We start from the raw sequence: 144,179 nt of genomic DNA, 5'->3' as shown, positions 1-144,179 counted from the left end.
ATGTTTTCAAGGGGTGATTAGAAAACTCCTACTTTTAACACTAGAAAGTTTGAATTCTTTTCTCATTTTGAATAATAACCCCTTATGTACATAATCTTTGTATGAAAAGTTGTATTTAAAAGTCTCCTCTAATTGAAGCAAAGTTTAAGTATATTTTTGGTGACCCTCCTGCCCTTCCTCTCGAGGGAGAGGAGTGAAAAGCAGATAAAAATCAACCTAAACGAAGAACAGAGGTAGTGCTTGTGAAAAGTGATCTTTATTGTATATTTTGTACATGCTATAAAAATGGCCAAAAAATTTGCTGAAATTTTTCCCAACCTACATTTTATGAACTTAATTTTAAGCATTGTAGTTTTAAAAACCAATAAATTTTACACATTTTAAGCTATAAAACCAATTGTGTATAGTTAGAGAATTTGTTCTTTCAATCACTAGAAGGGGAGGTGGAGTATTGAGGGACACATGAATAAGGCGACATTGAAAAGGATTTAGGAACATTAATGAAGGGGAGTTGGATATTATGCTCTTTTTTATAATACATGTTGTTTGGTTAGCTTTTTGAACAACATAATGTTTAATAGTTTTTAAGGGTTGGGACTAACTCCTATGGAAGAGAAGACATGAGCTCAAATCTAGTGAACAAACATCTACTTTAGAAATTCAATTATATCCCAACAAAAGATTAAATAACTATATCTAGCCACAAGGTCAAAGATAAATACCTATGCTTTGAAAAGATTATTAAGCTTAGGTTAATTGGCCTCCCTAGGGTGGCGGGTGGATAACAAATAAGAACAAAACAATAATAGAGTGAAGCTGGAGCATACCATAAGGAATAGGAAACCTATGTAGAAGATAGTATTCCACAAGTGACAAAGAGGAAGAAAAGAGCATAACAAAGATTGACATTGTAGTGAGAACCTGTCATGCAGCTTGTCATTAGTAACAAAGCGGCATAGAGACACATGCATGTTCATATAATCAAAGCAACGAGTTGGATCTTATCATAGCTAGTTACCTGTGGATGCACCCCAAACTCAAGCATAAGAGGCGCCAATGCAAAACCTACACCCAGCCCAAGTAATCCTCCTATTGTGCCCACAACCAAGCTAGCTGCGGCACTCACACCAAGCCTTAACATTCCAAAATGAATTGGCACGGCAGAGCTATATTCTGGGTGTGAATCTGAGACTGTATTTTCTTTAGTCTTACTGATCCTGTGTAGATTGATGGCCACAACAAAGAATGCTAATACTGCTACTGGAATCTGAACAACAGAGTCAAAATGAGACAAAAAATAATGTGAACAATTACATGGGACAAGCATGGCTTCTTCTGAGATGGTGCTCAAGTGCTACTCATACTTGAAGACTTAAAAAAATCCAATATCTTGTACTACAGGTTTTGAAATAGCTTTGCCAAGTCAAGAAGAAAGTGTTTGTGACCGCTTATTATATGCAAATTGTGAATATAAATTGGAATTCAGCAATTCTACGAGAATCCAGTCTTGCTGGGAAAGCAATTCACATCTCCCGTCACTTGTATTAATAGGAAGCGCACAATTTTCTAACCTTCAAAATCTGCAAGCTTACGAATGTCACCTATACCGAAGATTCGACAGCTACCTTCGCCCATAATAAAATGTTCTTGGTCACTCGCAATTTTCTAACCTTCAAAATTTGCAAGCTTACGAATATCACCCATACTGAACATTGGACGGCTATCTTTGCCCACTGTTCTTGGTCATGGTATCCTGAAAAAAAAGAAAGTAACATAGAAAGTTAAAGTTTTTGTGTGTGTACTTGAGCATACAGGCATATATCTTCACGAAGCATCGATAAAGAAGCAAGCAGACCAAATAAGTAGCACTCGTTAGTTATTTTTATACTTTGGGTGGGAAATCTAAGTAGCATTTTTGGCTGTTTTTCCTTTGAGTGAAAAGTCACCATGTAAAACGTAAACAAGTACAACCCTTAACTAGGAAAGAATGCGATAGAGAATCCTTCCGGTCACCTGTTGGGTGCGTTTTATCTATGATTTTAGTTTTCTTGTCATCTAGAAAACCAAGCCTTGCATTTTCTTGACCTAGAAACAACAAAATTTATAGATGAGTGAACACAACACAAGTCAAGTTCCTCCCATAATTTCTTATCCGCTCGTGCTAGAAGGGGAAGGCCAAGCTGAAGTATATATTAAGAAACAAAAGTTCACACTACAGCCATTGGCGCAAAGCACCTGCTAATTGGACTTTGCGAGCTTTTTCCTCGTCTGACTCTTGCAAACACAGGCAAGTCGACTAGTCATTGCCATCCTTATGTCACCTCGATCCTTGCATGTTTACATATTGCCTCCACTATTTACCGTCTTCTTGATCATTTCTTGCTTCCACGTGACGATAGCTTTTCGAATTGTCCTTATGCCTGTGCCTGTGATGCATTCAATCGTACAATTGTCAATGTCTGAATCTATTCTGTAGCCTTGGCCCTATCGTTTAATCTGTTCGAAGCTACCATATCACCTATGAGAATAACGAAAAACAAAAGGGTTATGATCCAGCTCGAGAAAATTAAGTTCAACGTTACTCCGAAGCTAATTCCTAGGATTAACATCGGCTAGAGAAGAGCGGCAAGGTCGTAGTCTATGAGCAGAGAAGCTTGAAGGGGATTTATTAGTCATAAGTTGTATCCAATGCCAGATATCAATTGCTTGTCCCGTTATCATAGCTGCAAGGAAGATGATCAGCAGAGTTCCTAATGTGGACGAAGCTTATACGCATACATTGCACACAGTTACATGTGAGAAAACTTGGGAAAACTTGCAAAGTGTGATTCAAGTCCGTTGCTCACAATTTGACAAGGCTGCTGACGATTTAGCATCAAATCCTATGATTAGATTCGAGGTGGGAATGAAAATGGAACCACCGGCACTGCCCAAGGCAGCACCAAGGAAAATGGCGATGAAAGCCAAGGCGGACGACCAATTGAAGTGAAAATCGTACATCGGAAAAGGAAGAATGAGCGCACGTAGTCTGGCAGGCCATTGGAGGGGAGAAAAAATAAGAGCAAGGGCAATGATAAATAAAAAGCGTAAGAAAATGCGAGCATTATAAGAAAGAGAGGAGAGGGCGACAGACCCCGGCTAGACATGGGAGGAGGAGGAATGAGAAAGGTAAGGGGGGCGAGAGGAGGAGGAAGCAAGGGAGAGGGTGAGGAAGCTGAAGAGGAGAAGGAGGGAGGCTGGAGGTGGAAGAGCCATAGCAGGGGGGTGGTGGTGGTGGTGCGCCAACGCAAATAAAAAGTATTATATGAAATGGGGACTATCATCGTGAGTTACGAAATATAAGGGTGTGCATCTGAGTCTCCAATGCGGGGCTGCTCTTTGATTTCTGACAGGTTCTTCTGGTCTCTTTCCAAATTCACGACAACAGACAGAAATGACCTAAAATCCATGTGGACCATGCCCAACAACCTTCCAATCACAACAATTTCAACGTAGTTTGGCGTCGTTTCTTCCAATGATTGGTCACAACAATTTCAAGGTAATTTGGCATCGTTTCTTCCAATAAACGGTTGTGCCCTCTAGTGCTCACGAAAAATGGCATTTAGTGTAAAAATACCGACCGGCTGAAATTGAGAAATCCCGATTGGAAAAATGTTATGCCTTTTTTAGATAGGGATTGAAATCAGGGGGCGACCTTTATTTTAAAGGCACATATGAAAATAAACCTTAAGTAAAAGGTTGGGGCATAACTAGTCTTTCAAATAAGGGGTAGCTTTGCAAAGTGCCTTTATTAAATTATATATATATAATATAGAATTTATATAAGATGCATTGTAATATGTAATATGTATTATTAGAATTTAGCTTAGAGCTATAACTTATAAGGTTGAATCATGAATGATCAATCCTGAATCCTAATTCCTGGAGGCTAATATAGTTATTAGTCATGACTCACAACTTACAAGTTTGAAGTTACAACTCACATGTGACATCCTCATTAATTTTACACCTACCATACTCAGATTTCTCAAGCCTCCAAGGTCCAGACTCCAGGCTCCCTCTCAAGTCCCCTGTCTTGTTTTGAAATTTCCTTCCTCACAAGTCACAACTTTTGAATAGTGGTTAGTGGTCATTCTAGTCTCTGAGTTGTGCAATCTGCCATTGCCCAAGCTATGAAAACATCCAACAAAGGGTGATGTTTTGCCCTCCTTTGTTTGCTCGATTGCATTCCCTGGGGCCTGCAACATTTCTTTTGGCGCATCCCTCCTCAGAGACTTCATTGTAAGTGGATGTGAGTTGCATGCACATAGTGCAGGCACAGTAGGGTGGGTTGAGACTCGATAGGAATCAGGATTTCTTTGGATTCAAAGTGTGATCATCGATGTGGAAGCAGCACTAAGCCCACTTGACTTCGAGCTAGGTTGGTAAGTGATTTCCCCTGCTCCTTGCATCTTCTAAGTTCTCCCATCTTTCCATTTTCCCAAACTCATCAGTTACAATGTCGATGACCGCGTCGGATGGAGCTTCCCTGGCATCAACTACAATAGCTCAGCTTCCTCCAAGAAGTTCTGCCGCACAGACTTCCTTCGTGCATATCATCCGCCTTTGCTCCTTTCTGCTCTTTTCCGTCTTCTTTCCATGCCTTGCTTGCCCCGGCTCCCCTGCTTTCGACCCACAACTGGGCAGCCTCCTGTGGCAGTGTATGCACTTCTTAAGCTACGCTTGGCAGAGGTTTATGTGTATATACTATACACTGCTACAGTTCATCAATTGGCCATGACTTCACTGGAGTTTTTGGCCATTGCGAGCCAGCTCGCTGCCTTTGAGGTTTGTCCATTTAATCCTTAACATGTTTGCAAAAGACCCCTTACTAATTTAAAATTATGTCCCAATAAGGAGAGGGTAAATAATGTTAATATAGTGTCCCTGCATTGCAAGTAGCTAGCTATATCATGTAACCATATGCATCGAAAGAACTTCCGATAGCCATAATAGTGGACAAACTTCTTCAATGCCTGATATCATTGGAAGAATCTATGACAAGGAAGCTCTTTGGACGGGCTTGATCCAACAAAGAGGATGTTAAGGAGAGGGGGCCTCGCATAAGATCATGACCATATCATCAACAACTAAAGCATCACTCATGGGGTGAGATTATGGAGGCAAATCCATAAAGATAGCTTGTCACTCGTTGCATTGAAGAATTTTCAACAATACACTCGAAGAGGGCCAAAAAGAGAAGGAATGAAGCTTGGGTGAGCTCAAGAGGACTCATGCTTAAGTTTTGATATTGCATACCTAATGACAGTTTTCGAAAAGATATTGGGAGGGTGAGAACTCAAAGGTGACCAAGAGGTGGTCATACAAGATCTTATACAGTAGGAAAAGCTTGTAATGGAACTGCTCATAATGGAACTGCAAGTAACTCTCCCGAGGAGCTTATAGCTAACAACCCAAGTGGCAAATCCGGACCTTGTAAAAGAAACGTTAGAGACTTAGAGATGATTAGAGACTATTCTTTCAGCCTCTCGTCGTATGTGAGGCTTCCTTGTGCTTTTTCTAGCACTCAATTACTTTGCTGTTATTTTTTGAGCATCATGATATGGGCAATGAATGAAAAAGGAAGGGGATCTGGGTGCATGAGATCATAAAAAAGTGGAATTGGAATGGAGGATTAAAAAAGAAGAGAAAAGTAAAAGTAAGAGAAAGAGATAGAATTAGTACGCAAAACACACACTCTACTGGCCCACACACACATAAAACACCCCCCTCTCTCTCTCTCTCTCTCTCTCTCTGGATTTTAGATAGACAGTGAGTGCATAGAATTCTATCACGTGTGAGATTCACTCTACAAAGATGAAGAAATACTTATCAATAGAATAGTTTACCACAATCAACTGTGACTGTCTATTATCATTCGAGGTAACAAAATTGTGCCTCACCTCTACAGAGTTTGTTGGCAACTACTAGACTCGACTAACGACCCTACAACCAAGATGCAGCTACATTATATGACCTACATCGACTCACGGTTCTGAGGCTTGAGGTCACGACAAAGAGACCGAACACCATCGTCGCTGTGGAGTTTTGTAGAAGCACCGCCATGCACCACCACATGGAACTCATGCAGTCGTTCCTACATCCAAGAAGCCAGTCACGAGCCAAACACATTGGTCATCCAATCAACTTCCTAGAAGTATCTCACCAATTAGAGTTAAACACGTAGTTGTACTCATCGAGATCACTTCCACGCTATCAAACCTCAGTCCCAAAAAATGTCCCTATTAGTATCATTCTTCTAACATCTCTCTCTCTCTCCCCTTCTCTCTCTATACTTCTCTCTCTCTCTACATATATATATATAGTGTAATTATTTTTATATTTAATTAATTATATTATATCTATATATATATATAAATCTCTCTCTCTCTCTCTCTCTCTCTCTCTCTCTCTCTCTCTCTCTCTCCATATATATATATATATATAATATTATAATATATCTGTATATATGTATTTATATATATATTAATATTATATAATCTCTCTCTCTCTCTCTCTCTCTCTCTCTCTCTCTCTCTCTCTCTCTCTTTATCTATATATATATATATATGGGCTACCACGTCATTGTTGCACCGGCCACCATGTCATTGTTCACGTCGCCACCCCATCATTTTTTTCACCGACTGCCACATCAATTTTGTGCCATGTCAACCTACTTTTGGGCTCCACTAGCCTTGCCTACGCCATGTCAGTGCATGTTAGAGGCCGTTCCCACGTGTGGCAAAGGAGGCAAATTTGCTTCTTTTGCCAATGCCTACCATGTACCCACGTGAAGCTCCTATATTTCCGATGCCAAACCTTGGCAAATTGTAGCACCGCTGGAGATGGAGTTTGGGGCTCTCTACCCGGGCATGGGAGTGAATATAAGGCTCTGATTCATCTCTGGGCAGTCGCTTCAGTCAACATTGGCGCAGAAGGTGTTGCAGCGGCACATCAGGAGCATTTGCAGGGAATGGCCAACAACTTCATCGTAGGCACGATTGCCATGCCATGCTTTGTTATGCCAGGGGGTTGTAGCCTTGGCGTACATGAGAATAGCCTCTTAGCTGCCCGCTCAATCTATTTTTTGGCTCCACAACCCTACTCGCGATGTCAGTTTACCTGCACAGTCTGTTGTTACTACCAATGCCATGTAAACCAAGCGATACCATGTGCTTCTTCTACACGTGGTTGGCCTTTGTGCGAGTTGTCGCCCCTCTGCACTGATGCCACGTGGCCTATCTGCTCTCGCCTCACAGACTGATGATGTGTTAGCCTCTGCCGCTTGCCTCCAAGCATCCACGAACCTCCCTCCAAACCTCCACATTACTAGGAACCTCCATCCAAACCTCCACTTGCGTGCCACGATCGATTGGGCACCACGTGTCAGCATCCCGTGAAGTTCACCCTCCTTAATATATAGTATAGATATAGATATAGATATAGATATAGAAGTATAGATAGATATAGTATAGATATAGATATAGATATAGAAGTATAGATGATGAGAGGCGTGCTATCATTAATGAATATGATGAGAGCTATTGGTTCATCGACAACGTCTGTCCAGACTTCAGAGAGGCGGGCAATTTGGCACGGCACATGCACTAGCAGCAGATAGCTATAACTGTCTGTGTTTAATGGCAGAGGGCACGTCTAGTAGTAGCTCTACAACAGGCGAGACGATCGTAAAATTAAATGGAACGTCATTGCATAAGCAGTACCTATATAGTTGCAGACTCCTGCAGTCAACCAGAGGTCGGCCCTACACGGCAAAAGATTAAGCCATATGCGCATGTTTTTTGTGGTTGGGGGATACAGTAGCATGCGAGAGGGCTGGTCGGGGAGCCATTGCAGTGACGCGACATGGAGGTTGGAGGGGATCCGATTTCCCTCCAAAAAAATATGCGTGGTGGTCAACCAAACCCACCCCCCCAACCAACCCGCCAGCTACCCCCCCCTCCTCCTATATCTCAGCCCCCCCTTTTCCCTCCCACCCCCATTAATGCCCCTCTTGTCTTAGGACTTCTACAACCTAATCTTAAAAAATGTTCCCAATTGTATTAAACCTCTAGAACTTGAGAAGTAATAGGAGTGTCATCTAGAGAATTCATAACGGTCCAAGGGAAGTGAGTAGATGAATAGTTGTTGTGCAGGTGGCCAAATTAAGTTTATGTACAACGATAGGCAAAATTGAGCATACCCTATATTCATGTTTGCCGAGTACATTTGCTAGACAATGCATGTCTTTATAATAGCGTAAAGGATTTTGTAATTTACTTTTCATTTAACTAGGTTATGGCTATGTACAAAGATAGGCAACTTTGAGCATATCTTATATTCATATTTGCTGAGTACATTTGCTAGACAACGTATCCCTTTGAGCATATTATACTATATTCATATTTGCAAATACATTTGCTATCCCTTTACAATGGTATGAACGATTTTGCCCTTTACTTTTCATTTAACTTGGTTATGGCATTAATACATCTACACAAACCATTTTCCCCCTTTCAACAACCCAAGCTTTTCCAAGCCTATTCCATATGCATTATAAAAATAAGAAACTTTCATCTAATTCATACTCTTCCTCTCTATTAATCCTTGGGGTTGCAAGCATTCTTTTAATTCATTTCTCAAATCTTAGCTGCACATTCGCATAATGCGGCAACATGCTTTTGCTGGGACATTGTTGAAATCTTGAAGGTTGATTAGGCATGGTTATGCTTGCTCTATGGAAGACTAGATTTCTAGTAAGAGTAAAGCAATTGCTTTTGTCATATAGTATGACTATGGGGCCAATTTAACTCCATCTCCTTTTCTAATGATCGAAACTACTTCATAGGTCCTGGTACAAGTAGTGTTGGTTCTTGCTTCTATTGAAGAGAGCTATAGCATTAGTTGGTTCTTACTAATTCATGTGATGAGGTTTCCAAATCTTGGCCAAATTTCTGGTCTCATTTGCAAAATCCTACAAGAACTTCTCCTCTCTTTTGTTGATCATTCCATCATCATATTTCCTCTTAAACATTCTAGTTATTTATTCTCTTTGGGCTCAAAAGAGAATGCGTGTTTGAATGTATGCTGATTGTGAGCCATGTTTACTTGCTTGCCTTGGAAATTGCCTTGTCTTGGTGTTCCTTGTGGTGATGTATGTACTAGCTTCCTATGTACATTTGGGATTTCAGGATGGTAGTTGAGAAAATATGAATGATGTCCTATTATTATGAATATTTGAGATTATAAAAATTCTAGTGACCATTGAGGATATAGGGGTATGGCATAACTATACCAATGCAAAAATTTTGGCCAATTATGCACCATCCATGGTAAAAAATTATTAGTGCAAAGCTTAATCACAAGACAAGCTTATACACAAGAACACAAGGATAGTCACACTCATTATAAGGTGGCATTACCCGTATCCCCTTTGATTATACAACATGCGATGTCACTCACCATAATTCTCTCTTCCTCTTTCTCTCTTTCTCTCTCTTTGTGTGTTTCTCCCTTTTCTCTCTTCCTCTTTCTCCCTTTCTCTCTTCCTCCTTCTCTCTTTCTCTCTTTCTGTCATCCTCTCTTTCTCTCTTCCTCTCTTTTCCCCTCTTCTTTTTCTCTTAATTCTCTCTCTCTTCCTTCTTTCTTTCTGTCTTCCTTCTGTTCTACTCTCTTCTTACTGTCTTTCTTTCTTCTTTCCCTCTCTTCTTCTCTCTTTCTTTCTTCTCTCTCTTTTACTTATACTCGTCTCTTCTACTCTTTCTTCTATTCTTCTCTTCCTTTCATTGTTTTCTACTCCTTCTCTCTTCCTCTCTTTATCTCTTCCCCTTATTTCTCTCTTCCTCTCATTTCTCTCTTAATTTTCTCTACTTCTTTCTCTCTTGTAATTCCCTCTCCTTTCTTTTTGTCTTAATTCTCTCTTCTACATCTCTCCTTCTTTCTCTTTTCTCTTTCTTCTACTCCTCTCTTTCTTTCTTTCTTCTCTCTTTTCTACTCTCTTTCTCTCTTCTTACTCTCCTTCTTTCTTCTATCCCTCTATTCTTCTCTCTTTCTTTCTTCTTTCCCTCTATTCTTTTCATCTCTTACTCTATTCTTCTTCTACATCTACTCTTCTCTCCTTTACTCTTCTCTATTCCTTTCTCTCCTTCTCTTTTCTCGTCTCTCCTTTCTTTTGTCATCAAGATAGATGCATATCTGGATGCATTGCTAGTTTAGGCAAACACCTAAGTTGTAGTGCATGCATCATCCTTACTCACATTTGGCATAGATGTCAATAGGAGCTTTATATGATTAGCCATAGAGAGAGAACAATCTTGCTCAATAAAAGCCAATCACTGCAGATGATTGACTGAATATCCACAGAGGAAAGCTTCCGATATAGCTTTCACTTTTAAAATTTTAAAGAGGTAGAGAATCCATGAAACTAATAAACACCATGCGTTGGAATAGACTAGAAAAGAGTATTGACTTAGTGCGATGGAAGAAACAAGAGTTTCTTATTTGCGATGTATAACCACTCTTAATCTTATGTATAACAAGTCCCAAAATATTTTGGATGAAGTACCCATAAATGATATCACCATGTCCTATCAAGGATCCTAATCTTTTGCAAAGCATATGTGAATACACTCTATAATATTCCCGACTAGCCAATGCTCATCTTAGATCCATCTCATCCCATGCTCTTGACCATAGCTTGTCTTAAAGAGACCATCAAGTAGCTTCCAATGGCAACGCCAAGTGCCAAGATGGTCTTTAAGCACAACCCCTTACCCATGGCCCTGGGGCATACTTGCTTTCATCCTAGCCAAGTTGTACAATGATACCTTTTACAAATAATCTCCAATCTCCCAGACCACAAACAGTGTAGAGGTTTCACCCCATCTCTTCTACCTAATTGGAGAGACACACCTTAATCCTGCCTTGTGACCCATAGAGTTTGGATGCATGAGCGAACGCTAGACATTTCCCTTTGTCTGAGAGAGGATAAATCCCAAGATGCAAATAAGGTAAATTTTACTTAAGTATTTCAATTCAAAACACTAGAGCCAAGGAGATGGTTTTTTTAGGAAATCATGTTCACTCAAGAATCTAATTAAGAAATGCACTAGTAGGGAAGTTCAAAGAAGGGTGTCCAAGGAGGACCTACGGAGGGTTTTTTCAATTTAGCTAAGTTTGTCTAATCTCCCAGGGCTTTCCGAGTTCCAACCATTGTGGGAGTGGGAAATTAATAAAGAAAATATGATTCCTAGACTCTTTACAGTTGATCTTCTTTGAAAGTTGCTCTCTTTGGATTCGTCCTTTGTCGTATCCAAGAAACGAATGTTTTTTGTACTAGTGTTGTGCTTTTGTGTCGAGCGCATGTTCTTTTCGAGTTTTTAGAATAGTCCGTCTGTCAGAGTGCGTCTATAGACGCATCAAAGAGCGCATCTAAAAGCGTGTCTAAGAGCACGTCTATAGATGCATCTACTCTATTTTTTGGAAATAGATAGCTGTGTCTATAGACACGCTGTTATATGCGAAGATAGATGCGCTTTGTTATTTTTCCTTGACCCTAGCCTTCCCTTCCCTTCCCTTTCTTTCCTTTTCTTTCTCTTTCCTCTTCTCTTTCCCTTTCCACTTCCACTTCCAAGAAAAGGATTGCATATTGAATGATGGAAATAAGTGATTGCATGAATGAAAGGGATTGCATGATTAAAGAAGGGGTTTGCATGAATGATGGAAAGGGAAAGCATGATTGAAAAAAGGGATTGCACTCTATATTTTCCTCTCTTTTTCCTTCTCTCTTTTATCCTCTCTTTCCTTCTCTTTTCGTCTCTCTTTTTCTGTCTTATCCGCTCTCTTTTTTTCTTCTCTCTTTTCCTCTATTTTCCTCTTTCCTCCTTCCTCTCTTCTACCTCTTTCCTTCTCTTTTTGTGGTAATTTTTCTCTCTTATCTCCTCTCTTTTTTTCTCCTCTCTTTTCCTCTCTTTTCCTCTCCCTTCTCCTCTCTTTTATCCCCATTTTTTCCCTCTTTTTCTCCTCTCTTTTCCTCTCCTTTCTCCTCTCTTTTATCTCCACTTTTTCTCTCTTTTTCTCTTCTCTTTTTCTCTTCTTTCTCCTCTCTTTTATCCCCACTTTTCCTCTCTTTTCTACTCTCTTTCCTTCTCTCTTTTTCTCTCCTTTTTCTCTTCTCAGCTCAGTAATCTTCTTTTTTTCTTTTTTTTAGTTCATCATGTGGCTAGGAAGCTCTTCAGGCTCACCTGATCTTCGGGAGACCATCTTTCGAGAGTTATATAACCTTTTGGAGCACCCTCCTAGTCCTGGGGAGTTATACGGCTACATGATAGGTACTCTAAACACCCCCCAGGAGTCAACACTATAGACTCCAAACCACCCCAACCCCACCCCAACTGAGATTACCCCAGTGGAGTCAACATAGCCCACTCGGCTACACAGTCGATCCCCTTCCCCCATGCCGTCCGATGTCCCTTCCCGCATGCCATCAGGAGGTCCTTCTGCCTCACAGAGCTGTCGACATACTCCCGTGCAGTCGAGACTCGATTCTCTAGCTATGAGTGATCCACATAGTCCCGTGCAGTCAAGAGTCGATTCTCCAGCTACGAGTGGCCAACGTACTAGCTCGACATGACATAGTAGCAAGGAGAGTGGTGGGGGCACAGTGCTTTGGGAGGGGTGGTGGTGGGGACGAGGATGATTCAGATGATTTAGACGTGCCTCTGGGTGATGGTACAATCTACTATGACATCACTCAAACAGGAGGCATCTTGATGGATGCACGGGGGAAGGACGTCATGGCCTTCATGCGCTCTGTAATTGTTAACAATTATAGAGATTGCTTTATTCACTACAAAGACCATCCAAAGAGGTTGGCTGATGAGACCCTCACTACTGTTCGCTCTAGGTATCTTAACCCCCCCAATGTTCAATTCACAGATAAATGGGCCAAGTCAAAGATTGTTACGATACTTGGCAATAAAAGATCTTTGCTTAAGAGGCAGGCACTAGCGGAGCTTGCCAGGCTCGAGGGAGGTCAACCACCAAGGGGCCCGCCCCACACCGCTCACAAGCGTGAGTGGAAGAAAGCAATGAAGTCAGCGGAGGAACCTAGTCTGCAGCACGTGGAGGCACGAAGGATCCAAATGGAGCAATATGGAAGCGTGCATTTTGGAGCAGGGGGTGTTGAATCATGGGAGGCCCAATTTGTAAGTATCAATCTCAAATTATATTGTTTATGTAGTTTATTAAGAGGTTGTTTCTTTGTACTAACCCCTTCGCAAATTGTGTCATCTTGCAACTTACTCCTGTCGAGACATACTACTACTACCACCATCGTAGAGGAGATACATGGAGGCACTTCTATAATGACATGTTGATTACTAAGGAGCAGTATATTCGGGCTACTGGAGCGCCCCCCGAGATATTTGAAAGTAATTAAATAATGTCAATATTATAAGTAAAGATTTGATTTTTCATACATTGATATATGTTGTCCCTTATTTACAGGACCCTGCACAAGAAGATGAGGAAGAAGACGAGGAAGAAGGAGGCGGAGACGGGAGCACAGAAGGGAGCGAGGACGTGGAGAACTTAGATTAGTTGTAGAAGTAGTGCTAGCTACTCTTTTTTGTACTTAAAGCCACTGGCTTGGCTTCGTGCCTCTTGTATATACACTCCTCTTATTTTTGGTACTTGAAGCCACAGGACATGGCTTAGCTTCGTGCTATATGTACATACAAGCACTTTTTGAGCTATGAATTAATATACACTCTTTTTTATTTTTTGGCTTTCAATTTTCTTGTGCAACATTCTATCAATTAATACCTTGTGAACTAAACGTTTTGGAGTTGTAATGTTTTATTTGGAATTGTAATTGTCGGCTATAGACGTGCTTGCAAGAGTGCTAATTAAAATGCGGTTGGCTGTAAGAATTAAATTACACAATGTGGAAATGGGATTCCTATAACTACATAGCATACACAACATACATAGCATTCTGTTCAAGCACACAAAATTTAAAAAATATTATGTAGCGTGTCTATCAGGGTGTCTATAAACGCATCTACATATGCATCTGTCTATTCGAGAAGTGTCTATAGGCACGTCTATAAACGCGTTTAGAAATGCATCTATAAATGCATCTATAAACGTGTCTATAAATGCATCTGTCTATTTTTTAAAATTTTTAGTAGAGCATTTATTTATGCGTTTATATGCACATCTATAGGCGCGTCTATTTGCTATATAGATGCGCCTTTAAACGTGGGTCTGTAGACCTGCAAATAGACACGCCCGTAAGTTTTTTTTTTAGTTAAGTAAATGCGTCTATGTGCACGTGCATCTATAGGTGCTTTGTCTTGTTCTGAATTAATAGCATTGTGCCATATAGCCTGAAAAGGAGCAAGGATCCATGTGTTTTGTAAAGGATTAAGGACTTCAAGCTACATAGTAGTTTTATCAAGATTGGAAATATTACACTTTTGAGCATGCCAACGTAGAGCACAAAATCCACACTTGACACTGTGTCTACATACAAGACCCTACAGCACGTGCACATATAACTTGCATTTTTTTCACAAACCTTTCCATCTTTGAGTAAAATTAGACATTGCAAGAATTGTTAAATGTGAGAAGGAGGTGCAAGAAGAAAGTTGGCAATATTGCAACATTCAAGATCTAGATCCTAGCTTCTATTTATATGTTTATGAGGAGGCTGCCACAAAGATGAAGCATGTGCCAATGCTCTTTGCTTTGATAAGCAAGATTTTGATCAATCACTTGTTTTTTTTAGGATGAGGTTTGAGAGTGTGGAGGAATAGGGAAAAGTTCAAGAGGGTAATGGAGTCCAAGATGTGATATGCCCCAAGGGTATCGCACTTTAGGGAGGAGGAACCCCAAGGTCTTGACATTTAGGGAGATGTTTGAGAGGGAAACAACATAGGATGAGTATTTATGATAATAATTATGCACATATTGAAAGAAATAGCTCTCTCTCTCTCTCTCTCTCTCTCTCTCTCTCTCTCTCTCACTCACTCAACACACACACACACACACACACACACACACACACAAAAACATAGATTGTGTCTGTGTGTGTGTGTGTGTGTGTGTTTTTTTCAAAAGAATAGACCATAACAATACAACCCAACTAGACCAATGGAAAAACTAATGAAACGAAGAAGAACCACTTTTTTCATATATAAATTTTAGATTACAAATACAATATGTAATTATCCTTGCATTAATCATATGATAGATCTGTTGCTTTGCTACCATTTTTGTATGGGTCGCACTTACCTATCACCATCCCAAACAAGCAAAACGTTAGCACATTAAGGCTTAAGAGGGGAAGATAGGTAATGCCTTAAACAAAATTAAAAAACAATTAGATCAAAAAGTTAATTAGGACTTATTCAAAAAATCTAGGATAAGAGTGACATAGGTAATTGCCACTCAAGGCCTTACAACCAAATGTCAGTTATAATGATTCCATCTTCAACATGACAAAATTTCACATAAGACAATACTAGAGCAAACTAGAGTTGCCTGGGCATCTAATGATGTCATATGCTATGATTTATCATGTCTCAAGAGTGAATGGAGAAATGTATCATGTAAACAAAAATTCCTGCATAGAAGTGACAATGACAAGTTGTCACTACTCAAAGCATCCCTACAACCAAATGTAAATAAAAGTGGCATAAGCTATTCACTAATCAAAGCATCCCTATAACCCAATGCTAACTATTAAATACTTTTACATCTAAAATCTAACAATTTCCCATCTATAACATGATCAAAAGAATAATTTTTGCTTGTAAGACTATATTAGAGTTAACTAGAGTGGTAGAGAATAATGCCCTAGAGTGGTATAGAATAATGCCCTACTATATGCTATGATTTATTATGTCTCTAGAGTGAATCAAAATATGTCTTATGTGAACAAAAACTCCTGCAAAAAAGGGACACAAGGTGTCACTACTCAAAGCATTGCTACAACCAAATGCTACCTGTAAGAATAAATACTTTTACATCTGAAATTTGTCAGAAAATGGTCTACGATGATAGGACTATACTACAAAGAGTTAGAGTTATAGGTAATTCCGTGCTATATGCTGAGCTCACTATGTCCATGCTATCCATTGTGTGAAATGGTATGTCATCCTTCATCATTCATGAGAAAGTACTTTTGGTGCATCATTTATTGTTAATACCATCATACATTTCAGGATCCTATCCATTAAGGGGATCAAGTAGTAGTTTATACTAATTCCCAACCAAGTCATATGTTTAAAGAAAGTTTAGGCAATAAAAGTAGTTAAGAAAAAATTCAATAGTTATGAAAAATTCCAGCCAAATTCAAAGTATAGCAGCCCTATTTTTTCCTATTTGTAAAAAACAATTAGTACCAATACTAACCATGTATGCAAATTGATGTAATTGTATTGTACTTAGTCCTCAAGACTATTGAGAATGTATCACTTTACATTACCTAGTAGATGTAGATACTCCAATAGTCATTAGTACACAAACCACCAAGAAGATGAGAGCAATCAATTAGCTAGCCTATAAGTGTATAGTAATAATCTATGGGCAATCCTAACCATATCCATCTCTGTAAGTAGGTTATATTCTCATATTTTTTAGCTTTAAGAATATTTTTATATATAGACATCTATAACCATTACTAACCAAATGTATTATGAATTATAGTTTAATTACTTTGACAATATTATACTCATATTATAGTAGTTTGCTTAATCTAGAATAGTGGAATTGTCTCTATCATAGTAGCCCTCCTAGAAATGGTTTATACTTATGCAACAGTATCATAATTAGTCCTCCAGACTATTCGTACACTACTTTATCATATCAAGAAGATATGCCCACATTGTCTAGTGCAAAAATCACCAATATAATAAGAGTAATCATTTAGTTAGTATGTGCTAACTACTTTATAGTCACAATGTCTGGTTAGACATAAACATATCCTTCTCATAGGTAGATTATAATTTCTAATTTATCAATCCATATAGTGTTCTTATATAATCACTCATGAACATTCTCAACATAATGTACTAATATCTATGACATAATTATATTATGAATCATGAAGCAAGCTATCAGGAATAGCATCATGTTTCATGATAGTGGAACATATCTTTGCAGTAATTTGTTGCATCTATAATGGTGTACTGCCTTTAATCCTCGTCTCAATTGTACTAGCCATATCATAATGTATATGTAAAAAGCTAGCCATACAAGATATAGTCATTATGGTATATACCCATATTTACAATTCAAGAAGCATGCATATCAAGGGGCATCCAAGATGAGTATGTGGTAACTTGTAACATACTTAGTTCGTGATGTATTTCCATCATTCATAGATAAGTCCTTACAAGACCCCATATTAACGATTGCATAGCATCCCAAAACAACAAAATAACTCAATTGAGATGCTCCATCTATTGGAGGCCTTACTTTCCCCTCATAGCATGTTCTGAATGCTTAGCGTATATTAGAAAATACACTTATAAACATTGAAGGCATACTATATATCAATCCAACGATAGCACAATAAAGTTTTTGCAAAATTTTCATTTCCTTTCTTGTTGCATAACAATCAAGAATGGCATAGACTAACTATGTTTTTCTTCTACTCAAGGGCCTATCATTCATTTTTGTAAATTAGCTAATAACATGCATATGTCGATATATTGGGACTGTCTCAAATTAGTAAGCAATTTCAAATCATGTATGCATTAACCAACTTCTAGCAAACACAAATTAATTAGGTTTGAAAATCCATGGTTTTGGTAAGGCGCACAAACTTGAGTGTTCATGTATTAGTGGCAAGAAGGAGGTGTGAGAATTGCATGACCCTAGCCAACCTTGTTCGTCCTCCACATAATGTGATTACAAACTATTTAAATCAAATAATTTAATTATTAAATACAAATTCACTACCAAATCAAATTTAATTATAAATGGAAAGATATGTTCCAAAGAATTTTTATATCAAAAACTTTATTATTAGATACAAATTCACCAAATAAAGTCAAATGTTATTGTAAGTGTAAATTCCATGTTCTAAACACAATGAAAATCAACATCAACTTGAGATGAGAATTAAAAGTTTATATTGATTTCTATGTATGTATATAATGTTGATGTTGGACACCAATACTTCGCCATAAATACCAATGGTGGCACCCATAGTAGCAACTACCAGAATTCATCCTACAAGTCTTTGCCCAAAAGCAAATAGTGCCACATCTTGCCTCAGCAAAGTACATTTATGCATTGTGTGAGGTAAAGGCATGCGGATCATCGATTTTCAAAGTGCCCTACACCTTACTAATTCGCATGGTCTCCTTGTTTGCTTTTGTCATGTATTATGTACAATATGCTTCTGCACGATGGGTTCAATGCAAAATTGAATGTACATGTTTGCTTCCCATAATCTTGAGAGTCTGGAGTTAAATTGTTAGTGTATATGTCCTTGGGTTCTCTCCCTAGGAATAATTTTGGTTGTGATGTTGTAGCACGAAGAGCGAGAATGTAATCCTCCTCATTCATCAATAGCCTAGAGAGGTAACTATCAAAGTCTCATTCCTTTGTTCCTTCAGCCTCCAATGTGGTGTCTATGCACCTCAGACCGTCCTTGAATGATACACATAGCTCTGTGGTTCTAACTATGAGAGTATCATTGTTTCTCACATCACACATTGTGGGAATCCAAACCTTTACTTTTTGCCTCTTTTGAGATAGGTGTTCTTGTGTCTGTATGTCTATAGGTCCTTTTTAGGCAAGTCAAGCTTCGATATGTTTGTTGTTGTGAGCGTATCCACAAATGCGATGATGTTTGAGTCTACTGAGAGGCCATATGTGGGTGCCTTCTTGATCCATAGCAAAGCCATGATCATGTTGCCTCCCTCTATTTTGAAATTTTGTTACGAAGTAGAAGTCAAGGAGTTTGCCAAGAATGGTGTGATCCTTCTTGAGCAATTGTTTCATGGCTTGGAATTTGTGCACATAATACCTTGTTGTATGATGGGGTCTATCCAAATATGGTCCTTGGTTTCATCAAGTGCTTCCATTGATTCTGTTGTGCCTTGCTTCCTTGCAAGGAATCGTACACACTCTACTAGAGGATTCTAGAGCTTCTCTGTGGTGGAGAACATCATGAAACCCAGTTGTCTTATCATAGTGAAGAGATTCCTTTTAAGTTTATGTTTATAGCCCGAAGATGCTTGCATGAATGTGAAGTCCCTATATCCTATTTGTGATTGTAAGAGCTTCTCCACATTTATGTCTAGTACTACAACCCTTGCCAAGATGGTCCTGTCCTTTAGTTTTCCTTTGTGCATGTGCATGTAGGTTGAAGATAAAACCTATTTAAAAGATCTTCATGGTTTTGAAAAAGATGGTTCTCTATGCAGTAAGCAAATTTCCGGTCCGTATTTGTGAGCTCCCATCTTGCAATGTCTTGATATGATCTTCTTTTTGAGATGTCGTATTAACCATGCATTTCCAAAGTGCTTGTCCTTAAATAGCCCCAATGGTGAGAAGCATTCTAACGATAGAAAATTGGCTGGTTGTGCTTCGAAGTCCATGTCTTGTTGGCAAGTATATATCCCATGAATTAGCGTGTCCATGTCAACATGTTCTTCCTCGTGTGTTTGGAAAGCTGGTGTTTCACAATTGTTGTTGTTTAATGGCCTTGGATGTTCTATCTATTGTGTGTTCAATTTTACATCATTTTCTCTATGCAATGGATTCTTGAGTAATTTGTGTAGTGCATGTATTGTTAACTTTGGTCTCATAAGCTTGCTCATGTAGTTATGCTTGTACTCCATTTTCCTCTTGATTGTTACTAGGACTGTGGCAGCATCCATCGTGAATTGGGGCAGTGATCTTATGCTTTGCCTACATCAGCAAATACATTCACCATGCTCCCATGGATACCATATTGACCATCATATGTGAGTCCTCACATTTGTGCAAACAGGATTCTTATAGAGACTAGTCTTGCTTCGACATTATTTAGCTTGGACGTGTACGTGGGTTTTGGTGTAAGAGTTGTATTTTATAACTCCTCAATTGTTTTGCACACAAATAATATAAGCATCTTTCATTGTGTTGGTATTTTATAACTCCTCAATTGTTTTGCACACAAAGAATATAAGCATCTTTTAGTGAACTCTATCTATGGTCGTACTAACTCGTGCTGGACCATGAAATCTTTTGTCCTTTGGTTGAATCTCTCCAACTTACTTAAGAAGATAATGTTCCATAACAAACACATGTATGTCTTGGGGATTCCTTGATGGCTTCTATATATGATTGTTGCAAGTTTGATGTCATTTTTCTCTTCCTTGTTGTGCAAACACTGTGCCTTTGTAGAGATTTCTTGTGCATGAGTACTGAGGTTATTAAACTGCATAAGCTAATAAGTTGTGATGGGTACAACTTCAATTGGTGTGGTTTTAATGATAGGGCCACCTAAACAAATTTTGTACACTTCTGTTCAATGGCCTTCATTATGTATCTATTGTGTGTGGAGTGGGATAGGTAGATGTATGTGATGTGATCTCTTTGGCTGTAGAATCTAGAAAAGGTGGATATCAACTAGCATAGGTCATACTCATGCTCATCATGTGTCCAAGTTACATTATACATAGGCGCGCTTTCCTTCCAAACATCAAAGTGGTGCTATAGCCGGGGGCGTAGTGGAGTAATCGATCCAAATCACATGATGGCATGAAGCTTTGTTTGAACCAATACATAGAGCTTCTCGAGTGCACATACCATTGAATTGCATGACTTGAAAGAAAGAGCCATTGAATAGACCTACAAGGATGCTCAACATCTTGTCAACCAATGCTTGTGAGCTAGAACAATGTTGAAGCTGATAAGCAACTTGAGGATGACTCAATGGCACACCAAGGATATGTCATGTTGTTAGTTTGTAGTAGGTGCTTGGGGTCATGCCAAGGTCACGCCTATGCCATTGGTTATCACTGTATAAAGCAGTTCAAATAGGCCTCTGTAACTAAAAGTTGTGTAGATAGCTCAAGCAGACAACAAATGACGTCTGTGTTTAAAGGAAGTATACTTATCATGGAATTCCATCAACTTGATAAAGTCGTAGCCCTTTAAGCTATCTTTTGTGTGGTCCATGGCTTTATAGTTGCTAGGATGGATGCTATTCTAATTTTTCTAACACTACAGTATGCAATTACCTTGTAGCCACGTAATTACATGTTTCTCTTTAGGAGTCCGCTCTTATAAGTGTTTGGGTGTGGCGATCCTTGAAAAAATGTCATGTTGACATGTGAACTTTCTAACATGAATCTATAAGAACTACTAGATATCATGTCACTTAAGCTGACGTCAACTAACAATGCTGTGTAAAGTGTGCGTTCACAGTGGCTTGGATGAGTAGAAATAGATTTGGAAGGTTCAATCTTGAGGAAGAACTATGGCTCCTTGACTCATAAGTTTGCATTCACAGTGGCGTGGATGAGTAGAAATAGATTTGGAAGGTTCAATCTTGAGGAAGAACTGTGGCTCCTTCACTCAACATAAGAAAACTCGGTTGATTGGCATTAAACAACAGCATGAAATAAACACGTGGATGAGAAGAAATAGATTTGGAAGGTTCAATCTTGAGGAAGAACTCTGGCTCCTTGACTCAACATAAGAAAACTCGGTTGATTGGCATTAAACAACAGCATGAAATAAACACCTCTTTTCAATCTCTACCTCTCTTCAGTCCATGGATTGCTTCAAGTCCACCCTCAGAATGAGCTGTTGTTCTATAATGTGAGAGCCTAGGAAGTAAAGGAGATAAGAATTGAACAGTCACACAGTTAAAGCACCTCACTTTTAAAGTAGGTCGAGATTATAGACAAGATAATTCACCTAGCAGTCCAATGAATCACAAGTGAGGAATCCTTTCACTGCACCACATAGCATTATGCCATTAAGGAATAGGAGCATCTTCGTTTTCCAAACGCAAAGTTAAAGCACATCAGAATGAAATCATGTGATAGAAGGTTCGATTGTCACACTACTAAAATGGCAATGCAGGAGTGCACTAACACACATACCAATAATAAATAGTAGCACCGGCTGTCTCACTTGCACTCACTTGTACCTAGCTCTAGAGTCTATGTGCTGCTATTTCTCCAAAGACTGACTGTGAAAGCAGACTAGGGAATGCAGGAGCGCGTGCACTACAACTCATACCAATAACAAACAACAGCACTAGCTATCTCACTTGCACCAATTGTACCTAGCTCTATGTGTCATGTTTCTGAAGGGACTCACTGATCTTCACTAGAGTCCCGATGAATCTGAAAAAAATGCGACATACCATTTTGAATACACCATTCAACTCCTCGTGTTCTCCATAACCGTCTCCCACAAACATCTTGGTGGACTTAACTCCAGAACCACTAACCCCTCGCTTGAAGTGAACCGATGAAGGGGGCAATACACAACTACAAAACTCAAAATCGAAGACGCACAACACTTTGTCGTAAAAAAATTTGCGCCAGGAAACAAACTTACGAGGAAAGTCATGCTGCATGCAATACCCTCCTCGAAGTCGGTGGCCTCTGTATCCCCATCAATTCTACAGAAACCTCATGCGTTCCCATATCTTCCATCACTAGTACTCCTGTAATCGAATAAAACACTGGAGATCGTGAAAAAGGAAACTCTACACAGAAATCGACAACCACAGCAGGGAACGCAGATTGATATGACTACACATAGCGCGTTATATAGAACTTCCGAAACCACACCCAGGAGTTTCGCAAATCCAAGGAACACCAAAAGAGTCCGCTAACTCCTCCAATGCTAGATACCCGCAATGATCGGCATAATGCAATCGGCGATTGTTTCCGGAATGGCCGCAATAAGTGCATGCCACCGTTTTGGTACACCAACATGCTCGATTGACGTCGCCATGACCTTTAGCCTTGAATTCATCCATGCAAATCAAAACACCCTCGTGCACCTCCCTCAATCATTGCATGGCAAGATCTTTTTACAAGAGCGCGCTTGGAAGCCACCACGATCAACTCCTAGGAGCTCACTCTTTCCCCAAATTGGTCATGCTGCGATCAAGTTCTCATCACACTTCCCCCAAATTCATGCGTATAAAGCACAAACCTCCCCGTCCATCACGTATAGCGAGCCAATCAGCAAAATTCACAACGGCGTTGGTGCCCCATTGTTTACCTTAGCAGATCATTAACCGGCACAGAGTATACTCGAGGTATGTTGCTACGAAATTTCTTGGTGTGGTATGGGCGATCTACAAGCTTCATGTTTACGTCCGCAGAAGCATGTTCGAGGTCTAAACAGACCATGCCGCCCTCAGAAGTCTCCTCAAGCACAAAAGCTTACAAGGCTGGTTGGCAAGATGGGTGCTCCTCCTCCAAGGCTATCACTTTTCTATTTCCTACCGCCTGGGCAATTAAGCATAACGAGGTCGCTGATGCCGGCATCCTCCTCTCCCCTCCCTCCATGACATAGATTATGCTCAAGCCAATGATCCGGAGGTCTAGAAACTCGTTGCTAAACAACAATCCTCAGCTCCTCCGCAGAGTTTGTGGACCATCTATAGGAAATTGCTAGCATATTTCCTAGATAGGAAGACTGATTTTCTCCTCTTTATCTAGGAAATTCTTTTTCCTATATAGACAGGTAGTGCTATTAGGAAATTTGACTTCAGCATGGAGAATCAAGTGGATTCTATGTCATCTATATAGGAAATGACGTCTTTTATGTATAGGAAACTTTATTTCCTATATAGACCTATGGTGTATCAAGTGGATTTCATGTTTCGTGTATAGGAAATGAGGTTTTTTCTAAGAAATGTGACTTTTTATATGGAGAATCAAGTGGGTTCTAAGTTTCCTATATAGCTAATTAGCAAAAAATGTATCTTTTCTATGTGGTGAATTCAATTACCTACATAGAAATGACTTGTGTATGCAAGCAATAATATTGTATTATCCAAATAAAGTTTGTTTATTAAAAACGAGCATATATATAACAAGATTGTATAATTTAATTTTAGTAAGATACACTCTAGGCTAATTATAATTTTTCTAATCTTAAAACTCCTCATATTTCTAAGTTCTTCTATATATCCAAAATTTCCAAATGAATGTGAAAGGAAGTTTTCTCTATTCTAAGTGCAACATATAATAATAATCTATTTGTAAGTGCAACATATAATAATGTCGATGTGGATTGTCAAATGTGTAAATAATAAAAACATGAAATGTAATTTCAAATTGATGTTTCAATAAAAAGTAAATGCACAATATGGATCTGATATTCAGATGAAAGTCTAAATTGTCTAAGGTTTTCAAAGCAAAAGTTGCCAATAAAGGGTAAATAATTCCTTGAGCCATGAAATGAATAATGTGTGATGTCAAATGAAGTGTTTTGGTGTAAAAACCAATTATCTCATGTTAATCTGAATGAGAAAATTACAACTCAAAATAATTTTTCTCAAGCATAAGATAAATATTGTTTGCTAATAGAAATATAATATCAGATGAAAGTCTTAATTGTCTAAGGTTTCAAAGCAAATGTTTGCCAATAAAGGTAAATAATTCCTTGAGCCATGAAATGCACAATGTGTGATGCCAATTGAAATGTTTTGGTGTAAAAACCAGTTATCTCATGTTAATCTGAATGATAACATTATAGATCCAAAGAATTTCTCTCGAGCATAAGATAAATATTGTTTGCCAACAGATTTATAAAGTTGATTGAATTTATTCTGAATGAGATGTTGATATCCTCTAGTGCACAATTTTTCAACTAGGTATGCAAACTTTTATGTTGTCATGTCAATGGGGTTGTTAATGCATCTTCACTCCATTAATTTTTAGATACCCTGAACTTCCATGTACATTTGAAAATAAATATGACAAAAATAGACCTCTAGATTGCCTAATTTAGTGTCCATCCAAAAGGCATTCGTCTAATCGAAAGATAGTTTGCTTCTCCCCATTGTTTTCCCTTGCATTTTTGTATTTTGTTCATAGGACACATTATGCATGCATTTAGTATTATGTTGTGGTGTTAATGCATATAACTTTTTGATACCCTTCATCCATGTAAATTTGAAAATAAATCCAAAATAAACCTCTATGTTGCTTGCTATATTGTCAATCCAAAAGGAAGCCATCTAACAATAACATAAATTTCATGGGTCCATGCAAGCACGGTGACAGAATTGGCCTGAGTAGTGCATGCCCACCACCCATCCCTATGTCGTGCTAGCGAGCAAAGGGTCCTTGAAAAGATGGAGAAGTAACCCAACAGCCGTCAAGTGTGCAAAACCAATGAGTGTGGTGCATGGTGAGGATGGAAGCACCTCGAAAGAAGTGGAGAGCACTGATGGGAGCAGTGCCTTGAAAGAGGTGGTCACTACAGGTGAGCAACTCAAGGAGGATGGAGAATAGATGTCTTACATGGAAGAGCTGGCCAAAAAGCTTAAGCAAACATTTCTCTATGTGCGAGGGAAGTTGCCACCAAAGGGTGGTACGAAGCGGGTCAAACACATGTTGCACACTGTGAGCTCCAAGTTGAAGCCATCAGGCCTGAGCTTGAGTGGTTGGGAAGAGAACATGCATACTTCTTCTTTAGAGCAAGGGTACCAACTTTGGAGAAGCTCCAACAGTTCTTGGTTTTTCAATGTTATATTCCAGCCTTGGCCTATATGGTAAAATTCATTGGTAAAGGCTTTTTTTTTGTGTGCTTTGTTTCGGAGGCTCTTTGCAATGATACTTTGGGTCCTTCAAGTTTTTCGGTGCTTCGATGCTTGTTATTCCTTGGAGTGCGACCTTCTTTGTGGATGAATTTCTATACCATGGCTATCCAATGTGGGTGAATTTTTCGAATCTCCCACCTTGGTATGCGATAGGATTGCTACAACATTGGGGAAAGTGTTGCTTATTTCTCTGGCTGCTGCGCGTTCTCCTTTTGGTCGTAAGAGGGTTTGGATCCTATGGGATCATGGCCAGCCAGTTTTGGACTTTATTTTGGTTAAATTCCAAATCCATATAGCATTGGCTCGATAAGTCAGATTTGGTCCACTCCCAGATAATTGCTTCATTTGTGAGCAAACAGGTCATTTCGCAAAGGAGTGTCCGGAGAGGCTAGCTAGCATGGCCCTCAAGCAAGTGGACAAGGTCTCTTCATCATCGAATTCAAGCCTGCAAGAGGGTGCACCAATCTAATCTACTTCTAATCAAGCAATCCCGTTGTTACACCCAACCACAAGCGAATTTGATCATGGATCAAAAGGGGCTAACACGCATTTAGGTGAACAATGGAGGGTGGTGGGTAAAAAATGCTAAAGTTCTTTGCAATTCAGAGAGTGTGAGGAAGTCGAATGGGCTAGGGTTAGAAGAAGGAAGTTGTGGTTGGCAGTTAGGGACTGCCGCTCTAAGTTCTTCTTTCAGATGGTGATGATATGAGGGACATGGCCAATGCGTCCACCAGAGCCTCTCTACACAATAAGTCACAAGCACCAAAATATGCTGGTGAGCCTTCATGAAGCTGTGAAACTAAAAAGCAAGGGCAATCATGAGTGATGATACCCATGACACACTTAGCTATATACAATTAATGGCAGTTTGGAACATCTGTCGGGAAGGCCTAAATTGTTTCCTGCGATTGAATTGACAGCCCAAGACCTTACAAACACTAGGTGGCTAGGCACAGCATTTAGAGACACGTTCGCTTCACCTTTTATTGGTTGAACCACATATCCTTGGATAGAGGTATGGAAGCTTCTTATCCTTCTTCAAAGCTTCTTCTCTTTCTTGTTCACCCTTTGCTTCTCTTTCTTCTCTTCCTTGTTCACCCTCTTCTCTTGTGTGCATGGAGATGACTGTGTAAGCCTGGAGATAAGTATGGGTGCTTGGAGATAAGTGTGGATGCTCAGAACTATGTCTATTAATAGCAAAGTAAGCCGCGTGATCTATATACGCATCTAAATGCGCATTTAATTACACGTCTAAAACGCACCACAGAACAGACAAACGTGATTTTAGACGCGATATTAGATGCATTTTTAGATGCACACCATAGAAGAGACAGACGCGGTTTTAGATGCGGTATTAGATGCGCTACAGAGTTTTAAGATTAAATATTTGATACAAGAGCAAATTTTTTGGGTTGTTTATTTATAGGATGTCTTCATCTTCAATAAGTAGCTCTAGTGAGGATGAATTCCTCTGTATCCACCATCACGAAATGTGGTTGGAGTAAAAAATCAAATGTATGTGTGATCGATGTCAAGGAAACATGTATCGTGCACGCAGGATTACACTCAATCACATCTCAAAGTATGGAGAATGGGATGCGACCGTAAACATGGTAAGTGTTAAAGAGTTAAGGTTGATTGAGATACCTATGGGTGTTCATATGTTTGAGTTATGATCCCATTTTAATTTGATACAAGATGCAGTGCCACACCTGCATATGTTGCCCTATGCTCGTCGTGAGGAAACGAAGCGTCGGCGATATGAGATGGGATCTTCAAGAGGGACCGTTATGGATGCATGGAGTGATGGTGATAATAGCCCTCCGCCATTACCTCATGAAGCCGTGGAGGAGGAGGTGTTTGATGATATGGTGCGAGATTTATATGTCCATCAATCCGAAGGGAGGAATGATAGCATGGAGCAGGACAATCTTTTTACTGCAGCATCGACTCCACTATTTGAGGGGTGCACATTCTCTATTCTACATGCCTCCGTTGAGTTACTAAACTTGCAAACCATCTATGGATGGAGCAATGCAAGTTTGAATGCATTACTCAAGTAAGCTTTAAAGTCTATTTTGCAAACATGGTGAATTATGCTAGTGGGTCAATTACTCAAATGCTTTTCCTCATTTATGGTCTTCACGTGTAGGCTATTGTGTAAAATGCTTCCAAGGGAGAATAAATTATCGACCTCAAGAGATATGGCAAGGCAACATGTGACCTCTCTTGGAGGATTAGATTACAAGCGCATCCATGCATGCGTCAACGATTACGTTTTGTTTTGTGGACTACATAAGGATGCAAGAGAGTGTCCTACTTGTGGAGAGGCAAGATATAGAGCAAATCTCAAAACTTTGGACGTGCCTCGTAAGGTTCTGCAACATTTTTCCATAATCCCTCGCATCCAACATATGTTCAAGTGCAAATCCATTGCAGAGCTCATGTCATGGCATTCCTCCCATCGATCAACCGATGGCAAGTGGAGAACTCCCACAGACACTCATGTGTGGAAGCATATTGAAGACACATGGCCAAGCTTCAAGGAAGAACCTAGGAGCTTGAGACTTGGATTGGGTATGGATGGTGTGAAACCATTTGGTCTCAAAAACACCTCTTACAGTGTATGGCCAGTGATATTGGTGAATTATAATCTTCCACCCTCTATGGCGATTAAGAAAGGACATGTTATGTTATATAACCCTTCTAATTCTAGGGAAACATAAAGTCAAAAATCCTGATGTTTATTTGGAGCCTTTGATTGACGAGCTAGAGATACTTTGGAGAGGTATCGAGGTGCATAATGTGAGGAGGCCTCCTTCATCACGAGACTTCAACTGCAAAGCGATCTTGATGTGGACGATGCATGACTTCCTAGGCTATGGCGAGTGTTCAGGTAAGCATTGCACTTCTAATTATGAGTAGGCAAAGAATGTGGCACCCTAAACCCACCTTCAACTCTTAATTGCATCTATTGTTCAGGTCTCACTACATCGGGTTACCATGCATGTCTTGTTCGTGGTCCTTCGCTTGTTGCCTCAAGGGTAGATGCATTGAATAAGGTCATCTATGAGAATCACCATCGATTTCTCCCACCCGATCATCCTAAAGAATGTGGCACCCTAAATCCACCTTCAACTCTTAATTGCATCTATTGTTCAGGTCTCACTACATCGGGTTACCATGCATGTCTTGTTTGTGAAACTTCGCTTGTTGCCTCAAGGGCAGATGCATTGAATAAGGTCATCTATGAGAATCACCATCGATTTCTCCCACCTGATCATCCTAGATATGTTGCCTCTTAGAATGAAGTCCTCCCACAATCACTCACTGTCGGAGATTGGATGAAAATTTGGGACGGTTTCACGACTCCACCACTTGGCATGAGCTGGTAAGGGTTTGTAACTATTGTGTGCTATATTGGCTAGAAATAAAGATTGCCCGCTAACACCAGCTTTTGTTTAGATACTCCATCTTTTATCGTTTACCATATTGGTCCCACCTCAAGATCAATCACCTGCTTGATCCCATGCATATCTTCAAGAATGTGGCATCTACCATTTGGGAACATTTGAATGGGACACAAGATTTCGCAGGCATAAGGGAGGATCTACGTACCATAGGGAGGATGCATGAAGCTTGGTCACAAGAGAGGCCAAACGGGCGTGTTTTTTTACCTCGTGCACCATGGAGGTTATCAAAGCTAGAGATGGTGGCGGTGAAGTGAGCTATCACTACAATTCGTACTCCCACTGGATGCATGAGGTGTTTGAAGGGGACCTTTACAAAGAGCAAGAAAAGAGGTGTAGAGCAATTATATGGCTTGAAATCTCATGATTGGCACAAGATTCTCCAAGTAAGTATTTATGTGCATAATATCTTTTTCCTTTCAAATTTGTGAGTGAATTAGAAGCAACTAATCAACCACTAATCAACCATTCCTCGTGTGTTCAGTTCATACTACCTACTAACATTTCTCGTAGTGCATCGAAGGACATGAAGGATTGTATTTACAAGATGGGCGAGCTTGTGAGATACTTTACATGATACAAAATGTGATGCATATCAATGCTCCATGCAAGGTGTTTATATTGCTAATATGGTGTAACTTTTCATTTCTAGGTATGTGAGCTCAAAGGAAATAGACCCACCACGCTTGAGAATGCTCGAGTTATGTCAGTGGAGGTGGTTTGTTTAGTGGAGGAGACATTTCCATGTTCCTATTCTCACAAGACAACTACATCTCATAGTGCATTTGGTGGATGAGATTGCTATATGCAATACTATACATGCACGATGGTTGTTTTTCCTCAAGCGCTTCATGAAGACCTTGAAGGGTTTTGTGAGACAAAATGCAAGACCCAAAGGTAGCATGGCCAAGGGTTGGTTGGTACAAGAGTCACTTGTGTATATTTCTGACTTTCTTGTTGATGTGGATAGCTCTCTCCCACGACTATGGAGAGATGATGAAGACCTAAGGATGACCTCTATTGTGCCTCAAGGGAAAGGACGCAACAAAGTAATAGACATGGAGTTGCTTAATAATATCAACCTCTATTGCGTGGTTAATAGTGATGTGATGAAAAGATGGGTAACAAGATATGAGGATGCAAAGGCAAGAAGACAAGAAGAAAGGGCCCTCTTTCGTACACACCACGGATCTCGTGTGCCATACCCTCAGTATCTAAGAGCACTTCCAAAGGATATTCATGTGGATTGGCTATTTGACGAAATGGAGAAAGCAGAGAAAGACGAGGGGATGCATATCACAATGGAAGAATGGGAGTATGCTAGGGGATGCATGAGCAAGGTCAGTATATAGAATGTTATGCATAAGTTAGGAGCTTTCAATAATTTAGATTGCTTATTTAAGTGATTTTGTCTTGGTGTAGTGCACTATGTTCAATGCTATATGGTGTGAGGGCAAGCATTTTCGAACACAACGGATTGATGATAAGAGAAACACACAAGATTGCAGCGTCATTGCTAGCTTTGTGGATGATTATTGTGGCATAATACAAGATATTATTAAGCTTGACTTTCGAGGCTTCTTTGTGTATGTTTTGGATGTAAAGTGGTTTAAGGACATGGTGGAAAGAGGCCACATATAAATATACTCACTTTTAAATATTTGATACCTTCGACGCAATGAAAATAACATGATTGTATTTGTGTTTGAATTAGGTTGTCTATCAACCAATGGTGGATAATAATAGATGGTGGCATGTCATACCTATTATGCCATGTTCCAAAGTGATGTATAGTACATTTACTAATATGGAGCGTATGGAGGATGATCATGGCCATGGAGGTGATGATGACCGTGATACAAGAGAGGAGGATGATCATGAGATAGGAGATACAGATATTGAGGCCATTACCCGTGAGAACGAGCCTACCATTGGTGATGCTGATTTCGATAAGCACATGAGTAGCACAAGTAGTAGTGGATTGAATGTATTTGTAGATCTAAACACTTGTTTGGATTTTGAAGTAAATAGTTTGGCAAGGGTTGATCTCATTGAGGATGAGATTGAACTGTAGCCCATCATTGATATTAGCAAAACTATTTTACATATTGTCTCATTCTCCTCACCTCACTTAATTTTTGTATATGTGGGTTTGCAAAAAAACATTGATGTTTTTGTTAAAATTATGTGCTTTGGTAATCATGGGCAATGTTTGGAAAGCAGTGATGTACACCAAAATCTCACTTTCTGTATTCTCTATTTTGCATCTAAATACGCGTCTAATTCTCAGTGTAGACGCGCTAATAGATGTGCCTATACACACACAAATACACGCGCTATTAAATGCAGTGATAGACGGGCCCGTATTTTCTCAGTGTAGACGTGCTAGTAGATGCGATAATACACGGTAAATAGACGTGCTATTGAATGCACTTCTAAACGTGCCCGTAACTTCTCTTTTCAAGCAATGCCTATAGATGCGCTCGCTATTTTGCGCGTCTATCAAGCACATCTAGAGTTGCTTTGTGTTGTTGCGATTCAAATGATCGATAATATAGGTGTGACCTACACGTAGCTTTGGATGCAAAAGCTACCCTATAAAAGACATGAATTAAAAAATTTTAATCTAGTAATGAGCTCATAGCTAACATATTGATGGCTCTAGTAGTAATAGATTTGTTCAAAACATCTCAATGCTTTCTTACCCTATGCTTGCTCACAATATCCTACAATAATTGCATACTAGGCAACCATGTTTGAATATGAAGCTTGTTAATTTAATGAGCTTTTGCTAGCACACCACATTTGTGTACATGCTGACTTATCGTATATAAGTTCTTTTCGAGAAAGCCTCATCAACATAAACGCTAATGCCATTGCATAACCGCTTTCTGGGTAGAGCTCTCTCTCTCTCTCTCTCTCTCTCTCTCTCTCTCTCTCTCGTATCCCTTCTTGAATACCCTCCCTCCCCCTCTCTCTTTGTCTCTCTCCTACCATACACATGCAAACATGTTTTTCCTACTATTACTCGACCTGCCTATTGCTATAGCATGTAAAAGGCATTTCACTTCAAACTCTCCAACTTGCTAATTCTAATAAATAAATCCAAATTGCATAATTTAGCAAAACATAGAGTTTGCAACTTGCACATAGTTGTGAAGATATGAAATCTTAACATGATCAAAGATGAGCAATTGTTGGTAGCAAACATGCATACATGTGATTGTATGTGCGCGCACATACACACACGCACGTACACATGCACACACACACACACATGCATACATGCATGCACAAACACATACATGTGCACGTGTGCACACATGTACACACACTCACACATGCACATGTCCTGCATGTGCACATGCACGTGCATGCCTGCTTGTACACACACACACACACACACACGTTTTTTTATAGTGAAACGACTGATTGAATTAAATGAATTTACAATCGCTACCACCCATAGTGGGGACATGCAAAAACAATGGGAAAACACTTCTAAGGGGTGTAGAGAAATGTCTCCTATATGTTAGACATGATGTAGGACAATATGTAAGGAAATTTTGAAGAAACCATATGTATCTAAGGGGCATGGGAGGATATACGATGATTTCTCTCATGTTAGATGGTTCAAAATGCAATAAATTCAATCAATGAAAACAAAGTGGCATAAGCAACAAGAGAGTAGTGAAATCTCTAAAAATGCTTAAAAAAATGATGCAAAGGTGCATGTGCACGCACACACACACACAAGTCAATGTTTGCTTGGGTGTAGCCAATCATAGAACTATTTTCGGGGCCATTTTAGGGCCACGACGCGATGCACTCTTGGGTGAGATTTTGACTTTTGCACAGACCCGTGCTCTCGCTAAAAATATTCTCGACATCATAATGCCACACCAGCGTAGTAAATTTATTATGAACATCGCAAAGCTCGACGCATGACAATTATGCACTACATCGTGCATCTCTGTAGTGCTTCGTATAGCACAGTCTTTGGTGGCCTGACCACCACCTATCATCGCACAGCCTTTTGCCATAGCTTTGCCACCTGTCACTGGCTAATGCGCCCCATGCAGATCATGAAAATCCAAGTTTGGCTTGAAGAGACCACTACACTGGTTCTTGACGTAATAATGAGACATGATCTATCATTTTAAACACTACCAGAGTGCAGTCTCTAGCCTGACCACTTGTCATCACGTAGTCTTTTGTCCAAGCTTTGCCACTTGTCACTGGGCAACGCACGCCCATGTAGATCAGGAAAATTCAAGGCTGGCTTGGAGAGACCACCGCCCTGGTTCTTGGCGTAATAAAGAGACACAATCAACACGCTGTAGCATAAGACTCTAGCCTAACCATCTGTCATTGCCCAACGTTTTGCTGGAGCTTTAACACCTGTCATCGGGTAGTGCCCCCATGCAAATGATGAAAATTCAAGGTGACCACCACACTGGTTATTGGATTTATGGCTTCGTTACCAATTTTTACGTATTACAGGAGGAGATATATGATGACCATCGTATTGGAAAACAGAAGGAGATCTATGATAACCACAACCCTAGTTCTTGAAGTTATATATTTGTGTTTGTGTACCAAGGAAAATGTATTTCCTTGTGCAAACAAGAAAAATGCAATTGATGATATGGCCCTTGAGGGGTTCTCGGGCAAGGGCCATATCGACATGCCATATCTGTCTACTAGCATCCTCAATATTGTATAATGCATGTCGATATGGCCCTTGCCCCTAGAGGGGGCCTCTCAAGGGCCATATCATCAATTGCATTTTCTAAAAGTTTAATTGTATTTTTTTAAATCTCCATGCAACCATAGCAGTGGGTTGTTGGAGCTATTTTAGTGCTATTTGGTCCTAATCTAAGAAAATTGTAGTCCTACTTTAATGATATTTTAGTCCTTCTTGTAGTAAATCCTAAATGAGCGAAAAAGTATTCCGAGCCACCATGGTGACTTGAGGCCCGGTGGTGCCATCAAGATAATCAACTACAATTCATTGAGTGAAAATTGAGCAAAAGAGATTACATCTACATCCAATAACAGGTTATATAAAAATTAACAACTTATACTGAGCAAAAATTGAACAAAAGATTTTACATTTATAAAAACTCAGCAATTGTTGAGAGCCTTAGAGGCCAAAAGATTACATCTACTGACCACAATCACTCAAATTTAAAAGTTAACAATAATGCATATTGAGAGCCTCAAATTGAACAAAAGAGATTACATAAATGTAAAAGCTCAACAATTGCCGAGAGCCTTAGAGACCAAAAGATTACATCTAGCAACCTAAAAGATTGTTAAGAGCCTTAGAGGCCAAAAGATTACATCCAACCATTGCTGAGTGGTTATGAGCCTCATTGAGTAAGAGGAAATTTGTACAGCTTATTATTGCTATCAGCCCAGCTTGTTGCATTTGAATTTTTTAGGGAGCCAATGGAGGAGATGATGGAGAGAGACTGAAGACCATGCACATTGCTAGGACTAGGATTACAGCCCCCCAACAAGACGAGAGTACTTTGCTATGAAAATCTATAGGGTTTCGTTGACATCTAGGGGGAGCCCATACAATACAACGATATAGAGACCTCTATGATCATGCCATCCAAGTTGGTGACATGCATATGTGGGGGGAATCGACCGAGGGAACAAAGGATGTCTACTAGAGCCAGCATTTCCAGTCCTACCTCGGAGTGCAACACAATCACCTTATATGAGAAGGCATATAACATTTGGATCGTATTGCATTGAAGGGTGGTAGTAGTTACAACACGCATGGTGAAAATGAGTGGGTGAGTAGTGGAGTGGATGAGTAGGGGAGCAGATAAGTAATGAGAGTTGGAGGAGGGAGCATGAAGCAAAGTAGAGAAGGGGCAGAAGAGAGCTAGAGGAGGGTGTGTGGAGCAAAGTAGTAGAGCATGTGGAGAAAAGTAGCAGAGTTGGGGCAGATGAGAATAACGTAGCAAAATGCCAAATGCCACAGATCTTATATATTATAAAGTTCGAGCCACTGTGGTGGTGGTTGGAGGCCCTGTGTTCCATTCATATTAAGTGCAGGCCACTACAGTGGATGGTAATCAACTGCCATCCAAGTAGAATCTTAGGTGCCACTCTAGATGGGCAATGGCAATTAATTATGGCATGGCTGGTAATCATGAAGTAGATGCCCGATGGTGGTAATTGGCAGGCAAGCCACTACGGTGGTGGTAATTAATTGCCAGCCAAGTGGAATCTTAGCCACGATAGACGTGGCTATAGTCACCACCACAAGGTGGCCTTACCACAAACATAAATCATGAAACTGAATCACCTCTAATCATGCATTACAATGCATTATAATAATCACGGAGCATGGAATTCTAGTGACTAGTAATTTATTGCACTCATAGTAATCATGCATGCAAGCCCGGTGGTGGTAATTGGTAGGTCAGTAATTGAGGACCACTGCGGTGGCAAGTAATTAACTGCCAACCCAATGGAATCTTAGCCACCACAGATGGTTGAAAATCAGTCCGAACAATGGGATGCTGATGAGGAGAAAGAAGAATATACTACACTGGATATTCAAGCATTTGTTTGAGCAAAAACAACTTTTGAAGACCACCTAAGAAAGTGTGCAAGAGTTTAGGAGGATGAACTTCAAGAAATGAACCTTGGGACAAAAAGTAAATGTATAACCACGTGGGCAAATCAAGAACAAAGATCTTTTGGGATACTGAAAAAGATGCTGATGGTTGCACCCATATTGAAGTCACCTGATTGGATGTTTCCTTTTCATAATTTGTGGATGCATCTGATAGAAAAATTTTGGCTGTTTTGATGCAACAGTTTGTGAAGGTTTGGTACCAACCAACCTATTATGCTACCCAAAGATTGGCAAGAGCTGAACAAAACAATAGTGTAGCAAAGAGAGAAGCATATGGTATGGTTTACTCATTGCAGAATTTTTTACATTATTTGTTGGCTAGCAAAGTTAATCTACATGTGGATCATCAAGTTTTGATTCATTTGGCGAATAAGCCACAATTGTTTGATCGATTGGCAAGATGGATTTTGTTGTTATAGGAATATGATTATGAAATAGTTGATACACCGGGTCGACAGCATGCGATAGCTGATTATCGTAGCAGATTGCTAAATGGAGAGGAACCGATTGGAATCAAATATGATTTACCCAATGCAAGTTTGTTTCAGTTCAGTCGAGTATAGTTCAAGACTGGTATGATAAAATCCTTTTCTTTCTCTTGGACGGAGTGAATCCCTCACAAAGGATCAAAGAAAGAAATTTGTTTTACAGAGCAAACCATTCTTGGTTATTGTTGGAGTTCTATATAGAAGAGGGATAGATCATGTGATAAGAAGGTGTGTCCAGGATCACGAGAGAAACGCTGTACTCCAAGAAGCACATGTTGGCACTACTGGAGGACATTTTTCAAGAGAAATCAGAGGTAAGAAGATTCTTCAAGCGAGGTTATGGTGGCCTACTGTGTTGAAAGATGCTCTTGCCATGTCAGAGGGATGGAAGACTGATTGATTCGAATAGAATGCCACATCAGCTTGTGCTATCTCTGGGACCCTTCCCAAAATGGGGCCAATCAAATCATCTGCCAGATATACTGGTAACAAAAACTTATTGGCTACAATAGATTATTGTACAGAGTGGGTCGAAGCAATTGCTTTGAGAGATAATACAATAGCAAGTACAGCAAGTTCATTTATCATAACATTATAACTCGGTTTGGATGTCAAATCGAGCTTGTGTCTGATCAGGGTGTTCATTTCATGAACAAGGTGATGAAGAAGCTGATTGGCATACACATGATAGTGCATAAAAAGTCCTTTACATACTATCCTCAAAGTAATGGGCAGGCTGAAAATTCAAACAAGTTTTTCAAGAAGATACTTTAGAGGAAAGTTTCAAAAAATTGAACAAATTGGGACCAGAAGTTGCACTCAACATTGTGGGCATTCTGGATAGCCTATAAGGTTACAACAAGAATGACACCATTCAGATTGGTATATGGCTATGAGGTAGTAGTTCCCATGGAGTTTGTGGTTCTGAGCCTTGGGTGACATCCACAGGATCACCTTCTATGGAAGACATCTTACTGAAGTGGATGGACACTAGGAAAAAATACATAGCTAGGCAATTCACTCCCTTAATTGCATCTAATTGAGCCACTCAATAAGATAAAAAGGCAGGGGTTCCATCAAAGAGAGAGGGGACTTTGGATTTCAAGCAAGCACCCACATAGCTCCTATGGTACTCTATTTCATTGTTTAGAGGGACTACCTGAAGACAACATTCATGAATTACAAGATCAAATTATGAGACAAAATGTTGTGCTAACAAAGCCAAAGAAAACTAAAACAAGTTAATCTATGAGGTTCCTTTGGGTCTTCAGGTCTTTGACACTATGTCTAAATAATATTCTAATACTCCGTGGAATCAAGATGATGTTTTGCATTTGTTCAATCTATGGATTTCTCTAATAAGCACTCCTAATTTGTACATGTTGCATTTATTGAGGAATTGCACATTATTTGGTTGATAAAAGTGTCAAACATCTAGATTTCCATACAAACATCAAATGTGGTGCATATGATACAAAATGAACATCTCACCAATATATGATGCTTCTTGTCCTCCTTTACAAAGGTGATGATTTTGACCTTGGCCAGCTCATCTTATTAGATTTCCCACCTAGATCTCTCTACGGTAGAAAGAGAATGCACAAGAAAGATGGATTTTTATATATCTTAGTGGTTTGATTAATTCATATTGTCATAATGGACATTATGTTATAAACATATTCATAAGAGGGGTTGTCACTCGAGCATAGCTCATAAAGAAAAGAACATGTCTATCCCTCACAAAAAAGATGGTGATGTGGGAGATTCAAAGCCAATGTTTGCACGTCTTATTGAGACGAATGAGTCTCTGAGAGTGTGGGTGGGAATAGAGAGTAAAAAGGGTTAAGACATTTGAAGAAGCAACTCCAATAATAAATGAGGTTTGTCTTGGACAAGTATTGAGCTTTGCACAACAACCTCCTTTAAGTAGTATACAGGGTAAGAAATATAGAGGTCAAGATGGAATGGATGTACCAAATAATGATGTATTCTAAAGAATTGACCATGAGCATCATTATAACTTGTAATAGATAGAGTATCTTATTACTTTTGTAATTATAGTGTACCTTTAGTGAAAACTCAAAAAAAGTAATAATCCTTAATCATCTTCTTCAAAACTATATGTAGTATGATCGTGAGCTGTGATCAGTTAATTAAATATTATTAAGCTTCTTATTATCATGATTGTGAGACGTGGTCATTTATTCAACAGTATTTGGCAAAATTATCATTCTAAGCTATGAAGTTGATGAATTCATTAAATTTATTATTCAAAAGTATGTGTTGAATATATGTTTGTTTGAAATTACACTAATTACATTATAATCCATATGGATACTTGATAGGAACTTTTCAGCAATACCATCAAGAAATATGTTCATGAACATGTAGATGTAGAATGTACAAGACCCTCATAGAAGTGTGTATGTACAGACATGGAAGTGGAGAGATAAAAGTTCCCCATAGAAGTGTGGAAGATTGCACATTAGGTGAATATGCATAGTACACCATCACTTACATGAGTCATTAAACTATGATGTGGATGATGCAAATACTTTGGTACAACTCACCTTGAGACAACAAAATATTCAAGAGAAACAATAGAATGGTCATCCAAAGAAAATTTGCTATTTACTATAAGAATCCATCTATGGTTCATTGCATACAAAGGAAAGTCATGGTATTCACAAATGAGTCTTGTGAAAGACTTGAATGGATTATTGCTATGCAAGGTTGATAATAACTTTGATAATATATGTTACAACATAGGGAGAGGAAAGATATTGCTATGCATTGGATGCGTAGAGCTTCTACATATACCTCTTGAGCCATATGGTCATGTTCCTTGGAGTAGAATTTAAAGCATAGAATTCTTGCTAGTGGAAGTGGAAAACAACAAGTTTCCATTATTCATGGTTTGGGGACAATAGAAAATTTATAAAAGGAAAAGTACTCCGTTATTCAAATTAGATAAGCCAAATGTAAAAGCATTGTTTAAGCCACTTTATTACCATGTCGAAATCTTGGCCAGGTCATTATGATCAGTCAAACACTATCTTGATAGATGATAGACAAATAAGACTCATGTAAATCCTTTTGGAGCTTCTTTATTGCCAAATCCATCTATAATTTACAATGAAGGCAAATTCCTATAAGAAACATTGTTGCCTTATCTCCTCAAATGAGGCATGACGAATTCCTCTTAGAAGTTCTTTATTGAAAAATCCATCTATAATTCAAAGTCAAGACAAATTCCATCTATAACTCAAAGTCAAGACAAATTCCATTTATAATTCAAAGTCAAGACAAATTCCTATAAGAAACATTGCTGCCTTATCTCCTTGAAGTGAGGCATATTTTGAATGTTTAATATATGTTCATAGCACATCCTTTTGGTTAAGTCCCATGAACATGGATCGTATGGATACTTTAAGAATGTTATCAAACATTTTGGGCAATTACATTAACAATACAAGAGTCATTTCTTTATAGCTTTTTACTTTTGACAAGTGATGCATTTTGCGAGCATTCTACAATAATTATTGCCACATCTCTCTCGATAGGCCAATAGAATTCTCTTTCTATCAATTGTAGAGTAGCCAATCACTTCCCTATGTCTGTGTTTGGTGGTTTATGCTTTTCTTTCATCACAATTTGTCTAAAGGCAACATCGAGTGATGCATAGTTTCTTTTTGTAAAAGTGGTGTCCATGATTGTATAAATATTCTAAAATGGGATTCCAAGTTTTGTTCTCAAATTCATTCCATATAAAAAAAAATCTTGGATCCTCTCAATAATATTTCTTCATCAGTAGGGAATGTTGGAATAAAATAGGGTCTCTTGCATTAGGCCTTTAAGATGTCTCCAAAATCAAGGTTAGCAAACTTGCCAATAGGAAGCACCAGGCATTAAAACAATAGAGGATCCCATATCGCCCTCTCATTAGTAGAGATAACTCCCTTGTTCCCAATCCCTCCCACTTACCTCCCTCTTGTCCCCACTACCACTTGGGACATTTACTCCCACTTCCCTCCTTCCTCTCTTGGTGGGCCTCAAATCTCATGGATTTGTATTCCCTCCAAAAAAACTAAAAGTTTCCAAAAGTGTCCCCAACCCCCAAATAGCTCCCAAACTATCCCCATTCAATCACAACGTTTGCTTGCACAAAAAGGGCTCCTTGTACTCCTCTACTTTTGCAATGCATACCACAATTTTGTCACATCTACTCCCTATGCGACTAGAGAGGATGTAATTTACAAGATTTTTAATTGCAGAATTGATGTGATTGATCAAGACTTCATTAACGCACAAGGATATTTTCAATGATGTCCTAGTGGACATGGAAACTTGCATCAGCCCATATGTCATCCAATTAGACCTTGATAAAGTGAAATGGGTCCCTTGTAGTATCCTCATTAGGCATAGATTATATAGAATCTATAAATCCTCAGTTCCTAGATACTAAAGGAAAGTATTAAACAAGAAGGAGAGGCATCTTCAGATGGGTCCTATAGGAACCCATTTTTTGTCTAGAGAAATGGCATTTTGCATAGCAATTTTAGAGATGGAGGATACCCCTATTCCTAGGACCATACAAGTAGGTCTAGCTCTACTTGTGCCAAAGTAAGAGAGAGATGTAGAAGAAAATATTGATGATGTTGTTGAACGAATCTTAGCCCTTGTCCACAAAGTTTGCTAGAGAAAGCGAATTACATGGCAAAGATAGAAGAATGAATAGCATTAGATCTGGCCATCTACCAAGAGGAAGGAAGACCATCTGACATAGGAGAAGAGACTGAAAGGCCAGTCCCCTAGAGAGGACATGATAAAAGAAGAGGACGTGATGGAAACAAATTCTACAGTAGGTTCTTATGAAAGATAGATGATAATTTTTTAAAATTGGCATTCAGTACATCCATAAGATGAGGGAAGATGAAATTTTTTATGTACTCTTTGTTTGAGAGAGTAATATCAATTTGGGCTTTGAAGAGGAATGGCTTGACTAGTGTACCGATTTAACACTTGCCATGTCTCTAGAGCAACATGAGAGGAAAAGCATGACTTAAATCATGCAGCACTATCAAAGACCAAGTTTCTACAACTCCAAGCATGTGTGGAGAAGGAGAAGTAGACGTAATGAGTGAGGATGGACATCCTTATAGACCCCTCTTTAGCTACTCTATTAGTTAGCATTGATGAGGGAAAGAGTTTCATGGACCTATGAAAAGAGGGATTCAATGGAAAACATGTAGAAAACATGATAAGTTATCGTTTATTTGCTAGTTCTTTTAGTTCTTGTTCTTAAATTACTGATTTTTAATTAACAATAATGCTGCAATTTTTAGCTTCCTTCGAAGTTGACAATTTTGAGTTGTGACATGGGGGTCGAGGAGAAAGTACAAAGGTAGACTCCTCACTTGGACATTAGATAGGATTGTTTCATTGGTGGGAAACCATAGTATGCATCCATTCTAGATTCTTTACTCCCAAGTGTTATGATCATGTGCTGGCAATCAAGAGCCAACAAATGAGAGAGTACGTAGAGTTGGCAACGTAATAATAAATACCCAGCATGTGAGTGCCCAACAAGATGTGTACCCAACATTGTCGCTACCCCTTACAATTAGTTCAAGAGAATTTGCATACATAAACACATGCCTTCTCAAAAGATGCCATCAACTAGAAAAAATGGATTGAGATAGTGTAGACATCATCTTTGAGAACAACATTAGCAAGTACTTTAAAAGGCCAGCAACATTAAAAAATGTATTGCTTGCTAGGTTTGTCTTAGAGGAAAAAATAATTAAAAACAAAATAAAGAAAAGAAGAAGAAACCAAAGAATCAGGTTTAACAACTACAACTTAGCAACAGACCCCAAGAACCATTATAGAGAAATATGCATGCTTCATCTACCATTTCTAAACAAGGTTACTACCTTAACAACAAATTCGAATCATAGCACAAGATATCTAGACAAGCATTTAACAAGATAATCTCCTACATCTGAATGCACTCCATGACAGACATGCCGCTGAGTAAATCTTCCACATTGAGTGACTCAAACAACAAAAGAGAAGATGATCAGTATGACCTTGGATAAGAGCTCAACATGTAGTGTAGTTGACCGATATAGAGAGAGAAAGGGAAGACCACATACAACATTATGCCAAATAAGTAGTTCCACTCATTATTGAGGACACTGAACCATCAACAACGCACTTTGATGGAGGAGACAATGCTACGAAAACCCATTGATAAAAACTACAAGATCCACATGTTTCTATCAAGAAATACAGGAACGGGACTCAACATACACACTTATGTTAATTTTGTAAGCACTACTTAGATACTACTCCCACGGAGAGATGTTTGACATCTCACTACCAAGAGCTTTAATACTAGCGTGCACTAGGAAAGGAGCCTACAGTATAGGTCATACCACAATACACTCGGCACCAAGAGTTTTGATACTAGCATGCATCAAGAAAGCAACCTACAACATAGGTCGAACCCCAATAGACTCGGCACTGCACCTTCACCTCCTAACCTCGAATTACAAAAGCCTGGCACTGAAAAACTCCAATAACTATCTAGTCTATACCAAAACTTGGAGCTCATAGTTTTTTTATAAAGTGTCACTTATAGGGCAAAACACATTCATAGCAACAGACATGAACATGTGCGAGATTAAACACAATCACATGTAGCCATTTGGTGGAGTGGACGTCATTCTTTGTGTCGACTTTTGTCAAGAAAGCCCTACAAAGGACACATGGATTTAATGTGACAAACCTTCAACTTTCACAATCATACTATCCTTCTGAAGAGACTATGTTAAGATGTACAAGTTGACACAACCAATGCAACAAGAGAATACAGATTCCTTATAGAAATTGAACAACAATCAAGCAAAATTCATGTTGGGATGTACACTAAAAAAGACATTGCTTCGCCGAACAAATGACATGTGCACATCCCCACCGAAAAGCATGAGATACCACACCTATTTTACATGAATACAGCAAAGGACAAGCACAATGATGATGTCTTCCAAATCATTGACACAATGGCACACATCATAAAGGCTAAAGACATCAAGCACAAAACATATAGCAAAACAATCAGAATCCCTCTTGACCCAAAAAGTACAACAGGGCTACACATGGAGCTATAATTAAAGGCAAGTATGCTGGTTGAGATATGTTTAAGAAACCTAGACGCAAGGCCACCGATGGAATCTTCAAGCACTCTAACTTGGATAGGAAGCCACCAATTCTATGGGTAGTTCCAAGACACCAAGGTTGGTAGCAAAACAAGATTTATATAATAGCATGATCTTCTATGGGATAGACACAGCCCTACAATCGACACCAATCCTTCATATAACAAGAGAATTTTAGGTTGGAAAGAACAGCCTCAATACAATCACTCACACGCAATTCCTAATGCAACCAACAACAGCAAGGACAATCCATTGAGCATAAGGACTGAGCATGGACAAACTAGCTTTTGATCCATTAGGCATTAAGTCACATGGAGTCACGTACACCGCACTATCTTACATTTGCTACCCATTTAATTTATATCTTCTCAATAATATAGAACCAAAACACATAAAAGTTGACCAAGTAGTGCTACAAGAAATGGAACGACTACGTAAAGAATGGAAATGGAACATTGTTCAGGTAAACTTCAACATGGGAACAACATGTTAACACACCAAAAGGTATACTCTCAACACAAGATCGTTTTATCATTACAAGAAATACATTCTTGTAGACAAAAGTATGCTAGCAGCAACTATTCTTTGCTTGCAAGAGACATATGAAAAATTGGATTCTTTGATGCAACTACCTAGATTCACAAATGTCCACATGCTAGAGCACGTGGGAATTGCAACATATTACACAAACAAAATCAAACTAGCACACAAAATAAAAGTCACAATGGAGGGAATACATTGTCTAGTCACAATTTACAAGATGAAAAAAGATGCAAAAATTGCAATAATCAATGTCTACAAATCACCAGGCACAAAAATAACAACACTTACTCAAGCACTAGGACCACTACTACAAGAGATAGAAAAAAGAATGCAAATTTACATTGTCAGAGACTTCAATCTGGACTTCAAACGAAACAACATGCCAATGAAACAATTCACACAAGATCACAACATGAAACAAATCATTCAAACACCAACAACAATTCATGGGACAACAATAGAGCATATTTAGACAAAGTCTGACAATGACAATAGATGCGAGACAAACTACATATACTAGTTGGACCATTCACTCCTAGACACTACAGTGCATACAAGAATTTAAAAATTACACACATGGGCAGTCCTCTTGAATGTATTCAGCTTGTACATTTAGCAATGCTCCAAAAAAAAAACTTGTCTATAAATTTTTTTATAGGCTGAGATAGGTTTTTTTGGGAACATTGTTTCATGAAAAGAAAACACCCAATGATGATGATACTCACTAATGTTTGAGAAACTGGGTACCTTGAATACATTTAGAACTCAAGTGCAACCCAAATAGCATTGCAAATATGTTTAATACCGAACAACAAAAGGAAATGAGAAATAGCAAGAGAATGCTAGATACCTTGGGAATCACTTGCCAACACCAGCAAGATAACTGCTTCCAAGTGTTTACAAGGCTGCATGTTTCTTTTGTAAATCTTTTAATAGAGATCTCTCTTTCTTCAAAAAAAAATTATCATATGAAAAAGGTAAATCTTTAAAAAAATCATTTTTATCTAAGTAAGATGAAGGAGCACCACATGCATAACCAAAATCTTTATATTAGAAATTGACTTTTAATATTTTGGCCCTAAAATCCTAACTAAACCACCCTAACCACCTCTAAACTAGCCATGCCCCTAACCAATTATGCCCAAAACATAATTTGACTCTCTAAATATCCTTGCTCTCCCTAAGACCTCTAGGAAGGTCAATAACTTCCACTCAATTACAAACCAAATGAGTAAAACACATTAGTACCATCTATTCTAGTTCACATCATTAATATCTCCTTTGCATGGTTGATGAGACAATGACGGAGGTGAAGACAATACAGCCCCATCACTACTACAAAACTAGGTAGAAATGGCAGACTAAAAGTGCCATTTCCACAACATTAAATGGCAATTTCATGATGCCATTTCCACATGCGCTATTTTTTAAAAATGGCAGCCAAACGTGCACTATATTTTTTGCCATTTTTAATGTATGAAATGGCAGCAAATGTGAGATCAATGGGAAAGAAATGGTAAATATATGACATAAAAGTTGCCATTCGTGATGTTTGAAAAGTGCAAAATCCATGTCACTTTTGGTTGTCATATAAGTTGCCATTTCTTATGCTATAAATGGCAAAAAGTTTCATATAAGAAATGGCAAAAAGTGTCATAAGAAATGCCATTTATAGCATAAGAAATGGCAAAAAGTGAAAACATGGTTGCCTTTTCTTATCAGTGTAAATGGCATAACAGTGTATGAGATTTTAACTGGCAAAAAAGTGATATAAAAGCTATTGTGAATGCCATAAAAGTGATATTTAAATTGTCATTTATGAGTTGGAAGCCATTTATGAGGTTCTAAATGGCAAAAAAGTAACATTAGAGTTCTCATTCACTAGGTTTTAAAATGGTAAAAAGTGAAATTGAGTGGGAGATTAATTAGGTTCTAAATGCCTAAATATTACATTAAAGTTGTCATTTTACACATTCTAAATAGCAAGGAACAAAGTGACATATGTCAACATATCTCATATTGTAAATGGAAAAAGGACACATTAAGGCCCCATTAAGGTCTCCTTTTGTTAGATTCTACATGATTGAAATTCTTGAAAGTATGGCAACTCAATATTAGCTTCCCTTTCTTATCTTCATACATCCCAAGACTTGGTAGAATATAAATTTTCCTAGTATATTATTGTCACAAAATGGTAAAGAACTATCATCCATCAAGGAAATATATTAGTTACATGTGAAAGATTCATAAAGATGAAGCATATTGCTCACAGTTGTGTTTTAAAGAATAAATTATAAGGTGGGTTGACAATATGTGCATGATGTTGGATGATTGTGGGATTGTGTGTAGCCAAGCCAAGGTTCCATGGACATGGTCAAAGGGCTGGACAATACACAAATCTAGTTGGAAGATTCAATAAGGGCAAGTTGGTAGTGCAACAAGAGCACGTACAATGACTGAAGTAGCATTGTTAGGATTGTTTTTGGACCTGAAGAAGATTGTTCTATAGAGAGGATGTCCAAAAGATAGGCGCTTGCAAAAGGAACTTGGTTCAACTTGTAGATTGCTAGGTTGGATAGCCTCTTAGTCTAGCCAATTATTTTGGAAGGGGGTTTATCCCCTAGGGGAACATGTATTCCACAAGTTCTACCTATAGGTCACATTTCAAAGTGAGGAGAAAAGGGATCAAGGGATCCAAACCTACAGTTCGTGCAACATAAAAGTCCCAAACATCTAGAGCACCTTGGTGTAGACTGACTTCAAAGGCAATTAAACCTATAGAATGATAGGTTTGATGAGATCAAAGGGAAACTACAATTACTATCTCCTTTAGTCCTAGCATCAATTCATTCATTATTGAAGAGTGCCATGGCTAAGCGAATGAGTGAGATTGACTATCTCCATTGTCATTGAGGCCTCGCCTACATGAAAAGGAGTTGTTCCTATCTAGTTGTTCAATCTGACTAAGAAGACCATACTAAGACAAAAACCTATTCCAACAGTAAGATAGTGTTTGTTATTGAAAGAGACGAAGCAAGCGAATGAGTGAGATTGACTATCTCCATTGTCATTGAGGCCTCGCCTACATGAAAGGAGTTGTTCCTATCTAGTTGCTCAATCTGACTAAGAAGACCATACTAAGACAAAAACCTATTCCAACAGTAAGATAGTGTTTGTTATTGAAAGGGATGAAGCTCAACTACTCAAAGAGCATGAGCTAGAGATGGTGAGCATTTGTATTGCAAATAAAGACTTAGGCTTTAGTCAAGGGGATGTGGAAGCTGTATATTTCTTAGTTCAATTTGAGGACATATGTTGGCTTGCAACATCTGAGACTCCAAAATCTTGCCATGAGACATTGAAGGGGCAACCATTTTTTATGGATGGGCATGGAGTATACTGAGTTGAATGGTATGTTGTTAGTGATTTGAAGACTTTCAAGTGCTTTTATGGTTGTCATAAAATTGCAAACGCAAAATACATATGCCTATATTTGCATATGCTCTCCACTGATGCAAAAGGGAGGCTTATAATGGGAGAGTGGCCTTGTCTCTTGTAGCCAAAGGCTAGCCCCAAATAGTGACAAGAAGGAATCCCATCTTGCTCATCTCGCTAGAGAGAGTACACATGTTGAATTGAGCATACTTGATAAGTTGCTATATTTGCATCTCGTTTACACTTAGAATCTTATTCTAGAAGGACTATCCACAAGTTGCATTAAACAAGATGGAATTCATGGGGAACATGTGAAACTAAAGGTGGACAAGAAAATGTGCAATGAAACACAAAGTCTTCTTACCAAAGTGTCTATGGTTCTAAGAGCAAAGGCAAAGAGATTCTTATCCGACCACGATATTGACAAAGAAAAACATACATTATCTCATGGTAGCTTGGGTTCAGAATATTAGATATATTTGTGTGACTGCACTATCAATAATGCTTCACATACTCAAACAATGACTTTAAGAGAAAAAGTGTGGCCCGCGGGGCAGTAAGTAAAAAACCATAAAATGCATGCACAGAAGCACACATTTAAAATACCCCTATATTTAAAATTTTACTTTTTTTTTGCATAATTGTTTACCTAGGTACTATTCCGTACATATACATACATGTTTAAGTTTTCAATTTAAAATTCCTCAGGGCTTCTTGCATGTACATACCATAGTTATATTAGATAAGAATCTTAAAACCATCTTATTGATGGTGTTTTCCTCCCACCCGTCGATGGCCTAGTGGACCTTGCACTTGGATGCAAAAAATGCTAGTGCTTGGGTGGAAGATGCCCTCTCTTATACCCCATAGTTGCTTGTTGCATAAAGCCTACTCGATGCTCGGGTGCAAAAGTTAGATGCCGTGAGCTTCTTGAAGACAAGTGTTCTGTGGATGAAACCATATGAGGACAGGTAGATAAGTGTGTGCAAAGATAATATGTCATTGGAAAATTGAGACATCTAACACAATTCTTATATTATCAAAGAGGCCATGCCTTGTTACAAACAACTATAGCTACAATTGACTCACTTAGACTCTCACCTTGGCTTAAGGTACGACGCTCACCTATGAACAACAAGGCTCACTCAAACTAGACTACAAGACCAATAAGAGTGCAAGAAAAAATCTTGTTCTACATTAGACTCTAGACGTAAGTAGCCTAAAACTCTAAGCTATTGGTTCCAAGGAAATGCCTTGTGAACTCAGCCCTAGATCCTACAAAATTGCTACCAAGGATTGGCTACATGGTGTGGCCTTTGCTTGCTTCTCTTGGTTGCTCAAGGCTGCACCACTTGGCTCCTTGGTGATAGCACTTGGGTTACCAATGCTTCTCTTAGCAAATCCAACAACAGTTGCACACTCTCCAGAGATCCCTAGCCCGCAGGATCTACAATTTTCTAAAAGTGAGTAACTATACTATTAAACATGTCAACATAAAATGTGGTTGTCACGCAACTATGTACCTTGCACCTGCGCTCCTGTTTCGGTGACAAATGTGAACTGCCTAGACATCCTATCGCATTGCAAAAAAGAACGCACGTGTCAATCTACATATACTGGAAAAAACTATTTTGAAGCGAAAATAGCCTGTAGTATATTGCAAAACCATAACTCAAATGAAAAATGAAATCCAGACATCATCAAGGACAAAGTCATGAAATATTACGTCTCACTTCATATTTGTATAAATAGCCAACATTCCCGAAGACCTATGACAGTTTGAATATTGAAAGAACTTAAAAAAAGCTATACAAAGATTACCGAAATGAAGATTTGCCACCCAAGAAAGTCTGAGGAGGGCTTGAAAGAGCAATGTCATAATCCTAGGCTCTTGCTATTGCCAATTGCAAAACTTCCTTGTACACAACATTTGTGGTAGAAGTATTATCCATCTCCTCGCCCTTGGCATCAAATGCACTTTGCAAAATGAAAACCTTAACAACGTTTGATGCTCGGATACATGAAAATGCCACGTATAGTTGGCCATGATTGAATACCGGTGTCGCCAAGTACATCCCCAAAATAGACAATGTTTGGCCCTGTGACTTATTGATTGTCATGCCAAATGCCAATCGGATAGGAAATTTCCATCTCCTCATGTCGAATGGAAGTTTAAGGTTGGTTGGAATGAATGTTATCCTTCGAATAAACGTTCTATCACCAACATTGGTACCAATAATGATTTTAGCTACTAACACTTTCGTGTGAAACTCTTTCCAAATACACATTCACAAACAAAGTCATAACTGAACATCTAAAATCTACAATAGACACACAAACATCCCTAAAGGGAAAAGTCTGCGGCCATGTACTATAGGGAAAAGCCTGCGCCGGCCATGTACTCCACATCCGCCACGTCCAAAAAAAAATTTCTCTATGACAGAGTACTTCAAAATATCACATCCAAAAGTGCAGTCACATGTCTGAACATGCAATAGCTACATCAAAGAACTGAATGATATATCCAAATACACAGCCACAAATAAAGTCATAACTGAACATACAAAATCTACAATAGACACACAAACATCCCGAAGGGAAAAGTCTGCGGCCATGTACTGTAGGGAAAAGCCTGCGACGGCCATTCACTCCACGTCCACCATGTCTGCCGCATCCACCGCGACTACGAACATACAATGGAGTACCAACAATCGTATTTGGACCAGCATCATATAGAAAGATAATTTAGGAACTATAATACCATTGTCAGTTCGTAGGCATTTAAGCGTTCTACCTGACTGATTCTCAACCAAGTCAACAACGTTGACAAAGGTGTACGTGTAGTCCCCATTTTGCCCTCGATAGAAAATTCATGTCTGCACACATTCATAGTATCCCAACTAGCGAACAATGATGGTCTGTGGTCCATTATCCCTATGAAGCCAGCAAGCCAGGACAGCGTAATATCCCAAATGGACTAGGATTGTGGACGTGGAGATTCATTAGAAACGTGGAATCAAGAACAATCCTAAAAGACAAACAATAGCATGTTTTCCCACTCACATATAATCCAAAAAAACCTTTTGTTTTAACAAAAATAAAGCAACAAACAATGTACATGGTTCTTACCCAAGGTAGCTCTCGAGCTCAAGCAAATCCAACAATAGTTGCGCGCTCTCCAGAGATCCCCAGCCTGCAGGATCTGCAATTTTCTAAAAGTGAGTGACTATACTATTAAACATGTCAACATAAAATGTGGTTGTCAAGCAACTATGTACCTTGCACCTGTGCTCTTGTTTCAGTGACAAACGTGAACTGCCTAGACATCCTATCACATTGCAAAAAAAGAATGCACGTGTCAATCTACATATACTAGAAAAAACAATAGGCTTTGAAGAGAAAATAGCATGTAGTGTATTGCAAACCCATAACTCAAATGAAAAATGAAATCCAGACATTATCAAGAACACAGCCATGAAATATTACATCTCACTTCATATTTATATAAATAGCCAACATTCCCAAAGACCTATGATAGTTGGAATATTGAAAGAACTTAAAAAAAGCTATACAAAGATTACCGAAATGAAGATTTGCCACCCAAGAAAGTTTGAGGAGGGCTTGAAAGAGCAATGTCATACTCCTAGGCTCTTGTTGTTGCCAATTTCAAAATTTCCTTGTACACAACATTTGTGGTAGAAGTATTATCCATCTCCTTGCCCCTGGCATCAGATGCACTCTGCGAAATGAAAACCTTAACAGCATTTGATTCTCGGATACGTGAAAATGCCACGTATAGTTGGCCATGACTAAATACCGGTGTCGCCAAGTACAGCCCCAAAACAAACAATGTTTGGCCTGTGACTTATTGATTGTCATGCCAAATGCCAATCGGATAGGAAATTGCCATCTCCTCATGTCGAATGGAAGTTTAAGGTTGGTCGGAATGAATGTTATCCTTGGAATAAACGTTCTATCACCAGCATTGGTACCAGTAATGATTTCAGCTTCTAACACTTTCGTGTGAAACTCTTTGCATATCAACCGTGTCCCATTCCACAAACCCTAGCGAGGATTCAAATTGCGCAACAAAATTATAGGGGCATTCCTTTTCAAAACCAACCGATGCGGGGGATATCCACCACCAAGATCAAGACTATTCAAATACTCGACTGCAAACAAAAAGGAATCTCCCCCTAAGTTGTCCACTGAGTTTGCACTTAGGTACTCCCTTTCCTCACCGGGCATTGCCTTCAATGCCGTAGCATTAATTGCATCAACCTCGATGTTTCAAGGTGCAAGAATAGCGTGCTCTCGAAAGTATGGTGCACAGTCCAAAACAGTTGCAAGCCCTTGATACACCCATCCAATGAGGCCTTCCATGGACTTTGTCTCTAAAAGCATATGCGATGGAATCACAACAGTATCTTCTTTTGTACATCTATTTTTCCCATTGCCAATGTCCAGAACCCATTGCATGAACTCTTGCTCAGCACAATTATCACCATTACGAAGGACCTGCATATTCTGCATCAACTTCAATATTGTAGTGCGACCCCAAATCCTTGAGTGGCATAAGGTAACATTGACAATGTCCTCTCGTCCTACCTTTGGAAGAACTTGCAAGACTTGTCTAAAATCCCCCCCCAACAATACCACCTTCCCACCGAAAAGTTGCTCATTGGACATGATATCTCGCAATGTTCTGTCTAGTGCCTCGAAAGCAAACCGGTGAGTCATGGGTGCCTCATCCCATATTATCAGCCTAGCCATCTTCAAAACATCTGTGAGTTGACTATTAACCTTAATATTACAACTGCTAGTACCATCTAGCTCCAATGGTATCTTGAATCGTGAGTGTGTCGTGCATCCATTGGCTAGTAGCAATGCAGCAATCCCAGAAGATGCACATGCCAAAGCGATGAGCCCCTCCCCACGCAATCGAGAGAGCAAGCAATTGTAGAGAAAGGTCTTTCCAGACCCTCCTATACCATCGAGAAAAAAGACCTCACCACCATCTCCATAGACCCTTGCTAAATCTGATCGAATGCAACACGTTGACAGTGATTCAAGGACATTTCCATTTGCTGGGTAGTCTGTGCTTCTTTCACACAATCAAACATTCTTTTTTCTTGCAATAAGTCATTTCCATCTTCTGACAAAGATGTTCTATCTACAACAGGCATTTCGTCAAACTCAGCCAACCTTCACCCATGTTGTTGAAGAATGTGCTCCAAGTGCAATACAGCCTTCTTTATTGCTAGTTCAGACGACCAATTAAATTCCCCATACTTAATTTTAATATATATAAAAAATCATCCGAAAGCTCAGCGAAAAATTTTTCCCACAAAAGTCGAGGAGACGTTGGCTCACAGAAAACCAATATTGTGACAAATAGGTGCCTCAGTTGTGCACTATTTTAATAAAACACAGCCTCTTGCATACACACAAACCATTCATCATCACTTTCCAACAATCCCCATGCTATGCATGCTGCCTTGAAAGTAGGGTACACTTGACTGTCAAAAGTACATAGGTCATTAAAGGACTTGCATCCTGTGCACACATTAAGAAGCATATGCATGAAGTAGAGCTCACCAGCTGAGGGGGAAATATTGTACATCTGACCAATGGTATTTCCCTTTTGTCTTCTAGTCCACCGCTTACTGGTTTTGTTCCAAATGAACTTGTCTGGCAAGTCACCATATAGCAAGTTGCTTGCGTCATATTGCAACTGATTATAAGTGAACCATTCTATGAGGGTGGTGTTTTGATTTTGTTCCCTGCCTACAACATTTTGCAAATCATCATCATCTCGAAAGATGACGTTATTGCGCATCAGAAGATGAACCTGCAATCTTTGCACATCGGGTTTTTCATCGTGCATGGCATACTCGTAAATCCACCAACATGCTTCTGATCTGACATGTAACGTGCATCTAAGTAACTACTAATCTCATCAATGCCACCGTCAACTGTGTTGTGCAAATGCCCTTGCTCTCCTACATTATTTAGCTGTATCCTGGTAATGGCTCTGTCGTGACCTTTGTACACATATACAAATACTTAACTGCAATGATTGTGGAGCATATTTCAACATTTATGTGTGCCTTGTACTTCATAGAGAGGAAAGGATTAAATGGCACAATCCAACGATTATCAATCACACCCCCTTTCACTTGTATCTTTCTACCATCATCACGGCGCATGTAAACTGGATAGCCATCGTTCCCAACAATAGTAGTTTGCGAGAATCCACGTGGATAATGACGAATGCATTTTCCATCAACCATGCAAGCTGTAGATGGATTTAGTGCACCACACGGACCATGGACATTACATTGCCCAATAATATCATGCAACTCCCGGAACATTGCCTTATCTGGCAACTCTACACACAATAATCGATCATAGTGACCAATCTCCACGGGTTTGAAACCACCTTCTAATATCAACAATATATGTGAGTGTGGCAAACCTCTCTTTTGAAACTCTATCACACTCACATATCCAGCCACCTTCCCAAACAAAGTATGTTTTGTAATTGGCTGCTTGGAAAAACACACGGGCTGTCAAATCTAGATGGTCTTGCACAGTTTTCCCCGGCAACAATGCTATAGATATTTCAGGCCATTTGGGATTACAGGTGAATGTTATGAATAAATCAAGTTTGCCCCTTTTTCTGACAATTGCCATAGCATCTTGGTATAGCTGGCACATATACCGAGGCCCTCTCGTAAAAGAAGAAGGCGACACCACCCTACACCCTGCAGCATTGCCAAGCGGAAGCTTGGTTGTTTCGTATCCACACCAACTTGGACTCTTCCATGCTACTGTAGGCATCAACCATGTATTACTACAGTAATCTACCCCCACGCAAATGACATGCATTTGTATCATATCTCACTTGCAAATGATATGCGTAGTATTGTCTCTGGGTGACACAACTCTGTCCACGTATCTCGTGCAATGCTGTGTGATTAGGAACATCACTATATGGGATATATGGATGCCAACCATCTTCCCCCCGAGGAAACAAAATAACATACATGAGAGGCATGTATGATCGGTGCAAATTAGATATTCTATGCATAAACCCATTGCGGCTAAAAATCTGAATGTCCCAATTTCCAATATCAAAGTCATCCCCTTGTCCTGGCATGATTGCAGCAACCTCGCTAGCCATAGGAGCCAAGTACTCCTTGAGGTGGAGTGGCTCTCACAAATAACCATCCTCAGGTCTGTATGAGGATTTGTTCTTAGCACTTGCCCGATAGCCATCAATGCACTGGCATATGGATTGCACTCGTGCATCATCCTCTGCAACAACTCCAAAATGCCTGGATCCAAACCAGGCATCCCATGCAAACGGTGTTCTAGTTCATGATCAATGTCATACACGTACAACTGTGAAAAACGTGGCATCTCTTGCCTAGCCTCATCGGGCAACAAATTTCCAACCCGATGATACACACTACCATGGACCCGAAAGTTTTGTATACCCCCATTTCCACGGAACATTTGATCAACATGGGCTCCCAATGAAACAAGTGCCATGGCACTATTATAAGCCCTAATGTTTTTCTTAAACAATTTGCTTCTAGCATCATGTCTGTGTAGTAGAACTCTCAAAATCTCTGGTGGTTCTTCTAACGGCAACAATGACACACGACCAACTTTGCAACAGTGCTTGCCCACAACTTGATGCATATGCATTTGCGTCTCTTGTTTCCACAGTTGAGCCTAGCAAAAGCTGCATGTATGATCCATGGATCCGAGTGCATGAAGAGAAGGAGCATTGAAGACCAGTGGATACAAAGATGGGTGCTCTACATTTTCCCTTAATGAAAAAGTATGCAAGATAGAGAGGCTCCCCCCTGCACCCAAAATCACAGCCCTGTTGTGAACAACACGCCTTTGGGCTCTTAAATGAGTAGCATCCCTGGTTGCATCCATTTGAGTAGTTGTACGTACTATTGGAGCAGGTTCATGCTCATTACCTACTATTAGTGAAGTATGGGGGTCCATTGTATTTTCAGCAATGCATGCTACATTAATGTGCCCATGCATTTGATTCTGCTGTCTGCATAGGCCAACTTCTACATCCATAGATTCCACTGCCACCTCACACTTCTAGGAACTTGTGTTCTCGACCTTGTTCTTTGTATAGCATAAACACGACAGGCTGCTCGCGTTGAATCCATTTGAGTAGTTGTACCTATTATTGGAGCATGTTCATGCTCATTATCTACAGTTGGTAAAGTATTGACGTCCATTGTATTTTCAGCAATGCATGCTACATTACTGTGCCCATGCATTTGATTCTGTTGTCTGCGAAGGCCATCTTCTACATCCATAGATTCCATAGCCACCCTCATGCTTTTAACTCCTTGTGTTTTCGACCTTGTTCTTTGTATAGCATAACTACGACGGGCCGCCCGCGTTGAATCCATTTGAGTAGGTGTACCTATCATGAAGCATGTTGATGCACTCTACCTACTGTTACTGAAGTATTGAGGTCCATTGTATTTTCAGCCACAATGCACGCTACATTACTGCATCCATGTATCTGATTATGTTGACTGCAAAGTCCTACTTCTACACCCATAGATTCCACAGCCACCCTCATGCTTCTAGCACCTTGTGTTTTAGACCTTGTTCTTTGTATAGCATAAGCGCGATGGGCCGCCCGCATTGAATCCAACAATATTCTCCTATGAGAATGTATTGAATGTAGCCTCTCTTCTATTTGTCTTGCCATCTTCTGTATCCACTCAACCAACTACATAAATATCTATTCCTTAAAGGGAAGAATAGCTTAATCAAATAACTTATGCATGATCCCTAACCATGATAAAATTGATGTATCTCAATCAATGTGCCCTAAGGAAGAAAATAATTTAGAAAAGCAAGAAGCAAGGTTAATTAGCAAAGCCATCCTTTCCCATCTATCTAAAATTGAGAGCGGACCATCTATGCATTGAACTCATAGTGTCCCATGACCAAGTTTCAGTGTGTCACTATCTTTGGTAAGAGTAATGCTCATATTTTTTCAACATATGAGCAAAATACAATACCATATGTGCAACCATCATTTGAAACATAAAAACCAAAGCTAACATATCTAAAAACTCAAAGTTGACCATCTCAAGAAACGATGTGTACATGAATGAATATTTTTAAATAAAAAAGTATAAGCATTGCATCAGCATTGATGCAAATACATGATGCAAAAAATTACAAATATTTGAGTATATCTTAAATAAAACAAAAATGGGAAGGAACAATAGGCAATTGAAATATTGAATTAAATTAGCTTCCATTGCCATATATATGTCAAATGAAAGTAAATATAATCATTTGCAAATAACTTGTCTTGCCAAATAACATAAGGACAACCCAAGTACAGGAATCCCATAGAAGCATTTGGGGTTCCAGTACAAAAAGTGACATAAAAGTCTTAGGAGTCTCCTAATTGTCACAGGTTGCGACCTGCTCTAGCTTACGGCTCATCCTGGTCATCAAAGCAGTTAGCCTATTTAAACCAACTTTGAACATTGACACCTCAGTGGACAGTAGCTGAACTTGTTCTTTCAGCTTATCAACTTGTAGTCTACACCCATTCTCACATACAACTGCCCCTTCTCCACCTCTCCCCAAAATTTGCTGCATCCATTGATTAGAGTCCTTAACGCTATTCTCAATTTGAGAAATCCTTGCAATGAGAGTTCCAGGGAATTCTCCCATGCCCTACACTATTGCTGCACCACCATTTGAATGGATTTCTCCCCATAAAGAGGCCAAATATCGTGTGTTCATGGCACATGCATTCATATTATCCTCGCACATGGCTTGAATGGACTTCAAAAGATTGTAATGACTTGAATGCTCAGTTGCATGGGTTGAAGCTCTCCCCCTTCTAAATCGTTTCATTATATCAGCAATGTGATGTTCGCGGCTAGACTTAAAACGCTTTGAAGGAACTTGGGACCCTGATTTGCTCCATGGATGAAGTCTTCGCCCTTGTAAAAACTTGATTTGTCACATGAAGGCTATGTGGCTCACGAAAAGATGACAACACAATGTCAGAAATTGTAGAGCCCTCCACCCTTGCAACTCGCTTCATTGCCCGAAGACTTTGTTGCCCATGGAAACCCGACTCCCCAAGATTTGCAACAATGGTAGAAGCCATTTGTGGAGCTACATCCAAAACAAAATACAAAAACCTTTTCAGGTATGTATTGGCTCAATTGTATAATTGGATCACATAGATTCCATAGAATAAACATGAGCAAAAATCAATTGGCACGATTACCAAATCAAAAGCGAGCATACCAACATACTTAGGAGATAGATACCCAAAGATTCTAGCCCATCTCCTCTCAGCAAAGAATTTGGAATCAAGTTGGATGGATTGAGATATTTGTGAATGAGCTCTTGCCAAGTCTCTCTCTGAACTAACTACCCACTCAACACGGCCATTATTAACTACTTGCTCCAACAAGGTAATTTTGGACTGCTTTTTAGCATTAAGCACCTCATGTCTAGGACATCGGTATTTGGGCCAACTGACCATGCATCCACCTACTTGAATATTATATGCTCTTTCACTACTTATTGCCTTGTCCCTCTTCATAAGCTCTCTCTCATATTCTATTTTTTGGGCAAGCAATGTATCCCCATGATTTGAGTTGTCTTTTTCATGGTTTGGCTTTCGTCTCATTCTTTCTCACCCCATTAAATCTACTCTTAGAGTTGCTAAGCTTTTGCTACCAAATCTTAAGGGTAGCTTTGAACTCCTTGAATTTTAGGATCGAGGGAGGCTTGGGCTAAATAACTTTTGGTGATATGGAAAGTAGGAGCACATGATAATAAAGGAAGAAGAGAAGGAGAAACATCATGAGAAGAAGAAGCATGTGAGTGACCTTTGAGTTGTGATAATATAAAGGAACAATCATTGAACCACCCTTTGCCTCATTTTCCTTCAACATCTTCTACCCCCATCTCCTCATAGGTCCACTTTCCTTCAACATCTTCTTACCCCATCTCCTCATAGGTCCACTTTGACTCCCCTTAGAGTCTCTCCATGAGAATAGAGTGGGCAATATTCACCTTAAATTGCAAATGGTGCATCCTTTCATTGGAACCTCCATGTAATCATTTCATTATGCCCCAACTTTGACATAGCATTAAACATAGTCCTCCTTGTTAGTCTCCTAACACTATAGCTAATAGCCCTTTGTATTAGCTCTTTGTTAAAAGAAACTTGCTTTCATCATATCTTCAAGATCCAAGTGCAGGACAAAATATCTTAATGGCTTTGGCAATATCTATTAGTGCAAAAAATCCAAATAGTGTACCCTAGAGGTAGTCAAATGTATAATCTCCAAGTTCCCTCATCTAAGTTAGAGTGATGGATCCCACACTATTGATAGCTTCATGGGGTAGAACCACAAGAATAACAAAGTAGAAATTATGATAGCATAGAAGAGATCAGAGTGAATGGAAGCTAATGAAGGGTAGCTAATGACAATGAAGCTAATGATGATAGAGAAGAAAGATCTTTGAAAGAGAACTTTGTTAGATATGTTCAATGCCCCACCCTCCTGGTAACCACCAATGGTCCAAGGTGCTCAAGTTGTAAGGCCCCCCATATGAGGAGAAGCCATGTGTGAGCCCGGGACACTGAATGGATCCTGACTTGCATGTCAGATAATGTCTATCAATGAGACTGTTGATGGTAGAAAGGTAATCTATATGAGTCTAGCCTATGGGCTAGGCAGGGTAGGTAAGCTGGTAGCACAACGAGGCACATTGTCTTGATTGTGTGGGAGCCCCTTGCTCTCATTAGGGTCTAGGGGCCAGCGGCCCCTTTGGTGGGGGCTCAGGGGCAAGAGCCCTCGAGGCGATGGTATAGGGAATATTTCCTAAATATTCCATGGACGACTGGTCGATTCCACCGACTAGGTTAATTGGTCAGCTCCACCAACTAGGTTGACTGGTCGGCTCCACCGACTATGTTGATCTGACTACCGCCCTCATAGCTATAAAGAGGCGACCTTCCCAGTCTATTGTATCAAATCAGATCAAATCTTCTAGCTAGTAGCTCTTCACCTAGTATATGTCTAGATCACCATCTAAGCTCCACTATGGGACCGCACGGGTGGACAGAGCCATCATCTGTACTACATCAGTATTGAAGGAAAATTTTATTCCTCTCCAGTTTGCTGTGTACTCTCTATTCAGTTTTTGTTCCACTGTGCTGTGTAATTTAACAAACTTAGAGAAGAAAGCTCGTAGAATGAGAGCTATTACAAAAACAATGAGCCCCCTTTGCATGTTTGATTCTCTCTTCCCACAAGCCATCAAAGCACTCATTAATGTGCTACTGCACTAGCACCACTTGCTATTAAAATCAATTTTCCCACAAGCCATCAATGCTCATTAATGTGCTAGTCCACTAGAACCACCTATTATTATGTTATTAATTTGGATGGTGTTCATCTTTCATTTCCTTAGTTCCTCACTGATGGTGATTTGGAAATGCTTAACACACCCTTTGCTAAAGCATATAAGTATCACATGAGTATGAAGAGTCCTTGTCTCCAAGGCATGCTCCTATGAGGGGGCAGTGTTTTTGTAGCGTTGTCTTTTCACAAATATTGCAAATGTGTCTTTCATTGCCATTTTGGTATTGTACCATCTATTTCCTCCCCCTTTAACCTCCTTGTACCTTGATTGAGGAAAGCAAGGGACCAATTAGTTTGTGAAGAAAGTAAACAGGGAAAGATGACTCATCTAAATAAGTGATCAAGACATGCCTATTGGCTATACCAAATCCAATTCAAAGTTCATGTTGATTAAATGACATTGAATTTTTATCCTTTTCCTTAAACACAAAAATTCAATACATAATGTGTAGTTTTCCCTACCACGTGTACTCTATGTGTCTTTGTGCCATGTCGTCTTTTTCTTCTTTGTCTCAACCACATCACCATGCATGCCTCTAAATCATGTTGCCCTAAACTGGCTAGGGAAGAGGGACTTGAGGGAGAGGGTCAAGAGTGGGGCTTGAGAGAGAGATGTGGCAAAGAAACAAGTTGCAAGGGAGGGATTTATGCAAAGGGGACAAAGACATAAGAAAGTAACCATGGATATGTGTGGACTAGGGCTAGACTAGAGATGAGTTAGGAAGCTAAGAAGGTATCAAAACATCCTATCGGGGCTATTGAGGTGAGAAGGATTTAGAACTTCCAAGGTTGAGGGAGAGGGGATCTCAGGGTGGGTGAACAATGAGGCACATAGAACACGGTGCATCATGGAGAAGGAGGGATGAGGGAAGTGGGGCATTAGGAAAAAAGGGAGCTCATTTTGGGGCCTTTTAGGGTTTAGAAAAATAGGCTCTTGACCAATCAGAAGAGGGCCAATGTAACGTTGGAAAAATACCAAAAACCATGTAAAAAGATAAAATAAGTCATATTTAAAATCTTTTTCTTTTATTATGTCTGCCATATGTGGTCTTCAAAAGATGAATTTTTGTGTAGAATCTGATGATTCTGACATCGCTAATGCATTTAGAGCGGGCTAAAACCCCTGTATCGACCTTGGAGACACCGAAAATCGATGCCCAGAGGCCTAGAAAAGGGCAAAAATGCCAAGAATGGGGGATTTGCACTAAAACGCGATTTGGCCAATTTTGGGTATTTTTGCCCTTTTTTGGGTCTCCGAGCATCGGTTTATGGTGTCTCCAAGGTCAATTTGAGGGTTTTGGCCCGCTTCGGACTCACCGGCAATGTCAAAATCATCAGATTCTACACAAAAAATCAAGGATATTATATATGCATTTGTCGAATGGCTTTAACCACCTAGGCTTTGTCGACCAAGAACTTAAGACTTCTAAAAGTTGTGGATCTAGAGAGTTGTGATAGCTAATGTCTAACTAACTATGGGCAAAACTTCATCACAATCAATGAAACCTTGGCTTAGCTACAATTGAGTTCAACAAACTTAATCAAGTCTAGTAAGGTTAGTCAAAATTAAGCTATCCACAAGTCAAGTCTAGTTACTATATTTAGACTAGACCTCAGCCTAGGTATGTTTACTTACCTCCAAGTCCTTTGTCCATTCAAGCTACAATAAATTGCTAATTTTAAGTGAAAATCAAACACAAATTTCACACATATAATCAAAAATGTATTTTCATCATTCTCACAATCATTAACAACTTCATATTATAAGCAAATTGCAATATTTTCTAGATGCATGTTTGATGAAAAGAAAGTCCCAAGACCCCACTGGGGTGAAGCATGTGCTTATAATAAAATATTTGAAAAATTGCAATCTTACAACAATTACACTCGATGGAAATTTTATAAAAGTTTTTTTCCATTGGAAATAAATTTCTATTTATGCTCGTAACTCTCCGCCCTCTCCCCTCTCTCCTGCTCACCTCCATTACCCCTCTCCATCACCTCGCTCACTTTCATGAGGTGCTCCCCCGTCCTCTATTCCTTCCACCTTTCTCCCTTCTCTCATCCTCTCCTCCCTTATCCTCTTCTCTTCCTTCCATTACCATCATCATTAACAACAAAAAAACTAAAGAAATTACCTCCGTTTTTTCTTCCATTATTTTGTCTCATGTCAATATCATACATACATGTTATGTATAATAGCACATAGATTTATAATTTCTTGATAATTTTGCATAATGCTTTGTAAAACATGAGAAGATGTGCATGAGACAATTTTGGAAATTACACACCATATATGCCTAAATTTGAAAGATATGTCATAGCATACAATGATGTTTGAATATTATGATATTTGCAAGTATAAATTCTATACTCATTGAAATATCTTTGCAAGTTTTCTTGACCATTGAACACATAGAAGTAAGGTATAAGCATACCTATACACAATTTTTTTAATAATAATGCATCATTCGCAGTAAAAGAAGAGAGGATGTACATGTCTCACAATACATATAATGCTTGATTATTATAAATATTTTTTAGTATAAGGGACTTAATCATTTAAATTTCTTTTCAAAATTTCATGATCATCAGCAACATATACCTATACGAAAGTATACCGATGCAAAAATTTTTGACACTTATGCATCATACCTGCTCTAAATTGAGAAAATGTGCAAGTGGTACCATGTCAAAATCTTATGAAAATTTTAATTATAAATTACATGCTTGTTTAAAGGTCTCTACAAAGTTTTTTGGGCATCGGACACATAGAGGGATGGTATAACACTAAAGCGATATACAATTTTTTGTAACTACACATTGTACATGTTTGGAAATGGGAAGATGTGCATGTCTCACCATACAAATGATGTAAGGTCCTTTCGACACTTTTAAGTATAACCTTACTCATTAAAAAGGTATTCACAAAATTTCATGAGCATGGACAACATACACTTATGGTATAAGTGTGCTGATGCATAATTTTTTATACTTAATGCACTATATCTTTTCAAAAATGAGAAGATGGGCATGTCCTGCCAGAAAAATATTGTACGATACTTATGAAAATTTTCAATTATAAGTATATTACTCATTAAAAGGTCTTTCAAAGTTTTGTGATCATTATCGACATATACCTATGGTATAATCCTACCAATGCACAATTTCTTAACACTTATGCATCGTACATGATCAAAATTGAGAAAATCGATGTTTAAATATTATGAAAATTTGCAAGTATTAATTTCATGCTTATTTAAAGTTATGTACAAATTTTATTGACCATCAAATACACACACATATGGTTTAAGTATACCAATATACAATTTCTTGTAACTACACATCGTGCATGTTTGAAAATGAGAAGATGTGCATGTACCACCATAAATATGATGTAAAATCCCTATAAACTTTGAAATTGTAATGAATTACACATTGAAAGGTATTTACAAAGTTTCATGAGCATTGACAATATACACCTATGGTATATGCATATCGATGCACAATTTTTTGATACTTAGGCACTGTAAAGGCTTAGTAATGAGAAGATGTGAATTTCTTGCCATAAAAATTTTGTACAATCCTTATTAAACTTTTCAATTATAATTATATTATTCATTGAAAGGTCTCTACAAACTTCATGACCATCGGTAACATATACCTATGGTATAAGCTTGCTAATGCACAATATTTTAACACTGCTTTGTACCCAATTAAAATTGAGAAAATGTGCATGTCACACAATAAAAATGATGTTCAAATCTCATTAAAATTTGAAAGTATAAATATCATAATTATTGAGAGTCATTTACAAATTTTATTGACCATTGGGCATACACATGTGGTATAAGTATACCGATGCACAATTGTTTGTAACTACACATTGTGCATGTTTGAAAATGAGAAGATGTGCATGTACCACCATAAAAATTATGTACAATCCTTGAGAAATTTTGAAATTATATTTCCTTATTCTTTGTAAGTACTTTGCAAAGTTTTGTGACCATCGGCAATAGCATTAGTGAAAATCCCTAAAGTCAAAGCTTTTGTAACTACTTTGGAAGGTGCATCAATAGAAGTTACCGTGCAGATTTGTTGGTGGGTAAGGTTTTATAGCTGGCATGCCCATTTGTTCAAATGCTTTAAAATAATATTTACTTGTTGAAGTCACAACTTTTTAATAAGAAGGTGAAACATCGCTTTTTGACAAACATGTTTGGGCTTGTAATAGGATTCATTCCTATAAAACCTAATGTTTTTCAGATTTTGCTCCACTACAATGTATTGATAGTGAACAATCTTCCATTATATTTTGAAGAAGCAAACAACCTTCCAATATCTTTGTAGTTTGAACATTGAATACAATTGGAATTATATTTAAATCTATTTTCACTATTGATTGTTGGATTTTGATTTACCTTCTTAGCTTGAAATTGTCTTACACTTTATTGTTCCTATGAAATGGTCACTATATCAAATGGTGTAGATTTTGAAGTGGACAAAACATTTATTGAATCATTTACCAAGTGCTTGTTCATATGAATTTCTTACATGTTGTAATATAATATAAAACCAATGCAATTAGGAGAACTATTATTACATCTTATCATAACCTGAATGTTGTAAATGGACAATATTGGAACAATGAGTTCTTTAGTTTTGATGTTTTCACAACTTGTATCCACATATATCAAATAAAAGTTAAAGAATAATGGATACTATTTCTCTCCAATTGATCCATTCATTTTCATAAATTTTATCGAGGCTTTTTCATTCAAATTTGAAATTTACCATACAAATCTTGATGTGTGGTTTGAGACAATGGAAAGTAAATGTAAATCCCCTAAACCACGTACATTGCAACTTGTCATAATTTATACAACCATGTGCATCTATCCTTGCACTTACAGAAAATAATTTAACAATATAGTCATGGATAGAAAAGTTGTGACAAAGAGATAGATTAGAGTTGCACTAGCCACAACCATTAATGCTAACTTACATTGATTATAGTTTTTTTAAATCACTTTTGTATTCTGATTGCCATGTAGACATTCAGTCAAGTACGAGTAGTATTTATTGAGGGAGCATACAATAGACTGATCAACAGATCAAAGGAGTGTTTATACAAGGAGCATACGATCGATCAAAGGTAATCTTTTTGCTTTTAAACAACATAAAGTAGACCAAAAAGCACAGTAAAAAATGGAGTAGAAAGAAGAGTTGAAAACTACACTCTCTCATCTGTTCTATTCTTTAAGGAGACTAATCCAAGACCACCCACGTGGCAAGGATTTGGAGGCTTGGGGAAGCATTCTAGAGGTTCTGGAGAGGAGGGAGGCTCGGGAAGAGAAGAAGTAGGTTTGGAGAGAGAGGAAGTATTTGGAGATTGACACGTATCAAGGTGGAGAGGTGTGCACAAACTTTTGCCATGTGATAGAACTAGTGCAGTACGGTGGTTGATAGTGCAGCAGGATCGGACGCTGCGCCACATGTGGAGTTATGGCGAGATGATGCTGTGCCATGTGTGAGCTGGCAGAGAGGTGAGGTGGCACACGTACGCCAAAGCTAAAGTTAGAGAGATGAGGTGGTGAACGATAACGAAGTCAAAGAGCTGAGGTGGCATACGCCAGAGAAGTGAGGTGGCATGCGATAGAGGGATGAGGTGGTTGGAATGGACTCTTGGAGGGCAGACCAGCCCCCCACATATCATCTATCCCAGCCTCCATAGAGTCGTGTTGTAGGCAGCAGGACTGCAAATGCGCGCCGAGCCATGTGGTGGCAGGTAGCAATGTGTAATGAATCAGCAATGGCGGTGTGCAGAGAATTAGCAATGGCACGTGGTGATGCATGGAATGATTAACGACACATGGTGGCAAGCACCAAATCAGTGGGAATCAATGATGACATGTGGTAGCACGTGGCGGCACATGGGCTCGGTCAATAACATGGAGGTGATGGCTAGCACGGGTCGAGTTAGGACACAAGACCCAATAGAGAGAGAAAGAGAGAAGTAGATACACACACACACACAGAGGGAGAGGGGGGGAGAGAGAGAGAGAGAGAGAGAGAGAGAGAGAGAGAGAGAGAGAGGGGGCGGGGAGGGAGGGAGGGAGGGAGAGAGAGAGAGAGAGAGAGAGAGAGAGAGAGAGAGAGGGGGGGGGGAGGGGGAAGGGGCGGGGGGAGAGAGAGAGAGAGAGAGAGAGAGAGAGAAGGGGGGGGATAGGAACAAGGAGAGGGACACACACACACACACCGTGAGAGAATAGGGGGAGAGAGAGAGAGAGAGAGAGAGAGAGAGAGAGAGAGAGAGAGAGAGATAGAAAGAGAGAGAGAGAGAGAGCCAGATATATATATAAACATATATATATAAATAAATAAGTATATATATACATACATACGTACATTATAGAGAGAGAGGGAGAGAGAGAGAGAGAAGACAGATTGAGAGAGTAAGATGGGGGAGGAGAGCAAGAATATATAATTATTTATTTATATAAATAGGTAGGTGAGAGGAGGCCAAGTCATGGTAGGAAACGGGAGAGGAAGAAGGGTGGCATGGACACCAATCCAAAGACAAGGAGAAGTAGAACGAGGATGTGGTTCCAAGAGGAGCACATTTGCCTCTCAAAAGGAAGTCAGTTTCTTGCCTTTTGTCGTGAAGGAGACTGTAGCCCTTGGAAGCAACGACTCGATTGTGAATTTCTTATACATTGTCTTGGACTACTTAGACAACACCTTCTTGCAACTATGGAACTTGGAGTGCATCCCCAAGGTGAGCAATATTGCCTACGGAGTATGATACCCAATAGGGTTAACATAATCATTATATGAGTGAACCAAAAGAGGAGAAGATGGGTTGGACGCTAGGTTTGAAAGTTGGAAAGTCTAGGACGTGTCATTGTGCTCAAAAGAATATGGAAGCATGACCTGTCTTTACTTTTAATGTCCAGAAGGATTACTCAAGAGTCTGATACATTGTTCCGAGATATACAGGGTGAAACATTCTAGCCAACTAGACAATGCAGTTTCAAGGAGTTTGCTTTTAATGTCTAGAAGGAGTTCACTTTTAATGTCTAGAAGGATTACTTGAGAGTCTGATGTGTACACTGTTCCTCTCGGATGTGATATATACAGGAGTGAAGCATTCTGGCCAACTAGACAATGCAGTTTCAAGTGAGCACAGATTAGTAGGAGTATGGGTACCTAGATACCATAAAGGTTTGAAAGTAGACGGGAGCGAGTGAAAACATATATTGGCACTAGCCCTAAATGCCCACAAAGGGGATGTAGGCAAGTTTCTTGCATGATGGGAATTCCCTAAAGAGATGGCGATAGGTGGACAAGAACTATGGAAGAATCAAGAAAACAAGATAGATGGATTGGGGATGAGAGGGAATTATGGTGATCAGAAAGGTGTGTTTGATGAGCTATGGAGATGCAGATGGAAATGGCTTTGAAGAAGGCATTTGGCCAGCCTCTTGGGATTTCTAGAATTTTTCCCATGAACATTTGCAAGAACAATAATAAGGATACAAGAGAGGGATTTTTGTTATTGTTTAATTGGACAAGCATTGGCAATAGTGTTGACATGATGAGAGAACTCACCTGCAAACAATTTGAGCTCAATTGTAGAGCTGGTCATTGGTGATTCGTGGAGACAATGATCCAAGTACCCAACATCATCCATTAGAATCCATGTATAGCTTTTTTGTTGCATAGTGCTTATTGTTTTTCATTGTTGAAAAATGATTCATCACCCTTGAAATTGATAGTAGAATTTGGAAAATAAAGCTTAGGCGGCTGGGCATGACACATTGCAAATTAACACATGGAGAGAGAGAGAGAGAGAGAGAGAGAGATTTCATATCAGATATAACATACATACATACCGACAATCAACATATAATCAACTCTTCTCTAGATCTCTATCTCTATATTCCTTATTTGTGAGGTTGGACTCCAAACTACCCCTCCTTCTCTTATGAAGGTAAATTGTGAGGGTTGGAATAGAGGCAACATATCCTCATGGGAAACAATGATTGTAGCAATAGTCAGTTAATTTTGTCTTTTAGGACGCCTGCTTAATTAAATTGAAGGTGAGCCAAAAGCTGCCACAATCAATAGCTTGAGTTGACATGCCTCTAGTAGAACATTGAATCATAAGGGATGTAAGCAAAAATCTAGACCAAAGGAGGATGCTCACTAAGTCAAATTGAAGGTGAACTCAAAGTTGCCACAAATATGAAGACTCAAGTACACATGTTTCTAGCAAAGCATAGATCATGAGGGGATGAGATTCACAATGTACAAGAAGTTGGGCAGCCTTAAAACCACATGGATATGTCGTTGCAAAGGGAACCATGCAGTAGTTCTAGGTCATGTTCTTAGTTTTCTTCTATCTTACATCTACTCTATTCTTTAAGGAGAGGTTTCAACGTGGAGCAATTCTAGATTCAATGCGGAGCAATTCTAGAGGTTTAGAGGGCCTCCCCACGTCACGATTAAGGCTAGGGAGGCTGCTTGTTCAGCATTCTAGGAGAACTAGTAGGAGTCCTGTCCCCACGTGCCTGCTGTAGGAGGATAAATCTGCTTTTGCAATGAGTGTTACATCCCTGTAGACTTTGTTTCAGCAAATGGCATGGGGGATGGGCCAATCAGAGTCTTTGGGCATTGGACTGCTGAACCAGCATCCCTGCAAACACCCTTGCTAGGCTAGTAGTCCAATGCCAGAAAAACTTATCTCCAGCATTGCTAGCAACCATGGGGACATGGAATCTTGCTGCTAGTGGGGTTGGCATAGCCCTACTAGCCTGCGTGGGGAAGCCCTCTTAGGAAGAGCAATAGGGTGCTTTGCGGGAGGTTTGGGCATAGGCCGAGGTTCGGAGGAAGTGGGACGTGCATTGTCACACCACATGTTGCTCACAAAGATCTGAGACAGCAGAGCTGCAATCTACCAGCATGGCTGGAGCTGCAGTTGGCATGAAGACAGAGATTTAGCCACACGCAGCACGACACGTGGTTGGCATAACTACGGCCCCTGGCATGGGTAAATGCTACAATCTAGGCATGTTGACAACATTGCCACGTGATTGTTTGCTTTTGTAGCCTAGGATTGCTTGCTAGACACACATCCTCAATGCCTTCCCCAACAAGTCCCTTAAAATTGTGAATTTGTGATTCTCTATCACGATCTGCACTCCGTCCTCACCCCTCCTTCACAACCCTCTTCTCTGCCATTGCCATTTCCCACCTCCGTGCTCCCCACCATCTTTTGCATGCCACTGTTATTCCTCCACGATGAGGGAGCATCGCAAGCAGTTGCCAGGTTGGCTCATGATGGGGCAGAATCATAGTGAGCCGATGGGGTAGCGAGCGATGGAGCAGGGAGGCCCAGATGGCATCGAGGTTAAAAGACACTGTAGAGGCGGCTTTGGTCGAAGGAGGAGGAAAAGGGGCCATGGTGGGAGAGGAAGGAGGGGGATTCAAGGGGGCCAATGGCATGGAGGAGCCAAGGGGGAGTGAAAGATTGCAAGAGGTGGCAGAGCTGATGAGGATGATCCCAACTACAGTAATAGTGAAGGGCCGATCCCAACTACAGTAATAGTGAAGGCACGGGGGGAAGAAGGGAGCAGAGAGAGGAGAAGGGAGTGATGCTTCATGCTCATCAGATCCGGGAGCTATTCATGCCATAGCCAGAGCAAGCAAAGCTTCCAGTGAGTCGTTTTTTGTATTAGTAAGGGCCATGGTGGTAAGAGGAGGAGACAGCTCTCACATCCCTTTTTGCAATGGAGCTTTGGAGCTGTTTGTACTTGACAATTTAAGTAGGTTGGCTCCCATCAAGTAGGTTGCAAATTCTCCTCCCAAATTGAAGAGTTGACAAGTTGATATGAGCACCAAAACAATCAAGCTAGACGACTTGCTAAGCATGATCACCCTAGTGGAAAAGTGTGTGCGTGAATCCAAAAAATGGCTAGCAATTGAAAACTCGGATCGGATGCCATATAAGCACTGAATCTTGAAGTCAATCAGGCTTGAGACATTCGGGAGAAGATATCCGAGTTGAGGGTCTCTTGAAGGTACGTGATCACAAGAGGACTTATTGCAGGGTCAACACAAATCATGTTGTCTACCTTGCAATACATGGTGATGATGATAAAGCATAATAGACAAGCTTTGCTACAACAAGGTTCTGCACTAACAAAATCCATGAAACGAAGTCTTCTTGGAGACACTTAAGGGGGAATGAAGCACCTTACCCAAGGAGATGCGAAGATGCTAAAAGCACCCCCTATAGAGCTAGAACCTCTACAACAAACTCTAGCTAGAGAAGCTCACAGATGATTACAACCGACCATGCGAGGTGATTAGCAGTACAACTCCCATCATGGCACCCACAACCAATATGTGTGTGTGTGTGTTTTACTTTTTTGGAAAATGCTATTTGTAATATAATGTCAAATTGGATTTCCAAAGAAAAAAAAAGTGTATGTGCATGCATGTGTGTTTATGTGTGTGAGGGGAATAGTCACGAGAGAATTTGTTTGTGCATGAGAGAGAGAGTGAGTCAGGATGTGTCCATGTATGTGTGTGTAGGCGTACATAAAAAAGAGAAAAGGGGAGATCTCGTACGTTTGAGTGTCCATGTGTGTATGCCTGTGAGGAAGACACTTAAGGGAGAGAAAGCAGACGTGGGTGTGTGATGGAGAGAGAAATATTATATTGCCAAGAGAGAGAGAGAGAGAGAGAGAGAGAGAGAGAGAGAGAGAGAGAGAGAGAGAGAGAGAGAGAGAGAGAGAGATCACATGGCTACTCATCTAGCCTGAATCTTTGACAAACTAAGCATAGAGCCAAGCCAAGTGGTGCCTGTGGTGGAGGAGGTCTACTTCAAACTTGAAATTTTATTTCTTGAAATTAAAGGCATTTCAAGTTCCCACCTTGAGACCCAGTGGAGCGGGTCACTATCCTATTGTACACGGGTCATGCTACTCATTTTATAGATAATCGGAGAGAAAGTGTGCACCTCTCCCCTTACATCAAATATGGATTTTCTTTCTTTGTTTTACAACTTTCTTATTTTACAAATCTCTTACTTCTCACTTTCTTAATTTGTTAGATTTTACAATTTTGAATTTTTTTCAAAGGGAAGGAGCTTCCTCTACATGAATTGGATATGCAAAGTTCCCTTTTCACAACACCTTAAGACCTAATCCTATTAACTTGTGGTTTGTCCTATCCAATCATCTCCGTTTTATGCATGTTCTGGGTGATGAGCAAGAGGTAGGGAATCTAAAGAAGCAACCATGGTGAAGTCAAGGATAATAACACCAACATTATATCTTAAAGATCGTAGTAATCACTACTTGCATGTTATATCAAAGACAGGAGTCACAAGCTCATGTGAGCAATCTCTTAATCTTGAATTTGTTGGGCTTTAGTTTCCAAAAAGCACTTTATTCATCACGAATGATAAAAGCACTGCCCCTGATATTTCACAAGAAGGATCAAGTCATGTGGACTTGATATCGCGTCTCCTCTCTAATTTTTTCCTAGGATTATAGCTCTCAACCATGCATTTTAGCTCCCACATCAATTGTCAAGTTTATTGTTTATAATGCAATAGGTAACACACAAAAATTAAAAACATGTTATGGGGGAATTTGGTCATGCGTTACCAGTTTTTGGTTGGCACTATCATACTAAAAAAGTGAAGGGGGAATAATGTGCAAAAGGCCATCATGAAGGCAATTACATTTTGTTTTAGAATATGCACATAGAAGATGTCTATGGCATAAAGTTAGAGATGATGGAGCTATGTCTTTTGGGCCTATTGAAATATCTTACTAAGCATTTCAATAAAAGAAAGTTGCAAATCATTTCGACTTTTAGGTTCCATCTTAAAGATTGCCGAGTGGATAGTCACAGTTCACTATGATAGTCACAGTTCACTATGATACTTTATTGGCCTTGCAACTCCCTATTCAAAAATTCAAAACTTCTACTCACAAAATTTATTCACACACCAAATCATCTTTTTGTTTGGTGCATAAAATAGAGGCAAATGCATTATAACACCTTTAAAGAATTATAAGCCTTGATGGGATTAAGATCATTCTAAGGATACTTCCAAATCTTTGCATTTTCACAATTAATAGACTTGTATTGAAACTATTGGAAGTCACAAAAGTCAACTAATTCTTGGATCATACTACATTAGAAAATATTTTTGCGTGCTAGTTAAGGATTTTGTAGGCTCAACCATTTCTATGGATAATGTTAAATTTTAAGTACAACATGCAGAATTGTGCAATTGTTTAATCACTTAGCATGTGGATTGACATGTGTTTATATTAAAGTATCACACATACAAAAAATTCCACTCTTGCAATGGGATATAGATGTATGTATGAAAAGTAAAGAGATGGTCAAAATGTTAGATGAGTTGAAGATATTTTCGTAATAGCCTCGCCCTTTGGCAAAAGGTATTTGTCGTTTCTTGTCATTGGCCACCTTTCTAAAGGGAAGGCCTCCCTCATCCACCCTCTTACAATCTTGCCTCGAGCAGGTGGTATGCACTCAGCTCAATGACTTTGACTTTAGGTCTTACAAGTTAAGTCTATCTTGAGTCATGTTAACTCTGGAGCTCCACTAGATGTGCATACTTATAGTAGCTGATGTTCTAATGTGAGCGTTGGCAACTTGAATTGTTTGCATCTACAAAAATGGCCTCACCAAGTGAATAAATAGGTGCCCTTAGAAATATGCGTATATTCTTAGAGCACTCTAAATGGTATTCGGGTGTTTTTGGGCTACCACGTTTCAAGTGGAAGGCTAAGTAACGATGGCTGAGCTTGGCAAAGCGAAATTCATGTTTTTTGAAATTCTTTTGGTTTCCATTTTTGTTCCACTACTATCGGTCCAAGTTAGTCTCACTATTAGTCTAGTTCAATTTACTATTTAAGTCCTCTCTCTCTCTCTCTCTCTCAAGCTTCCCTACCTCCACGCACTCACTCCTTTATTGTCTCGAACTTGTTTGTCTCCAACTCGTTTGCTACTGCTTTCACCTCTAGTTCTTGGAAATTCCTCCACCAATTACCTTTTGGTAGGCCTTATGAATGGCAAAAATCATTCAACTTGTTTCTACTTCCATGACATTCACCATAACATGAGTTCCGAGGACAGGCTCCGTGAGACATGTTCCCCTGAGTTAGCCGTCTGCCTTTGTGACGTGGCTCGTACGGAAGCCATGGATCATCGTTATCTGGCAACGTGAAACGTAAGGCTCTTTTTGATTTTGTAGCTAGACATTGAAATATACGCGTCGGTGAAATTAACCTTAGCCCGTACAAAGCATCGACACATTCACAATGCATTGCATCAACTTTCCACTGCAAGCAGAATTCTGACGAAGAATTTATCAAACTACCAGTTGTATCTTTGCGCATTCTCTGTTTTTTGCGCCAAAACCCATTTGAATCAAACTACCAGTTGTATCTTTGCACATTCTCCGTTTTTTCTGCGCTAAAATCAAAGACTTTGCATAGTACACCTTATTATCAACAGCAGCTCCACTCGTTGCATGCGGGCTTTCGGAGTATTCTCACGATGACGCAGGCCTCTAGCTTGGCACTGTGTTGTGGTCCATCCACGCATAGTAGTTCACAAGAGCAATTCTTACCCACGGCAAGTTGCAGTTTTGCGGCCCTCCCTCTCCCTCACAGATTTGCTCGTCGTTCCAGGGTTGCTCCTGCAGTAGAGCGATTTGAAATGTACTCGAGCACTTTGACCTCTTATGCTGGACGACGTGTAAAGATAGAAGCTATCGATGCAGCTCAGGCTTTTGATTATGAGGCAAAGAAAAGACAGGAGATCGAAGAAGCTGCAAAATTGAAAATTGGAATTGTTGGCTTTGGAAATTTTGGTCAGTTCTTGGCGCAGAAGATTGTGCAGCAAGGTCACACCGTCCTCGCGCATTCTCGGTCTGATTACTCCGGAATAGCCTTCCGGATAGGTGTCTCATTTTTCAGGTTCGTTGCTGAACAGCTGCGACGATATTGAAATGCCCGTAGTAGTTCATGCCTAACGTGACGTGCCTTAAAATTGGAGCTAAGTTACGATAAAAATTTATCACTTCATCCTAATCAAGATGCTTCCAGGAACTAACCGATGAATGTCTGTAGGTTAAGATTCAAAGTGACTGTAAGATTTTCAGAGTAGTCTAAGGCAAAGGGTTTATCCAGCGTTTTTTATGCGGCCAAACTGTGGTAGGGGAAAGGTCAGAGTGGTTTTGGACCATATTAAAACTATTGGCAAGTTTAATCCTATCTTGCTATTTAATCATACATGGCAAGAGCCTTTGTGTCTTGGTTCACTCATCCAAATCACTTAGTTCACAGTTTGTACTTTTCATTTCTAGATAAAATTTCATTTCACTACAGTATGACCTTTCACCTAGCAACGATACTGTTCTACCACTTCGTTAGCATACGAGCGAATGCAAACCAATTCATGCTTGTATGCCACATGATTTAGGTTAATACAACTTTCAAAACATTCTATGTCTGTCATAACCTTTTTTTCCAAACATAGAATAATGCTGTTTGAAGATTTGAGTTCTGTTGGAAAAAGTCACTGATTTCATGCCTGGTTTATGAAAGTTTGTCATGGAAAGAAGGATTCTCATGTGCAGTTATTTAACCTTCCCCTAATCGCATTGACCGTCCCATTTAATGAGGCATTTTCACAACAAGAAAAGACCAATTTGTGAAGGCTTGTTGTGATGGTTATGAGAAGTAACAGTTACTGATGCCCATGAAACTGTTCATCTCATATGCTGCTGCGCATGACCATCTTAATGCAGGGATCCGGATGATTTTTGTGAAGAGCATCCTGAGGTGATTTTGTTATGTACATCCATATTGTCAACAGAATCTGTCCTTCATTCTTTACCTCTACAGCGTCTCAGAAGGAACACTTTATTTGTTGATGTCCTTTCAGTCAAGGAGTTTCCAAGGAACTTGTTTTTGCGGGTATGGTACAAATGCCATGGTATCAGAGATTATATTATAAGTCCATTCAAAGTGTGTGTGTAGGTTTTGAATGATGGTCTACCGTGTTATTTGAACGTTCGATAGCTCTCTGTGTGCCATTTATTTTTTCCCAAATTACATGGAGTGTATCCTTTTGTCTCAAGTAATTCTCTCTTGGAAGTGGTGTAGTGCTAGTAGGTGCTTTCCATAAGGGTAATTAATCAGTGATATCCCTGACCTCTTCATTTGAATTTGACACACTCTCTCAGGAGATAGGGCCAATAGTCCAGGCTTTTACGGATAATTATCATATGTAGAGTGGTAAAAGTTTCCGAGTAAAGCAAGCATTCTTTGCTTAAGCCCGTGCATGGTCTTTCAAGACATCATGTCATACATCATGATTGCTGACTTATGATGTAGACGAGGATATCTACAGCTCTAGAGACTATATTGTTGCTACAGGGCCACTTATTTGTGACCTCATTTGGAGCCTGTCAGGAGGACGTGAATTTATGAGACTTTTGATTTGCGACTTCCGTAATTTACGCGTGACTGCCTTGAGCCTCTGGGACGCGAGAGTCTGGCCATGTGCGCGAGACTGGGGGAATTAAAATTCTTAGTGGGCCCTTGGAAATTGTGAATGTGCGCCCTGTTACTAGGCAATTAATTCCTAGGACCAAAGTGTGCAACAGGGGGCCAAAAGAGTGGTGCAATTAAAAATTGCTATTTTAGGCATGGGACTCTAAAATCAGCACAAGACACCTATTTGCCATGCAGGAGGCCAAAAAGCAAGCAGAAAAGTCGAAATTTGCTTTGAGAGCTGTTTTTTGGACCACAGAAGAACAGGGAGAGGCAAGTCACAGGTTGGGAAAGTGCTCTAGGGCTATTCTTTCACATCGCCTGGCTGATTTTCGACTACCAGGGCAGTATGTGCGCTGTTGGTGGGCTGTTAGGGCTGCCAGAAGTTCAAAAACGAAATTCTTTTTTGTGCCAAGAGCCTCCAGATCAGTTCGTTTTTGTTGCTTCCAGGCTGCACAGAGGCTGCTGTAGGTGCTGTGGGCTGTTTTGGAGCTGAGCAAGAGCTTCTACAGGGATTTCGACCTGTTTTTGGTTGCTTTTGGGCTGTTACAGCTGGTTTTGGAGTTTTCCAGGCTTGGGCGACCTATTTTGAGTTGCTTGGGGTCTGTGCTTGGGCAGAATCAACTATTCTTTGTAGGATCTAGGTTTTTCCAGCCCAGGTGACCTGATTTTTGTGGATTTGGGGTAGAGGAAGGCTAGCTTTTGCCGTTCCCAGACTAGTTGCTGGTTGGTTATTGCGTTTGAGATTCATTTCTCGCCAAGAAGGGTTGATTTTTGCTGTTGGGCAGTGGCTAGGGGGGCTACACATAAAGGCGACTTGTTTGGAAGCGCTTGGTGGATTGATTGCACCAGAGTTTGGATGTCTGGGGCTTTTCAGCAGTTGTTCAGCCGCGTCTGGCTGGTTGGGCACTGGGTTGTGCAGGTGTAGGAAGCGCAAAGTCAGTTGATGCCTTTGGGGTTCTGTTGCACACTTGGTTAGCAGGGAGATTGCAGGATTGCCTAGTAATTGGATGCTTATTCGCCATTTAAGGTTGGGCAGGGATTGCAGGGTGTGCAGGATATTGGAAGTCCGTGGGCAGTGGTTTGCCTATGGTGCAGCTTTCAGGAGACCTTGTAATCAGCCACTTGGCTTTATATGAATATTAAAAAAATACCGCAAGAGGCGCTAGTATTTGGGGCCAATCGGTGTCATTGTTTCTGAGGAGGAGTGCTCTAGCTCCCTGTGATTAAGTTTGTGGTGATTAATTATTTGGCTATTTTATTGTGTATATTATAGTTAAAGTGGATCTCACCATAGTTGGAACCGTACGCGTACGATCGTCCGTACCGTACAGATTTTGTACGTCATTTTCGTACGCGTACGGAATACAATTCCGTACGCGTTTTTTTTGGGGGCAAAAAAATATGATTAAAGCCGCCCGTACGGCTATTCAGCTGCAATTCGCAGCAGCATGTGCAGTTTTCCAAGCTCCACGCAGGCCGTACGCTACAAAATCCGTACAGCCAGCCAACCAGTTGTACCAACTTCCAAGATCCTGCCGTACAGCCAGCCCTCTAGGCACCCAACTGTGGAAAGTTGAAACTTGACACAGCTTTCCACTGTCCACCTCGAGCTCTCGAGTCTCAGCTACCTAGCCTTCAGCAAGAGGAGATTCTTTGAGCTCTTGTGACCTTAGCCTTCAGGATTCGATTGAAGGAGGACCGAGGTGACTCCCTCTTATCTCTTCCATGTTATTTGTTGAATCTTGGGTCTTGAAGTTTCTTCTCATTCTGAAATTCAGATTCTCATCTCTCTCTCTCTCTCTCTCTCTCTCTCTCTCTCGCAAATGGGAAGAAAGAAAGGAGAAGAATGGGAATTTGTGGAGACACTGAAGCCTTTGGGAAAGGGGCAGTTCACTTGTAAATGCAAGTACTACCCTCACAAATGGGATGGAGGACCTACCCGCATAAGAGCACACTTTCTTGGGCTGACAGGTCTTGGGGTTGACCCTTGCACCTCCCCCCCTGAAAATGTGAAAGACACTTTCAGAAGGTTGCAAGCAAAGGCAAGTAAAAATAAATTTGTAGAAGAGCTTGATGCAGATGTGGCTGATTTGGGAGATGCTTGGGAGAGTGGTGCTGCAAGTGCGAGTGCATTTGCACATGAACCAAAACTGAAGAAACAAAAGGTGTCAAAGGGGGCATGGGAGTCCCAGGCACGGAAGGATGCCTACATTGCTCTTCGGCGCTTTTTCTTTGCAGAGGACATTCCTCATTGGAAGGTGAGGAGTCCATATTTTTTGGAAATGGTGTGTGCAATTGGCCAAGTTGGGCCTAGCTTTAATCCTTCCGCAGTTCGGAGCTGAAAAATGAGGTGGTATGCATAGATCAAGAGTTGCTGCAGTTTCGGGAGAACTGGAAAAAGTATGGATGTAGCATAGTGTGTGATTGTTGGTCTGACACTTGGCGTAGGCCTATCATTAATATTATGGTCTCATGCATTTTTGGATTTGTCTTCTTGAAGTCTGTGGATCTAGTACTAGTGGGCAGTATAAATCAGGGGAATACATTTTTGGGATATTAAAAGATGCCATTCTTGATGTTGGGCCAGATAATGTGGTGCAGGTATGCATGGATAATGCATCTAACTGCGTGCGAGTAGGAGATTTGGTAGAGGAGTGGCCTCATGTTTTCTATACTAGATGCACATGCCATTGCCTTGACCTCTTGTTTGAGGACATTGGGCAGCTTGCTTGGGTGAAGCCAGTGTTAACACATGCCAACATGATTGTCACGTTTGTTACTCGGAAGCACATTGTGTTAGCATTATATGGAACTTTCAGCAAGAAGGAATTAGTGAAACCTACACAGACTCGGTTTGCTTACATGTTAATCGTGTTAGCAAACTTGTTGGATGAGAGAGTCTACAATGGATTGCGTCGTATGGTTGTTAGTGATGAGTACTGCAGGAAGAAAGTATCACACACTGTGAAAGCACAACAGGTGTCTTCCATTGTATTGGGTGCCTCGTTCTGGCAAGAAGTAAGAGTCATAGTGAAGATATGTGCACCTATTCTGAAGATCCTTCGTTTGGTTGATAGGGAAGGGGCTACCATGGGACTTGTATATGAGCTCACTGATCGAATGGTGGAGAAGATACAGACTATAGATGGCATAGACTCCTCCAAGTTGGCTGATGTCAGAGCCTTGTGTGCACTCTCCTTTACATGCAGCAGCTTTTGTTCTCCATCCTATTTGGAGAGAGAGAAATCCAGATGGTGATAAGGAGGTGCATGATGGGTGGATGGATGTCATTGAGTGGTACACGAAGTATGATGTTGAGAGGTAGGGCATCTTATTTGATGAGTTTGATGTTTACAAGTCCATGCCAGGCACATTTGCTCGGGCAATTGCGAAGGATGATAAGAGGATGCACAAGGGGTGAAGTGGTGGGAGACATGTGGGGCTCACTCTCCAAATTTGCAGCAGTTGGCTATTCGAGTGGTCTTGCAGGGGAGATGTGCTTCTCCTTGTGAGAGGAGCTGGAGCACATTCTCTCGTATACATACCAAAAGAAGGAATAGGCTTCTTCCAAAGAATACATAACAATAGGTATACATCCATACTAATTTGCGACTGATCTCCAAAATCAAGGAGAGGGGATTTGAGAAGATAGAAGTGACCTTGGAAATGATCAACAAGGAGAAGGATGATGAAAGGCTGCTTGCTTTGCAACAGACTACAGAGGGAGAAGAGGAGATTCCAGCCGGACCAGCCCCTCTTGTTACAGGAAGGATGAATGTTGCTGCAGCTTCAAGCAGCTCCAGTATTTTGGAGTCCCATGGCGAGGCACATGTGGTTGACAGTGATGAGGAGGAGGAGGAGGAGGAGGGGAATGATGCTAATGATGATAAGGATGAGGCATAGGATGGGGATGTACCTTGAGGCTTGAGCCCCATCAGTTGTGATGCATTTCAGTTTTGTTTCTTGGCTGTAGTCTGTGGCAGCTTGTAGGGCCCAAGATGGCAGCCTTTTCAGTTTGTGATATGATGTTTTCCAGCTTGCCTTTGATACAATACCTGTAGCCTACAGGGCCCAGGATTCTTTCACTTTTCCAGTATCTACTACCTGCTACCTTTGATGATTGATCATGATGTTTTGGTGTCTATCACTATGTATCAGATGACAGAATCCAGTTCCTGGACTCTTCATGACTTTAAAATCAATAAAAGTTTGAAGTTGAAAGTTTTGTAGTTCTCTCTCAAGTAAATGTGTACAATCTATATTTTTCTGATTTTTTGGGGGTAAAATTAGGGTCACGTATGATTCAGCCCCAGGGGCTGAACCATACTCCAATCATACTTCCGTACCCGTATGACGTATGCGTATGGTCACGTATGGAAAAAACTAAGGATCTCATCACCCTTTAATCCAAGAAGGCTGGTTTCAGTGGTTCCATTGCCGGGATCCACCTGACTTCTTTAAGAGGTAAGCCTGAGGTTGGCTTGGTGCAAGTCCACCAGACTAGGCGAAGGAAATTCAGTAAATATGTCTCATGGGGAAAGATCTCAGACTCTTACAGAAGAGGAATAGGAAGAGCGGATGTCTCAAACCCCTATTGATGTTCAAGGTGCAAGAGAGGAGTACCAGCATGTTGCTGAGTATCAGGTTGACAATACTGATGAGGAGGATGTGGATTTATTCAAGGCGCAGTTGTAGAGTTTCATGAGTGCATTCACACAGTTTGCACTTGACCCTCGCTTCCTAAAGATGATGAATTCTGATGCACAACCAAAGAAAAGGAAGCCTGATGACGCGGATAGGGAGTTTGAAGCTAACAAGAGACCGCATGTCAGCTTTCAGGATCAGCCCTCACAAAACCCTTATGGTCTGCAGCAATCTACTGCTATTCCAGGCCCAAATCAAGTCAATAATTTTCAGTCAATGGTTTCCGAACAACAAGGAGTTATGGCACCCCTGGTGCAACAACGTTATTTTGGGGGAGGAGAACAATTTTCCAGACGATGGTTAGACCTCACGCATAATTTGCTGGTATGCCTGCAAGTCAGATGGTGGGGTATGCCTAATCCAGTAGCATGCAATATGGTTATGGCAAACATGCAAAATTCAGGAGCTGGTTTGAATAATTCAGCTTTGCCTCATAGTGTTGGTGTAGGAGATAGTGTGAGTGCTGTTGTGCCCTTTGCTTAGACACCTGCATATGATAATATGACACCGAAAGGAAAAGTGAAAGATTACAAGGAAGTTGGAGCTGCGGTTAAATTTGAGACGTTCAGTGGTACACAGGACAAGCTCAAGGCTGACCTTTCTCCAACAATTTGATGCAGTGTATACTAGAGGAAACTTTTTTGAAGCATCTAAGATACGTCAGGCTGCAAGTTTTCTGAAGGGTAATGCTCTCCAGTGGTGGACCACCATGCTTATGCAGTGTTTAGCACCTACTAGGGTACGCTTCAAACAAGTGTTCTTAGCTGCGTGGCTTACTACGACTTTTGAGGTTGATATTATGACTGCCTGGCATGCATTGAATTCAAACAAGTATCGAGATCTCGAGGAGTATAATAATAAAATTTGGGCGGCTTTGTTGCCTGTAAGCTTCTATTGGCAGTCCCTTTCTTTGAGCAGGTGGAGAAGTATTGTTGTGAATTACCAAAGGAGCTCAGCGACTACTGTACAAAAACAAAAGTTTCTAACATGTCTCAAGTAATTGAGAATGCTAGCACAACATACACACTGATGCAGAGAAAGACTTCTGGATTCAAGGGAGGTCAGAAGCATGAGGTCAAGAAGGACAACGCAGAAAAGAAGTTCGGGTCTTGTCCTTTCAGAATTGAGAAGAAGGCCGACTGCCAGAAAGCTGCGTTTGTTGCAAGGCAGCGCCAAAAGAATAAGAAAGCGGCTGCCTATTTATCTCTTGAAGAGTTGAAGCTTTTGTATGAGGAAAATAAGTGCTTTAAATGCAAGGAACCGGGACACATATCCAGGGATTGCCCACAGTGGAAAGAGGAGAAGTCTGATGCAGATAAGGTGATCAGAAGGGAAAGAAATCGAAGACCATGGCTGGTTGATGTCAGATGTAATCATTAAACAGCCCTAGGGAGTTATGCAGGGCTTGGCTTAAGATTTGGGATCAAACAGCCCTCATCTTCTTTGATCCTAGCGCCAAGGCCAATTTTATTTTTCCAGATATGGCATCCAGATTAGGGATCCATGCAGATGAGATGGGGCCGAGTTGTGAAGCTGGCATGGCAAATCCAGAGTCTAGCACTCCTGTCACTCCTATTATAGGGAAGCTTCGCTTGCATATTCAGTCTTTGGTGGACAACGAAGACTTCTATATCATGCCTCTCTCCGATTGTGATGTTTTCGTGGGAATTCCATGTTTGGATGTAGTGATAGAAGCCAAAAAGAGAAAAAATTATAGTTTGTCATAAAGGGAGGACCCATGTAATTGATGCAAAATTGAAAGGGGAATCTGTCCCAGTTGTAATGGCTTCTGTCATAAATTCTGTAAAAAAAAGTCATATTTTGCGTACATGGTTTTTGCTAGGGAGATTCCTTTAGTAAATGAAGAGCATACTATTTCTCGTATGGAGAGAGAAAGGGCTGTTTTCTAAATCAGTTTTCAGATTGCTTTTCAAATGTATTGCCTAGTGAGCTTCCGCCAGAAAGGCTAGAGGATCACGGAATTAATATTATAGTTGGCAATAGTCCACCTAATAAACCATCTTACAGGGTTAGTGCAGCATAGTAGGAGGAGATCATGAGTCAAGTTAATGCACTCTTGGAGAAAGGGATGATTCAGCCGAGCTCATGACCTTACTGTTCTTCGGTCTTGTTGGTGCATAAGAAAGATGGTTCTTGGCGTATGTGCATTGACTATCGCGACTTGAACAAGATTACCATTAAAAATCGCTTCCTGATACCTAGGATAGATGATAATGGATAGGTTGAAGGGGAGAGCTGTGTTCAGCCGCATTGATTTAAAGAGTGGGTATCACCAGGTTCGCATACACTCAGAAGATGTGCATAAGACAGCATTCATGACTTCTTTTGGGTTGTATGAGTTTTAAGTCATTTCTTTTGGACTCACTAAGGCTCCTGCAACATTCAATCGCATGATGGACATGTATGAAGCATATGGAATAATTATTTCATACCGTATGGTTCAGCCAACCATAAGAGTACGGAACCAACTATTATGTTTGCAGAGCTCAGAAAGCAAATGCTTTTTATAAACCCCAAGAAGAGTGAGTTTTTCATGGCTGAAATTCATTTTTTGGGGCATATTGTTTCCAAAGACGGGGTATGGATGGATCCGCCTAAGGTGGAAGCCATAAGGAGTTGGTCACAACCGAAGAACTTCCATGAAGTTCACAGTTTTTTGGGCTTGTGTTCATACTATTGCCGCTTTATCCGTCATTTGGCAGATATTGCAGCTCCTATGCATGCTCTGTCTAACAGAATGACTCTTTTGAGGAGTTGAAACAGAAATTCATAACAGAGCCAGTGCTGATTTTGCCTGATTTGCAGAAATCTTCTTATGTGCATGCGGATGCCTGTGGTAAGAATGGTATTGGAGCTGTTCTAACACGAAGGAGATGTTAGCTGTACTTCATGCCTTTGTCCACTTGGAAACATTACCTTTTGGGAGCTGATTTTACGGTCCAGACGGATCATGAGTCCTTGCGTCACTTTTTAATGCAATTCAAGCTGTCTGAGAAGCACATGAGGTGGGCAAACTTCTTTTCTATGTTTCATTTTCAGATTGTACATGTTGAAGGCAAGAAGAATGTGGTTGCAAATGCCTTGTCTCGAAAGCCGTAAGTTTCAGCTGTGACAATTGCCTATTATAATGAGCTTGAGGTTATGAAGGATCAGTATGCAGATGATGAGCAATTTGCTGGAGTATATGATCAGCTTAGCAATGGGTAGAGACATGAGCATTATATGCTTAAGGATGGTTATATGATGATGCATGGCAGGTTGTGTGTCACCCAGTAGTTGACGCAAAAGGTCATGAGTGAATGTGATGATCCACTGCATGCAATGAGTGAATGTGATGATCCACTGCATGCAAGACATCGGGGTATTGATGCTACAGTTAAGGCGGTGGAGCATTTCTTTTATTGGCCTACGCTGCATCGTGATGTTGAAGAATATGTTCGCACATGCATGACCTGACAGAATGTGAGTATGATCGTTGGAAGACTCCAGGATTGTTACATCCTTTGCCCATCCCAAATAGACCGTGGGAAAGCATAGCCATGGACTTCATTTTTGATTTGCCCAGGACCCCTACAGGTAATGATGGAATATGGACGATCAGACAAATATCGTCGTGAAGTGGTTATTAATGAAGGTGATTATGTCTTGCTGCGTTTTCAAAAGGCAAGGCTAAAAACTACACGGGGTCCTACTCGGCTTTTCCCCAAGTTGAGTATGAGGTATTATGGGACTTTTAAGGCAACTGAGAAGATCAATGATGTAACATTCGGGTTGCAGTTGCCTAACCATTGGAGGATTCACAGTGCCTTCCATGTGAGTCTTCTTAAGCCTTTGCAGGGTGATGTGCCTGAGGATATGCCTTGGGAGATGCAGCCAGAGGTGGAAGAGTTGGATGAAATTCTGGTGCTTGAGCAGATTCTAGCACACAAGGAAAGGAAGGTAAAAGGTAAAGTTACCTGGCACTACTTGGTGAAAATTTTGAATTATTCATCATTGCATGCAAAGTAGTTGGAGGAGGAGAAACTGGTAGCTACTCCTCAGGTGTTGCAGCTTTACCTTGAGGCTTTTTCAGTTGGCGCCAACTCTAGTTGGCACTTGCACTTCTTCAGATTCAGCAGAGCGATAGGTGTCTGGAAGTGCCTCCATCATTTGGTCTTTTTCAATGTTCAATGCATTCTGCATGTTGTAGATCCGTTTGTAAAGACCCTCCTTTTCGGTTCTCTGATCGTCAAGCTTCTTTTGCATCATTGCTGGCTCCTTGTCCGTGATGTCCCCATCACTTCTAACTTCTTCAAGCCTATCTCGGAGCTCCTTGATGCACTTCTCTGCTTCTTCTCTTCTATGCCTTTCCATGTCGACCATTTTTGCAACGGCCCCAGCTTGCTCTTGTGCTTGAAAAGCCCTCGCTTCTGCGTCCTAATCTAGAGGTCGCTTGGTGTTATAGTATGTCTCAGCTGAGGTACTTGTTGTCGACATTATTTCTGCCGCGGGGCCTCTATGATTGGTGTACTAGTCACGTGGTTATGATGCATCTGATGTGTGATGTTATATGTATTTGTTATCCATGGCTCTACAAATCTGTATATATTGTTGGTTGGTCTGTTGGTTGGCTACCCTTTCAGACTTGGTTGATCTGTTGGCGGCATGGTTGGTTGTCCTTCCATATTTGGTTGGTCTGTTGGTTGGTTACCCTTTCGGACTTGGTTGATCTTTGGCGGCATGGTTGGCTGTCCTTTGGTTGGTCTGCTACATAGTGCCTGGAAATGGCGTTTATGGGGACCTGAAACGGTTCGCTGTTTTCGCGCCGTTTTCGAAACCAGAAACAACGTTTCGGACAAGTAATTTTTAATTTTTGGGTGTTGTGCTTTTACAGTGCCACTGGAATTTATGCAAGGAAACGCATATATAGAGCAGCAATGTAAGAGCTTGTAGACACCAATGCTCAGCAATAGAAGCAAAAGTACTTGCACACACACACCCGCCTTAACCACCGAGTAAGAAGTTAGAACCCCATCGGCGGGTAGGGCATCCGAGCATATGCTGTTATTGCTGCCGACATCTCTAGCCTCTCCTCTTGCTCTCCTCTCATCCTACAACCCCCCTCTTAGCCCGCTGCCCCTCCTCTTTGCTCTCCTCTCTAGCATATCCTCCTTGCTCTCCTCAGCCGTTGCCCTCTTCTCCTTGCTCTCCTCAGCTCTTGTCCTCTCCTCTCCTCCTTGTTGTCCTCTCAGGCCTTGTTGTATGACATATGTATTAATAATAATTACATGTAACATATATTTTATTAACCTTAAAAATCGAAACTCTGTTTCCACCATTTCTTCTGGTGCGCGAAACTCCGAAACACCGTTTCCGTTCTCCCGTTTCCGAAACTCCTGGGAACTATGGTGTGTTAGTTGGCTACCCTTTCAGACTTGGTTGATCTGTTGGCGGCATTGTTGCTTGTCCTTTGAGATTTGGTTTTTATCTTTGCTATATTCTTTTCTTTTGTTGTTGTTTTTGTTTGTAGGCAATCGTGGACGTTTGCCTTCTTTCAAGAGGGGGGTATGTCACGAGGACATGAATTTATGGGACTTTTGATTTGCAACTCCCGTAATTTACGCGTGACTGCCTTGAGCCTCTTGGGTGCGAGAGTCTGGCCACGCGTGCGAGACTTGGGGAATTAAAATTCCTAGTGGGCCCTTGGAAATTGTGAATGTGCGCCCAGTTACTAAGCAATTAATTCCTAGGACCAAAGTATGCGACATGGGGCCAAAAGAGTGGTGCAATTCAAAATTGCTATTTTTGTTAGAATTATTATTATATTCTAGGCAGTGGCCAATGTAATGTAATAAGTGTGTTAGGGGCACTTTTCCCTCTCAGGGGTTTTTCTCCCTAACCATGGTCTAATCTCTAACTACGGGCAGTGATTAGATAGGATTTTGTCACTTGGACAAAACCCTTATCTCTTTTTTTGTACTTCACTTCAGTCACTTCAGTTTAGTACACTTTGGGAGTGAACTACGTTCAGCTCACTCTCCATCTTGCTCACTCTTGCTCTCTTGCATTTTCTCACATTTGGTATCAGAGCACTTCCTTTCCGGACCTACTCCCAGATCCATGCTTCTTACCTCCAGCTTTTGCACTTCGACTGCTTGCTCCAAGCTTTCGTCTGTACAGCTCTAGCTCGCGACTTGCATTCCGCACAGTCCGTACAACTGTACGGATTTCGTACTAGCGCCTTCTCTTGTCCGTACACATGCGTAGAATTTCGTGTGTACAGTATGTACGGATTTTCGTACCTGCATGTCAGTTCCGTACGACTGTACGGCTCGCATTCCGTACAGCTACGCCATCAAGTCCGTATAGTTCGTCCGTACAATGTACGGATTCCGTGCAAGCAGATTTTTTGTAGGCTGAAGGTGTCTGGTGTCCGACATTTGTTAGTAGGGTTCATTTGCAGGCTCAGTAGTGCATTCAGCCATTGTTTGGCTTAGCTTTTGGGAGCACATTTGAAGCTTTAGCATACATTGCAATAGATCTGCAAGTTTTGGAGAATTTTAGGGGCTTTTGCAATTGCACTACAATCTGGTAGTGAAATTTGGGGCTTTTGCAGGTAGAGTGCAATTTGTGCAACGTTTGGGGCTTTCAGAGCATTTGTCCTCTTTCGTATGCAATTTCCTGCAAGAAATTGGGGCTTTTGCATTTAAGTTGCAATTTTGCAGGTCAAAGAGCATTTTGGAAGTTTGCAAGCAGTTCTGGACTCAGTACGAGTCAATTTGCAGACTTTTGCCACTTTTTGCAGATTCTATTTGCAGATTTTTGGGCATTAAGCAGAGCATTTTGGTGCATTTTGAGCCTTTGATAGGGTGTGACAGTATTTGTCACTGTGGGTAGATTTTCTTTGCAGATTTTACTTGTGCATCTGGCATCCAAGAAAGGGATTTTACTTGGTCACTTTGCTGTGTTTTTTGAGTTTATCTGGCAAAAATGGCTTAGAACAACCCCAATGAGGTGTTCGGAGTTCTCACACAGGAGGATAAGTTGGATGGTACCAATTACTCCTTGTGGAGTTTCATGGTACGCAATATCTTGGTTGGCAAACATCTTTGGGATTATGTCAATGGAGATGAAGCAAGACCAGATACAGTGGCTACACCTGTCACTCCTACAGCTGGAGGCAGGGGTAGAGGTGCAGATGCAGCACAAGTAATTGGAGCAGCTGCTCCAGGAGCTCCCACAGCAGAGCATAAAAGATGGGACTCTAGAGATGCACAAGCTCTTTCAGTGATTTCTCTCTGTGTCAAGAGGTTCGTTATTCCTCGCATTCGGTCATGCAAGACATCTATGGCAGCTTGGGAGATACTAGAGAGTCTGTTTGCAGCAAGAAATGATGCCAGAGTTTCCTTTATGAAGTGAGAGCTTTCCCATTCGCATATGGATAAGGGAGATTCCACGAGTTCTCACCTCACTAAGCTTCAGGATTTGAGGGAATAATGGCTGAATATTGATGAAGTCATTCCGGATTCAGAGATGATCACCACCACTCTGAATTCTCTTCTTGAGTCCTATCTTGGTTTCCACACCTCGCTGAATTTGTCATTGAGGGGGGGCAGCAATCCTCTCTCTTTTCACGAGTTGGTAGGACTTCTGTTGCAGGAGGAGCAAACTCGCAGAAATATGGCAACCCGGGCTGGTGAGCATGCCATGCTTTCCAAGTTCAAGCCCAAGGGTAAAGGGCAGCAAAAGCCACATGCCAATCAGCCCACACATTAGCATAAAGCTGATTCAGGACAGCCCTCTTATAAGGCTAAGGGTGATGCAGATAAACAGAAAAAGAACGGCATTTGTCACTATTGCAAGAAGCTAGGTCATTATATTGGAGAATGCAAGAAGCGCATAGCCAAAGAGAAGAAAATGGATTGAGGTATGGCTGTGTCAAATGCATCAGCTCCTCATTCTCATGATGGGGGAGATGTTGCAGCCAACTTTGTGGAAGAGCACTATGCCTTTTTGTCTTGCACTTCAGATTTTTCAGTGGGTAGTTCAGATGCTACAGCTACTAATAACGATGACCCTTATGCTTTTTTGACTTGCAGCTATGATCCTTCAAAGGATGCATGCTCTCTCAGTGTCAATGAGACACTGCATACTTGGTATTTTGATAGCGGTGCTTCAAAGCAGATCAATTCCAAGAAGAGTCTTTTTGCATCTCTGCACCCACCACCTACCAAAAAGAAGGTGACTTGTGCAAGTAATTCTTCTTATTCAGTGTGTGGAGTGGGAGACATTATTCTCACATCCACTGATGGCACTGATGGCACAGATTTCAGAATTTTAGATGTTCTCTATGTGCCAGGCATAAAGAAGAATTTGCTTTCAGTGTCCTCACTCAATAGAGGAGGGTTTCAGGTTGTTTTTTATGATGATAAGTGCGCAGTCAGAACAAAGAGAATGACTATGCTTTGATGTTGTCTGGCACTTTGTATCGAGGTCTTTTTCAGCTTGATGTATATGAAAAAAGATCCGATCTTGCATTATCAGTGAGCACTCCCACTGCTGCGATGCAGAATGTGGAGTTATGGCATGCTAGGTATGGGCACATTAGCTATGGCAGCTTAATGACACTTCAGAGGCATGATATGGTTGATGCATTGCCTCCTTTAGAGTCGCCTCCTCATGCATGTGAAGGTTGCATCCTTGGCAAGATTATGCGCATAGACTTCCTTTCAATAAGGATGGTGCAGTGAAAGCTACACGGAAATTACAGCTTATTCACAGTGATGTCTACGGTCCCATGAGGACACCTGCTTTTGGGGTTATCTTTATTTTGTTACATTCATAGATGACTTCACCAACTACACTTAGGTCTATGGTCTAGAGGCAAAATAAGAAGTGTTTATGCATTTTAAACACGTTGTGGCTATGGTTGAGAATGAGACAGGACTCAAGTTGCAGGCACTTCGCACAAATCGAGGGGGAGAGTATATGTCTCATGAATTTGAGGCAATTTTGAAGGAGAAAGGTATCACGCATTAGCTTACAGTGAGGCTTACACCTCAACAGAATGGCAAACCTGAGCGGAAGAATCGCATTGCCATGGAGATGGATAGATGCATGCTTACAAGTAAGAAGTTGCCTCATATATTTTGGCTTGAAGGCCTCATGTGTGCCAACTATATTTTGAATCGGGCTCCCACAAAGGCTTTGAAGACAATCACTCCCTATGAGGCATGGCATGGGAAAGCCTTCGGTGGACCATTTCAGAGTTTTTGGTTGTGTTGCATATGCCCATGTGCCTGTGGAATTTCGACACAAGTTGTCAGATAAGGCACTTAAATGCATTTTTGTGAGATATAGTTCACAAAGCAAAGGCTATCGTCTCTACAACCCTGCTACACGCAAGATTTTTGTTAGTAGAGATGTTATATTCTCTGAAAATTCAGCACACACATGCTGAATTTCAGATTCCAGTTTCTTTAGATGATGTGTTTGAGGGGATGCTTCCTATAGCATTTGGTTCCCCCGCTGAAAATCAAAACTTATAGCAGCAAGGCACAAAGTCTTTTGGCTTGATGTTTCCCAGGGGGGGTGACTTGCAGATGCATGCTTACAGTGATTCAGATTGGGCTGGAGACGATGATACCAGGCAGTCTACTAGTGGTAATTGTTTCTTTTTGGGCAATGCTTGCATTTCTTGGCTGAGCAAGAAGCAATCTACAGTGGCTACTTCCTCATGTGAAGCTGAGTACAGGGCAGCTTTCACAGTGACAGTTGAGTGTGTTTGGTTGCAACGTTTGTTTGCTGATCTTCGTCTCATATTGGAGGGTCCTTCTCCTATTCTCACTGATAGTCAGAGTGCTATTGCAGTGGCAAAGAATCGTGTGTTTCATGCTCGCAGGAAGCACATTGAGGTTCATTATCATTATGTCAGAGAGAAGTTGCATGCAGGGGAGATCAGTATGATCTATGTGTCAACGCATGACAATGTTGCAGACATCTTCACCAAAGCACTTCCATGTTAGAAGTTTGAGGCATTTCACAGTGCCCTAAACTTATCTCCTTTTGGTGATTGATCATTACCTTGTACACGACATTGACACTGCAGGGGGGTGTTAGAATTATTAGAATATTCTAGGCAGTGGAGAATGTAATGTAATAAGTGTGTTAGGGGCACTTTTCCCTCTAACCACCGTCTAATCTCTAACTACGGTTAGTGATTAGATAGGGTTTTGTCACTTAGACAAAACCCTTATCTCTTTCTTTGTACTTCACTTCAGTCACTTCAGTTTAGTACACTTTGGGAGTGAACTACGTTCAGCTCACTCTCCATCTTGCTCACTCTTGCTCTCTTGCATTTTCTCACAATTTTGGGCACGCAACTTTAAAATCAGCACAAGACACCTGTTTGGCATGCAGGAGGCCAAAAAGCAAGCAGAAAAGTCGAAATTTGCTATGAGAGCTGTTTTCTGGACCACAGAAGAACAGGAAGAGGCAAGTCATAGGCTGGGAAAGTGCTCGAGGGCTATTCTTTCACATTGCTTGGCTGATTTTTGACTACGAGGGCAGTCTGTGCATTGTTGGTGGGTTGCTAGGGCTGCCAGAAGTTCAACAACGAAATTCTTTTTTTGTGCCAAGAGCCTCCAGATCAGTTCATTTTTGCTGCTTCCAGGCTGCACAGAGGCTGCTGCAGGTGCTGTGGGCTGTTTTGGAGCTGAGCAGGAGCTTCTATAGGGATTTCGACCTGTTTTTGGTTGCTTTTGGGCTGTCTGGAGTTTTCCAAGATTGGGCGACCTCTTCTGAGTTGCGTGTGGGCTGTGCCAAGGCAGAGTCAACTATTCTTTGTAGGATCTAGGGTTTTCCAGCCCAGGCGACCTGATTTTTGTGGATTCAAGGCAGAGGAAGGCTAGCTTTTGCCGTTCCCGGACTGGTTGCTGGTTGGTTGAGATTGATTCCTCGCCAAGAAGGGTTGATTTTTGCTGTTGGGCAGTGGCCAGGGGGGCTAGAGATAAAGGTGACTTGTTTGGAAGCGCTTGGTGGATTGATTGCACCAGAGTTTGGATGTCTGGGGCTTTTCAGCAGTTATTGAGCCGTGGCTGGTTGGTTGGGCACTGGGTTGTGCAGGTGCAGGAAGCGCATAGTCAGTTGATGCCTTTGGGGTTCTGTTGCACACTTGGTTGGCAGGGAGATTGCAGGATTGCCTAGTAATTGGATGCTTACTTGCCATATAAGGTTGAGTAGGGATTGCAAGGTGTGCAGGCTATTGGAAGTCTGTGGGCAGTGGTTTGCCTGTGGTGCAGCTTTCAGGAGACCTTGTAATCAGCCACTTGGCTTTATATGAATATTAAAGAAATACTGCAAGGGGCGCCACCGTTTGGGGCCAATCGGTGTCCTTGTTTCTGAGTAGGAGCACTCTAGCTCCCTGTGATTAAGTTTGTGGTGATTGATTATTTGGCATATTTACTGTGTATGCTATAGTTAAAGTGGATCTCATCACCCTTAGTCCAAGAAGGCTGGTTTCAAAGCCTATGGTCTAGGATTTTTGGAGAGACACTTGGCCACGGGGATCTATGTGGATCAGCCCTAGGGATTTCATTGTTCAGGTGGAGTACTTGGTTACAGATGGTGCTAGAATGACGATAGGTTGAAACATGCCTTGAGAGCATGGTGCTTGGTAGGATTTAGGCTGTCCTTTGATTCCAAGGGGGACATTTGGATGTGCCTGATGTTGTACCAAGATTGCTCTAGTACACCGGCATGTTACAGACTCCAAGAGTTGGGAGTTGACCTCTAACCTCCAACACCTCGTTTCAATGACCCAGCAAGGTTGAACATGCACTCATAGATGCAGATGCTTCATCAGGTCCCATAGAGAAACTCTCAGAAACAAGTTGGAGACATGGTCCTCGAACCCGCACTCTTGTTCCTCCAGGTCCAGCTCACCAGGATAAGACATCCTGGAATACAGGTACAATCCAGGTAGCACCAGCCATCCATGGCATCGCCATCCTCAATCACGAACATGCCAGCATTCTCGAGCCATCCGGACAAACTAAGTTGATCCACCTGTCCCCTCCTAGAATCCAAGGACAGCTGGGTTCTTGTCCCAATACAAATAGTAAGCTGTCACTGTTGGAAAGGCTATGTAGTAACCATCCACTTGCAATACGTATGCAAACAAGTTTTCAAAGGTACAGGGAGCAAAGTTTTGCTGATCTCATGATGAGCGGTGTGCATATGTTCTGCATGTCATCTTACTCATGAACGCCATGTGCTGAATAATATTCGTCTTTCAAAGTTTGCAAATACTATTGTTTTCATGTATGAGAGGATTGTCTTGATGATAAGCGTGCAAAAGGGTATAGGATTGGGCTCTAGGAAAATAACTTCATTCAGATTAGCTGATGATCTATGGGATTGAGCTGAGGTTTGGTCATTTTACTTCCAAAACATATAAAAACAGAATAAAGAGTGCCTGGTATAGTTAGAACCTCCTTCATATACTTGGTAATTTGTTTCAGTGACCCAGGATTTATGTGGCAGGTGCTTCCTGCTGAGTTTGATATACTCTGTACACATCCAATGTTCGGTCCACAAAGTGGGAAGGCAAATTGGATTGGTCTTCCATTTGTTTATGATATGGTTCGCATCGGTGGAGGAGCTCGTGCTGATCGTTGCCAAAAGTTCTTAAGCATATTTGATCGTGAGGTAAGTTTTTATCTTTTACCAGAAGCTAAATGAGCTTAATTTCTTTTCTTTTACTTTTTATCTGCTCTTTTGATCATGCGTTCCAGTTATACCTATGTTTCAGGGCTGCAGAATGGTGCAAATGACATGCGAAGAACATGATCGCTATGCAGCTGGCAGCCAATTTATCACTCATACAGTTGGAAGGTCCCTTCCTCTACAAAACTTTCAGATCACACCTTTCATGCTTTTCTACTTATATAGTAATATTTGCAAATGTGCTATCATACTTGTTTACTATTCTGCTATCTACACTTAAAACTTTGTTCCGTTATACTCCTCGCAGGGTTTTGGGCAAGTTGTCTTTGGAATCCACGCCTATCAATACTAAGGGTTATGAACAGTTACTTCAGCTGGTACAATTCTCGCCTTTTTGGGTAAACTTTAGAAAAGTCAAGAATGGTTATCTATGTCAAGGCTGTTACAACCTTTCTAGGTGATGATATTACCCCATATAGGGCTTGGTAAAATGTTGAAGACATAAATCCTTGGAACATAGGTGGTAAAGACTTTTTTTCCCCCTAAAGAAAGGAACCTTCTATTAATGCTTGAAAGATTGCATACAAGACAGCAGCTCCAAAGGTTCTGAGTATGGAAAAAACCGGAAAAGGCTGAAAGAGAGAACTGGCCTGTTCCAGAGAAACCCAGCTCACTGCCTAGGGGATCTCTGGTACTGGGGCTGACAGCCAAGTAGGGGGACTACACAACCAACGAATCCCTCGTAGAAAACTTTTGCAAGCCAAGCCTTGCAGAAACGAGCACGCCTCTCGATAGTCGCCCTGGAGCCTGGAGTCCCACGCTCCTAGGTGGATCGTAGTGTGCATATGATATCCTGCCAGATGGCGACTAGGGTAGCCGAGGGTGGAACCGGGTGCTCACCCCGGGTGGATCGTAGTGTGCATATGATATCCTGCCAGATGGCGACTAGGGTAGCCGAGGGTGGAACCGGGTGCTCACCCCGGGTGCTCACCCGTCAAGAGACTGCAACGAGCCACCCAAATGTTCCATGCCATGATGTGGCTACCACCTCCCAAACGCTGTCCTCCCTAGGAGAAGGAGCTAGGCTGTCAGGAGGGACTGCCTCGTGGAGTGCTATCCTCTGGATTCTTTGACCCTGTATCCGGTAGGCTAAGCTGAAACGCGTGTCCTCCCTCTATCAACCAGGCCACCATCCCCCAGGTGTAGTCTCTCTGAAGACTTTGCATACGTGTCATGATCCTGAGGGCTCGCATCCAAATCCTTGCTGCGCTAGGATAGCTCCACAAGTAGTGCGGGATAGTTTCCAGAAGACCATCGGAGCAACAATGGCACTATCCCTCCACTCGCATCTGCTCCAACCATGGTCCAATGGGCAAGCCTCCGTGGGCGGCCAGCCAGAAGAAGTAGGATATCTTCCTTGGCTGCAAATTGGACCATAACCGCGTCCAAAACTTGGAATGAACATCTCGGGGCACTCTTTGGGTCACCCAATGCCTCTCCCTCGAGGGGGTCCACTTCGACGAGTCCATCTGAAGCCTCTTGCCTATCCGTGTGGTGTAGGAAAAGAAGGGCACCTCATCCACCTGCTCGGCTAGGCCGCCCCTAGAAGGCTAGTACCACTCTCCTAGATCCCACTAGATCTCCCTCAAAGGTCTACCCTTCCACAGCCAAAGGCGGCATCCTGCTTTGAGATACTGGGAGGGTCAATGTGCCACTTCTTCCCCAAACGTCCCACCACTCTGATCATCTGCCAGTGAATCCCATCAAGACTCCATCCATCTCAGGGTCTCTCTCAGTGAGTGGCTGAAGTAGGTCTCCAGGTCCTACACGGAAGAAGCCGGGGTGCGTGCTGCCTCGCTGCATCAACATCCTCAGGGGGACACCAGTAGGAGAAAGCTGCTCCAACCATTTGTTGTCTCTCCATGCGCGAAGTCCCTCCTACTAGGACTCAGGAATGGCTAAGTCAATCTCGCTCATCCGTTGCCCTGCCCCTCGTAAATGCGCTAGGGTGTCAAGCCTGGCCTCTGCCTCCATAGGTAATCTCCTCCATCGGCCAAAAGACTCAGCCGGACCACTGTCCCACCGCGTCCAATCAATGTGAGTCTGTTGTCTGAGCATATGCCCCTCCTGATCTCTGATCTCTAGGTGCTCACCGCTAGCCACCTCATCCCGCCTCTCGCCTCGTCCTTTCGCCATCCGCCTCGCCATCCTCCTCCTTCTCTTGCCCCCACCCTCTCTTCTCCGCCATCCCGCCCCTTCACCCCTTCACCCCCGCCTTCCTCTCCGCCCCCTCCTACCTCCTTTTCTTTCCCTGTGCTCCCTTCCCCCTCCGCCTCTTGTCGGCCGTCTTCCTGACCCCCCTGCTACTTCTCCGTCCTGCCCACTTCCCTTCATCTCACTTCTTCACCTCCGTCCTCCCACATTGTCCATTCCCATTCCCCCTCGCCTCCCTCTCCTTCCGTTCTTCTCCAACAGCAAGAGCTTTTTGGTTTGGCAGAAGAAAGAGGATCTTGGTGGTGACCTTTGGTATGGTCAGAGGGGCTTTATGCAGCACCCTCGAATTCCACAGCCGTTAAGGTCCTTCTTTCTTTAGACAACAAACAACAGGTTCAGCAAGCAGTTTAGTCCCTTCAGGACAAGGCGATTGTGGGCATAATTGTGGGCCTCACACCCACAAGGCGACAGGTGCGAGAGTGGATCCAGGCGAGCTTGGCACTAGAGGGCGATCACATTGGTCGGGCATTTGGCACAGTGCTCGAGTCTCTGCCAAATTTGGTCGCAGCGGTGGTAGTAGATGATGGGGTCCCCAGGATCAGACTGGTGGTTGAGAGTCCAGAGTCCCTCTCAGAGTTGATTCTTTTAGAGACCCTTGAAGGGGGTACACTTCGCTAGCGAGTGGAGATTTTTGGGCTACCAAGCCAGTGTCTCCGTTGCAGACTGATGGGTCACCTTGCCAGAGATTGCCCCCGTGGCCATGGTCGAGTGCCTCCCCCCCACCCCCGTAGAGTAGGCAGAGCCAGCAGGTTCGAGTCCAGTGCCCTCTCTGGCAGGAGCAGCAAGAGTCTCAGACCCCGTGGGTTACCCCCTCAGAAGGGGACTAGACCCAGGTTTAAAAGAAAAGAAACCAAGCAAACATGCCCACAAGCGCCACAGGCAGAGGGCCAATCGCAGAGAGAGGGACAGGGTTGACGGAGAGGCCTGGAAGGAGGAACAACAGGAGCTACCTCCTTCAGTGGCAGGGGCCACCGCCCATCTAGTTGATCCTCCCCCTTCGGAGGTTCAGTCTCTGTACTCACCCTTGCAGGAGCAGCGAGCCCTAGGAGCTTCAGATGCGGCGATGGTGGAAGCCGCGGGCACTAGCCCGACAATGGCCGCGGAGGAGCGGATCCAGAGCCCTGGTGAGCCTGATTAGCAAGGGGCCTGCGGTCGTCCTTATCCCTCCTCCTCCCCCTCCCCCTCCCCCCCTCCCCCCCCCGACCCCTCTTTCTCTCCACCTCCCCCGCCCCCTCCAGTGTTCCCCCTGCCTCCTCCCCCCCCCCTCAGCTCCCCTGCTTTGATAACTCCAATCCCCTCGCCCCCCGCGCCCCTACCTCTCCTTCCCCCGCCGCCCCCCTCTCCACCTCCTCAGCAAGTTCATTCGCCTCGATACCCTTGCCAGCAGGCAAGGGTAAGATTTTCTCATCGCAGCAGTCGGCCCAATCAGGGAGGGATCCTGAGGGACAGGGCTCGTCCTCTCGATCAATAGCTCCTAACCTCCAGCCTGGGCGTCCCTTGTTGTGGGACTTCTGGAGGTTAGGACGCTTGTCACGGGGGCGTGAAATTCTAGGTACTTTAATGTACTACAAGACCGTGACAACTTTGGTTTTAAAAGTCCAAGCATGGGCTTAATAATGTGTAATTAAACGCGGCATGGTGCCTAGCACATAAGCGTAATTAATCCCTAGGCCCAAAGGCATTCCAAGGAATTAAAAGAGTGGTTGTTGGGAAATGATGACGTGGCATTTTTAATGGGCCCCCTAGAGGGCCATGTACCTTCAGTGGCCCCCCTAGAGTTCCAGGTGGCTCTAGTGCCTTCTACATGCTCCTTTGCCATTCCTGGACCTTCCTGGGCCTTCTAAACTTCACATGTGTGGTTTTCTCTCTCATCTTCTCCCTTTGTTGAGATTTTGGACTGGTTTTTCAGCCTCCTTCAGCTGAATTCCGTTTTTCTTCATAACTCCTCACCCGTTTGGATTCCTCGACTTCCGTTTGGCCCGATGGCTTCCCCTTTGCCTCCCCTTCGTAGTGATATGCTTTTCCCTCCGTGCGTTTGGTAGAACGGGCAGAGCTGAGCACTTCTTTTGCTGGACGAATTTGCAAAAGTGGCTTTTTCTGGACCTTTTTGCTTCTACCGCCTCCTGGGCCTCTCCTCTTGCAAAGCTACAGCTTTCTGTTGAATTTCGAGTGGTTCAACGCGCTGGTTGACTGGTTTTTCTCAGTTTTGGAGGACTTTCCGGCGATGAAACTTCTCCAAAACCTTCTCAATGCATTCCTCTCTGAAGCACGCTTCTTTTGAGCCCAAGAACTCCCACTTCTTCGCGACAGAAGTGCTTCTTTTCGCATTTTTCAATGGAATTCTTGCTGGTCGGCTCTTGTAAATGCTCTTTCTTCATGCCTTTGCACTCCTCTTTGGCTGAGAATGCAATTGGGCATTGGCTACTATGTCCTCTTGGCGATTGAGGACTTGGTTCGAGTTTTCAGGGCTTGGTGAGTTGTGATTTTGCTACTGCAATTTCTTTTTGCCATAAGCTATTGGTTGGCCTCGTGTGCCGCCTCTTTCTTGGCTCACAGGTGCCCAGGCAGTGCTACATGAGTCATTCTTTGGTTGGGTACTTTGCTGATTTTATTTTGGAGCTTTGAAAAGCTTTGTGAATGCCATCTGGAAACCACTCAAAGAGAGAGTGCAGCTGGGGTGCAATGTGATTGCATCTGGACAGCCAATGGAATTGCACTCGGAAAAGAGAATGCCTTTGGGTTGAGCCTACGGGTTAAGTGCACTTATGTGATGGTGTTATATGCTTAAAAGCCTTGCGAAGGCTTAGTGAATTGGGGCTGCGTGCTCAGTTGCAGGGAAGGTCTCCCAGATGCAACTTGTAATCATTTCACTGTGAAATATAAAGAAATACCGAAAGGGGCGCCACGGTGTTTGGGGCCAATCGGGTGCACTTGTCTATGTCTGTTGAGCATGGGCATTCTAGCCTCCATCCCTTTTTCAGTGGTTTTGTTTGTGAACAAATGGGTAAATGCCAAATGGTGATCATGCAATGGTTAATGGTTGTGATATATGCTTTGTGAGCTGTAAATAAGTGCTGAAGTGATTAAAGGTTTAGTTCCACTGCCCTCTGAGTGATTAGAGGCCGGTTTCATTGGTTCCATTGCCGGGATACCACACACTCTTTCTCAAGAGGTGGGCCTCGGTAGTTTGGTGGAAGGATATCTTTGCTGCACTTTTTGACAGCTGAATATTACAACCATAAACATGGTGAGTACCCATGAGCAAGAGAGCTCCACAACTCCTCAAAGGAGAAGGCAGGAAAGCCTTAATGATCCAGCTAGTGTACAGCTGCAGGAAGCACAACAAATGCCTTTTGAGCAGGCCACACATGAAGCTAGAACTGAGCTCAACGGTGATACTAGTTCTAGCAGTGAGTCAGATGATGCTACTATGTTGAATGCACAGCTTGCAAGTGCAGTGACTGCTTTGACTCAGCTGGCTAAAAATTTGGCTCAGATTGTGCAAACAAATGCCAAGAAGAAGAAGAAATCAAGAAAGCACAAGAACGGAAAGAGTGAGTACACACATGCATCAGCTTCTCATGGCGGACCGCACACTCATGCATCAGTTTCCCATGAGGGACAGCCATCAAAAATGACTCAGAAAGTGACTTCCAAGAGAGAGGAATCGCCCAAAAGAGCACTTGAGAAAGAGGTACAAAAAGTACATCCAGTGCAACAGTATGAGCAGCCAGCACAAGGCCTTGGTTTGGCTATTTCTACTCCTCAAAATAATAATGTGCAGTCCATAAATGTGGCTCAACCACCTCAGCCATATTTGAGGCAGCAACCTGAATATTTTGGTACAGATTCTATCTTTGATGCTATGTTGATTTCACCGCCAATTGGGCATAGAAAGCAAGCCATGTATGACAATGTGGGAATGCAGCCAGGCATGCAAGCCACAGCATATGCTCCCATGCCTAATGTTCAGCCAAGCATGGCTCTCCCTAGTCAAGGGAATGCTGCAAATATACAGCCATCTTTGGGACAGCCAATATCAAATGTATATAAAGAATTTAAGGATGGTGGTTCTCATGTCAAGTTTGATACATATAATGGAGTACAGGACAGATACAAAGCCCTCACATTCCTTCAACAGTTTGATGCTGCATTTCTTGGGGGTTTGTTTACAGAAGCATCCAAGATGAGGAAGGTTGCCACATTTTTGAAAGACAATGCACTTAAGTGGTACACCAACCTTATGCTTCATGGAGATGCACCTGCTACTTGGCTGGAATTTAAGCAAGTGTTCTCTTCTACTTGGCTTACTCCAACTTTTGAAGTTGAAGTACTTTCACACTGGCATGACTTGTCATACAAACTTTGCAAGAATCTTGATGATTACACCCAGAGGTTTTGGGATGTTTTGCTGCCATTGAGCTCTTACAGGCATGTTTCTTTGAAAGAGCAAATAGAGAGGTACTATTGTGGATTGCCTAGTGAGCTACGTGATTATTGCATCAAAACCAAGATGTGATGAAAGATCAGTATGTTAATGATGCTGATTTTTCAACTATTTATGATCAGCTTTCTGATGGTCAAAGGCATGATCACTATATGTTGAAAGAGGGTTTCATTTTGATGCATGGACGACTCTGTGTCACTGATCAAATGCGACAGAAAGTCATGCTCCTCCATATGCAGGATATAGGGGAATTACAGCAACAATTACAGCAGTGGAGCAATACTTTTATTGGCCATCTTTGAGGAAAGATGTGGAAGAATATGTGAGAACATGCATGGTTTGTCAGAAAGTAAAGTTTGACAGGCAGAAGGCACCTGGGTTGTTACACCCTTTGCCAATTCCTGATAGACCATGACAAAGCATAGCTATGGATTTTGTGTTTGATCTTCCACGTACTCCTACTGGACATGATGGATTGTGGACAATAATTTGCAGGTTTAGCAAACAAGCCCACTTTGTGCCAGTAAGAAAGAAAATTACAGCAGATCAAATGGCCAGATTGTTTTTGCAGCATGTCTTCAAGTATCATGGGATGCCTGAATCCATAATCAATGATAGAGATCCGAGGATGACCAGCCTCTTTTGGAGAGGACTGTTTGAAAATATGGGCACTACGCTGAATTTTTCGTCATCTTTTCACCCTTAGTCTGATGGACAATCGGAGCAGGAAAACTCTACCATCTTGGATATGTTTAAATGCTATGTCTCAGACCACAAAAGCAAATGGGAGCATTATTTGCCTTTGCTGGAATATGCTTACAATAATACGGTGCACACATCCACAGGTAAAGCACCTTTTGAAATAGTGGAAGGTGCCATTAAGATACCTCCCATTTTGCATACAAAAGAGAAAATCTTCGAAGCTGATCGTTTTGTGGAAAGCCTTGAAGAGGCTTACAAGAAGATCAAATATGCCTTGCAAAGAAGTCAAGACAAGCAGAAAAGAGCAGCAGATAAGCACCGCAGGGAATTGGTATTCACAGAAGGTGATTGGGTTTTGCTGCGTTTTCAGAAGGCAAGGCTGAAAAATAAGAAAGGCAAGGAAAGGTTGTACACAAAGCTGAACATGCGTTACTATGGTCCTTTCCAGGTTTCTGAAAAGATAAACGAGGTAGCTTACAGGCTGAAGTTGCCTCCGCATTGGAAGATACATAATGCCTTTCATGTGAGCTTATTAAAGCAATATCATGGAGATATTCCTGAGGATGTACCTGATGAGGTGCAGTCTGAAGTGGAAGAACAGGATGAACTTCTGGTCCCAGAGCAGATTCTGGCACACAGAGATAGAAAGCTCAAGGGTAAAGTTATCCGTCGCTACTTGGTAAAATTTCAAAATTACCCATCACTTGATGCGAAATGGATGGAGGAAGGTGAACTGGCAGATTCACCTGGGATATTGCAGCTTTACCTTGATGCTTTCCAATTAGAGCCGACTGCGGTCCGGGCTCCTACAGGTAGTTCAGCAGAGCGAGCGTCTGGAGCATAACCTGATGTTCGAGAGGGGGGTAGCACCTCCACTCCCTCAGTACAGACGGGCTCACCGTGATTTCATGAGGTCGCTTGATGACACTGTATGTTTCATCCGAGATACTGAGCTGACAGTATTTCTGCTGTGAGACTTCATGATATTGATGCATCTTGACTATTGATCGCCGAGGATCACATAGATTTTGAGCAGTATATATGGATGGATGCATGCCTCTCCTAGCCATATTTTCACTGTCTCTGTATACTATAGCTGCGGCTTTCTTGTATACTCTTTTATGCTATATTTCATGCTCGCTCCTGTGTTTTGGGGCAGTAAACTGTGGTTTGCTGTTTCAAGAGAGGGGTATGTCACGGGGGCGTGAAATTCTAGGTACTTTAATGTACTACAAGACCGTGACAACTTTGGTTTTAAAAGTCCAAGCGTGGGCTTAATAATGTGTAATTAAACGCGGCATGGTGCCTAGCACATAAGCGTAATTAATCCCTAGGCCCAAAGGCATTCCAAGGAATTAAAAGAGTGGTTGTTGGGAAATGATGACGTGGCATTTTTAATGGGCCCCCTAGAGGGCCATGTACCTTCAGTGGCCCCCCTAGAGTTCCAGGTGGCTCTAGTGCCTTCTACATGCTCCTTTGCCATTCCTGGACCTTCCTGGGCCTTCTAAACTTCACATGTGTGGTTTTCTCTCTCATCTTCTCCCTTTGTTGAGATTTTGGACTGGTTTTTCAGCCTCCTTCAGCTGAATTCCGTTTTTCTTCATAACTCCTCACCCGTTTGGATTCCTCGACTTCCGTTTGGCCCGATGGCTTCCCCTCTGCCTCCCCTTCGTAGTGATATGCTTTTCCCTCCGTGCGTTTGGTAGAACGGGCAGAGCTGAGCACTTCTTTTGCTGGACGAATTTGCAAAAGTGGCTTTTTCTGGACCTTTTTGCTTCTACCGCCTCCTGGGCCTCTCCTCTTGCAAAGCTACAGCTTTCTGTTGAATTTCGAGTGGTTCAACGCGCTGGTTGACTGGTTTTTCTCAGTTTTGGAGGACTTTCCGGCGATGAAACTTCTCTAAAACCTTCTCAATGCATTCCTCTCTGAAGCACGCTTCTTTTGAGCCCAAGAACTCCCACTTCTTCGCGACAGAAGTGCTTCTTTTCGCATTTTTCAATGGAATTCTTGCTGGTCGGCTCTTGTAAATGCTCTTTCTTCATGCCTTTGCACTCCTCTTTGGCTGAGAATGCAATTGGGCATTGGCTACTATGTCCTCTTGGCGATTGAGGACTTGGTTCGAGTTTTCAGGGCTTGGTGAGTTGTGATTTTGCTACTGCAATTTCTTTTTGCCATAAGCTATTGGTTGGCCTCGTGTGCCGCCTCTTTCTTGGCTCACAGGTGCCCAGGCAGTGCTACATGAGTCATTCTTTGGTTGGGTACTTTGCTGATTTTATTTTGGAGCTTTGAAAAGCTTTGTGAATGCCATCTGGAAACCACTCAAAGAGAGAGTGCAGCTGGGGTGCAATGTGATTGCATCTGGACAGCCAATGGAATTGCACTCGGAAAAGAGAATGCCTTTGGGTTGAGCCTACGGGTTAAGTGCACTTATGTGATGGTGTTATATGCTTAAAAGCCTTGCGAAGGCTTAGTGAATTGGGGCTGCGTGCTCAGTTGCAGGGAAGGTCTCCCAGATGCAACTTGTAATCATTTCACTGTGAAATATAAAGAAATACCGAAAGGGGCGCCACGGTGTTTGGGGCCAATCGGGTGCACTTGTCTATGTCTGTTGAGCATGGGCATTCTAGCCTCCATCCCTTTTTCAGTGGTTTTGTTTGTGAACAAATGGGTAAATGCCAAATGGTGATCATGCAATGGTTAATGGTTGTGATATATGCTTTGTGAGCTGTAAATAAGTGCTGAAGTGATTAAAGGTTTAGTTCCACTGCCCTCTGAGTGATTAGAGGCCGGTTTCAACGCTGTAACTATTTGGAGATTTCGAACTCATATCCTCTACCACTAGAGGTAACGCTCATGGTCCTTTAGCCCCGGAAGGGGGGTTTGATCAGTGCAGTGGGATCTCAGACACACCCTGTTTGGAGATTCCAGTTTGCCTCGATAGGGTTGGAGAAGTGGTCCCAGAGGTGTTCGATGCTATAATGGGAGATCAGATATCACACATGATGGACGAGTGGATGGAGCCACAGGGACTGGACCTTTGGCACGCCCATGACACTGAGGTGAACTTCCAGCTGAGCTTCACACGCGAGGAGCCGGTGTGTGGTTTGGCGATGGGAGTTATAAAATTGCCGCTGGAGGCAAAGGTGGAGTAGGCATACTTTTGGCCCCTCCAGAAGTGTGCGGAGCTGTATGGTGGTCTGGTTGACAGAGGGAGGACACACGTTTCAGCTTGATGAGATCTCCCTAGCCTACCGGATAAATGGTTAGAGCATCCAGAGGATAGCACTCCACGAGGCAGTCCCTCCTGAGAGCCTAGCTCCTTCTCCTAGGGAGGACATCGTTTGGGAGGTGGTAGCCAACATCACGGCATGGAACATTTGGGTGGCTCGTTGCAGTCTCTTGATGGGTGAGCACCCGGTTTCACCCTCGGCTACCCTAGTCGCGATCTGGTAGGATATCATATACACACTACGATCCACCTGGGAGCTTGGGAGTCCAGGCTCCAGGGCGACTATCAAGAGGCGTGCTTGTTTTTTGCAAGGCTTGGCCTGCCGGAGTTTTCTACATCTTCACCCCGCGAGGGATTCGTTGGTTGTATAGTCCCCCCACGTGGCTGTTAGCCTTAGTACCAGAGATCCCCTAGGCAGTGAGCTGGGTTTCTCTGGAAGAGGCCGGTTCTCTCTTTCAGCCTTTTCCGGTTTTTTCCATACTCAGAACTTTCGGAGCTGCTGTCTTGTATGAAATCTTTCAAGCATTAATAGAAGGTTCCTTTCTTTGGGGGGGAAAAAAAAGAGAGAGTTTGGCCGAGCTCCAGTAGAGAAGCTTGCGCCGAACACTCTCAAGGACCGGGGCGATCTGCTGCTCTGCTGTAATGTCAATACCAACTTGGCATCCGAGGTATCTCACTGTTTGGCCCCACAGAATCCATCTGAAGCCAAAGTTCCTCCCCCACTCACGAATCCTCGTGTCTCCTCAAAGCCCGTGAAGAAACGTATGGGTTTTGTCTAGTTGATCTGTGCACCCGAGGCCTCGCAGTAGATAGCCAGGGCGCCCCTGACTCTCTCTAAACTCACTGGGGTGCACTGAAACTTTTCCCCTCGACTAAAACTGCAAATGTTCTCTGTGTGTGGAATTGCAATTGTGAACAGTGGTAAAGACTTCTAAACACCTGTAGTGCAGTATTTGTCAGGGAGGCTCGTCCAACTGTGGATCCACAAGGATGAGTTTATGACTGCCCATGATGTGACTTATTGTCCAGATTTTGGGTACGCACATTTTGTAGAGGGAATATTTTTATTATAGTTTGTATTTTACATTGGAGCAGGGAAGGACCGCTCAGACATTGGTGGTTGGGATTAGAATACAAGTCTCTGGTCATGATGGCTTGATGTATTTTATCTTTAATATGGAATTAACCTATGTATATAAAGAAACGTCAGGCCAGCCGAGTAGCTTGCCATGTACATCTTATAATTGTGACAACTAGCCATGCTTTTTTTCCCCTTAGAGAAAAGAACATTCTATTAATAAAGTCTTTCGTGACACGGACATCAAAGAAAATACAACTCTCCAATGAAGGGTACTATATAAAAATAAAAGGATATCTCCTTGGCTGGCTGCTCTAGGGGATTACCTCATACAAAGTGCTGGGCAAATAGCCACTTTGGTGGTTTATAATGCCATATTGTTCCACCATCTGGGAAATGAAGGAAAGGGGGAGTCTCCTTGGAGTCTATCACATCTACCTTTGAGAGTATGAATGATATCTAGCCAAATGCTGGCCAATGTCTCCGAGGCTGATGTGGTCTGCTGCTCATCGAGCTGTCCATATGTACCAGGCAATGATGCTCGCTATCAACTCTCATTTATGACAATGTCTAGGTGTCCACACTGTGGATGAAGGCCAATTCCTGCCCTACCAAAATGTCCTCGTACCCACAAGCAGGTGCTCTGTTTGTAACCCAGGTCACTGCTCCACAGGCACCACCATCTCATATTGAATCCCAACGAAGACCATCCTTAAAGCTCTCCTCCAAACCCCGTGTGTCAGCAAGGCAATTCCAAATGAATTGACTTGGAGACTCCGTTGCGAACTACATTGTGAGCATGTAACTGGAAAACGATCAAATCCAAGCCATGTGCTCTACTGGCTCTGTGTGCCAACAACCAAAGGAATTGGGAGATCTTCCTCGGCCTGTAAACTGTCCCAGAGCCTGCACAAAAAATCCTCAAGAAACCTCTGAGAGTCCCTGCTGCGGCTGGTGTGCCATCAATCCTCCCCATTTGGATCCTCCTACCTGATTTCACTGAACAGCTGAAAAAAGGAATATTGGGGGCATCTTGAATGAAAGATTAACAACTCTCCTGGGTCCCATTGAAGCCTTTGCAAGGTTCTCCTCCCCCAAACCTAAAACCTTCAAGTCTCCTCCTTTGTTGTGCATGGATTTGGATCAAAGTACCACCTCCTCTGATACTGAGCTACTATCATGACTCTGTGAGGCATACATAGAGTCCTCCATTCTGTCCTCCTATCTTTGCATCCTGCCGACATCTTGCACTGTTAATGTGAAAGAGGACCGACTTGAGGTACCCACCACCAAAAGCAAGATCTCATGCCCTGTAAATACCCAAGCCATGAATGAGCTTGTGCAACATGTGATTCCTGAACAGCCCTCCAGTCCTCAAAGACTACACTCTCAATCTCCTCTATCATGGTCTGTGATCCTCCAAGTCCTTGAACTCTCTGTTTCTGTGCAAGTGGGGCCAACTCTGTGAAAGAAAACTACTCTCCCACTGTGCTGGCCACGATCTGAGCAAAACCTCCCTAGGAGAGGCTGGGTCTCTACCCAATTGTGTGTCCAAACACTGATTTGATACGGTCGTTGAAAAGGAGCGGTTGGCACCTCCTCTCTTCAAACGACATGGGATGCCTTTGAAAAAGTGTCTCTTGTACTGCATCCCAAGCCCTGAGAATAGCTGCTGTAAATCTTACCTATGTGCTCCTACTGAAGCGAGGAGCCCTTATCCTAGATAAAGTCCACCTAGTACTAGGCTCCCAAGGGCCTCTCGATTCTGATAATGCCTCTGGTAACTACCAGGCACTCTGGACTATGACTGAATAATGATGTCTTAAGCACCTTCGCCCTAGCGTGCGGCCATCCCTTATTGACTATATGAAGTGTCTGATAAGTGGTTTCACCTGGCTGATGCAAGATCTAGAAAAGTCCTATCATGAGGTTATGTACCACATAGTAGCAAGCAGAACATGATTTGCAACCACTACTCTACCTACCAAGGATAGCTTGGCTGATCTTCAATGCAAGAGCTTCCTCTGCGTGCTCAGACGTAGCGGTGCCTACTTCTGCTCCGACGCGATGTCCAGCCCTACATGTATCGCATTGCAAACCTCTAGGCACCCAAGTAAAATCTTTGTGCGGTCTTCTATCTGGGTGTCGTGAATCACTGACCCAAATGCTGTGGGACTTGTGCAAGTTTATAAGAGCTCCCGGCGAAGTGAGGCAAAACACCTCCATGGCTAAAACAAATGCCCATGCCATGAAGTTGTCCACCCCTCCATCAAGATACATTGCGTCAAGAGCTCCTGCATCGTGATGCCATGAAGGCCTGTGTGTCTCTCTCTCATAAAATTTCTCATATCCTCTGCACCAAATAGAAAAAGTAGAAGGGCCAAGGGACATCCTTGTCTCACTGATATGGCTATATGAAATCTGTCCTCGGGCTGCTGTGACTATAACTTGGCTACGTGCTAAGGAGTGGAGCGCTGAGACCCCTGCTATCCACTGTCTTTGGAAGCCCATTCTATTCAGAGTCCCCTTAGGGCCTTCTCAAAATCAAGAAGCAAAACTAGTAAGTCCTCTTGGCGGAACCCTACCAATGTTGTGGCCTCCCAAAAAGTAAAGATTTTATCTAAAAATGCTTTGGTCCCATACAAGCGTGTATGGGTGGGCTGAATAATTTTTGGTAGGAAAGTGGCAAGTCGTAGGCTGATGGCGTTAGCTAGGATCTTGTAAGCATATCCAAGCAAGGTGATGAGCCTCCACTGTGAAATCTCAAGCCTTTCTCCGCCGTTACCCTTAGGAATAAGGTGAATTAGCCCCTTTGAAAGTTTGTCTGACCTATCCCCGGTCTCCATTAGGGCTTGAAAATCTATGAGAATGCTTGAGCTCATAGGCTCCCAATGAGATTGAAAAAAGTTTGGCGGTAAACTGTCCTCTCCTAGACACTTGCCTTTTGGTAGAGTTATGGTTGCTCTCTCGATCTTATCGTTGGTTCAAGGCCTCAGAAGACCAGTACTCATCTCCTTTGTGAGCGCTTTCCTTAAACTCCTCCAAACCTCCTCCCATGCTTCCAATAGTACGTAGCAACGGTCTATACAAGTTAGTGACCACATCTCCCACATCCTGTGGGATAGGTGCAACGGTGCCATCTGGCCTCCTCCATCTCTTGATGCCCTTTTCGGATGTTTGAGGCCTGTAGTCTAAAAGAAGTCTTTGGTAACTCGGTTTCACTTTGAGTCGAGAATGCAGCTGTAGCATACTTTGATCTAGCCTCCTACATGGCCTAAATCTTTGCCTTGGCAATTCGCATCCTCTCCACCACCTAAGGACTCCTTGGCACCCTCTCCTCCTATCTCTATAGGGTTACCAACCTTGCGTGAGAGGCTCTCTCTCAGTCCAAACGGGCCCTTCTCCTCGTCTCAGCCTCATGGTGGAGGAGTGCACTTTCTCTTGTTCGCAGTGGTGTAGATCCTGAGCTATTGATCCCCTCTAAAAGGGTCTTCATGTCCAGATCTCCGCAATGGGCGCTCTAAGAGAACCTTTTGGTAGCATAAGAAGTCAGGTATCCTGATATCTCAGGCTCCCCTCTTTGCTACTCCAAAAGAATGATCTTTGTGGGAGAGTGATTGGAGAAGGTAGTTCCCGGAACAATGCCTGTCATCCCTCCTTTGTCGCATGCCCACTCATTCACATAGAATCGGCCTAGCCTTGAGAACTTGCCAGCATCCACCTTTTTGTCCCATCTAAAGAAGAGGAGAGATCTTGGTGAGCGGCCAAACTTACCTAGATGCTAGGGATCTTGTCCTCTCACATGGAAAATGAACTCCTCCCAAGTTGCTTGCTTCTGTTCTCTAAGAATGTCTACCTCCCCTCTTTAGCATATTTTCCATACACCTGTGATCAGCTATTGGAAGAGTCTGAGGGATGATGGTCCAAAAAGTCTATCGTGCGTTTACTTCCTTAAGCATAAATGGATAAAAGTCCTACTATGACCTATCCTCCCTGTTGCCTAGAGTGCTTTGCTTGGCCCAAGGATACCCCAATCCTATATGGCATGTGTCCAAGGTTTTGCAGCGCAGATGCAAACTCGTCCCTGTTGTGCTTCCTCTCCTATTGTGGGAGTTGAGAAGGTCCTACTATGTCCTCAAAGAATTGTTCTACACTGGCCGTACGAGGCTCTGAAAGATGGCACTCCTGCGAGAATAAGAAGTCAATGTCCCGTCCATCAAAATTTTGTGAAGCTCCTGCTTGATGATGCTCCTCCTGGGCGAAAATGAGTACCACGTAGGCCCCAAACATTCCAAGAGACAATCCTCATGGACGGGGATCGAGTCTATCAGATCTGCGTGGCTCAACGGCCACCTCCTTCATCCGTTGTTTGTAGGCCATCTCATGGGCTATCCATAGATGCCACTTATACCTTGGTATGAGCCTTGTAGGCCTACTTATAGTCAGTTAGGACTATTGGTACAGTTAGTTTATGCACCATCTAGGTCAGTTAGGACACTTAGTCTAGTTAGGGCAGTTAGCCCTAGGGTTTTGTTATGTTGGCTCTCCCTTGAGCCTCCATACTTCAGTTTTGCAGCAATCTATTACAGCATCCCGTTTTTCTCCTTTGTGCTTCCATTTTTGAGCTTCCATTGCTCTTCCAACACCCAACATTGGTATCAGAGCAGGTTGGGAATCCATTCCCTCAGCCATTGACAGCTTTCCCAAGCTGTTTGGCAGCCTCTGGAGCCCTCATTCTTGCTGGTTTTCACACTCCCACGAGTGTTTAAGACCTTTCCAAGCACTTTTGTCACAAAAGATCTCATTCTGATGCGAGAAGATCGCATTTTGGAGTAACTACCGTGAAGGAGACGCATTTTGGAGCAAATCTGAGCACTTTTCTGCAGCAAACCTAACTGTGCGGATTCCGTACACTCTGTACGGACAACACAAGCTGCATTTATTGCAGGTTATTTCGCACGTATGATCCGTACACACTTTACGGACCTGCTGCACTGCTGTACGGACCTTCTGCATCATTTTTGTGCCAGCTAAAGGCTGTACGGACTGTTTCCTGTGCATTTAATGCTGTACTGATTCCGTACAGTGCATTTAATCTGTACGGACCTGCTGTGCCTGCATTTATTGCAGTACAGACTGCGTCAGCCTGCATTTATTGGAGTATGGAGCTGCCTTGGGGTGAGTGTCAGCTACATTGAAGGTTTCTCAGCATTTCGGAGCTGCCTCGAGCTGCGTGCCACCATTTTGGAGCTGCCTCGAGCTGTGTGCCAGCGTTTGGAGCCATTTGGAGCTGCTGAATTGATCCGGAGACTTCTCTTTGAGCCCTTCCCTCCTCATTTGGCAGCCCTTTGCCTCGGGCTACGAGTTTCTCTCCATTGGATCTCTTTCTCTTCATTATCAATCCAAATGAAGGATTTCATATTTGGATTGAATGATTGAATAAAAATGGAAGTTCGGGCTAAGTACGTGAACACGTTAGATGATGCAATAGCTATAGCCCTGAACTATGAGGATGCCAAGGGCAGCAAGCCAAGTGGGTTTGCACAGGTCGGAACCCAGTATGGGTATCCGAAGAAATCTGGGTTTAAGAAGAAATGCACTAGTAGAGGGAGTGGTTCTCAGCCGAGTGGTCAAGGTCTAAATCTCCCTTAAATCCAGAACAAAGGGAAAAAGCGAGGAGAGAAGGCTTATGTTTTGGTTGCCTTCAGCCTCATCAGTGGAAGGATTGTCCACGTAACAAAGATCGTCGGATGGCTGAGATGGTGATCTCAGAGTGCGACGTGGAGATGGAGGGAAGTCCCAGAGCGGAAGAGATGCAGATTCAGCTAGCGGGATCTTCTCAGAGGTTAGTACCTTGTTTGTTATGTGTGTCTGTTGCTAAGCTAGTGACGAGTGCACCTGATAACATCCTATCTAAGCCCGCAGCAACGGGGTATACAGCCTTTAATGATACGGAGTTAATTAAAATGAAAGGGCAAGTGGCCAATCATGATGTCATTGTGTTGTTTGACTCGGCGTCAACTCACAATGTGATTAACTCCAAGCTCGTGAAGAGGCTGAAATTAAAGACAAGTCCATCTGACTATGCGTATACAGTCAGGATGGCAGATGGAAGTTCAACGGAAGTATGGGACCAAAGGGTTACCCAGTTGGAGCTTCGTATTCAGGACTATGGTGAGAAGCTTGATTTTGAAATGACCAAGCTTGCTCATGCAGATATAGCCCTGGGTATGGCGTGGCATTCTAGGAAGAATCCAGCCATTGATTGCAAAAAGCACGTATATCAATTCAAGATGAATGATGTGCTTTATGTTTTGCGAGGTAAGAAAGATATACCTCAGGGACCGTTGGTTTCCGTGATGGAAATCCGAAAAGCTCAAGTAGAGTTTTTATTCCTTTGCACAACATCGGTAGAGCCGGTTGATGATTCTTCGGCTAGCACTGATGTTACGCAAAGTGGTGAGATGGCCAAGCTGGCTAATCTTATAACAGAGGAGTTCTCTGAATGTTTTAGGGATAAACTACCTTATGGGTTACCTCCAGTGCGGAATGTTCAGCATAAGATTGAACTGATTCCGGGGGCAGAACCTGTAAATAGACCTCCCTATAGAATGAGTTTTACTGAAGAGGCGGAGGTGCATAGACAACTGGAAGAATATCTCAAGTTGGGGCAGATTCAACCAAGTTTCTCACCTTTTGCTTCGCCAGTGATATTAAAGAAGAAAAAGGATGATACGTTTCGCCTCTGTATAGATTACAGAGCATTGAATAATATCACTGTTAAGCACAGGTGTCCGATGGCTCGGATTGATGATTTGCTAGATGCATTACATGGAGCCGTGGTTTTTAGCAAGATAGATCTTAAGTGTGGCTACCATCAGATCCGGATTAGAGCCGAAGATGTGCATAAAACCGCTTTCAGAAGCAGGTTTAGTCATTATGAGTTTTTGGTAATGCCCTTCGGACTTACCAATGCTCCGGCTACATTCGTCATGCTTATGAACGATTTACTACGTCCGTATATCGGAAAGTTCGTAGTATATTTTATTGACGATATCTTGATATTCAGTAAAAGTATTACTGAGCATCGTGAACACTTAAGAGTAGTGTTCAGTACTTTGAGGAAAGCCAGTCTTTATGTAAATAAAAAGAAAACTATACTGTGTATGGTTAGGCTTGAATATGTAGGATTCATAATTACTCCATAGGGGGTAGAAATGGATCCGAAGAAAGTGGCTGCGATACTAACTTGGCCAATCCCTCAGATTCTGACCGCACTGCGATCATTCTTGGGGTTTGTCCAGTTTTATAGAAGGCATATCAAAGGATATTCCGAAATAGTATCGCCATTGACTGATCTGACCTCAGATAAAGTATCTTTTATATGGGGACAGAATCAACAAGAAAGTTTTAACACCATAAAACAAGCTGTGGTCACAGGACCGGTGTTAAAAATAGTTGATCCTCAGAAACCGTTGTTTCTAGAAACCGATGCAAGTGGCATTGTGGTAGGAGCAGTTCTCCTTCAAGAGGGAAGGCCAGTAGCCTTTGAAAGCAAGAAGCTTTCTCCCTCTCAAAGGAATTGGCCAACTCATGAATTGGAGTTGTATGCTGTTATCCATGCTTTGAAAACATGGAGGCATTATTTGTATGGTTCAGAGTTTTATGTGGATGTGGATCATGATACTCTGAAACATTTTTGTAAACAGCCTGACTTGAGGGGCCGCCAAGCTAGGTGGGCAGAGCTCATGCAGGAGTTTAATTTAACGATTTGGTACCGAAGAGGAAAAGACAATAAGGTTGCTGATGCGTTGTCTCGCATTATGTACAACCTGAGTTTCACGGTATTAGAGAGTGCTCTAATGACCGAGATTAGAGAAACTCAAAAGGTGGACGAGTTTGTCCAGAGCTTATGGCCTAAAGCTCATGTGTTAAAACCCGGGGAAAATGAAAAGGATGACCTCGCATCCAGAAAAGGCCAAACTTATGCAAGATATACCATAAGGGATGGTATGCTAGAAAGAAATGGCAAGGTTGTAGTACCTAATCAGAATGATCTCAGGCAGAGAGTCATTCGACAGTGCCATGATAGCCCGTGTGCGGGACATCCAGGGGTCGAGAAGACATATGATCTCGTGAGGCAAGATTTCTTTTGGCCAAAGATGAAAAAGCATATTCATGAATATGTGACACGGTGTTTTTCGTGTCAGGTAAGTAAGGCCGAGCGGGTGAAGCCACCCGGACTTTTACAGCCCTTGGAAATACCACTAAGTAAGTGGAAGAGCATTTCCATGGACTTTATTGTAGGGCTGCCTACGACGCAAGGAGGGTATGATTCTATCCTTGTGGTGGTTGATCGTCTAACCAAGATGGCTCACTTCATTCCGACTAGAGAGTCTGTTAGTGCCCCGCAAGTGGCGGATTTGTTCATTAGACATATATTTCGTCTGCATGGATTGCCTAGATCCATAGTGTCAGACAGAGATGTCAGATTTACCGGTCATTTTTGGACAGCGGTATTTGAGACACTAAGGATTGAGTTGGAAATGAGTAGTGGGGATCATCCTGAGACGGATGGTCAGACGGAGAGAGTCAACCAGACTTTAGAGGATATGTTGAGAGCATATGTGTCATTGAGGCAACATACGTGGGACAAGTGGTTGCCATTGTTGGAGTTTGCCTACAATGATAGAAAACATTCCTCTATAGGGTTCAGTCCGTTTGAGTTGAACTATGGTTATAGACCAGCAAATCCAACTATAGCTGGAGTACCTCAGAAAGTGCCTAGTGCCGCGAACTTTGTAGTTCAGATGCGGGGGATGCTAGCACTTGTGAGAGCTAATATCCGCCAGGCTATGGATAGAGCCAAGGTGTATGCGGATGAAAACCGGTCTATAAGAGTATTTAAGGAAGGAGAAAAAGTTTTTCTCAGAGTTCCTTCGCACTCGAAGTCGTTGACTTCAGGGAAAGAGAATAGGCAAGGTAGCGTATAAATTAGAATTGCCACAGGGATGTAAGGTGCACCCGGTTTTTTATGTTTCGCGCTTAAAGAAATTTTTACATACAGGTGACTCACTAATCGAAGGTGTGGTTTTGTTTTAGGAGATACTAATCGAAGGTGTGGTTTTGTTTTAGGAGATAGAGGATATTGCGAGGCGTAAACCAACAAGAATCTTGGACCGAGGAACAATGCAAATACGAAATCGGAAGATACCCACGGTGTTGGTTGCATGGCATGGTCAGCCTCTATCCGAAGCTACCTGGGAATCCGTATACCAGTTGCGGAGAGTGTTCCCAGATTTTATCATCGAGGACGCTGATGCCTGAAGAGGGAAGGAATGTTAAGCTCTAGCCGAGGTAGCATGACCTCGGAAGAATCAGTCGACATTTCCCTTAAAGGATCTATCTTTGTAATATATTTGTTTGCGCTTCATGTAAATGATCGGGAGGGAATTAATATCAAGGTCCTAGGTGAGGGCTGATAGCACCAGACTAGGTAGATCTAAGGCTAAGGGCCTAATGCAAAGATTGTGCCTAAGGGCAAAGGATTTAATGCATCCCAAGAGAGGGGTGAAATGTTGCATTAGGAAGGCCCTATATGGATGACATGTGGCATCTAGATCTATCTAGGGAGTTGGGGCTTGTTGAGGCTAGAGAGAGAAGAGAAGGATTTCACGTATGTTTTTGGTGATCGAAATTTCTCTGTCTGCTCGTTAGCTTCAGCAAGGTTGGCTGGGAGGTTATACCTGGTGCTGCTCCCGTGATCTGCAGTAGGAATTAGATAAATAGTCTTAACATGGCACCAATTACCCCATGTGGTCATACATGATGAGACATGTTTTGGTTGCCAAGAATCTATGGCATATTGTTTTAAGTTCTGAGGCCAGGCCTACACGCACTATTACTGGTGCTACACCTACAGTCTCTGCTTCTTCAAGTGATGGGTCTCCAGGTGATGGTTCTAATGCTACTGCTAGGACACCTGCACCTCCTGCTTCAGGTGCTTTGCCTCCTTCACAGGAGCAAATTCAGTGGGATGGTCATGATGCCAAAGCACATGCCTTGATTGCTCTTTCAGTAAAACAGGTTATTATCCCTCATTTTCGGTCTTGCAAGACGGCTAAGCAAGCATGGGATCAGCTTGCATCTTTGTATCAGGTGCGGAATGAGGCGAGGGTTGCCTATCTCGGCAGGCAGTTGAAAGATTTAAAGCTTGATGAGGGTGGTAACGTGGATGCCTATCTCACTAATGTGAAGGATTTGAAAGAGCAGTTGGCCAAGATTGATGAGATTATGCTTGATTCTTAGTTGGTTTCTAATACCCTTGATGGGTTGCCTGATTCATATCAAGGCTTTGCTACTACATTGAGGTTGGTTGCAGGGGGTGATGCCAATCATTTCTTATTTGACCACCTGATTGCTCTTCTTCTTCAGGAGGAGCAAAGTCATGTGAATCACAATGCTACTATGGCTAGTGATCAAGCATTTGCCGCCCATCTCAAACAAAAAGGTAAAGGCAAGGTTTCATTTGGAAAGCCCTCTCATTCCCATGCTGATCATTCACATGGTGCCTCTTCTTCAGGGGGTAACAAAAAGAAAATGTAATTATTGTAGGAAACCTGGGCATGATATTTGTGAATGCAGGAAGCGCATAGCATCTGAAAGAGTTTGGTCTTGCAGTATCTGGTTCTTCTAGTGCAGAAGATGGACATGAGTCCGCTAATTTCGCACAAGACCAGCATTGGGCTTTCTTGGTTACATGTCAGTATAATCCGGATGTTCATGATGCCTGTATGGCAGTTTCAGATGTTCGTGATGCCTAGTTCTTTGATAGTGGTGCTAGCAAGCACATAACTTCTTGCAAGAAGTTATTCAGCTCATTGGAGCTTACATCTAAGGGCGGCAGTGTCACATGTGCCAATAATGCATCATATACCGTGAAAGGTATTGGGCAAGTTGCTCTTACTTCTGTTCTGGTGGTATTGTCACTCTAGAGCATGTGCTTTATGTTCTAGGCATTCGTAAGAACCTTATTTCTATTTCAGCCATTTCTACATGTGGTTTTCAAGTTCTTTTTTAATGATGCTACACATGCCTTTACCATGGTTTTGATTGGCACATTGTCTAGAGGTCTTTATAGACTTGATGCTTATGACAGACGTTTGGATGATGATGCTGCATTTGCCGATGCACATGGCTTTGCTATTGATTCTACCATGGTAGATACTCATTTGTGGCAGGAGAGGTTTGGACACCTCAATTTTGGAGCCCTAATGAAGTTATATAAGGGGTTGTGGATCTTCCCAAAATGCATATGCCTACCAAACATGTTTGTGAACTATGCTTGCTTGGAAAGATGCACCGTGCTGCGTTTCCCAAGGATGGGAGAGTTGGTGCTTCACGCAAGCTTTATCTGGTTCATAGTGATGTTTGTGGACCCATGAGGGTTGCAGCTTTTGGGGGGTTCTACTATTTTGTTAATTTTATCGATGATTTCACTAGATATACTTGGATTTTCGCATTCAAATCCAAATTTGAAGTTTCCTCATGCTTCAAGCACTTTATTGCCTTGGCTGAGAATGAGAGTGGGCTGCACATTGCTCACCTTAATTCAGACGGGGGGGTGAATACATGTCGAAGGAGTTTGCTGTTTTTTTGGCTTCCTGTGGCATCAAGCATTGATGCACGGTGCCTTATACTCCTCAACAGAATCCCGTAGCTGAGCGGAAGAATAGATCAGTGATGGAAATGGCCAGATGCATGTTGAAAGGCAAACATTTGCCTAATATGTTGTGGTTGGATGTGGTCATGTGTGCAAATTACATCTTGAATAGATATCCTACAAAGGCATTGCGGACTATCAAACCTTATGAGGCTTGGATGGGTCGTAAGCCTCGCATGTGGGATTGCAGGAATTCCCTAGTATAGGGAATTGTGTCAGACGGTTAGTACACTGAATTGTGTCAGCTTGTAAATACAGTTTGCAAGTGGTGGTAAAAAAAGTATTAAAAAAAAAAAAAAACCCCAAATCAAAGCAAAACAAACCACCCATAGAACAATGGAGGCAGAAGAAGGGGCTTCCAGGAGGGACCCTGGTGAATCATGAGTCCGGCCGACCCAGCAGGGATCGCGCCCAGTAGCTCACACTTTATCTGGCAGGATTGCATTGCTGGAGGATGCCTTGCAACAGTTGTTAGCGCAGCAATTACAGGCCAATGCAGGGCAGTCCGAACTTAGGAGAGCAATACAGCGTATGTCTGCCAGACCTTCTCGAGAAGAGAAGGGAAAGGCTCCAATGGAACTGGAGTCTAGTGTCCATACGGTCGAGCCTAGGAAGGCTAAAGTGCCAAATATTGCAAATTACAAACCGGAAAAGTATTCTGGTCGGATGAACGACCGTAGCTCCGATGTCATTGAGACCTGGTTACACAAATGGGACGAGGCGTTCGCCATTTGTGAAATCAGAAATGACATCAAGAAGATCCGCGAGGCCACCCACATGTTTAGTGAGGCAGCGGATCGGTGGTGGATTAAACAACAAAAAGATGGTATAGCATCCACTACCTGGGAGGGGTTTAAAAGAGAGTTCAGAAACACTTCTTACCTCCTGACGAAGCATCCCGAGCTTGGGATCAATATAGGAACCTTCGTCAGAGAAATTTGTCAGAGAAATTTATCAGTGGCAGAATACACTGATAAGTTTCGAGAGAGTGTAATGAAGGTTGACGAACCCCTGCCTCAATCAATCCAAGTGAAAGATTTCATATTTGGATTGAATGATCGAATAAAAATGGAAGTTCGGGCTAAGTACGCGAACACGCTAGATGATGCAATAGCTATAGCCCTGAACTACGAGGATGCCAAGGGCAGCAAGCCAAGTGAGTTTGCACAGGCCGGCGGACCCCAGTATGGGTATCCGAAGAAATCTGGGTTTAAGAAGAAGTGAGCTAGTAGAGGGAGTGGTTCGCAGCCGAGTGGTCAAGCCAAGCAGGCGAGACCGGCTGAAACTCCTAAACCAAGTACCACCATTGGAGTGAAAAGGAAAGTAATCCCAATGGCAGCCCGGGCTTGGTCTAAGTCTCCCTTGAACCCAGAACAAAGGGAAAAAGCGAGGAGAGAGGGCTTATGTTTTGGTTGCCTTCAACCTCACCAGTGGAAGGATTGTCCACGTAACAAAGATCGTCGGATGGCTGAGATGGTGATCTCAGAGTGCGACGTGGAGATGCAGGGAAGTCCCAGAGCGGAAGAAATGCAGATTCAGCTAGCGGGATCTTCTCAGAGGTTAGTACCTTGTTTGTTATGTGTGTCTGTTGCTAAGTTAGTGACGAGTGCACCTGATAACATCCTATCTAAGCCCGCAGCAACGGGGTATACGGCCTTTAATGATACGGAGTTAATTAAAATGAAAGGGCAAGTGGCCAATCATGATGTCATTGTGTTGTTTGACTCGGCGTCAACTCACAATGTGATTAACTCCAAGCTCGTGAAGAGGCTGAAATTAAAGACAAGTCCATCTGACTATGCGTATACAGTCAGGATGGCAGATGGAAGTTCAAGTGAAGTATGGGACCAAAGGGTTACCCAGTTGGAGCTTCGTATTCAGGACTATGCTGAGAAGCTTGATTTTGAAATGACCAAGCTTGCTCATGCAGATATAGCCCTGGGTATGGCATGGCATTCTAGGAAGAATCCAGCCATTGATTGGGAAAAGCACGTATATCAATTCAAGATGAATGATGTGCTTTATGTCTTGCGAGGTGAGAAAGATATACCTCAGGGACCGTTGGTTTCCGTGATGAAAATCAGAAAAGCTCAAGTAGAGTTTTTATTCCTTTGCACAGCATCGGTAGAGCCGGTTGATAATTCTTCGGCTAGCACTGATGTTACGCAAAGTGGTGAGATGGCCAAGCTGGCTAATCTTATAACAGAGGAGTTCTCTGAATGTTTTAGGGATGAACTACCTTATGGGTTACCTCCAGAGCGGAAAGTTCAGCATAAGATTGAACTGATCCCGGGGGCAGAACCTGTAAATAGACCTCCCTATAGAATGAGTTTTACTGAAGAGGCGGAGGTGCGTAGACAACTGGAAGAATACCTCAAGTTGGGGCAGATTCAACCAAGTTTCTCACCTTTTGCTTCGCCAGTGATATTAAAGAAGAAAAAGGATGATACGTTTCGCCTCTGTATAGATTACAGAGCATTGAATAATATCACTGTTAAGCACAGGTAACCGATGGCCCGGATTGATGATTTACTAGATGCATTACATGGAGCCGTGATTTTCAGTAAGATTGATCTTAAGTGCGGCTACCATCAAATCCCCGGATTAGAGCCGAGGATGTGCATAAAACGGCTTTCAGAAGCAGGTTTGGTCATTATGAGTTTTTGGTAATGCCCTTCGGACTTACCAATGCTCCAGCGACCTTCGTCATGCTTATGAACGATTTACTACGCCCGTATATCGGAAAGTTCGTAGTACATTTTATTGACGATATCCTGATATTCAGTAAAAGTCTTACTGAGCATTGTGAACACTTAAGAGTAGTGTTCAGTACTTTGAGGAAAGCCAGTCTTTATGTAAATAAAAAGAAAACTATACTGTGTATGGTTAGGCTTGAATACTTAGGGTTCATAATTACTCCACAGGGGGTAGAAATGGATCCGAAGAAAGTGGCTGCGATACTAACTTGGCCAATCCCTCAGAGTCTGACCGCATTGCGATCATTCTTGGGATTTGTTCAGTTTTATAGAAGGCATATCAAAGGTTATTCCGGAATAGTATCGCCATTGACTGATCCTGACCTCAGATAAAGTACCTTATGGCCTAAGGCTCATGTGTTAAAACCCGGGGAAAATGAAAAGGATGACCTGGCATCCAGAAAAGGCCAAACTTATGCAAGATATACCATAAGGGATGGTATGCTAGTTAGAAATGGCAAGGTTGTAGTACCTAGTCAGAATGATCTCAGGCAGAGAGTCATTCGACAATGCCATGATAGCCCGTGTGCGGGACATCCAGGAGTCGAGAAGACATATGATCTCGTGAAGCGAGATTTCTTTTGGCCAAAGATGAAAAAGCATATTCATGAATATGTGACACGGTGTTTCTAGTGTCAGGTAAGTAAGGCCGAGTGGGTGAAGCCACCCGGACTTTTACAGCCCTTGGAAATACCACTAAGTAAGTGGGAGAGCATTTCCATGGACTTTATTGTAGGGCTGCCTGCAACGCAAGGAGGGTATGATTCTATCCTTGTGGTGGTTGATCGTCTAACCAAGATGGCTCACTTCATTCCGACTAGAGAGTCTGTTAGTGCCCCGCAAGTGCATAGTTCAATGAAACGTTTCAGAACGTTGAAACGTGAAACGTTTTGAAACGTTTCAAAACGTTTCGAAATAATAGGTGAAGTTTCAAAAAACCAAATTGTATTTTTTGGGTCCAAAAAATATAAATTTTATGCATGCATACATTTGGTATGCCAAAACTGTGCAAAACTAGCTAAAAACATAGAAAAAGAGTCAAGACTTGACAGAAAGCCTATAATGGCCAATGGTAGAATAGATTATAGACTCCAGATTAGAAAACTCAATCAAGCCTTCAACTTTATCAACAAGCCTATAATGGCCAATGCTAGAAATTAGAATAGAGTGTAGATTACAAAGCTCAATTAAGCCTTTAAATTTTAGAAATTAGATTTCAGTTGAGTAGATACTAGAATCTAGATAGGTCATAAAAAATCAGATTTCAGATTACAATTTACAAGCTCAAGCCTTAAACTTTATCATATTTCAGTTTTCACAAGTTCAGGAATCACAACCATGGAATCTGGACATAAATCAAGTTCTCAGTTTCACTCTTGTAAATAGTCTGCTAGTCTATAGACTAGAACCTAGATTACATAACTCAAGAGTCAAGAGTGAAGGCATCAACTTTAAATTTCAAACAAAACTAAAGTTCAAACTCTACTGAAATCTGAAAGAAAGTAGCAAGTTAATCAGCAAGAATCAAGATCTGTAGGTGCTGGGGTGTGGGCATCTTCTCCCTGGCCCTCAGCTCCCTCCTCCTCCTCCTCCCCATCATCACTATCAGAATCTGCAGAAGTGGATGAATCCTCTTTTGATGATGAGGAGGTCTCCTGTTCTTCTGGAGCGGCTGCTATTAAAGTTGGTTCTGTTCTCCCTGCTCGTCTGCCTGCCTGAGATCGTGTGGCACGTGCCAACGATGCCCGCTCCTCAGCAATGAATGCATATGCATCATCATCCTCATGCATAGGATGAAGCATTTCATCCTCAGGGACTTGCACACGTATCTTATCAGGATCCACCTCCTGTGGACCTTCAATGGTCTTCATTCGTCGAATAAGTCGTAGATTGGCATGGACATATACAAGCCTACCATACACCAAATGAATTAACAGTAAATACATGTAGGTTGTAGCATAACTATAATTCAAATGCTAATAATGAGCTGTGTGCTGAGTGCATATAAAAGAAAATAGATATGCCGAGGCCGGAGTGCTCACACACAAAATTATGAATTACCTGTCAAGTTGTCCAGTGCCTAGTCTATTCCTTTTTTTAGTGTGTATAAGTGAGAACACACTCCAATTCCTTTCACAGGCGCTAGATGAGCAATCTTGTGAAAGGACTCGGAGAGCAATGCGCTTCAACTCCGGCGTGCCCCGACCATACTTCTCCCACCAGGTAACAGGCCTCAACTGACCATCACGGAGACATGCACGAGCTGATCCAAACTCCCCAAAGGAGTTCCTAAATGAGAGGAGTTGGTCCTCCAAAGCATCTTGCAATATTGCATCTTGATATGCACGTTCAAGGAAACCTGTCCACCCTGCAGTCAACTCAGCATCATCCGATTGGTCCTCCCTCCTCCATAGAGGATGCAAAATGTGTGCTACTACATGAATAGGCCTATGGAACCATGTCCATCTTTTTTCCCACAAGGCCATAATCTCTTGCTCTCTGTAGGGTGCAAATGAAATATATTTAGGTTGCTGCAAACCTAGAATCTAGATTCTAGATTCTAAATACAAATGTAACATCATACATGCAATTCCTTAAAGCTGCAAATAAGAAAATTAATTGCAGCCAACAGTGAATTGAAAAGTCAAGATTCCTGATTTGCATTTACCTTGTTGCATCAAGCCATGTGCACCCTTTCAATGCCTCTCCAACCTTCTCCATAAACTCATACACGAGTCCAATTGTGCATCCTTCTCTATCAACAAGTCGAAGGGTACTGAAAAGGGGCTGCACAATCCCCACAATCTCCTCAGCTGCATGCCAAAAATCACCATCAAACACAATGTCCTCAAAGGCACGTGCCTTTGGTTTGCTGGACTTATCCCAGCTCAACCATTCCTCACTGACTACCATGCGCCTTAAGTTAGGCTTCACCTTTACCAAGCGTGACAAGACTATAAAGAGATAGGCAAAGCGGGTCTTTGAGGGCTTCAGAATCTCATGGGAGCTATGTTGCCGAAAAATTGCAAGGGCTCTATGCTTCCTTGTCAAGAAAGTCACCATGCTCCGTGCCTTGTCAACCACCGAGGAAATCCAAGGAAGCTTCCCTATGTCCTCTATAAGAAGATCCAAACTATGTGCAGCACAGGGAGTCCAAAAGATATGCGGATAGTCACTCTCAAGTAGCGCACCCATGCGCTGATAGTTACTTGCATTATCTGTAACCACCTGTACTACATTCTGAGGCCCCACATCCTCTACTGCCTTCTTAATGTGGCTGTAAATGTACTCACCTGTATGAGATTCATTTGATGCATCTATGGATCTCAAAAACATAGTACCCACGCAAGATGATACAAGAATGTTAATGAGCGGGCGCCTCCTGGTATCTGACCACCCATCACACAAAATGGAGCACCCGTATCTAGCCCATGATGCCTTAATAGGCTGCAGCTCCTTCTCAACTTGCAAGACCTCTGCTTTCAGCTCCCGAGTGCGTAAAGTCTCTGAAGATGGAGCCCTAAATGAAGGGCCAACCTCGGCCACTGCCTGAACGAACTCCTGAAAAGCTGGAGTACGAGCAAGGTTAAAGGAAAGGTCACACTCATAAAAGAGCTTGCGAGTTGCCCGACGAGCAGATGCAAGCAAAGTTGTGACCCAACTGGCTCGTAAAGTCCCTGGCCTGGGTGGTAACCTGGTTGAATTTGGAAACCTTGGAGGCTTCACAACTCGCACTGATGCCCGTCTAGTGGAAGCACTACCAATAGAAAAAGAAGCCCCTTGTGTAGGTGGTGAAAGTGGAGGAGGGGGTCCAGATGTCACAGATAGAACGGGACTCCTGGGAGGAGATCCAGGACGTACTAGTGTTGATGAGGCCTCAACTCGTGCCCTCTTTGACGGGCCACTTGGTGTGCCTCCCAAGGAAAGAATTACATCATCTGGAACTTCTCCTACACATGGATTCACACCCTTTCCAGTGATACCAAGAAGATGTGCCCTTACACGAGATGCACTACCACAAAATGAGCCACCACAATGCTTACACTTCCATTGTTTCGAACCCGAAGCACCATACTGTTGCTCCACATGCACTTGCTCCCAAACAACGTCCTTTGCTCGCCCCATCTCTAAGCTATACTACCTGCGAGACAACCAATAATCCCTTTGATTATTTGTTGCTTCAAGCTTGCAAGACAAATTACAATAAATTTTGTATTGTGAATCGTGAATGTAGTAGGTAGTAATACGTATTACGTATAGTATATACTAATGAACATGACCAACCAACTGCTTCCAATGCTCATTGCTCACAGCAGCTAGCTAATAGCTAGCTAGCTGGCAATTAGCAGCATCATGCATGCAGCATGCAGCAATCTACTTGCCACGCTCCAACGCAACGAACAAAAGGGGCTACAGCCTAACGTACCTGCGTCCACGATGCACTTGGGCGCTCCTGGGACCTGTTCGTCGTTCAAAGGCGTTGGAGTAGAATCTAGATATCGATTGCTGCCTTGAGCCTTGCATAGGGGCCAAGGCGCTTGGAGCTAGCAGCTAGCTAGCGGCGCAGCCTGCAGGTGTCGCACTGTCGTGATTGTCGTCAAAAAGCCCCTAGCCTGCAGGTGTCGTGACTGTCGTCAAAAAGCCCCTAGTCGAGGGCCGAGGCTCGTGGGCTTGGATTTGCAGGTAATCGAACGACGAAGAGCAAGGCTGTCACACGCCGCGTCGCCGCCGTACGGGAGATTTGGCCTTGCAAACTTTTATCTAAGCTTACCCTAGCCACGTTTCATTGAACATGAAACGTTTCGAAACGTGCTGCACGTTTCGAAACGTTTCAAATTCAATGAAACGCGTTTCATTGTGACTATGCGCAAGTGGCGGATTTATTTATTAGACATATATTTCGTCTGCATGGATTGCCTAGATCAATAGTGTCAGACCGAGATGTCAGATTTACGGGTCATTTTGGACGGCGGTATTTGAGGCACTGAGGACTGAGTTGGGAATGAGTAGTGGGGATCATCCTGAGACGAATGGTCAGACGGAGAGAGTCAACCAAACTTTAGAGGATATGCTGAGGGCATATGTGTCATTGAGGCAACATACGTGGGACAGGTGGTTGCCATTGTTGGAGTTTGCCTATAATGATAGAAAACATTCCTCTACCGGGTTCAGTCCGTTTGAGCTGAACTATGGTTATAGACCAGCCAATCCAACTATAGTTGGAGTACCTCAGAAAGTGCCTAGTGCCGCGAACTTTGTAGTTCAGATGCGGGAGATGCTAGCACTTGCGAGAGCTAATATCCGCCAGGCCATGGATAGAGCCAAGGTGTATGCGGATGAAAACCGGTCTATAAGGGTATTTAAGGAGGGAGAAAAAGTTTTTCTCAGAGTTCCTTCGCACTCGAAGTCATTGACTTCAGGAGAGTGTGCTAAGTTATCACCTCGATACTGTGGGCCGTGGTTAATTCTAAAGAGAATAGGCAGTGTAGCCTATAAATTGGAATTGCCACAGGGGTGTAAGGTGCACCCGGTTTTTCATGTTTCGCGCTTAAAGAAATTTTTACATACAGGTGACTCACTAATCGAAGGTGTGGTTTTGTTTCAGGAGATAGAGGATATTGCAAGGCGCAAACCAACAAGAATCCTGGACCAAGGAACAATGCAAATACGAAATCGGAAGATACCCACGGTGTTGGTTGCATGGCATGGTCAGCCTCTATCCGAAGCTACATGGGAATCCGTATATCAGTTGCGGAGAGTATTCCCAGATTTTATCATCAAGGACGCTGATGTCTGAAGAGGAAAGGAATGTTACGCTCTAGCCGAGGTAGCATGACCTCGGAAGAATCAGTCGACATTTCCCTTAAAGGATCTATCTCTGTAATATATGTGTTTGCGCTTCATGTAAATGATCGGGAGGGATTTAATGTCAAGGTCCTAGGTGAGGGCTGATAGCACCAGACTAGGTAGATCTAAGACCAAGGGCCTAGTGCAAAGATGTGCCTAGGGGCAAGGAATTTAATGCATCCCAAGAGAGGGGTGAAATGTTGCATTAGGAAGGCCCTATAGGGATGACATGTGGCATCTAGATCTATCTAGGGAATTGGGGGCTTGCTGAGGCTAGTGAGAGAAGAGAAGAAGATGATTCACGTGAAAATTGGTAAGGTAGATCTCGGTCTGCTTGTTAGCCTGAGTGAGATTTGGCTGGGAGGTGATTAATGGTGCTACTCCTGTGATCTTCAAGAGGGGAAGTAGAAATAGTGCATGACACCTTTGTTTCCATCCGATGCTCGGGATGATGTTCCATCTGAGGTTGTACCTCCTCCATCTGTTGGTCATTTGCATCCACATGTGCAGCCAGAAATTCAGCATGATATGCCTATCATTGATCATGATCATTTGCACATGGCTCGTAACCAGGAAAGAGCATAAAATTAGGAGCCCAAAAAGTTGGCTCCTTGACACATTAAAAGACAGCAAACGGGATACTCCTCTGCCAGCCCGTACGAGAGCAGCTGTGCGGAAAGAGCATGCTAGTTTTGTTGCTTATGCTTTGGTTGCTACAGCATGCAATGAAGAGCCCTTATGTCATCAAGATGCCTTTCAGAATGATTGTTGGATGAAGGCCATGCAAGCTGAATTGGATTCTATCCATCAGAATGACACTTGGGAGTTATGTGATTATTTCTGAGCTGCTTGCATACAAACGACCCTGTTCCGCACCACTTGGGTCGGAATTTTTTAGTTTGTAGAGTTTTACGGATGTCCGTATGCCCATACAAATTTGCAAGGACACGTGCGTGATGCTGTTAGGAATCCGTTTGACTTGTCAAAAGCTGATTTCGAGCTTTTTTGGGCTGGTTTTTGAGGTTTTTGCTCAGATCTGGACTCTTTTCATTCATTCCGGCCTTCCTCCAGCTGCTCCAACCTGCTTTAGCACGATTTGGCTGGGATCTGATCCCACTTAACTCAGATCTACCTGGTACAGTTGGATTTGACACTTGTCACCCTCTTTTATGTCATATTTGCACACATTGAAGTGAAATTGAGGTAATTTTGCTCTAGAAATTGGGGCTTTTGTGTCACATTTGTAGATTTTGCAGTGACATTTGCTCCTTTTGGTCACATTTTTGGCATTTGCAGTATTTGCCCTATTTTGACTCCATTTCAACTCTGATGTTGGGGGTTTATGATCTATTGCTGGCAGATTGACACGTGCGTGATGCTGTTAGGAATCCGTTTGACTTGTCAAAAGCTGATTTTGAGCTTTTTTGGGCTGGTTTTTGAGGTTTTTGCTCAGATCTGGACTCTTTTCATTCATTCCGGCCTTCCTCCAGCTGCTCCAACCTGCTTTAGCACGATTTGGCTGGGATCTGATCCCACTTAACTCAGATCTACCTGGTACAGTTGGATTTGAAACTTTTCACCCTCTTTTATGTCATATTTGCACACATTGAAGTGAAATTGAGGTAATTTTGCTCTAGAAATTGGGGCTTTTGTGTCACATTTGTAGATTTTGCAGTGACATTTGCTCCTTTTGGTCACATTTTTGGCATTTGCAGTATTTGCCCTATTTTGACTCCATTTCAACTCTGATGTTGGGGGTTTATGATCTATTGCTGGCAGATTGCAGGATATTTTCAGATTTGCAAGTTATTATGTCACATTTGCCTAAATAGCAATGACATTTTGCTGCTTTGATATGAAATTAGGGGTTTTTCAGTGACATCGGCAAGAAATTGCAGCATATTTGGTCACATTTGCAAAATAACAGCTTATTTGGGGCTTTTATCAATTTACCCTCTTTTTGGCATAATTGCCCTCTCCAAATTTGGGGCTTTTGCCGGATTTGCTGATAGTTGCAGCATTCTTTGCTTGACATAGCCAAATTTGGGTTTGGACAGCTTGTGCATTTTGCTCAGTGTTTGAGCAGCCATGTAGATGGAGTTCATTGAGCGTGTGGGGGCAGATAAGGTTATTCAGTTTGTTTCTGATGGTGAGAACTCCAACAGGGCAGCAGGGAGGATTTTAGAAGAGAAGGACCCTTACCTGAGCAAGGTAGCTAAGATGGGTGCAAGTAGAATTCTACACAGAACGATGGAAGGATGTCATTGAGAAGCTATTGAATGGATGGAGCCCTTGGGACTAAATACAGTGAATATCCCAAAGGATGAGGTGAAATCAGAGAAGGTATTAAATAGATGGAGCTGTGGGGACTAAATGCAGTGAATATCCCAAAGAACGAGCAAAAAATCAGACGACTGGTCTTGGAAAAGTTATTGCAAGAACTAGGAAAGAAAAAGGAATTTTACAAGCACAAGCGATCAACTCAATGGGGAAGTATGAAAGGCAGGAGAACTTGGGGGAAGATATATTGGCACATGATTTGCAGAATAAGGGCCAGTGTAATGAGGGTGGAAAAAGGTCCGAATTTAATAAGACTCTAGTAGAGTTAGAGGGGATTGTGCAGAGGACGATATAAGTCCAAACCGAACCCACGCCAGTCATAGTAGCAGCATAGCACAGACGACGTCCAGCGGCAAAACATATAGGGACTCATCGCAAACAACGGTAAAGAGCTTTGACAACTATTGTCAGCAACCATTTGACTCCATCCTGCTGAACACTGCTTCCGCGCCGGTGAATTGCCGCCAGCAGGGTTGCCATTAGCACCCTGAGCATTAGGCAGCAAGCTACATCAGCAACTAGGAAAAGCTAGTGACAGTCACAAGCAAGCACTTGAAGCAATGAGCAGCAAACGATGCAGCCAACAAGCAACGCCGGAAACAATAGCAAAGCAATCACTAAAATAGCATTGTTAATCAACAATAGACAGACACGATAACCCTTTGCGAATCCCTTGGTGAGGCTCTACTGAACGCTGATTCCGTGCCCATGAATTGCCATAGCCAGCAGGGTCGCCATTAGCACCCTGAGCATAAGGCAGTAAGCTACATCAGCAACTAGGAAAAGCTAGCGACATTCACAAGCTAGCGCCTGAGGCAATGAACAACAAACGATGCACCTAAGCTACATCCAACAAGCAACTCCGGAAGCAATAGCAAATCAATGATTAAAATAGCATTGTTAATCAACAACAGATAGACACAACAACCCTCTGCAAATCCCTTGGAGAGGCTCCCCTTCCCGCCTTGTCGTTCACTGTTCCTGCCCGTCGGTCATCCAGATTCATCACCTTAGCGCTGCAAAGTTGACGCTTCGCCACTGCGTTGTTCCTTTTCGCTGTGCTGACGCCCATGCCGCTCCAATGTGCTCCACCTTCAAACCTTACAAAATTTGATTAGGTTAGTTTGGCTAGGGTTAGGTAGAGCTGGGTTAGGTTAGCAAGTCTAGTTGGTTGGGATAGTCTCAGTTAATCAAGCTTGGGTTAACTTCACTTGGGTTGGGGTAGCTTGGGTTATTAGGTCAGACTAACTAGAGGTGATTCAATTGTCCCAACTTTCCTAGTGATCTTAGGTTAGGCGTCTTAGATGACTTAGAACCCCCCTGCCCCCTTTCTGAAAAAATATCTCAGGCCTTCTCAGCCCAATTTTGCAGGTCTTTACAGCCCTTACAAGGTTGTTTTGAGCTCCATCTTGAAGCTTCTTCATTGACCTTCCTCTTAAGCCTCTCCATCGGCATTTCTAGTGTCCTTGCACACAACATCAGGTGCTTATGTCGATTTCATTGAGTGTGCTTCCTTTCATTACACCACGGCTGTACTTGCTTGTGGGAGCAGCCGTGTCTGTCAGATTGGGGATTTCTTGTAGGAAGTATTCACATTCAGACTTCTGTTTTCTTGTGATAATTCACCATGGCACCCAAGCGTTTACCTTGTTTGAGAAGTCTCCATCTTTTGAGGCTGCTTAGCATGAGCAAGTGCCTTGCATAGTGGGTGCACCACTGATGGCACAGGTGTTTCTACTCGGCCAACATCTCCTACTACTTGGCCCATATCTCCTACATCTCTGGATATGTAGGCACAGTTCCTTGATGCCTTCTCCTCCATGCTTCAGGGTATGTTTCTACAGTTGGGGCAGCAGATCTCTTTGTAGATTGGCTAGCAGCTCAACCAAGTTGCCGCACATGCATTACTGGATAAAGGCAAGCAGCCTCTAGTTCAGCATGGGGATCAATCGGAAAGCTAGGGTGCATTCTTTGCTCCACGGGGAGGTTTTATGGTAGATGCTTGATACACCTCTGGATTTCAGTCCTTTAGACATTTCAGTTTGAGTAGTTTGCTCCCAAGTATGGTGGATTATCTTGGCATTGAGGATGCATTATCCTGTACCTCCAAGCACCTTCTTGTCGGACTTTAGGTCATGCTCTAGTTTACAGCTCTTTGCACCTTTGCAAATGGAGCCATCTATCTTGGGCTGAACCAGTGATGTACATTTGATAAGTGCTTCCATGAGCACAATTGGTCCTTTTACCACACCAGCCAGCATGCTTTGGGTTCACATATAAGTCCACAATAGTGGGAGAGAGGTCAATCCTACTCTCAGTCTTTTAGTATGCAGCCTTTGCATCAAGATGCATTTGGCAAGAATACACAGCCTGCGGTTTACGCTCCCATTGTGCAGCCGATGAGAACATATAGCCATAAACAGCCAGTGCATTAGACGGGTGGCTCTATGGCGCAATTGGTGATGTGCTGTCTAAGGCTTTGCGTTCATACCGTGCCTTTCGTGTGGAGATTTGTGATGAGATGTGAACCTCAAGCGTGATGATGCCCGTAAATAAAAATTTATGCTTCAAAAGATGTCAAGGATAAGTTGACAGTGCATAAGTTTAAAGCGGACACGCAAACCGAATGAGCTAGAGAAGTGGCTTAGGAAGCTGGAAGAAACCACTTGCGCTTCTACCCCAAACAAGATGAGGAGTGCATCATTTTTGCAGGGATGCATTTATAGTACTATGCTCATACATGGTGGCGGTACATGGGGGATTCTCCACAAAGACCAACCGTGTGGGTACAGTTTTAAGGGACTGATGGCCACCGTATTTCATATCCCCACTCGTACTAGAGCAATACTCGGGAGATTTTTATGCATTTGCCACAATTCGTAAGAAATTGTAGCGATTCGGAGGCTTTCCCTATTTGAGAGGGGAAAGTTTTATGCAGGGTTTGCATCCCTCCCTAGCCTCCAATGTGAGGGCTCGAGAGTCCCAAACCATTGAGCCAGCTGCCAAGATTGCAGAGGTATTCGAGCCTAAGTATGCTAACATATACCAGCATGCTACATGCAACACCTGGGATTGCGTTTGAGACTGAAAAGAAACCCAAGATGCTTGAGTGGCATGACAAGAAGGCCATAGCAGCCCCGTTTCCCAGGTTTCCTGCAATATTGGTCAGCAAAATGCCAAATGCAAAGCCTTACAGGCATTCCGATGTCAGAAGCCTAATGTTGTGCAGGCAACATACAAGAGCCATCATGGATAGTAAGAAAAAGTACAGAAAGAAAGTTTATTACCGTCTACAAAATACCAAAGGGTCTATGAGACTGAAAAGAAACCAGATACAGTGAAACCTAAGGGTGGGGCCACAAAAATGGGTACCCCTACCCAAGGCTGATGCCTGTGATGAGATGAGAAACCCACAAAGGGAGAGCAAACACCAAGTGGAATCCCCTGGTCGTCTATCATTCGGTCAACCATCATCGAGTGGCTGGACCTGTCTATGCTGTCTGTGGCACCAACACGACTAGATGACTAAGAAGACAAGAGGAGCTCGTCTGTCAGTGGCTCGGGATCTGGCGAGGGTGGCTGGCGTCGAAGAGAGAATCAGTGATAGAACACTACTGCCGCTCGACTTGTCTGGGTCAATCCCTCCTATGTAGTCTCCGTGATGTGGCCCACTATCTGACAAGTGCTATCATCACTCTAGTGGTCTCCCTCTCTCATTGAAAGGAGAGGATATGTTTGCAGTCCTCATTTGTGTGTCCACCTGCGGTCCGAATCTGGCGAGTCGTGTCCTCTGGCTCTCTCTTCATCTGATCACCTATTGTACCTGTTGTACCTGGCTGGCTCGAGCCACTGAAGAAGAAACCTATATTCGTGTTGTGGTTGGGCTCGGTTGGTCCGTCATGTGCTCTTCTCTGTGCTTGTTTGAGTTGATCTTTGTGTCTCTAGTCCTCAAGAAGGAAAATAGCCACCCGGTGTTGATCTAAATAGGCTAAAAACTCTTTGAGTAGGCTGAAATGTGTTTTGAAAAGAACTGGTGCTGTCCTCAGAATGTCATAGTATATTGGGTATCTGAAAGCATAGTGATGCTTTGTCTCGGTCTCCTACATATCACATAATTGTAGACCCGTCTCTTGCGTGGGATGCCCTGTGCTCTTCATGTCTCAATCCATAGCTTGTGTGAAGATACCCGAAATTGACCCATCAAGATCCTTGATGCATGGGGGAGATGAATTTGGGTGTAGTCCGGCGGCACGATGAACCCTTCCTATGAGATCTGTAATCAATGATCTCTGTAGAAGCTGAGTTTCACCAAAAGCTCAATAGGTGCTAACCAAGTCCTGAGCTGCAAGAGATCCTCCGCCTCCAATGCCATAGATGAAGTCAAGGCTAGCCATGGCAGTCTGCATCGTTCACTTGTCGTGGTACCAAAGTCCTGACCCCATGAAATAAGTGACCACTTGGAAGACTGCATCAAGCTGTAGATAGATGGCCCTAGACTTTGCAAGTATGATCCGATGCGGGAATGATGGCTTGTAGATCATCCAAGCGAGAAAAGAAACTCTATGAGGGACCAATCTTTCTCTGATAAGTTGGTCCTTTAAAAGGGACTACCGTACATTCGTGTCGGTTGGACCAATAACTAGAAGAAGAGACTTAATTTTGGGATTTGAAAATATGAGTGGAAGCATTTGTGCTGGAGTCTGGCTAGTGCGGCATGTCCCTTGCTCAAAGAGGCCTGCATAGTTGGGTCGCTTCGTGAAAATCATACCTAAAAAGAGGACACCTAGCTGTGTGTAGGATGCAACAATCTCTACCAGTCCACTGTCGAAGGGAAACTGCTCTATGGGTGTGGGCGCTCGAGATGTGTTGAAGATCATAATCTCGTTTTACCCAAGTTGACCTTTAGATCATGTGTATTGCAGAAAGATTGGAGCGCATACAAATGTTGCCGGAGACCCTCAGTTTAGGAGGAGAGTATGGCCACGTCATCTGTGTCTAGTAGAATTGAAATTAGCGAGCCAGCTATTGAAGAACCTGCACCTCCTAGAGTTGTGATGAAGGACTCAAGCTCATCGATGTAAAGGTCAAATGAGGTCGGTGATAATGGACAACCTTGTTTGAGTCCGATCGTGCTCATGATCTCCTCTGTCCACTCCATTAAAGTTTTGACTCTACTTGATACGTGCTCATATAGTGCCCGGATTGCCCAAATAATGTTCTAATTGCACCCAAGATCAAGTAGGCGTATGAAAAATCAAGCTCGTGGTACAATATTGAAGGCTTTGTGAAAATCCACAAAGCAACAATAAACCCTCTGCTTCTGTGCTTTGGCCTCCTCAATGCCAGCCCTCAATGTAAAGATGTGGTCCAGTGTAGCATGATCTGCTCGGAAGCCTGCTTGCCTCATCACTTTGTGTCATGCACACTCTGCCGCTCAGGTAACATAAATGTCAAGTGCTGTTGCATAAATCCTGGACATAACATGTCCAATCATGATGGTTTTGTAGTTTTCCGGATTCATGGAACCCTTGCGTTGTGAATGGGTGTTGAGGGTCCAGTGTGTAGGAAAACGGTGCAAACTGCTTCATTGAATAGCTTTGCTAAGATCGGGGCTAGTGTACTAATACCACGTGCAATGTACTCCATACAAAGCCCTTCATGATGATCTTTGGCTTGGCCATTGTGTAGTTTGAGGGTAGCATTTTTTATATCATTAGTAGTAAAGAGTGCACATGAAGTAGGGCATGGTAGATGTGGGGCAAATCTATGCTTTGAGTGTGGTTAGAAATGGACTCCCGAGCACTGCGATGTATGCAAAATGGAGAGTATTGGGATAGCCAAACTTCGCATGATTATTGAGCTCTTTGATGATGATGAGTTGGTGGATGCTCCTGAGATCCTTGATGTGACGCATGAGGAGACAGATGGAGTAGACAAGTCAGGACACACTCTAGACGCTAGAGTCGGGCGTGGCTCTAAGTTTCTCTTTGATCTAGGTACTCCTACTCAGCTTACCCATGACATACATAGGGTTCAGCTGAACATGGTTATTCCATGTTGTACTCCTATAGTCGCTTTAGTTGAGCATCGTGTTGTTGTGCCATCCCATGCACGAAATGATGTTGATGGAAATGGACCTGTAGATGAGGAGGAGCAATATTGGGATGCTTAGTTGGTGCTCTACTCAATATCTTTTGATATATTGATGGGTGCCAGCACACTCGGATCGAGATGCAGAGTCCCACCAAGCCATTGTTAGATGATCTTACTAAAGCTCTACCTGGCACTCCTAGATCTCTGAGCCCCCGTCCTCTGAGCTTATGTAGACTTTCTGTCTAGTTATCCTTCCACCTTGCTGCCTGGGAGTCAGCTTCTCTTTAGCTAAGTCTGCAGCCCTGTATGCCTCCTTCACCTCCTGGATGTAGGCCCAAGGTAAGCCTTCCTGCTGCTCCTTTCTGCTTTGGATCTGCTGCTCCAACTGATGCCTAATTGGGACCCTAAGGCCCCCTTTTATAGGACACAAGGCCCTTCCAAAAAACTGACCAGCCAGCCCTTATTTGGGCCGACTGGGGCTCGCCCCTTTCCTTTAAAGGCAGCCTGGTTGGCTGGCTTGGACCAGCCCACAACCCGGCCCCACCTGCACTCCTTGCCTTGGGCTACACCTAGACGGGCCCCATCTCTACCCCTTGCCTTGGGCCCCAAATGGCCTCTCATATGCTGCGATCTGCTGCGCCTCTTCCTGCTGGTGTTTCTGCCTCTTGCGAGGCCCTTTTGCCAGCTGCTTTTCTTTCTCTGCTGCCCACATCGCAGCCCATGTGCTGCCCATGTGGCAGCCCATGACTCTTCGTATTTTCATATGGTCCACCCCCTTGATGCACTCACTGTTACACTTTGGCCCGATTCCAATCCATCGATGAAGATGCTTCAGTAGCTCCCATGTAGTAGCCCTTTGGATTGCTTTGGTGTCCCATAGCTTCATGGCTTTTCAACCAATGGCTCTTGCTCCGCCAGGCCCGGTTCCGCTTCTCTGGTACACAAGTCCATCCTTGGTACTCGATGCACGCCCACCTTCAATCACGAACCCGTCTTCAAGCTCAAGCACTCCAGGTACCAAAACCTCCAACTGTCTCCCTCATGATGGGTGAACAGCTTGAAGTCCTCCAGGCACCAGGCTCGCAGGGTCTGTTTCAAGCCATCCTCCGTCTGGCAGCTGGCTAGGTCTGCAACCAAATAGCATACCCGAGATGTCATATCCCTAGCATAAATCCAGATTACCTGGACCATAAAGCTCCATCTGTAGTTCCTTGTTGTCCCCCTCCAAGTCACAGCCTCCATTTGACTCTGAGTTCTCAAGTCTTGTTGAAGAATCCCCCTTTGTGTCAGCAACACCAGCCAAGCACCTAGATGGCTCCAGGCATTCATCACCTTCACAAAGATCTCTAACTCCTCTCCTGACCATTCCTCAATGTCAAACATCCTGACAGTAACACCGAGGTCCGTAAACTTAATCTCAGCATCACTGAGAGATGCCACCAAGAAAAGTTCATCTCTCACCACTAGCTGAGCTGACTCCTCTGACTCTGAGCTGCCCCCCCTTCTTCTGATCAGCCTTCTTCTTTTTGCAGTCCTTTACAAAATGCCTTGGCTCATCACAATAGAAGCATTTCTTTTCTTTCTTTTCTCCCCCTTGCTCTCTTCATCTGAAGAGTCCGCTCCGTCGTCAGATTTGTCATTCTTGGGCTTGCCTTTGCCAGGCTTACTGTTGCCCTTGCCTTTGCTTCCGTCCTCAGCTACTAGGGCTTTAGAATCCGTTTCATCATACTTCTTTTCTCGAGCTTCTTGTTGCAACAACAATGGAACCAGCTCCTTGAATAAGCTCTTGAAGGGTGGCCGGTCCATTACTCAGCCCAAATGGCATCACCTTGAACTCATACAAATCACTTTCTATGCGGAAGCCTGTCTTGCGCTCATCACCCCTTTCACTCTGATCTAATGATAGCCTGATCTCAGATCTCTATATTTTTGAAGAACTAAGCACCTCTTAGTTCATCCAACAGATCATCAATCCTGGGAATTGGAAATCTAATTTTAATAGTGGCCTTGTTGAGATCCTTGTAGTCGATGCACATGCTGTATGAACCATTCTTCTTTTTTACAAGGAACACTAGGGAGGTAAGGGAGAAGTGCTATGAGAAATGAAATTCTTCTCAAGAAATTCTCGCACCTGTCCTGCTACTTCTCACTTTCCACTTTAGAGAGACGGTATGGAACCTTGTTTATGGGCTTACTTCTGGGCTCCAACACTATGGCATGATCTATTGGATTAGGGTTGGTCACCTCCCAATTGTGAACCCCAAAATGAGGAGTACATCGGGGAGGTGGACCATAGGACAATTAAAAGGGTCATGGGGCTGCCACATGGGGAGCACATGGGCTGCCATTTGGGCAGCAAAGAAAGGAAAGTACCGGTAGAGAGAAGCCACCATGAAGGGCAGATCTGAGGTAGAGCTGCCTAGAGGCTTTCCATGATTGGAGAAGGCCAGTCTGTGCAGGGTTTCCAACAAGCAAGGGGACAGGGCAGCCAAGGTACGGAAGCTTGTGTCAGCAAGTACGAGCGGGGCCTTTGGGTCCCCATTAGGCATCACTTGGAGTAGCAGATCCATAGTAGAAAGGATCAGCAAGAAGGCTTCCCTTGGGCCTACATCGAGGTTGTGAAGGAGGCATACAATGTTGGAGAGTTAGCTCAAGAGAAGCTGCCCACCTAGGCTGACTACCCCGGTAGCAAGGTGGAAAAATCATTAGATAGAGAGTCTAAATAAGCTCAGAGGAGCACGTAGGCTTAGAGATCTAGGAGTTCCAGGCAGATAGTAGGAGAGTTTTGGTAAGATTAGAGGACCACGGTTTGGTGGGACTCTACATCTCTTTTGTATTGTGTCCATTCATGGACGGAAATATATCATTGTGGATTCTGTATTTGTCTTGGATGCACTATCTATTTACTGGGTTGCACACACATATATGGTAGTAAAGTACACGCAAGTAAAGAAGCTTGATTCCGTAGTGGAACACTTCCACATAATTCTTGGGGACGCTCTATCAGTCTTCCGTCTGCTGTAGGATACCCTCTGGTTGGATTTCATTTCTAACATGGTATTAGAGCCTTGACAGAAGCTCACGGGAAGTGGAGCTTGAAGGCAAGGACCTTGCTCAAGGACAACCTTGATTCGTTGCTCGGGGGAATCGATTTTGACATTTGAAGGATTGTACCCAGGGGGGAGCCTCAGGTGCAAGTAGGTGTCTAAAGGATATAGGCAGGTGGGAGGCTCAGGTTCAGGCAAATGTACGACACTCTAACTTTACCCTTTTTAGTTCATTGTCATGGCCAATAGATATTAGATCCCTGATTTTGGTGAGATGGGCAAGCTCGATGGGACCAATTACCTATTGTGGAAAATGAAGGTTTGGAGCCACTTAGTGCTGACCCTGTTTTGGTGAGAGCATGGTACTCCGTGATGCGTAGGCCTTGGCTATCATTGTGGGTACCACAGCAAATGCGGTGCTTCCTCACATACAGATGGCGAGCACTTCTTTCGAGGCCTGGACAACATTAAGGGACATGTATGAGCTCAATAATTAGGTGAGGATCTTGGTCCTCGAGACGGAACTATATGGCATGAGCATGGATGAAGGGGCATCAGTATAGAAACACATCACTAAGATGAAGATGTTGAGGGATCAGTTGGTGACAATTGGTTAAAGGACGAGCTCGACCAGGATGGCAAGGTCATTGCTGGGAATGCTCCCCTGGAGTTATACCAGTTTTGTTACTACGATGAGTGCAAGGCATAGGGCAGCACCGGTGACTAACAAAATATTGCTGCCACTTCTCTTCCAATATGTGCTGGTTTTCTTTGATAACATCCTCATTTACAACAAAAGCAAATAGGCGCACATTGAGCATGTCAAAAAGTGCTGGAAATTTTGAGGCTGCATCAAGGCCAGCAAATGTATTTTTATGGTAGAAGAGGTTGAATACTTGGCACACATTGCGACTAGAGATGGGTTTTGGGTGGACTCTACAAAGGTGAAAGTGCGTGAACGAATGGCCACAGCCACTGAATCCCACCCAGCTGAGAGGTTTTTGGGCTCTTGCCTCCTACAGACAATTTATCGGAAATTTGCCAAGAGGGAAGCTCCTGTTACATACCTCTTGAAGAAGGATGCCTTTTAAAAGAAGTGCAGCTCAGTTTTGATGCCCTGATTTCTCATGGCCATTCATTGTGGAGGCAACAGCTTGGGAACTATTCTAAGGAAGGAGGATGGTGTAATAGCTTTTGAAAGCAGGAAATTTAATGCCAAAGAACTCACCTACAATGTTTATGATCAGAAAATATTGGCCATCCTACATACCTTCACTTTGAAAGGGTAAACAAATGGGTAGAGGAATACTTGAGGCATTGTTGTCATGACACCTAGGGTCGTGGGATAAGTGGCTTGCACTTACTGAATTTTGCCTCAACAGTACAAAGCATCTCTCTATTGGGGTTTTGCCACAACAGCACTAAGGACTAAGCATCTCTCTACTGGAATGAGCCTATTTGAGGCCATGTAGGTGCAAAGTGGGAATGCCTTTCTCAGTTGTCTATAAAGAATATGCAAGATGCCCAAGCCAAGCAGAAGAAATATGCGGAGGAGTGTAGGAGATAATTGGTTTTGAAGGAAGGGGATTATGTGCATTTACGTCTCCACAAAAATTGTTATGTGTCATTGAAGGTTAATACCAGCGCAAGCTTGCTCATGCCCTTACAGGATCATCCGTAAGATTGGGGAAGTAGCGTATCAATTGGAGCTACTGAGCATCTCCACGATCCACAATGTGTTTCATGTGTCTTTGCTGAAACCATGTGGACCAGCATGTGCACATTCTTCCAGATTTGCTACCTATGGATAAGGAGGGTCATATCCTCATGTCCCCAAGCGCATTGTGGGTTTCAGAAATAGAGTATTTCGCAACTAGGTATATATCAAGTACCTTATGAGATGGAAGGTATATATCAAGTACCTTACGAGATGGAAAGGACTTGTACCATGTTGATCTGCATCACTTTGTTGTCTCTTGTATGACAGCTAGAAGATGTAATTTTGAGGGCAAATTTCTATGGGAGGGGATCGCTGTAATGAAGGGGGAAAGGGACTAATTTAATAGTACTCTAGTGAGAGTTAGAGGGGATTGTGGAGGGGACTGCATAATCCAAATCCACCACTCATGTATGCACTTTTTGATATGTAATGGTAACGTAAGCCTACTCTCCTCTTTCCTCGTCCTCCGTACCTCCTCTCTCTCTCTCTCTCTCTCTCTCTCTCTCTCTCTCTCTCAGTCTTAAACTGATGTATGTCTGTTTACTCTTTCAGACTATTATGTAGGTACTCAATAATAATGTGGGTTGCTTTTGCACTCCTTGGGAGCTGCCATGTGCCCTCCCTAAAGCAGATGTACTAGAGGGTTTCTTGCTGTCCCATAGACCTTTTGGTCTCCAGTGGACGTTAATAGACTTTCTTTCTTTCTTTCTCGCTCTCTCTCTCCCTCTCCCCACCCCCCCTTTCAGCTTTCATTCCCTTTTCTCCTTCATCTCTTTCCCTTCCGCTCTTTCTATCTGTCTCTCTAATTCTTCCCATACCCCTTTTCTACAAGCAGATCCAATGATTTAGGAGTGGAAAAAGGCAGATGGAAAGGCCAGGGATTACAAGAGAGAATCTGCAAAATTTGTCCCACGGGAGAGAGAAATGAAGAGCACACACTTCTCCACGGTAAAAGAGCATACCAGGGAGAAGTACAAGAGTGATGCCAACAGTGAAAAAACACTTCTAAGTCAACCAAGCAAGCAATTGGGAGCATATTTGAAGGAAGTTCTAGGACATAGCATCAAAATTCTGGATACGGCACATATGCTAGCTAGACACATAATAACTACAGAGAATTTTCAGCCTTTCACTATGGGAAGTCTAAATATTATGTCGTTTGATAGTTGTTTCTAGTCCCATAGATCGTGAAGAGTCTCCAGTGGACACTAATAAAATCATATCATATCTCTATGCATGTGGTTTTTGAAGGTTTTGTGTCTTGCGTGCGAACATGTGTTTCTTTTTCTTTTTTTTGGTATTATTAGGGTGGGGTGGAGTGGGGTGGGTGCGTGGGTGGGTGTTGGGGGGGGGGGGGGGGTGCACAAAGTTTTGCTTTTGGATTTTATGTTTCGCCCCTTGTTGGTTGAAGTACTTAGTAATGGCTTGCACCTTCCAGCCACAAGCTGGGTGTACTAACATGGAATGATAATTTTCAATGGCTTGGTCAGGTGGAAAATACGAATAGCGATAGCTTTGATCTATACTATGGCCTCTTTATGTACAATGTGAATGCTACAGAGCAGGTCAGTTACTGTTTCATCTTTTGTGTGTTCATTATATAGTTTTGACAGACAACCCTATGTGTAAGACTTTAGAGTAAAAAATCCAAAGCCTTTGTGTGGATAGAACATGCCACCATTGCTTTATAGGGCTGTTTAACTTCAAATTTTTGTTATTCTCTACCAAACGAACTAATCTTTCTTGAAGAGGAAAAATATGACTTATTGTGAGAATGCAAATTATAGCCCAAGCATGGGCTTTGTTTTTCTTCGTTATAAGGACCACAAATGCCTTGTGGTTCTTTGCTGCTTTGTTTTTCTTCGTTATAAGGACCACAAATGCCTTGTGGTTCTTTGCTGCTTTATTATTTGTGAACGACGTAGAGAGCCATTTTGTGATCGAGCTCGTGTGCCTGATGAGCAAAGGATATTAAGATATGGGCCTTACAATGGTCAGGCTAGTCAGCTAAAACATGGGCCTTGTGTAGCTTCATCAGGTGTTTCTTATCGAGAATTTTCATGAGCGCTGTACTGTAAAATTGAAGAAAGTATTTTGAATCAGAATTTCTTTTTGAACTGATGGCAAAAGCAACATGTTGAGCTTATTGTGACTGCAGCTGGAGAGATTGGAATTAGCATTTGATTCTGTGAAGAAACAGCTATTCAGTCAATTGCATGACATTTTGAGAAAGCAGATGTTTGGAGCACCGGAACAAGAATCAACAGAAACAAAATCCACAATAGTTATTGAAAATGATGGAGCTGGAAGATTTACAGAAAAGGCATCAGATTCAGTTGACCAAGACAACTTCCATTCATCATTGAAATCTCTAGATTCTGTAGCTAGTAACCAACCTTTTGCTGACTCTAATGACTTCATGAAAGTCAATTGACAACTGATCTGTATTGTCTTTACACAATACAAAATTGTGACACCAGAAGTGTCTTCATCTAGCACAGTGCATGGACTAATAAATCTTAACATTTGTTTATGCTCGACACTTTGTTAGATACTTATATTGGAATGATGAGTATTTTGAAATAAATTTTCCTTTTGTGTAGTTTATTAATTGTTTGCTTGCATATTTACATATGTTGTGTGGTCCATGTTGTATTAGGTTTGTATCTAGTACGATAAGTGTGACAAGTCTCTTTTTTTTGAAGCAAGATGTTATGTATTTTGATAGACCCTTGAGGGGGGCCTGGACCTTCTACCCAAAAAGGGGAACAAACTTTCCTAGGCCCACAACATGAAAAAATACAAGGCCCTAATTAAGAGATTGCAAGTGGCGCGAAAGTGATGCAAAGCCGAAGGAGTTTCAGAGGTGGCCATCACACTACAAGGGGACTACAAAATATTCAACCCACTTTTGTTGTGCTACATAGACTCGATCTAGGATTTTGAGTTATGCGTATGGACAATTTCAAAGTCTCCCATGTTAAAGAGAACAAGATGTGATGACCTTAAAGGTTCACACATATGAGACATGGGAAGTATGTTCTTTCTTGATGTTGGTTTTTATTTTAATGGGACTGCTATTCATGGCACATTTCAACACTTGAAAGAAAGTATCGGCCATGTATGATGACTTTTTGCACAAAGCCTATCGAGGTATTCACGGACATGTAGAAGCCATGAGTGGTGCTAAGGATGAGATTTAGAACACCATCTTTGCCTAGTAGTTGGTGATGCTAATATCAGGCTTGAAGGGGGCTTACAACTCACATGTATAACTCGATCTAGGATTGAGTTATGCATATGGACAATTTCAAAGTCTCCCATGTTAAAGAGAACAAGATGTGATGACCTTAAAGGTTCACACATATGAGACATGGGAAGTATGATCTTTCTTGATGTTGGTTTTTAATTCAATGGGACTACTATTTATGGCACATTTCAACACTTGAAAGAAAGTATCAGCCATGTATGAACTTGGACTTCTTGCACAAAGCCTCTATTGAGGTATTCACGGACATGTAGAAGCCATGAGTGGTGCTAAGGATGAGATCTAGAACACCATCTTTGCCTGTTAGTTGGTGATGCTAATATTAGGCTCGAAGGGGGTGTTGGAGATAAGTGCACACTAAGTGTACTATTTCCTAGTCTACATTTGTCTAAGTCTAGTCTAGTCTTTATGTCTTGAGTGTGTGCCATGTGGCACTTCTACAATTATCCCATAAGCACTCTTGCTTTATGTCTTGTACTTTGGCCCATATATTCATGGGTCACATCATTGCAATCTATCTGTCTAGCTTGTGTCTTGTCTACACTCTTCTCAAGGTATTTCTTGTCTTTCAATCTTGTTATTTCATTTCTAGTTTCTAGTTCTTGCTTCCATATTCCAACATGGTATCAGAGCTAGGTTGATCCCTCTTCTCTCCCCTCAGTCTGCCTCTTCTCAGATCTCTCCTCCGCTGCAGATCTACCCCTCTTCTCAGATTTCTCCCTCTTCTCATTTCTCCCTCTTTCTGCCCTGTCATTGTGCGCCAGATCTGCGCACCATTTCTGCCAGATCTGAGCGCTAGATCTGCGCAGTTCAGCCACAGATCTGTGCCCATCAGCTCCTGCTCCTGCTGTCGCTCCTGCATCAACGTACGAGAGTGTCCATACAGTCCGTACGACTGTACGGAATCCATACCTACTGTTCGTACAAATTAGCTCCGTCCGTACTCCGTACTCAGCTGTTCGTACAGTTCGTATAGTTCGTACGACTGTACGAAATCCATACTTGCACAGGCCGCAGTTCTCCAGCTGCTGTTCGAGATCTGCTCCATCTTCACGGAGATCTGCGCCATCTGTTCGACCTCCTGGACTGCGCCCCTTTTTGCACCTCTGCCTCTGCCTGGGATTAAGGTACTGTGCTTTGCCTCTTTCAGTTTGCTGAGCAGTCTCTCTTTTCCTCTTGCTTCGATGGGCTGTCATATGCTATGGCCTCGACAAAGTGGTGAGAGAACCGGCTTCTTGGATCTCTCCTTTCATTCATTTCTACAATATTGTAAGGGAATAGACACTGCCCTTGCATCCTAGCAAGAGGTAAGACCTTCCCACATGGCATCTTCCTCTCATTCTCTCATATCTATTGACAAATTCAATGGGTCCAACATTCATACTTGGCAAATCAAAATCAAGTGCCATCTTATGAAAGGTCTTTAGGACATTCGACATTGTTCACCGTGCTGCTCCCGAAGAGTCCGACATTGAGCAAGTTGTCACTTATGTTCCCAATGCCAAAAACGACAAAGCCTATGCTATCATCTTGCTCGGTCTTGGAGATGATTACATGCATCACATCTCCGACATACAGTTTGCTTCTCAAGCATGGATCACTTTGGATATCCTTTTTGGACCCAGATCTAAAAACTCTAAGATTGCACTTATGATCATTCTTTGATCTACATATGCAGGAAGGAGCTACTATAGCCTCTCATGTCAATTATCTTCGCAGTCTTATGGTTCAGCTTGCGTCAGTCAAGTCTCCCATCTCCGAAGATATTGCTATTGCTGTGCTTCTCAAAAGCTTACCTGACACCTATGCTACTCTTGTCACTACCTTCAAGTATCATATTAATCCTTCTCTTGAGGGTATCATCAATGCTCTCCAAGAGGAAGAAAGAACTCAACAACGAAAGGTAACTGACACTGCATTTTTAGCAAAGAAAGGAAGTTCTAAGGTAAGAAAGCCTTGCACCCATTGTGGCAAAACTAATCATATGGAGAAGGACTGTTTCAAGGCTCATCCATGCACCATTTGTGGCCGTGATAATCACCGGGAGAGGGACTACTACTCCAAACCCTCTACATCAGCCCCTACATCTACCTCAGCCCATGTTGCTGCAGCATCTCCATCAACAGATCCTGCTGTTCCTTCCTCATATGATGAGAAGTGGGCTTTCTGATTACTTCTATGTCTTGTCTACCACCTTGACCACCGATGATGTAGGTCAAGGGGTTCTAGTTTCTTGGTCTTTCTGTTTGACTACAGTCAGTCTTCTGTCTATCTAGTCTTATCAATCTATCTGTCTTTTAATCTGACTATGTTTTGGTTTAGATCCATCTTGTCCCTACCCTTGTGGACCCATATGAGGATATCACTTGAGGAGGGGTGTCTCAGGATCTTTGTCTGTCATGTCTTCTATCTTGTCTCTCAGTCTATCAGTCTTTATGTCTGTCTTCTAGTCTTGTCTTTCTGTCTTACT

At 42.2% G+C, this 144,179-nt stretch overlaps 2 protein-coding genes across 5 annotated transcripts; one reads left to right on the top strand and one right to left on the bottom strand.

Annotated features, from left to right (window-relative positions):
• Nucleotides 1-73,169: 73,169 nt before the first annotated feature.
• Nucleotides 73,170-141,006, top strand: LOC147898870 (arogenate dehydrogenase 2, chloroplastic-like). Of its 4 annotated transcripts, none has more exons than XM_087379107.1 (8): nt 73,170-73,421; nt 73,885-74,172; nt 75,006-75,174; nt 93,004-93,168; nt 93,272-93,354; nt 93,494-93,563; nt 139,932-140,006; nt 140,600-141,006. In XM_087379107.1, the coding sequence occupies exons 2-8, from the start codon at nt 73,913-73,915 to the stop codon at nt 140,873-140,875; spliced, it is 1,098 nt and encodes a 365-aa protein (XP_087235233.1). In that variant the 5' UTR covers nt 73,170-73,421; nt 73,885-73,912; the 3' UTR covers nt 140,876-141,006. The 4 variants fall into 4 exon arrangements, 3 of the variants coding, with proteins under 3 accessions (XP_087235233.1, XP_087235232.1, XP_087235234.1); XR_015541524.1 differs by lacking the exon at nt 73,170-73,421 and adding an exon at nt 140,367-140,479 and having other exon boundaries at nt 73,444-74,172; nt 140,600-140,730; XM_087379106.1 differs by lacking the exon at nt 73,170-73,421 and having other exon boundaries at nt 73,444-74,172.
• On the bottom strand, nt 120,909-123,519 carry LOC147898871 (uncharacterized). The gene is made up of 3 exons (XM_087378830.1): nt 122,063-123,519; nt 121,456-121,893; nt 120,909-121,305 (listed from the first exon to the last, which is right to left on the bottom strand). Exons 1-3 carry the CDS (start codon nt 123,517-123,519, stop codon nt 120,909-120,911), a joined length of 2,292 nt encoding a protein of 763 aa, XP_087234956.1.
• Nucleotides 141,007-144,179: the final 3,173 nt, after the last annotated feature.

This window comes from Dipteris shenzhenensis, chromosome 9, assembly GCF_047967505.1.
Source record: "Dipteris shenzhenensis isolate YYH24624 ecotype China chromosome 9, Dip_SZ_1.0, whole genome shotgun sequence".
NCBI lineage: Eukaryota > Viridiplantae > Streptophyta > Polypodiopsida > Gleicheniales > Dipteridaceae > Dipteris > Dipteris shenzhenensis.
The sequence above is the reverse complement of the archived record's forward strand: the minus strand, read 5'-3'. Positions and strand labels throughout refer to the sequence as shown.

Bases quoted from the DNA above. Each gene is read 5' to 3' on its own strand.
- LOC147898870 (XM_087379106.1), top strand. From the start codon at position 73,751: ATGACGCAGGCCTCTAGCTTGGCACTGTGTTGTGGTCCATCCACGCAT. The intron at 93,169-93,271 runs GTAAGTTTTTAT...CCTATGTTTCAG, and splicing joins TAAGCATATTTGATCGTGAG to GGCTGCAGAATGGTGCAAAT. The intron at 93,355-93,493 runs GTCCCTTCCTCT...TACTCCTCGCAG, and splicing joins ATCACTCATACAGTTGGAAG to GGTTTTGGGCAAGTTGTCTT.
- LOC147898871 (XM_087378830.1), bottom strand. From the start codon at position 123,519: ATGGGGCGAGCAAAGGACGTTGTTTGGGAGCAAGTGCATGTGGAGCAA. The intron at 121,894-122,062 runs GTAAATGCAAAT...TGCACCCTACAG, and splicing joins ACATGGCTTGATGCAACAAG to AGAGCAAGAGATTATGGCCT. The intron at 121,306-121,455 runs GTAATTCATAAT...GGTGTATGGTAG, and splicing joins GGCACTGGACAACTTGACAG to GCTTGTATATGTCCATGCCA.